We start from the raw sequence: 138,655 nt of genomic DNA, 5'->3' as shown, positions 1-138,655 counted from the left end.
TCTCAGGCTACCAAAGGAGCAAGAAGTGTCGAAGGTCGCTGTCATCAGAGAAGGGGAAACCTGCACGAGGGACCATTTCAAAAACATTATATACAAATAAAGTATTTATATTTAACTGGTCAAAGTTTTTGTTGGCATGAGCTGCCCTCCAAGGTTGAGGACTTCTTGATCGAGTTTGCCCAGGGCCCGGTTCCTTGGGTTAGGGGACTTGCCACTGGAAGTTGCCGCTGGTAAGTTGTCTTAATTGCCTATTATGGGCACAAGGAATCTGTTCCCTGACACAAATAATAAGTGACCCAATTGCATGGACTTACCTGAAAGTTTGTGTCCGAGTCGCTCATGGCCTTTGTGAGTTTGTCGATTTCTTCCTGCAGTTGCTGCATGAGATCCTGTGCCTCTTTCTTTGCTTTCACTCTCCTGACAAATGACGTGCCAGGTTAGGTCCTACCTCATCAAAATAAAATCGACCGCCTCAGTTGGAGTTTAAAAGTTGACCAACCTCTCCTCCAGAGGTTGAAGGGCTTTCTCTCGAGCCTCCTCCATGACTTTCATGGCGTCTGAAAACACGCTGTTGATCTCCAGCCATTCGCGGTCCAACTGGCACTAAAGGTGTGGGGAGCAAAAGTGTGGGCATGAAACAGCAAATTCAGAAACAAATATTTTACCCCACCCACCCAAAAATAACATTTGGCAGGTGCTGACCTTGAAGGCTTTCACAGAAGATTTGACTTCCGCCTTTTTTTGCTTTATCATCTGGAGTTTCAACTGCAGGTCTGCTGTGATTCTGTCTTGTCTTTCCTTTGAACGCATACAAGAAGGAACACAGACAACACAACAGATAATGGACGAATGAATGACAGTTCATCTTCACAAACAGTGTGTTGGAGTGGGTCAGTCATCTGCCGTACCTGCTGATACTCAGAGGAACTGTCCACCTGCTGGGCCGCCTTTACTTTTTGGACCATGTCGTTGGATCGCTGCAGTGTATCAGAAACTGTAGGGATCAAGGATTTGTCACTGTTAACCACCGCCATTTTTCAGGAATGTTATTTTAATCACCATTTTGGACAAACAAATCATTTTTGTACATACCTGATCTGAGCTCCTCCTTCTCCTTGGCAACTTGATGCGTTTGTATCGTTTCATTCTGTCAGGAAGGATGGATAATCAAGTGTTACAGCGGAATCATGAGACTAAACTACTGCATGAATTAGGATGCAAATGCTGGAAGAAAGCATGAAATGTAATGCGATGACACTGGTTCTTCTTCACCATGCAGAATGTCCCAGAAGGTCATTTATCTACTGTACCTGCTGATCAGAGAAGCCAAGCGCCCGACGGACCACATGGAAGTTTGGGGGCATTTGGACAGAGTGCTGTGGTGTTTCAAACACTGTGAACAAATGAAGCTCCTTTAGTTTTCTGACTGATGTGTTATTTTCAGTTTTGAATACCATAAAAGGGTTAAACATACGTGATTTGTGCTCCTCTTTTACTGTGGCCTCTGCAAAATCTGTTGGTGTACTGAAGCTTGGTAGACCAGAATCAGTCTTAACACCCTCCTTCTCATCAATGAAATGGAAGGTGTTTGGAAAGAGTGCTCCCTCCTCCAGCGTGCATCCCATCTTCCCCTGGTGAGTCCTCAGGCCCTGGTAAGTCGTCACTTTGGACCATCCGCAGTGGCAAACCTGGATACTCAAGTCTGGCAAGGGATCATCATTGGTTCCATGATGAGCGGTTGAAAATTCCAGTAAGGACTCAATAAACTAAAATGTAACTGAAACCTCATATACAGTGACCTCTAGTGGCAATGAGGTGACTTCTACTAGAGTTAGCAACTGGATGACAAGGGTTGTACCACTCACCTGCATTGAAAGGTGTGGAGACGTCATTCAATCCCAGTTCCCAAACTGAACTGTCAAAATTGAATGGTTTACTCTCAGGGATCCTCAATCCCTTCATTGTGCACCCCATCATCCCCTGGTGAGTCCTCAGGCCGTGGTACGTCGTCTCTTTGGACCAGCCGCAGTGGCAGACCTGGAGGCTGGTGTCTGGTAAGGGCTCTGCTGTGATGGGCAGTAGAATATTACAGGAAAGAGAATGATGCAACACTGGAAAGCTCAATAGCCTAATATCAGCCTTGATAGGGGAGTAGAGATCAAACTTTGGCAGCCCTGGATTTCCCCAAACTGAACTGTTAAGACGCAAGTATTCACTCTGAGGGATACTCGTTCCCTTTGCCGTGCATCCCATCTTCCCCTGGTGCGTCCTCAGGCCCTGGTAAGTCGTCGTTTTGGACCAGCCGCAGTGGCAAACCTGGAGGCTCATGTTTGATGTGCGTCTGCGTAAAAGAAATGGTTTTTCAACAAACTTAGTTTTGGAAAAGCACTTGCCCCAATATTCTTCGACCAATTATTACCAAAGAAGTTCTGTCTGATCTGACACAGTGAGACTTTATATTTATTGTGCAGCAGAGCAAGAAAAGGTTAATTTAGTTCCCAAAATCATTGTTTTTTATGCATTCATGTCAGGTATTCTGTGTTATTATATTAGTAGTGCTGTTTAGGGGCTAATGCACAGAGTGAACTGAGATTAGACAGTAATTCGTCGCCATCCAGTGGTATATATGTATCATGGCAATGTGGGGGAGAACATTCATTCATCCACCAGTATTAATCCAGAAAAAAACAGATTAATGTAAATGAACATACATCATTTCAACTGAAATTAATATGAGTAACCAGAACTTCAAAAAATAGACAAAGAACAAGAACACACCCAAATATGTAAACAACAGCAGGTGAAAAAATTACATGTCTGTCATAAACAATTCTAAGAAGTACAAGAACCTTGTTTGTCTTTCATTAAGCAAAACCAAAACGCATTTGTTCTTTAATGTCAGGCAAACCTGTTAAACAGTTGTACTTCTACAAAAAATTATATGATACATTCTACCTGAAATTAAATGAGTAAAACTTCTAGAATTTTTTTAAGAAGCCCAGTACTATAAATTAATTGATTAATGGCAGAACCCGGTCCAACAAAGCAGCTCACCTTGTGCTCTTCCAGCCGATACACTTCGACATCTGTTTCTCATTTCCTGGTTCTTCCCCCTCTGTTTACTATGAACTGACAGTCACTTTCAGTTTCATTTCATACAAAACACACACGCTGTCCGTGACTTTCGTTGACAGGTGGGGGGGGCGGGTGCTGGCGAGTGTGCCGCGGTGTAGTCCGGGTGTACTGTGTACCGGCACATGATGCTCATGAACAAACAATATGTACTGGGTTTGATTCAGATTTGATGCATTTATTAGGATTATAGATCAATTTGCTTTGAGATATTAAACTTGATTACATACAAAACGCACTGTAATGTACGGTGGCATAAACAGTAAATTGCATAGTAGGTAGGTGTATTGTTATTATTGGGTGATTACATTGAGGGAGAAAACAAAAAACACAGATATAAAAGATGTCCAGTAGAAGAACTTGATATCATAACATCACCATATCTCTAAAATGCCTAAGACCTGCTCTTTTATTAGTCCATCCTACAATTTCTCCTATTTCACATTTCAATAAAGAAAATATCAGTTCAAACAAAAATCATGCAGATGTAGTTATAGTGTAAGCTTTTCCCCATATATAATAAATATATTTGACCTTTTCAACTTGTCATTCGCATCACCTTTCGCATGACCGTAAAGACTGTGCTTTCATGTAGTTCCTGAACAGCCCAGGTTGGTAAAAGCTTGTCTTGAGCTATTTGTAGCCTTTCAAGAAGAATTCCCAAAAAATTGCATGTGTTTTGATTGTGATTCTCAGCAGATAATGAGAGGTGCAGCGTTTCTCCCATCTCCTCTGAGGTGTGGACTGAAATATGGCACGATCTCCCCATCGAATGGACACTCGGTAAAGGAGTAGATGTGACTCTGGGCATTGGCATCATAGAAAGAGACAATTCCTTCGTCGTGATCCACAAACACCCCCACCTTCTGAGGCCTCTCGTTGACAGAGAGGTGGACGGGTTTGCGATCAGTTGCAGCATACTCTACACTATCATAATGCACAAGAACCCAGAAACCTATCTCTGGGCTGAGAGAGAGTTTCCCCCTTCGGTTTGCATTGACTCTTGCCACGCCCAGATCCCAGCCTGTCTTGTCTGAGACGTCCACCTCCCAGTACGACCTCCCACTGACCAAAGGGTTCCCACCCAGGATGCTGGCAAACAGATTGAATCTCTCCGGAGTGTCAGGCACTTCCTGGATCTCTCCCCTGTCCTTCACTTCTTTTCCATCCTCAGAAATGACAAGTTGTGCGTGTGAGGTGCTTGGGTCCAGCTTCACATCCACTGTAAACCATAAACAAAAAGTTATTCTGTGATCCAAACTTTCTGATATTTCTCAACATTAGCAGATCGGCCCACCTACCTCGAAACTTTGCAGCTCTCCTCAGTTCTGTAAATTGAAACGGCATTTAGCATTAGCAAATAAACCTGCACCTACAAAAACGCTTTTACCCCCTTTAACCTTCATAACTCATCTCTTACCAGTGGAGCTCAGCTCCTCCAGCTGGTGGTGAAGTTTGTCCATCATATTTGCTCTGATTTTTCTCATGGAGCCAAAGGAGAGCGAGGAGTCAAGAGCCACTTCTGTCCAGTCTCTGCTCTCCGGATAAGAAAGGGATGGGTATCTCTGAGAGACAAAGACAGAGAGGAGAAGAAGGTCATGCATGTATTCATGGGGACAAGTTGTCCCAATGCTCTGAGTTCTAGCTCACCTGCAGAAAAAGAAAGTGATCCTCTATAGCAGACAAGTGGTCCATCTCAGAGACGGTCCTCTCCAGCTGTCTGATGTCATTTTGCAAATCTTCCGTGAGCTCTTGTGCGTCTCTCTGCACAGCCCGTCTCCTGTCCTTCAGCGGCTTACAAGCAATAAGCATGGCTTCCTCCAACGTGGCGATGGCAGTTGTGAACACGTGCTCAGTCTCTTGCAACTCACTGTCCACCTGGTCCTAAAAATAAGGAAGATGGAAGACAATAAAGTAAAAACTGGGACTAATTGCTCACGAATCCTTCTAGGACATTGATGATCTTGGATATTAGTGGTGTTTGTTGCTCACCAGGCAGCCTTTGAGCGACGCATCAGTCTCATCAACCTTCATCTTTCCCATCCGGATTTGCTGCATTAACTCATACTTGACCTCACTGAGCTCATCCTGCAGGGAACAGTAACCAAATTCAGTTTCTGCAAAATGCAAAAGGATTCAAATTCTCATCTTCGTACACAACAACAACAACTTGTAGCTATAGGGACTGATACCATGAAATTAACAAGTCAAGTCACTTATATTAGCCCGATACCACATACAATGTCTCAAAGGGCTTTACAGGCCCACAACATCAGGGAAGTTCCCAAACCCGCCCAAAGCTCTCTAGGAGAAAACCCTAATGAATAAGGAAAAAAAGGAAGAAACCTCGGGAGAGAGATTCCCCCTCCACAAAGGGCTGGGTGTGCACTAAGAACTTCCATTGGGATTATACAAACTTTGTCCGGGTTGTATGTATAAACGGCGTCTCACAGGGTCTCCTACATCATACCCACCTTCTTCTTAATACATTCATCTTCAGTGGAGACAATGACGCCACCTTCGATACAGCGAACACAAATACATCTGTGCCACTCCCTGTTGTACAGCTCGAGTGGGAGCCCATGACTCGGGCAGGCCCTCTCATCCAAGTTCTTCACAGGATTCACCAACTTGTGGCTCCTCAGCCTCTCGATAGAATTATGATGCTCCAGGTGAGACGAGCAGTACGAGGCGGAACATGTGAGGCACGACTTCTCTGCCTTCGGCATTGTCCCGGTGCAAATGTCGCACACCACATCGTCCTCCTGCTGGTCATTTGTCCGAAATATAAACGAGGTAGCAGTTCCTGTGTGAACAGGAACACGTGATCATGAGTAAAATTGTGTTATCAGGGAAAGAATAATTAATTCAAGACAATCACTGGAGGCATTTCAAAAAGAGTTCATCAACAAAAAGCAGATAAACACAATGATGATTAATGAAATTCAAATACCAAATCAAACTTTGTTAACTATAAAAACAACATAATTTTACCACTAAGAAAAGCAGATGTATCAGTTTTTGAAGTCATTTCAGGGGCTATAAATGTGAAATGTAAAACATACCCATTTCCATGTTGATGCTTCTTATTCTTGTCTCTGTCTCTCTGTTCTGCCTTGGCTCTGCTCTGGCTCTTTCCATCTCTCTCTTTTTATCCCTCCCTCATTCGCTTCCAAACTTTCGTTTCTGATAGTCATTTACCTTTTTCTCGTTTGCATGTGACCGCATGCAAACGAGTAAGCAGGTTTGAATTAGACGTTTTGTACAACCGGTTTGTCTCAGGGCTCTCAATAATAGGAGTTCATTTTTTTGCACTTCTATCTTTCTCTTTCTCTCTCTCTCCATCTCTGAGATGGATGGAATAACTTGTTTCCCTGGAATCATTTATGAAATATTAATCCATCATGGCACATATTTGCTACTCGTCATTGTGCAAGTCTGCTTAAAACACCCCTGTGTTTTGTGTACTGTCATGTTCTGTTCCCTGGCTTGCACCTTTATTCTTCTTGTTTCCTGTTTAGTGTTATCTGTTTTTTGCACATTCCCTGAGCCTCCTATGTTCCCTATCTGTGTTAACCTTTTAGTCCTGTGTCTCGAATGCCTTTGATTTAGTTTTCCCTGTTAATCTCACCACACCCTTAGCCTGCATTCCTAGTGTCCTTGTGTTTGCTATTTCTTTGCATGTTCTGTCATATTAAATCAGTTTTTCTATGATCTTCTGTCTTGGCCTCTTAGAATGCTGTGCTCAAGAGTCAGAGGGAAATCAAAGTTTTAGTTTCAACAATTTATTTCTCAGGTATAAATGATGACACACCGTTTGCCATAACATTTGACCAATCCTAATCTCATTAGCTCAGTGGTTTAAAATACTTCTAATACTAAAATCATTAAAAGATTTAGGCCACGCTTGAACCTGCCCAGCTCACTGATACAGAACAGTGTTTAAGCTGCTGACCAAACCTACTAAATGGACAATCAGAAACGCTATTTTCAGTGGCTATGCAATGGAATAATATTTGTAACAAAAACCATTCCTGCATTTGAGACACTCCTTACACAAACTTTGTCTCGTTTTCTATTTCTGTGTAAGTTTCTGTGGCAGCGTCACACCCTGCCAGTCACTTCCCCACATTCCTCATCCTGCTCTTCCTCATTTGACATTTGCCATCCAAATGTGTATGCAAATCACCTGGTTGTGAGTGCTTGACATATATATCAAACATGCTAAGCATTTCCTTTCAGCCGTTTCAGCTGCTGGAAAAATACCAATCACTTTGAAATGTATGTTGGGTGACAACATTCACGTCAAAGCAAAAGATCTCAAATTCAAACATGTTTCTATGTTTTTAACTTGTCAGGTAAAAGCATAAATCAAGCAACGCACCATCATCTTTTTGTATTTGATTTTTTTTTCAAAGAGCTGCACATGCTCAGCTGGACTCAGCTCTCCCCGATCATTTGCTGAAGTTTCCTCTTTTTCAATTATAATCTCATCTGATGGCCCCTGTGGTCATTCTGGACACACATGGCACAAATGCACATCTAATCACTCTTTTTCACCATATTGATTAGACGGTGGTGCCCAAGAGCCACGTCCTGGTAATGCGGCTCGAGGTAATAGTCACAGTAGGAGGCTGGACACCCCATGCTGGACTTGACCGCCCTGTGCTTTGCTGAGCAGAAATTGCAAGGAACCTCTCGGCTCAGATGGATAGATTTGGAGTTGCGTTCTGGTTGGGGGCACTGACAGACCTTCTGGACCCTACATAATTCCCCTATAGAGCCCAGGCAGAAGCAGTGTCCGCACAGGAGGCAGACGGGCCTAGTGAAGTCATCCAGGCAGATGTAGCACTTTGCTGACATCTGTTGCAGAGGTTCGAGGATCTCTAGGCTCCTCCTAGATAGCCTGACAAAGTGTTCCTGAGCAAGACACTGAAGCCCTAACTGCTCCTGATGTGCAGGTTGGCTTCTTGCATAGTATGTCTGTGCCATCTGTGTGTGACTGGGTCAACGTGAAGCGTTTTGGAGTAAAGTGCTATGGAAAGTACAGCTCGGCTACTACACAGATGACTTGTGACAATATAAACCTGTGAACTCAGGGCCACACATACGTACATGAAACACGCATGAGATTGCTGTAGAGCGTCCGCTGAATTGTGTAATGAACCTCTAATTTACCAAGATTGCAGCTAATTATTCAGTGAATGTGCCCCTCTACTAAGTGTGAATCTGTCCAACATGGAGCCCTCATCAAGCTTGGAACATAAACAAAAAATGTATTCATTGATATTGAAATCCAAATACTATACTCAATTAACTAAGAAAGTATCAAAACATTTCATAATCCGGTAAATGTTGTTGGTCCTGAACTGTCATGAACAGAAACTTTGCCACGACATCTGTCATTCCGTGTATTGCATCACATGTTTTTCATTTTTGATTTCTATAATTGGAGGAGAGGGGCTTGGTATGTGAGTATAATGGATCGATCACACCTACAGTATGCCTTCTGGGAAGCAAACACTGTGACACACTACTTGATTATGAAACCCTATGGCACTTCCTGGGTGCTTGTACGCCATAAACATGATAAATTAGGCCTATTTTCCTTACAAAGACAAAGAATAACGCTGACTCTGCAGCACATAAGTCCTTTTATTTTGACGAGGAAAGTGTCTATGGACACGTATGAGAAGAACATCGCATTCAGGATGATAAGACAGAATGGTTTACAGTGGTTTACTTGTGTTTGGAGTCACTGTATCAGAAGGAGCATTCTGCAGACAGAACATCAGAAATTCATGTTAATGGCATTTGAAAGGTATAAACTCAATCAAAACTAATCACAAGACAATCAACACTGTATGCTTGAAGTACTGCACTCCAGGGGGTGCTACAACGTGCCATAGATTAGTTTTGTTACTGAAATCCATGCAGTTAAGTGTTAAGGCCCCTACAGAATGAATGCTACAAAACAATCATAAAAGTATTGTGATGAGTGTCAGGTTGTGACTGGCCACAGACGTCCTGCATCAACGTTCTATCAGTGTCAGAAATTTAGCATCAAGCTTAAGATTTACCAAGCATTCGTTGCACAATCAGGTATCACACTTAAAACCTTAAACAAAGGGTTTCCTTCTCCTGTTTCACATAGTGTGATGAGCAAAGAACTGATATGGTAGCTGTTATTGCATAAATTATAGGAGGCACTAAGTCAATAAAGTATCAAAACAGACAAGTCCGAAGTCCTATAAATACACAGAAAACAGCATAATACAAGGAAAAAGGAAAAAGGGTGATTTTCATTCTGAGGGCTTTTCCAGTTTGGTTCATCCCTTAGCTTTGCTTGTTTGGGCTTTTCTCGTTCATGGGGCAGATCACCATCGTGTCAGACGCTTTATCGCAGCAGTACAAGTAGAAGAACGGAACAATCTTTTCTGCCAATGCGTCTTTGAACGTGTAGATGTGGGTCCGAGCCCTTACGTCATAAAACGACAACTGCCCCTCCTCATAGTCCAGGAATACACCCACTCGTCTGGGCTTGGGGTCGATGGGCAGCAGCAATGGAGGCGAAGTCGACACCCGGCAGCCTTGGCCTTTCTTCATGGCCAGCGCCCAGTAGCCCTGGGTGGTGCTGAAAAAGATTCTCCCCTTTCTGTTGACAGAGCTCCTCGCCACACTCAGATACCAGCCGTCCTTTTCCCCCACCTGGACCTCCCAGTAATGTCGCCCCAAGGTGAAACAGTCACGGCCTAGGACAATGACAACTGTGTCAAAGCGATCGGGGTGGTCTGGCAGGTTCTGCCACACCCCCAGATGCCTCACTTGACACCGGTCCTGAGAAAGCTGTAGCCACAGGTTGCCTGTGTCAGGGTCTAAGGTCAAATCAACTAAAAATGGCACAACAAAAAGTATCAAATGTCTATACAAATGTGATGCAGAGAGAGAAATGTACATAATAGTTACCTGCATGTTTTGTAATCTTTTTGATTTCTGTAAAGTCAAAGAGAAAAATTCATCCTTGAATTGTATGTTCAGCGTTGCATCAAAGGTGACACGTGTGACCTTTTTGGGAAATCCTACCGCTATCCGCCAGTTTGTCGCCCATTTCGCCTTACGTCGATTGCAGTTTGAACACAGCTCTACTGATGATGCCAACGCACACGTTGGTGGGGACACTGGGGGTTAGGTGGGGGAACGCAAAGGGCTGGAAAGCTCTACGGAAACAAACAATACAAACATCGCTAGAACCCAGACAGCAAAACGCCCCATCGCTGTCTGAACACACCCTGAGATGAAGGGAAAAGCTCTGTGGTTCACCTTCAGGAAGTGAATGTGGTCGGCGCGAGCCACATTCCCCAATTCCGTGTTTCTCCTCTTCAGCTCGGCCTGGGTCCTCTGGATGGAGCAAATGAAGACCCGTGCACTCTCTTCAATCTCTCTCTGGGCACTCGACTGGAATAATAAAGTGATGATGGCGTGATGAAAAGGGTGAGGAAATGCACGTTTACAGTGATTGGTGCTTTAACGTGTATGCAAACACACTAACTGTTTTCTGCACAACCCCATCAGGACTCACTTTGTTGAGCTCCATGCAGTGTTTGACCTCTTCCACCTTCTTCTCTCTGTCCTGGATCATCTGCTTAACTTCTATTTCCGTCCTCTTCAGCTGAGCCTGCACATGATGATGACGATGACGACGATGATGAGGATAATAAAGATGATGATGACGACGATGATGATGATGAAGACGATGACGATGAATAAATGTTTACTTCCATCTACCTGTTCTTTACCTTGTAGCAGCTAATGGCAAAACCCAACAGTTGCATCGTTTTTCCAATATCTTTTAGTAAATGCACGTTGTGTCCCTTCCTGTTTGTTTTCTACCTGACATCACACAGACCAGGGTGCCGCCATCCTGTCTCAACGACATCCTTCTACTGGAAGAAGAGAGGAAACCATTTGTTGTGATTTTTTTAAGAGAATAAACCGAACCACACTGGACAGTCTTAATAAATTATATTGGTAAGCTATTAAGATCCTGGAGATGAGAAATTCACCAAGTAATTTGTTTCTGCTCTCACAAAAATGAATATAAAAAAGGAAAGAAATTTGTTGTAAAACAAGTGTTGTTTGTTACATAAGAGGTCTCATTTTGTATGTGTGTGCGATAGATAATCATCATGTTGTAGGGAACCTGGCAGGGATCCAAACATGCAAATTGCAAGAACAACCAGCTCCTGTCCAAGAGTCACGATCAAGCCTCCATGGCTGATTACGCTGATAACGGGGGAAACGCGGTGTTTGTGCAGCTGCAGAAGGGCGACCATGTGTACATGCGACTGGCTGCACATTGGCACATTTGGTCAGTAGGTGGTGTGACCACCTTTAGCGGTTTCCTGCTCAGCCCAGTGTGAGAAGACAAGATGCATTTGCATCAGAAAATGTGACTGCAGATAAACCAATCACACCGTGAATAAGTGACACAACTTAAAATTAGCTTGAACTGACTTGGATTCTGTCATTCCCACTGTGATCTCATCAAATGAAGAATTGTGAAAAGATTTTCTCCATGTATGTATAATGTGATATGAATTCAAATAATATATCACACACACCTCACATGTTTTGGTGATTGTTAAAATTCAAAAAAGCACCACAATCTTTTGTAATCCTGTTTAAAATAAAAGAAACGTAATTTCTGATTACCCAGTAAACAAATATTGGATAGTTTTACCAAATGGCCATGTTTGGGGAAACGACCCCTTACAACTATCCGGTGTTCTGTAATATTCGCCACACCACACACAAGGAAATGGACCCTGCAGCACAGACAACATCAATCTACACAATCACATGTAACTAGGAAAATTAGGGTGTAAGACATGTAAGATATGTATTGTTTACGTGTCGATTGTTTATCTATGTTCATGGTTGAATTCATGGCTTGTATTATTTACATGGGGTGAAATATTTTGGTTTCAAATGACTAAATTCATAGTGATAGGTAGTACTGTGATAATACTTTGGTTCATACCCAAAGGGAAAATGGGATTTACTTGTGTAATTTAACATAATTATGTACATACATTATTACTGACAATTTCAACTTCTTATGGCACCGTCAACATCTTTTTAAGACGGATGGACTTTGCCTGAACAAGTCAGGAGTAAAATTGTTCACCTCTAACCCTACGTCACCCATCTGTTCCCTCTGCCAAGGACAAGAGACAAGAGGAACCAAAAAAGCAGGATAACAAAAAACAGCGTAGCAGAAACCCTGAAGGACAGCGACCTCAGCCCCCACCCAACGAGAGCTCTGATTATGGGAGATACCAGAAGCGAGAGCTGGAGCCTCCACCCCCCTTCACCCCCTTCTCACCCCCCCAACACCAACGATCCACCTCTATCACCCCTCCCAAACTCCACTCACTCCACTCACTCTCCTCTCCAGACACCCTTTCTCCTTCCTCTTCTCTCTTGGATTTCACCGACCAGTTGAAGAAGCTGGTAACTGCTGAAACTCAGTTTACCCCCAAACCTACCCCCATTTTCTCTCCCCTAAATCCCACTTGGCGTCCATCTCCAACAGTATCAAAGAGACGTCCACCACGTCCCCCACCTCCCCAACGCCATTATCCTCTGTCCCCTCAGTCTGATAAGGTTGTTTGCGTACAAAATGCAGCAATCTCATGTTGAGCAAGGCTAATCACTCGTGATTTTTATCCCAGAACAAGCTGGGGCCCTGTGTGTGGATAGCTTCAGGTATAGGAATATCAGGTACAGGACGTGTGTTGCCTTTGTGTCCACCCAAAATTCTCTCCAATCCCATGACACAATTTTATCCAATAAACCATAAATACCTTAAGGACATTATACAACATCTGAAATACTCCTCCTGCTGCAAGGATGATCTACCGACAGACTTTTTCAAAAATGTCTCAAACTGCTTGGCCCCAGATCTTCTACAAATTGTAAATGCATCTCTTCTGTCAGGTGTTTTCCCACAGGCCCTGAAGACTGCATTCATCAAGCCACTCTTAAAAAAGAATAATCTAGACAAGTCGTTGATGAACAATTATAGGCCCATATCAAACCTCCCGTTCATGAGTAAAATCATTGAAAAAGCTGTTTTTCAACAGGTGAACAACTTCCTGGCACTTAACAATTGTTTCAATGTCTTTCAGTCAGGTTTTCGAGCACACCATAGCACTAAGACTGCTCTTATTAAGGTATTCATCAACAGCCTCTTAAACGCAGACAGTGGCAGAATTTCAGTAGTGCTATTACTGGATCTCAGTGCTGCATTTGACACGGTAGACCACAAAATATTACTAGACCGACCAGAAAACTGGGTAGGACTTTCTGGCACAGTACTAAGCTGGTTAAAATCATATTTAAAGGACAGGGACTACTTTGTTTCGATAGGTAACTACACATCTGAACAGACAAATACAAAGTGTGGAGTTCCCCAAAGCTCCATTCTGTGGCCTCTACTGTTTAACATCTACATGCTGCCACTGGCTCATATTATGGAAAAAGACAAAATAAGTTCCCATAATTATGCAGATGACACACAAATTCACATAACCATGTCACTAGGAGACTATGGTCCATTACAAGCACTAAGTAAATGCATTGTACAGATCAATGACTGGATGTGCCAGAATTTTCTTCAATTAAACAAAGACAAAACTGAGGTGGTTGTTTTTGGGGCCAAGGAGGAGCGATTAAAAGTCAGCGCCCAGCTTCAATCAGTAATGTTAAAAACCGCAGACCAAGCCAGAAACCTTGGTGTAGTCATGGACTCAGACCTGAATTTCAACAACCACATTAAGACAATTACAAAGTCAGCCTACTATCACCTTAAGAATATATCAAGGATTAAAGGAATTATGTCTCAGCAGGATTTAGAAAAACTCATCCATGCATTTATCTTCAGTAGACTAAACTAGTGTAACGGGGTCTTTACAGGTCTACCTAAAAAAAAGATCAGACAGCCGCCGCTGATCCAGAACGCTGCAGCTCAAGGCTTCACTAAGACCAAGAAAGTGGATCAGATCACTCCAGTTCTGAGGTCCTTACTACTACTGCTGGTTTATAAATCACTGTATGGTTGAGGGCTAAAATACATGTCTGATCTTCTGCTAGATTAAGAACCATCCTGACCGCTCAGGTCGTCAGGTTTGGGTCTGCTTTCTTTCCCCAGTGTCATAAGTAAGCATGGAGAAGCAGCATTCAGTATTTATGCCCCGCATATCTGGAACAAACTCCCAGAAAACTGCAGGTTAGCTGCAACTCTCACATCTTTTAGATAAAGTCTTAACTAAAGACTTTTCTGTTTGACGCTGCCTTTAATTAAAAACAAAATCACACTGCACTGTAACTTACTGTAAGTCAAACCTAATTTTCCTGCTTTATTCTGTTTTAGCTTGTTTTAAATTCTTATGTTTTTAATAACTACTATTATTTAAGTGTCCTTTTAACTTAATTTAACTACCTGTTTTATTCTGTTTTAGTTTAGAACCCGGGGGCCTCTGCAGGGGTAAGCAAAATAGAAATAAAATAGAAATCCTTTGCGAGATAAGGTAACCTGTTTTATCCAGAAATTAGTGGAAATCTTTTGCGAGATAAGGTAACCCATCTTGTTCAAAATAAAAATAAAATAGAAATCCTTTGCGAGATAAGGTAACTGATCTTATTCAAAATAGAAATAAAATAGAAATCCTTTGCGAGATTAGGTCACCTGTTTTATTAACAACCACGGGGTAAACTAGTTTTTATTTTCTTTACATTTTTTTGTTTTTAATTGTACTTAAGTGTCCTTTTTAGTTTAAATTTTCTTTAAAATTTCTGTTCTGTTTCATCTAAGTGTCCTTTTCTTTTCCTGATGCTTTTATTCTATTTTATTGTAAAGCACTTTGAATTGCCTTGCTGCTGAAATGTGCTATATGAATAAAATTGCCTTGCCTTGCCTTCTAATGAACCAATGAAGGAGTGCTCTAGTGGTCATAGGTTACTAGGAAGAAATAAGAGAAGAAGAGTGAGAAGAGAGACATTTTCTTCCAGCCGGACGCATGGATTAGCCCACTTAGCTAACACTGGAGTAGGGTAGCTAATTTACTCTTCTGGAAGGTTGGAGGACTTTGTTTAACCCAGTGAACTCAAAACCCGTCGGAGCAACACAGGGGAGTTAAGTAAGAGGGAATGCTTCATTCTTCTGGCTGCAAAACAGGACTTGGCAGCGAGGAGTCGCTAACCTCACCTCGTGGACATCAAGTGAGTTGGTTTTCGTTTGCTGGTGAGAAAGAACCACTACTATTTGCACACAAACGCTCCTCACCAGACCTGCAACGCAAGTGTTTGGGACACTTGAGTGTGCCAGGTGATTTTAGGTTAAATAGAGGTTTTACTGGTCCTTTAATTCATTTATTGCTGTGGGAAGTTTCTTGAACTTGCATTAAGAATTTCTGGACTAAGACCTGATAAGAGGGTACATTTTAGTTGTTGTTGTTTATTGAGCGATTGTACGTAACAAATAATTGAAGAAATACATAAGAAAATCAGTTGCAGATCATGATTGAGAGTAGGAGAGTTTGATGTTCACCCATCAACCCTCAGTCAAATGTAAAATGTGATGACATCAGACTGTGGAAAAGTATCTATAGTCCTTTTGAAAAACCCTCAGGAGAGACAGTAAATTCCTACCCCCCATAATCTTAATGTAAATTCTTAACTGTAATATATTATTTAATGCTGGCTTTTGCACTTCTGGTTAGAGGCTATCTGCATTTCGTTTCTTGTACTTGAAACAGGCATTGACAATTAAGTTGAATCTAATCTAATCTAATCTAATCTTATTTGACCTATTTAAGCTGTAAACCTCCCACACCCGTCAACGGGTTACAGCACAAATGATAAGAGGTTCAGCGTTTCTCCCATTTTCTCTCAGATGTGGACTAAAATAGGGGAAGATCTCAGTGTCACTGAAGGAACACCCAGTAAAGGAGTGGATGTGACTCTGAGCTGTGACGTCATAGAAGGAGACGAGTCCTTTGTCCTTATCCACAAACACCCCCACCCTGTCAGGTTTCTCGCTGAGGGTGAGGCCGACGGGTGGCTCAGCCATGGCTGCGTACTTGTCGTCATTATAATGTACAACCACCCAGTAACCTCCATCTGGGTTGAGAGAGAGTTTCCCTGTGCGTTTAGCGTTTCCTCTCGCCACCCCCATATCCCAGCCTGTCTTGTCTCCGGCCGCCACTTCCCAGTAGGACTTCCCAGAAACCAAACTGTTCACACCTAGGATGCTGCCGTACAGGTCAAATCTCTCCAGAGTGTCAGACACTTCCTGACTCTCTCCTCCATCACTCACTTCTTTGCCGTCGGCAGAGAGGAGGAGTTGTCGATGTGCGGTGCTCGGGTCCAGCTTTACGTCCACTACAGATACAAAAAATATATATTGGAAGGACAGCCAACATGAAAAGCTCATATGCAGAAACGGATCCATGATTGTTGTTTTTCTACGAATGTGCCTCTGACTGTGCTTCATTCAAAACATTTACAGGAAACCACAAATTCCACCAACACATCCGCAACTAATTAGAAATCAGCAATATCCTTATTACCCAGCGTTTAAAAATAATACCTAAATAATTAAAAAAAATGGACAATAAAAAATATTGAGCCACGTACCTTCAAATCTGTGAAACCTCTTGAGTTCTGGGTGAAAAAAAAAGCAATAGTTTATTGTGGTTTGTGACATACAGCTTGGATTTAACCTTTAAACTCAGACTCACCGACAGATGAGAGCTTTTCTAAATTCTGCTCAATTTGTTCCATCATGGTTGACGTTGTCACTCTCAGGGTACCAAAGGAGCAAGAAGTGTCGAAGGTCGCTGTCATCAGAGAAGGGGAAACCTGCACGAGGGACCATTTCAAAAACATTATATACAAATAAAGTATTTATATTAAACGGGTCAGAGTTTTTGTTGGTATGAGCTGCTGCTCCAAGGTTGAGGACTTCTTGATCGAGTTTGCCCAGGGCCCGGTTCCTCGGGTTAGGGGACTTGCCACTGGAAGTTGTCGCTGGTAAGTTGTCTTAATTGCCTATTAGGGGCACAAGGAATCTGTTCCCTGACACAAATAATAAGTGACCGAATTGCATAGACTCACCTGAAAGTTTGTGTCCGAGTTGCTGATGGCCTTTGTGAGTTTGTCAATTTCTTCCTGCAGTTGCTGCATGAGCTCTCGTGCCTCTTTCTTTGCTTTAGCTTTCCTAACAAATGACGTGCCAGGTTAGGTCCTACCTCATCAAAATACAATCGACCGCCTGTGTTGGAGTTTAAAAGTTGACCAACCTCTCCTCCAGAGGTTGAAGGGCTTTCTCTCGAGCCTCCTCCATGACTTTCATGGCGTCTGAAAACACGCTGTTGATCTCCAGCCATTCGCGGTCCAAATTGCACTAAAGGTGTGGGGAGCAAAAGTGTGGGCATGAAACAGCAAATTCAGAAACAAATATTTTACCCCACCCACCCCAAAATAACATTTGGCAGGTGCTGACCTTGAAGGCTTTCACAGAAGATTTGACTTCCGCCTTTTTTTGCTTTATCATCTGGAGTTTCAACTGCAGGTCTGCTGTGATTCTGTCTTGTCTTTCCTTTGAACGCATACAAGAAGGAACACAGACAACACAACAGATAATGGACGAATGAATGACAGTTCATCTTCACAAACAGTGTGTTGGAGTGGGTCAGTCATCTGCCGTACCTGCTGATACTCAGAGGAACTGTCCACCTGCTGGGCCGCCTTTACTTTTTGGACCATGTCGTTGGATTGCTGCAGTGTATCAGAAACTGTAGGGATCATGGATTTGTCACTGTTAACCACCGCCATTTTTCAGCAATATTATTATAATCACCATTTTGGACAAACAAATCATTTTTGTACATACATGATCTGAGCTCCTCCTTCTCCGTGGCAACTTGATGCGTTTGTATCGTTTCATTCTGTCAGGAAGGATGGATAATCAAGTGTTACAGCGGAATCATGAGACTAAACTACTGCATGAATTAGGATGCAACTGCTGGAACAAAGCATGAAATGTAATGCGATGACACTGGTTCTTCTTCACCATGCAGAATGTCCCAAATGGTCATTCATCTGCTGTACCTGCTGATCAGAGAAGTCAAGCGCCCGACGGACCACATGGAAGTTTGGGGGCATTTGGACAGAGTGCTGTGGTGTTTCAAACACTGTGAACAAATGAAGCTCCTTTAGTTTTCTGACTGATGTGTTATTTTCAGTTTTGAATACCATAAAAGGGTTAAACATACGTGATTTGTGCTCCTCTTTTACTGTGGCCGCTGCAAAATCTGTTGGTGTACTGAAGCTTGGTAGACCCGAATCAGTCTTAACACCCTCCTTCTCATCAATGAGATGGAAGGTGTTTGGAAAGAGTGCTCCCTCCTCCAGCGTGCATCCCATCTTCCCCTGGTGAGTCCTCAGGCCCTGGTAAGTTGTCACTTTGGACCATCCGCAGTGGCAAACCTGGAAACTCAATTCTGGCAAGGGATCATCATTGGTTCCATGATGAGCTGTTGAAAATTCCAGTAAGGACTCAATAAACTAAAATGTAAATGAAACCTCATATACAGTGACCTCTAGTGGCAATGAGGTGATTTCTACTAGAGTTAGCAACTGGATGACAAGGGTTGTACCACTCACCTGCATTGAAAGGTGTGGAAACGTCATTCAATCCCAGTTCCCAAACTGAACTGTCAAAATTGAATGGTTTACTCTCAGGGATCCTCAATCCCTTCATTGTGCATCCCATCATCCCCTGGTGAGTCCTCAGGCCGTGGTACGTCGTCTCTTTGGACCAGCCGCAGTGGCAGACCTGGAGGCTGGTGTCTGGTAAGGGCTCTGCTGTGATGGGCAGTAGAATATTACAAGAAAGAGAATGATGCAACACTGGAAAGCTCAATAGCCTAATATCGAAACTTAAAACTCACATTAAGTGACCTGTGGTGACAATTAAGTGATCTCTTAAATATGTCACAACTGGGTATTGACAAAGTGCAGCACTCACTTCAATTTTACAGTAAGAAAAGATGGAGCCCCTTGATGTTTGTGTCATGTTGGTGTGTTTCCAGTGGATTGCGGCGGCAAAGATTTGGACTACTCACCAGCCTTGATAGGGGAGTAGAGATCAAACTTTGGCAGCCCCAGATTGCCCTTAAGTGAACTGTTAAGACTCAAGTATTCACTCTGAGGGATACTCATTCCCTTTGCCGTGCATCCCATCTTCCCCTGGTGCGTCCTCAGGCCCTGGTAAGTCGTCGTTTTGGACCAGCCGCAGTGGCAAACCTGGAGGTTCATGTTTGATGTGCGTCTGCGTAAAAGAAATGGTTTTCAACAAAGATACTTTTGGGAAAGCACTTGCCCCAATATTCTTCGACCAAATACTATCAAAGACATTCTGTCTGATCTGACACAGTGAGACTTTATATTTATTGTGCAGCAGAGCAAGAAAAGGTTGATTTAGTTCTCAAAAACATTGTTTTGCATTCATATGACATGCATTCATGTCAGGTATTCTGTGTTATTATATTAGTAGTGCTGTTTAGGGGCTAATGCTCCGAGTGAACTGAGATTAGACAGAAATTCGTCGCCCTCTAGTGGTATATATGTAACATGGCAATGTGAAGCAGAACATTCATTCATCCACCAGTATTAATCCAGAAAAAACAAGATTTATGTAAATGAACATTATTTCAACTGAAATTAAGTAAAATAAGTCTGCTTCAAGTTAATTTCACTGACTACATGTTTTATCCTAGTCAAGAGTTAAGAGGAATTTCTATGGCTGTGGTTTATGAGTAACGAGAACTTCAAAAGGTAGACAAAGAACAGGAACACAACCAAATATGTAAACAACAGCAGGGGAAAACAATCATATGTGTGTCATATGGCAGGCAGAAGTATAAGAACCTTGTTTGTCTTTCATTAAGCAAAATCAAAACGTATTTGTTTTTTAATGTCAGGCAAATAGTTAAAAAGTGAAATATCAGGTGATCACACACATACCTGTTAACCAGTTGTACTTCTACAAAATTTTTAATTTAGGATAACACTGCTGACTTAAATCACCTTTATGCTCTGAGTCAAATGACACATTCTATCTGAAATGAAGTGAGTTAAACTTCAAGCCAGATTTTTAAAAAAGCCCAGTACTATATATTAATTGATTAATGACAGAACCCAGTCCCACACAGCAGCTCACCTTGTGCTCTTCCAGCCGATGCACTCCGACATCTGTTTCTTCTCATTTCCTGTTTCTTCCCTGTCGGTTTACTATGAACTGACTGACTCACTTTCAGTTTCATTTCATACAAAACACACACAAGGTGATAGGGACAGAAAGAGGCTCTTCCTGTTGATCACTTACCATTTACTGTGAAATATGTTCATCTGCTTGTACTTTCATTATGATGCTCATGAACAATATGTACTGGGTTTGATTTAGATTTGTTGCATTTATAAGGATTATAGATCAATTTGCTTTGAGATATTAAACTTGATTACATACAAAACACACTGTAATGTACGGTGGCATAAACAGTAAATTGCATAGTAGGTAGGTGTATTGTAATTATTGAGTGATTACATTGAGTGAGACACACAAACACAACTGTAAAAGATGTCGAGAAGAAGAAATTGATATCATAACATTGCCATATCCCCAAAATGCCTAAAATCTGCTCTTTTATTAGTCCATCCTACAATTTCTCCCATTTCACATTTCAATAAAGAAAATATCAGTTCACACAAAAATCATGCAGATGTAGTTATAGTGTAAGCTTTTCCCCATATATAATAAATATACATAAATATATTTGACCTTTTCAACTTGTCATTCGCATCACCTTTCGCATGACTGTAAGGACTGTGCTTTCATGTATTTCCTGAACAGCCCAGGTTGGTAAAAGAATGCTAATTGTCTTGTGTTTTGATTGTGTTTCTCAGCAGATAATGAGAGGTGCAGCATTTCTCCCATCTTCTCTCAGGTGTGGACTGAAATATGGCACGATCTCCCCATCGAATGGACACTCGGTAAAGGAGTAGATGTGACTCTGAGCATTGGCATCATAGAAAGAAACAATTCCTTCGTCATGATCCACAAACACCCCCACCTTCTGAGGCCTCTCGTTGACAGAGAGGTGGACGGGTTTGTTATCAGTGGCAGCATACTCTACGCTATCATAATGCACAAGAACCCAGAAACCTATCTCTGGGCTGAGAGAGAGTTTCCCCCTTCGGTTTGCATTGACTCTTGCCACGCCCAGATCCCAGCCTGTCTTGTCTGCGACGTCCACCTCCCAGTACGACCTCCCACTGACCAAAGGGTTCCCACCCAGGATGCTGGCAAACAGATTGAATCTCTCCGGAGTGTCAGGCACTTCCTGGATCTCTCCCCTGTCCTTCACTTCTTTTCCATCCTCAGAAACCACAAGTTGTGCGTGTGAGGTGCTTGGGTCCAGCTTCACATCCACTGTAAACCATAAACCAAAAGTTATTCTGTGATCCAAACTCAAAATTCTCTGATATTTCTCAACATTAGCAGATCGGCCCACCTACCTCGAAACTTTGCAGCTCTCCTCAGTTCTGTAAATTGAAACGGCATTTAGCATTAGCAAATAAACCTGCACCTACAAAAACGCTTTTACCCCCTTTAACCTTCATAACTCATCTCTTACCAGTGGTGCTCAGCTCCTCCAGCTGGTGGTGAAGTTTGTCCATCATATTTGCTCTGATTTTTCTCATGGAGCCAAAGGAGAGCGAGGAGTCAAGAGCCACTTCTGTCCAGTCTCTGCTCTCCGGATAAGAAAGGGATGGGTATCTCTGAGAGACAAAGACAGAGAGGAGAAGAAGGTCATGCATGTATTCATGGGGACAAGTTGTCCCAATGCTCTGAGTTCTAGCTCACCTGCAGAAAAAGAAAGTGATCCTCTATAGCAGACAAGTGGTCCATCTCAGAGACGGTCCTCTCCAGCTGTCTGATGTCATTTTGCAAATTTTCCGTGAGCTCTTGTGCGTCTCTCTGCACAGCCCGTCTCCTGTCCTTCAGCGGCTTACAAGCAATAACCATGGCTTCCTCCAACGTGGCGATGGCAGTTGCGAACACGCGCTCAGTCTCTTTCAACTCACTGTCCACCTGGTCCTAAAAATAAGGAAGATGGAAGACAATAAAATAAAAACTGTGACTAATTGCTCATGAATCCTTCTAGGACATTGATGATCTTGGATATTAGTGGTGTTTGTTGCTCACCAGGCAGCTTTTGAGCGACGCATCAATCTCATCAAACTTCATCTTTCCAATTTCGATTTTCTGCATTAACTCATCCTTGATCTCACTGAGCTCATCCTGCAGGGAACAGTAACCAAATTCAGTTTCTGCAAAATGCAAAAGGATTTAAATTCTCAGCTTTGTACACAACAACAACTTGAAGCTACAGGGACTGATACCATGAATCTAACAAGTCAAGTCACTTTTATTAGTCTCAAAGGGCTTTACAGGCCCACAACATCAGGGAAGTTCCCAAACCCGCCCCAAAGCGCTCTATGAGAAAACCCTAATGAATAAGGAAAAAAAGGAAGAAACCTCGGGAGAGAGATTCCCCCTCCACAAAGGGCTGGGTGTGCACTAGGAACTTCCATTGGGATTATACAAACTTTGTCCGGGTTGTATGTATAAACGGCGTCTCACAGGGTCTCCTACATCATACCCACCTTCTTCTTAATACATTCATCTTCAGTGGGGACATTGATGCCACCTTCGATACAGCGAATGCAAATACACCTGTGCCACTCCCTGTTGTACAGCTCGAGTGGGAGCCCATGACTCGGGCAGGCCCTCTCATCCAAGTACTTCACATGATTCACCAACTTGTTGAACACCACATCGTCCTCTTGCTGGTCATTTGTCCGAAATATAAACGAGGTAGCAGTTCCTGTGTGAACAGGAACACGTGATCATGAGTAAAATTGTGTTATCAGGGAAAGAATAATTAATTCAAGACAATCACTGGAAGCATTTCAAATCAACAGTTTGTGCAACACAGAAACACCTTGGTATAATCCGATCTAAGGTGTTGTCAGGCGTAATTAACAGCATAGGGAGGTGGTGAGTTACTCAAAGTCAAACAATGTAAGTAGCTGTTGTTCCCATGGTTACCCTGGGCGTCGCACTGATTTAGAACAGCAGTCACTAGTCAGCGTTTAAAATGTTTGACTTGTCTTCCTTGTACAACAACAACCAGCTGATGAGAAATAGAAAAAGAGTTCATAAGCAAAAAGCAGATAATCACAATGATGATTAATGAAATTCAAATACCAAATCAAACTTTGTTACTTACTAAAAAACAACATAATTTTTACCACTAAGGAGAATAGATATATCAGTTTTTGAAGAGCTAATTTATTATACACAAACCTTGTAATAAGTGTACTTTCAGGGGCTATAAATGTGAAATGTGAAACATACCCATTTCTATGTTGATGCTCCTTATTCTTGTCTCTGTCTGTCTGTTCTGCTCTGGCTCTGCTTTGGCTCTTTCCATCTCTCTCTTTTTAGCCCTCCCTCTTTCGCTTCCAAACTTTCATTTCTGGTCGTCATTAACCCTTTTCTCATTAAGCATGTGATCGCATGCAAACGATTAAGCAGGTATGAATTGGTTGTGTTTGTACAACCGGTTTGTCACAGGGCTCTCAATAATAGGACTGCACTTTTTGCACTTTTATCTTTTTCTTTCTCTCTCTCTTTCTCCTTCTGCAAGATGGATGGAATAACTTGTTTCCCTGGATTATTTATGGAATATTAATCCATTGTGGCACATATTTGCTCAATAATTTCACTGTGCTACTCGTCATTGTGCAAGTCTGCTTTAGCCCTTGTGTTTTGTGTACGGTCATGTTCTGTTCCCTGGCTTGTATTGTTTGCCTCGTTCTTGCTTTATTCTTCTTGTTTCCTGTTTAGTGTTTTCTGTTTTGTGCCTTGCCCCTCATTTAGAGTAGGTTTCTGTTTTCCCCACATTCCCTGACCCTCCTATACACCCCCACCCTTAGCCTGCATTTCTAGTGTCCTTGTGTTTGCTATTTCTTGGCATGTTCTGTCATATTTAATCAGTTTTTCTATAACCTGTGTCGCTCTGCACTTGAGTCCTTCTCCTTGCACTTCCCTAGTAAAACACAACATGATGATTCAAACAGTCACATTTAACTTAAGTTAAATCCACTAATAAATTAAACAGGGATTTGATCTCTGCCTCTTAGAATGCTGTGCTCAAGAGTCAAAGGGAAATCAAAGTTTTAGTTTCAACAACTTATTACTCAGGAATAAATGATGACACACCGTTTGCCATAACATTTGACCAATCCTCATCTCATTAGCTCAGTGGTTTAAAATACTTCTAATACTAAAATCATAAAAAGGTTTAGGCCACGCTTGAACCTGCCCAGCTCACTGATACAGAACAGTGTTTAAGCTGCTGACCAAGCCTACTGAATGGACAATCAGAAACACTTTTCAGTGGCTATGCAATGGAATAATATTTGTAACAAAAACCATTCCTGCATTTGAGACACTCCTTACACAAACTTTGTCTCGCTTTCTATTTCTGTGTAAGTTTCTGTGGCAGCGTCACACCCTGCAAGTCACTTCCCCACATGCCTCATTCTGCTCTTCCTCATTGGACATTTGCCACCAAATGTGTATGCAAATCAACTGGTTGTGAGTGCTTCACACCTATATCAAACACGCAAGCATTTCCTTTGAGCCTGTTCAGCTGCTGGAAAAATACCAATCACTTTGATTTGTATGTTGGGTGACGACATTCACGTCAAAGCAAAATATCTCAAATTCAAACATGTTTTTATATTTTTATTTTGTCAGATAAAAGCATAAATCAAGCAACGCACCATCATGTTTTGTATTTGATTTTTTGAAGAGCTGCACATGCTAAGCTGGACTCTCCTCGATCATTTGCTAAACTTTACTCTTTTTCAATTATAATCTCATCTGAAGCAGTGTCCGCACAGGAGGCAGACGGGCCTAGTGAAGTCATCTAGGCAGATGTAGCACTTTGCATGTGCTGACATCTGTTGCAGAGGTTCGATTCTGTACTCCTCCTAGAGAGCCTGTCAAGGTGTTCCTGAGCAAGGCACTGAACCCCTGATGTGCAGGTTGGCTCCTTGACATAGTATGTCCCTGCCATCTGTGTGCGAACAGGTCAACGTCAAGCGCTTTGGAGTGAAGTGCTATGGAAAGTACAGCTCGGATACTACACAGGTGATTCGTGACAATATAAACCTGGGAACTCAGGGCCACACATACGTACATGAAACACCCACGAGAGTGAATATGCCCCTCTACTAAGTATGAATCAGTCCAATCTGGAGCCCTCATCAAGCTTGGAACATAAACAAAAAATTAATTAATTGATAGTGAAATCCAAATACTAATCAATTAACTAAAAAACTATTTAAAAAAAATGTTATGATTCGGTAGATGTTGTTGGTGCTGAACTGTCATGAACAGAAACTTTGCCACGACATCTGTCATTCTGTGTAATGCATCACGTTTTTGTTTTTGATTTCTATAATTGTGTTTGTGGGACGGGAGAGGGGTGTGGTTTGTGAGTATAATGGATCTGTCACACCTACTGTATGCCTTCTGGGAAGCAAACAGTGTGACACACTACTTGATTATGAAACCCTGCAGCACTTACTGGGTGCTTGTACGCCCATAAACATGATAAAGCAGGCCTATTTTTCTTACAAAGATAAAGAATAACGCTGACTCTGCAGCAAATAAGTCCTTTTATTTTGATGAGGAAAGGGTATATGGACACGTATGAGAAGAACATCGCGTTCAGGATAAAAGACAGAATGGTTTACAGTTGACGGCTGTGTAACTGCACTTGTGTTTGGAGTCACTGTATCAGAAGGAGCATTCTGCAAACGGAACATCAGAAATTCATGTTAATGGCACTTGAAAGGTATAAACTCAATCAAAACTAATCACAACACAATCAACACTGTGTGCTTGAAGTACTGCACTCCAGGGTGCGCTACAACGTGCCATAGATAAGTTTTGTTACTGAAATCAATGCAGTGAATGAAGTGTTAAGGCCCCTTCAGAATGAATGCTACAAAACAATCATAAAAGTATTGTGATGAGTTTCAGGTTGTGACTGGCCACAGACATCCTGCATCAACGTTCTATCAGTGTCAGAAATTTAGCATCAAGCTTAAGATTCACCAAGCATTTGTTGCACAATCGGGTATCACACTTGACACCATAAACAAAGGGTTTCCTTCTCCTGTTTCACATAGTGTGATGTGCAATGAACTGATATGGTAGCTGTTATTGAATAAATTATAGGAGGCACTAAGTCAATAAAGTCTCAAAACAGACAAGTCCGAAGTCCTATAAATACACAGAAAACAGCATAATACAAGGAAAAAGGAAAAAGAGTGATTTTCATTCTGAGGGCTTTTCCAGTTTGGTTTATCCCTTAGCTTTGCTTGTTTGGGCTTTTCTCGTTCACGGGGCAGATCACCATCGTGTCAGACGCTCTATCGCAGCAGCACAAGTAGAAGAACGGAACAATCTTCTCTGCCAATGCGTCTTTGAACGTGTAGATGTGGGTCCGAGCCCTTACGTCATAAAACGACAACTGCCCCTCCTCATAGTCCAGGAATACACCCACTCGTCTGGGCTTGGGGTCGATGGGCAGCAGCAATGGAGGCGAAGTCGACACCCGGTAGCCTTGGCCTTTTTTCATGGCCAGCGCCCAGTAGCCCTGGGTGGTGCTGACAAAGATTCTCCCATTTCTGTTGACAGAGCTCCTCGCCACACTCAGATACCAGTCGTCCTTTTCCCCCACCTGGACCTCCCAGTAATGTCGCCTCGAGGTGAAACAGTCGCGGCCTAGGACGATGACGACTGTGTCATAGCGATTGGGGTGGTCCGGCAGGTCCTGCCACGCCCCCAGATGCCTCACTTGACGCCAGTCCTTAAAAAGCTACAGCCACAGGTTGCCTGTGTCAGGGTCTAAGGTCAAATCAACTAAAAATGGCACAACAAAAAGTATCAAATGTCTATACAAATGTGAGGCAGAGAGAGAAATGTACATAATAGTTACCTGCATGTTTTGTAATCTTTTTGATTTCTATAAAGTCAAAGAGAAAAATTCATCCTTGAATTGTATGTTCAGCATTGCATCAAAGGTGACACGTGTGACCTTTTTGGGAAATCCTACCGCTATCCGCCAGCTTGTCGCCCATTTCGCCTTACGTCGATTGCAGTTTGAACACGGCTCTACTGATGATGCCAACGCACACGTTGGTGGGGACACTGGGGGTTAGGTGGGGGAACGCAAAGGGCTGGAAAGCTCTACGGAAACAAACAATACAAACATTGCTAGAACCCAGACAGCAAAACGCCCCATCTCTGTCTGAACACACCCTGAGATGAAGGGAAAAGCTCTGTGGTTCACCTTCAGGAAGTGAATGTGGTCGGCGCGAGCCACATTCCCCAATTCCGTGTTTCTCCTCTTCAGCTCGGCCTGGGTCCTCTGGATGGAGCAAATGAACTCAGAGAAGACCCGTGCACTCTCTTCAATCTCTCTCTGGGCACTCGACTGGAATTATAAAGTGATGATGGCGTGATGAAAAGGGTGAGGAAATGCACGTTTACAGTGATTGGTGCTTTAACGTGTATGCAAACACACTAACTGTTTTCTGCACAACCCCATCAGGACTCACTTTGTTGAGCTCCATGCAGTGTTTGACCTCTTCCACCTTCTTCTCTCTGTCCTGGATCATCTGCTTAACTTCTATTTCCATCCTCTTCAGCTGAGCCTGCACAAGCAAGGTGACGAAGTGCGTAAAAACAAATAAGATAAAGCCTGTAAGAGATGTTGCTCAAACTTAAACATTCTCACCTTTATCTCTATCCATTCTCTCTCCACGGGGACAGTGTAATGCCCCGGTGGTCTGTTTCTGTACAAAGGACGCACACACACATCGGACCTTTCTTAAAGAAGAGCTCCAGTAGCCTCTCGGCTGCTTCGGACAAATCCTGTCCTCCATGTTGGCGACAGGCTCCATCAGCTTGTGCTTGGTAAACCTGGCAGTGTGAGACTTCAGGTGCTCCTCGACACTGATGATGACGATGAGGACGAAGATGATGATGACGATGATGATGACGATGACGACGATGATGAGGATAATGAAGATGATGATGACGACGATGATGATGATGAAGACGATGACGATGAATAAATGTTTACTTCCATCTACCTGTTCTTTACCTTGTAGCAGCTAATGGCAAAACCCAACAGTTGCATCGTTTTTCCAATATCTTTTAGTAAATGCACGTTGTGTCCCTTCCTGTTTGTTTTCTACCTGACATCACACAGACCAGGGTGCCGCCATCCTGTCTCAACGACATCCTTCTACTGGAAGAAGAGAGGAAACCATTTCTTGTGATTTTTTAAAGAGAATAAACCGAACCACACTGGACAGTCTTAATAAATTATATTGGTAAGCTATTAAGATCCTGGAGATGAGAAATTCACCAAGTAATTTGTTTCTGCTCTCACAAAAATGAATTAAAAAGGAAAGAAATTTGTTGTAAAACAAGTGTTGTTTGTTACATAAGAGGTCTCATTTTGTATGTGTGTGCGCTAGATAATCATCATGTTGTAGGGAACCTGGCAGGGATCCAAACATGCAAATTGCAAGAAAAACCAGCTCCTGTCCAAGAGTCACGATCAAGCCTCCATGGCTGATTACGCTGATAAAGGGAAACGCGGTGTTTGTGCAGCTGCAGAAGGGCGACCATGTGTACATGCGACTGGCTGCACATTGGCACGTTTGGTCAGTAGGTGGTGTGACCACCTTTAGCGGTTTCCTGCTCAGCCCAGTGTGAGAAGACAAGATGCATTTGCATCAGAAAATGTGACTGCAGATAAACCAATCACACCGTGAATAAGTGACACAACTTAAAATTAGCTTGAACTGACTTGAATTCTGTCATTCCCACTGTAATCTCATCAAATGAAGAATTGTGAAAAGATTTTCTCCATGTATGTATAATGTGATATGAATTCAAATAATATATCACACACACCTCACATGTTTTGGTGATTGTTAAAATTCAAAAAAGCACCACAATCTTTTGTAATCCTGTTTAAAATAAAAGAAACGTAATTTCTGATTACCCAGTAAACAAATATTGGATAGTTTTACCACATGGCCATGTTTGGGGAAACGACCCCTTACAACTATCCGGTGTTCTTTAATATTCGCCACACCACACACAAGGAAATGAACCCTGCAACACAGACAACATCAATCTACACAATCACATGTAACTAGGAAAATTAGGGTGTAAGACATGTAAGATATGTATTGTTTACGTGTCGATTGTTCATCTATGTTCATGGTTGAATTCATGGCTTGTATTATTTCCATGGGGTGAAATATTTTGGTTTCAAATGACTAAATTCATAGTGATAGGTAGTACTGTGATAATACTTTGGTTCATACCTAAAGGGAAAATTGGATTTACTTGTGTAATTTAACATAATAATGTACATACATTATTACTGACAATTTCAACTTCTTATGGCACCGTCAACATCTTTTTAAGACGGATGGACTTTGCCTGAACAAGTCAGGAGTAAAATTGTTCACCTCTTACCCTACGTCACCCATCTGTTCCCTCTGCCAAGGACAAGAGACAAGAGGAACCAAAAAAGCAGGATAACAAAAAACAGCGTAGCAGAAACCCTGAAGGACAGCGACCTCAGCCCCCACCCAACGAGAGCTCTGATTATGGGAGATACCAGAAGCGAGAGCTGGAGCCTCCACCCCCCTTCACCCCCTTCTCACCCCCCCAACACCAACGATCCACCTCTATCACCCCACCCAAACTCCACTCACTCCACTCACTCTCCTCTCCAGACACCCTTTCTCCTTCCTCTTCTCTCTTGGATTTCACCGACCAGTTGAAGAAGCTGGTAACTGCTGAAACTCAGTTTACCCCCAAACCTACCCCCATTTTCTCTCCCCTAAATCCCACTTGGCGTCCATCTCCAACAGTATCAAAGAGACGTCCACCACGTCCCCCACCTCCCCAACGCCATTATCCTCTGTCCCCTCAGTCTGATAAGGTTGTTTGCGTACAAAATGCAGCAAACTCATGTTGAGCAAGGCTAATCACTCGTGATTTTTCTCCCAGAACAAGCTGGGGCACTGTGTGTGGATAGCTTCAGGTATAGGAATATCAGGTACAGGACGTGTGTTGCCTTGTGTCCACCTAAAATCAAGGCCCATATCAAACCTCCCGTTCATGAGTAAAAGCATTGAAAAAGCTGTTTTTCAACAGGTGAACAACTTCCAGGCACTTAACAATTGTTTCAATGTCTTCCAGTCAGGTTTTCGAGCACACCATAGCACTAAGACTGCTCTTATTAAGGTATTCATCAACAGCCACTTAAACGCAGACAGTGGCAGAATTTCAGTAGTGCTATTACTGGATCTCAGTGCTGCATTTGACACGGTCGACCACAAAATATTACTAGACCGACCAGAAAACTGGGTAGGACTTTCTGGCACAGTACTAAGCTGGTTAAAATCATATTTAAAGGACAGGGACTACTTTGTTTCGATAGGTAACTACACATCTGAACAGACAAATACAAAGTGTGGAGTTCCCCAAAGCTCCATTCTGTGGCCTCTACTGTTTAACATCTACATGCTGCCACTGGCTCAGATTTAGAAAAAGACAAAATAAGTTCCCATAATTATGCAGATGACACACAAATTCACATAACCATGTCACTAGGAGACTATGGTCCATTACAAGCACTAAGTAAATGCATTGTACAGATCAATGACTGGATGTGCCAGAATTTTCTTCAATTAAACAAAGACACAAATGAGGTGGTTGTTTTTGGGGCCAAGGAGGAGCAATTAAAAGTCAGCGCCCAGCTTCAATCAGTAATGTTAAAAACCGCAGACCAAGCCAGAAACCTTGGTGTAGTCATGGACTCAGACCTGAATTTCAACAACTACATTAAGACAATTACAAAGTCAGCCTACTATCACCTTAAGAATATATCAAGGATTAAAGGAATTATGTCTCAGCAGGATTTAGAAAAACTCATCCATGCATTTATCTTCAGTAGACTAAACTAGTGTAACGGGGTCTTTACAGGTCTACCTACAAAAAAGATCAGACAGCCGCCGCTGATCCAGAACGCTGCAGCTCGAGGCTTCACTAAGACCAAGAAAGTGGATCAGATCACTCCAGTTCTGAGGTCCTTACACTGGCTTTGTACTACTACTGCTGGTTTATAAATCACTGTATGGTTGAGGGCTAAAATACATGTCTGATCTTTTGCTAGATTAAGAACCATCCTGACCGCTCAGGTCGTCAGGTTTGGGTCTGCTTTCTTTCCCCAGAGTCAAAAGTAAGCATGGAGAAGCAGCATTCAGTATTTATGCCCCGCATATATGGAACAAACTCCCAGAAAACTGCAGGTTAGCTGCAACTCTCACATCTTTGAGATAAAGTCTTAACTAAAGACTTTTCTGTTTGACGCTGCCTTTAATTAAAAACAAAATCACACTGCACTGTAACTTACTGTAAGTCAAACCTAATTTTCCTGCTTTATTCTGTTTTAGCTTGTTTTAAACTCTTATGTTTTTAATAACTACTATTATTAAAGTGTCCTTTTAACTTAATTTAACTACCTGTTTTATTCTGTTTTAGTTTAGAACCCGGGGGCCTCTGCAGGGGTAAGCAAAATAGAAATAAAATAGAAATCCTTAGAGATAAGGTAACCTGTTTTATCCAGAAATTAGTGGAAATCTTTTGCGAGATAAGGTAACCCATCTTGTTTAAAATAAAAATAAAATAGAAATCCTTTGCGAGATAAGGTAACTGATCTTATTCAAAATAGAAATAAAATAGAAATCCTTTGCGAGATTAGGTCACCTGTTTTATTAACAACCACGGGGTAAACTATTTTTTATTTTCTTTACATTTTTTTGTTTTTAATTGTACTTAAGTGTCCTTTTTAGTTTAAATTTTCTTTAAAATGTTTTGTTTCATCTAAGTGTCCTTTTCTTTTCCTGATGCTTTTATTCTATTTTATTGTAAAGCACTTTGAATTGCCTTGCTGCTGAAATGTGCATTATGAATAAAATTGCCTTGCCTTGCCTTCTAATGAACCAATGAAGAAGTGCTGTAGTGGTCATAGGTTACTAAGAAGAAATAAGAGAAGAAGAGTGAGAAGAGAGACATTTTCTTCCAGCCGGACGCATGGATTAGCCCACTTAGCTAACACTGGAGTAGGGTAGCTAATTTACTCTTCTGGAAGGTTGGAGGACTTTGTTTAACCCAGTGAACTCAAAACCGTCGGAGCAACACAGAGGAGTTAAGTAAGAGGGAATGCTTCATTCTTCTGGCTGCAACACAGGACTTGGCAGCGAGGAGTCGCTAACCTCACCTCGTGGACATCAAGTGAGTTGGTTTTCGTTTGCTGGTGAGAAAGAACCACTACTATTTGCACACAAACGCTCCTCACCAGACCTGCAACGCACGTGTTTGGGACACTTGAGTGTGCCAGGTGATTTTAGGTTAAATAGAGGTTTTACTGGTCCTTTAATTCATTTATTGCTGTGGGAAGTTTCTTGAACTTGCATTAAGAATTTCTGGACTAAGACCTGATAAGAGGGTACATTTTAGTTGTTGTTGTTTATTGAGCGATTGTACGTAACAAATAATTGAAGAAATACATAAGAAAATCAGTTGCAGATCATGATTGAGAGCAGGAGAGTTTGATGTTCACCCATCAACCCTCAGTGAAATGTAAAATGTGATGACATCAGACTGTGGAAAAGTATCTATAGTCCTTTTGAAAAACCCTCAGGAGAGACAGTAAATTCCTACCCCCCATAATCTTAATGTAAATTCTTAACTGTAATATATTATTTAATGCTGGCTTTTGCACTTCTGGTTAGAGGCTATCTGCATTTTGTTGCTTGTACTTGTAACAGGCATTGACAATTAAGTTGAATCTAATCTAATCTAATCTAATCTTATTTTACCTATTTAAAGCTGTAAACCTCCCACACCCGTCAACGGGTTACAGCACAAATGATAAGAGGTTCAGCGTTTCTCCCATTTTCTCTCAGATGTGGACTAAAATAGGGGAAGATCTCAGTGTCACTGAAGGAACACCCAGTAAAGGAGTGGATGTGACTCTGAGCTGTGACGTCATAGAAGGAGACAAGTCCTTTGTCCTTATCCACAAACACCCCCACCCTGTCAGGTTTCTCGCTGAGGGTGAGGCCGACGGGTGGCTCAGCCATGGCTGCGTACTTGTCGTCATTATAATGTACAACCACCCAGTAACCTCCATCTGGGTTGAGAGAGAGTTTCCCTGTGCGTTTAGCGTTTCCTCTCGCCACCCCCATATCCCAGCCTGTCTTGTCTCCGGCCGCCACTTCCCAGTAGGACTTCCCAGAAACCAAACTGTTCACACCTAGGATACTGCCGTACAGGTCAAATCTCTCCAGAGTGTCAGACCCTTCCTGGCTCTCTCCTCCATCACTCACTTCTTTGCCGTCGGCAGAGAGGAGGAGTTGTCGATGTGCGGTGCTCGGGTCCAGCTTTACGTCCACTACAGATACAAAAAATATATATTGGAAGGACAGCCAACATGAAAAGTTCATATGCAGAAACGGATCGATGATTGTTGTTTTTCTACGAATGTGCCTCTGACTGTGCTTCATTCATAACATTTACAGGAAACCACAAATTCCACAAACACATCCTCAACTAATTAGAAATCAGCAATATCCTTATTACCCAGCGTTGAAAAATAATACCTAAATAATAAAAAAAAAATGGACAATAAAAAATATTGAGCCACGTACCTTCAAATCTGTGAAACCTCTTGAGTTCTGGTGGGTGAAAAAAAAAGCAATAGTTTATTGTGGTTTGTGACATACAGCTTGGATTTAACCTTTAAAATCAGACTCACCGACAGATGAGAGCTTTTCTAAATTCTGCTCAATTTGTTCCATCATGGTTGACGTTGTCACTCTCAGGCTACCAAAGGAGCAAGAAGTGTCGAAGGTCGCTGTCATCAGAGAAGGGGAAACCTGCACGAGGGACCATTTCAAAAACATTATATACAAATAAAGTATTTATATTAAACAGGTCAAAGTTTTTGTTGGTATGAGCTGCGGCTCCAAGGTTGAGGACTTCTTGATCGAGTTTGCCCAGGGCCCGGTTCCTTGGGTTAGGGGACTTGCCACTGGAAGTTGTCGCTGGTAAGTTGTCTTAATTGCCTATTAGGGGCACAAGGAATCTGTTCCATGACACAAATAATAAGTGACCGAATTGCATAGACTCACCTGAAAGTTTGTGTCCGAGTTGCTGATGGCCTTCATGAGTTTGTCGATTTCTTCCTGCAGTTGCTGCATGAGCTCTCATGCCTCTTTCTTTGCTTTAGCTTTCCTAACAAATGACGTGCCAGGTTAGGTCCTACCTCATCAAAATACAATCGACCGCCTGTGTTGGAGTTTAAAAGTTGACCAACCTCTCCTCGAGCCTCCTCCATGACTTTCATGGCGTCTGAAAACACGCTGTTGATCTCCAGCCATTGGTGGTCCAAATGGCACTAAAGGTGTGGGGAGCAAAAGTGTGGGCATGAAACAGCAAATTCAGAAACAAATATTTTACCCCACCCAACCAAAAATAACATTTGGCAGGTGCTGACCTTGAAGGCTTTCACAGAAGATTTGACTTCCGCCTTTTTTTGCTTTATCATCTGGAGTTTCAACTGCAGGTCTGCTGTGATTCTGTCTTGTCTTTCCTTTGAACGCATACAAGAAGGAACACAGACAACACAACAGATAATGGACGAATGAGTGACGGTTCATCTTCACAAACAGCGTGTTGGAGTGTGTCAGTCATCTGCCGTACCTGCCGATACTCAGAGGAACTGTCCACCTGCTGGGCCGCCTTTACTTTTTGGACCATGTTGTTGGATCGCTGCAGTGTATCAGAAACTGTAGGGATCAAGGATTTGTCACTGTTAACCACCGCCATTTTTCAGGAATGTTATTTTACTCACCATTTTGGACAAACAAATCATTTTTGTACATACATGATCTGAGCTCCTCCTTCTCCGTGGCAACTTGATTCGTTTGACTCGTTTCATTCTGTCAGGAAGGATTGATTATCAAGTGTAACAGCTGAATCATGAGACTAAACTACTGCATGAATTAGGATGCAACTGCTGGAACAAAGCATGAAATGTAATGCGATGACACTGGTTCTTCTTCACCATGCAGAATGTCCCAAATGGTCATTCATCTGCTGTACCTGCTGATCAGAGAAGTCAAGCGCCCGACGGACCACATGGAAGTTTGGGGGCATTTGGACAGAGTGCTGTGGTGTTTCAAACACTGTGAACAAATGAAGCTCCTTTAGTTTTCTGACTGATGTGTTATTTTCAGTTTTGAATACCATAAAAGGGTTAAACATACGTGATTCTCTTTTACTGTGGCCGCTGCAAAATCTGTTGGTGTACTGAAGCTTGGTAGACCCGAATCAGTCTTAACACCCTCCTTCTCATCAATGAGATGGAAGGTGTTTGGAAAGAGTGCTCCCTCCTTCAGCGTGCATCCCATCTTCCCCTGGTGAGTCCTCAGGCCCTGGTAAGTCGTCACTTTGGACCATCCGCAGTGGCAAACCTGGAAACTCAATTCTGGCAAGGGATCATCATTGGTTCCATGATGAGCTGTTGAAAATTCCAGTAAGGACTCAATAAACTAAAATGTAAATGAAACCTCATATACAGTGACCTCTAGTGGCAATGAGGTGATTTCTACTAGAGTTAGCAACTGGATGACAAGGGTTGTACCACTCACCTGCATTGAAAGGTGTGGAGACGTCATTCATTCCCAGTTCCCAAACTGAACTGTCAAAATTGAATGGTTTACTCTCAGGGATCCTCAATCTCTTCATTGTGCATCCCATCATCCCCTGGTGAGTCCTCAGGCCGTGGTACGTCGTCTCTTTGGACCAGCCGCAGTGGCAGACCTGGAGGCTGGTGTCTGGTAAGGGCTCTGCTGTGATGGGCAGTAGAATATTACAAGAAAGAGAATGATGCAACACTGGAAAGCTCAATAGCCTTATAACGAAACTTAAAACTCACATGAAGTGACCTGTGGTGACAATTAAGTGATCTCTTAAATATGTCACAACTGGGTATTGACAAAGTGCAGCACTCACTTCAATTTTACAGTAAGAAAAGATGGAGCCCCTTGATGTTTGTGTCATGTTGGTGTGTTTCCAGTGGATTGCGGCGGCAAAGGTTTGGACTACTCACCAGCCTTGATAGGGGAGTAGAGATCAAACTTTGGCAGCCCCAGATTGCCCTTAAGTGAACTGTTAAGACTCAAGTATTCACTCTGAGGGATACTCATTCCCTTTGCCGTGCATCCCATCTTCCCCTGGTGCGTCCTCAGGCCCTGGTAAGTCGTCGTTTTGGACCAGCCGCAGTGGCAAACCTGGAGGTTCATGTTTGATGTGCGTCTGCGTAAAATAAATGGTTTTCAACAAAGATACTTTTGGGAAAGCACTTGCCCCAATATTCTTCGACCAAATACTATCAAAGACATTCTGTCTGATCTGACACAGTGAGACTTTATATTTATTGTGCAGCAGAGCAAGAAAAGGTTGATTTAGTTCTCAAAAACATTGTTTTGCATTCATAAGACATGCATTCATGTCAGGTATTCTGTGTTATTATATTAGTAGTGCTGTTTAGGGGCTAATGCTCCGAGTGAACTGAGATTAGACAGAAATTCGTCGCCCTCCAGTGGTATATATGTAACATGGCAATGTGAGGGAGAACATTCATTCATCCACCAGTATTAATCCAGAAAAAACAAGATTTATGTAAATGAACATTATTTCAACTGAAATTAAGTAAAATAAGTCTGCTTCAAGTTAATTTCACTGACTACATGTTTTATCCTAGTCAAGAGTTAAGAGGAATTTCTATGGCTGTGGTTTATGAGTAACAAGAACTTCAAAAGGTAGACAAAGAACAGGAACACACCCAAATATGTAAATAACAGCTGGGAAAACAATCATATGTGTGTCATATGGCAGGCAGAAGTATAAGAACCTTGTTTGTCTTTCATTAAGCAAAATCAAAACGTATTTGTTTTTTAATGTCAGGCAAATAGTTAAAAAGTGAAATATCAGGTGATCACACACATACCTGTTAACCAGTTGTACTTCTACAAAAATTTTAAGTTAGGATAACACTGCTTAAATCACCTTTATGCTCTGAGTCAAATGATACATTCTATCTGAAATGAAGTGAGTTAAACTTCTAGCCAGATTTTAACAAAAGCCCAGTACTATATATTAATTGATTAATGACAGAACCCAGTCCCACACAGCAGCTCACCTTGTGCTCTTCCAGCCGATGCACTTCGACATCTGTCGGTTTACTATGAACTGACAGTTACTTTCAGTTTCATTTAATACAAAACACACACAAGGTGATAGGGACAGAAAGAGGCTCTTCCTGTTGATCACTTACCATTTACTGTGAAATATGTTCATCTGCTTGTTCTTTCATTATGATGCTCATGAACAAACAATATGTACTGGGTTTGATTCAGATTTGATGCATTTATTAGGATTATAGATCAATTTGCTTTGAGATATTAAACTTGATTACATACAAAATACACTGTAATGTACGGTGGCATAAACAGTAAATTGCATAGTAGGTAGGTGTATTGTAATTATTGAGTGATTACATTGAGTGAGAAACACAAAAACACAGATGTAAAAGATGTCGAGAAGAAGAAATTGATATCATAACATTGCCATATCCCCCAAATCCCTAAAACCTGCTCTTTTATTAGTCCATCCTACAATTTCTCCCATTTCACATTTCAATAAAGAAAATATCAGTTCACACAAAAATCATGCATATGTAATTATATTGTAAGCTTTTCCCCATATATAATAAATATACATAAATATATTTGACCTTTTCAACTTGTCATTCGCATCACCTTTCGCATGACTGTAAGGACTGTGCTTTCATGTATTTCCTGAACAGCCCAGGTTGGTAAAAGAATGCTAATTGTCTTGAGCTATTTGTACCCTTTCCAGAAAAATCCCCAAAAACTTGCATGTGTTTTGATTGTGTTTCTCAGCAGATAATGAGAGGTGCAGCATTTCTCCCATCTTCTCTCAGGTGTGGACTGAAATATGGCACGATCTCCCCATCGAATGTACACTTGGTAAAGGAGTAGATGTGACTCTGAGCATTGGCATCATAGAAAGAGACAATTCCTTCGTCATGATCCACAAACACCCCCACCTTCTGAGGCCTCTCGTTGACAGAGAGGTGGACGGGTTTGCTATCAGTGGCAGCATACTCTACGCTATCATAATGCACAAGAACCCAGAAACCTATCTCTGGGCTGAGAGAGAGTTTCCCCCTTCGGTTTGCGTTGACTCTTGCCACGCCCAGATCCCAGCCTGTCTTGTTTGCGACCTCCACCTCCCAGTACGACCTCCCACTGACCAAAGGGCTCCCACCCAGGATGCTGGCAAACAGATTGAATCTCTCCGGAGTGTCAGGCACTTCCTGGATCTCTCCCCTGTCCTTCACTTCTTTTCCATCCTCAGAAACGACAAGTTGTGCGTGTGAGGTGCTTGGGTCCAGCTTCACATCCACTGTAAACCATAAACAAAAAGTTATTCTGTGATCCAAACTCAAAACTTTCTGATATTTCTCAACATTAGCAGATCGGCCCACCTACCTCGAAACTTTGCAGCTCTCCTCAGTTCTGTAAATTGAAACAGCATTTAGCATTAGCAAATAAACCTGCACCTACAAAAACGCTTTTACCCCCTTTAACCTTCATAACTCATCTCTTACCAGTGGAGCTCAGCTCCTCCAGCTGGTGGTGAAGTTTGTCCATCATATTTGCTCTGATTTTTCTCATGGAGCCAAAGGAGAGCGAGGAGTCAAGAGCCACTTCTGTCCAGTCTCTGCTCTCCGGATAAGAAAGGGATGGGTATCTCTGAGAGACAAAGACAGAGAGGAGAAGAAGGTCATGCATGTATTCATGGGGACAAGTTGTCCCAATGCTCTGAGTTCTAGCTCACCTGCAGAAAAAGAAAGTGATCCTCTATAGCAGACAAGTGGTCCATCTCAGAGACGGTCCTCTCCAGCTGTCTGATGTCATCTTGCAACTCTTTCGTGAGCTCTTGTGCGTCTCTCTTCACAGCCCGTCTCCTGTCCTTCAGCGGCTTACAAGCAATAAGCATGGCTTCCTCCAACGTGGCGATGGCAGTTGCGAACACGTGCTCAGTCTCTTGCAACTCACTGTCCACCTGGTCCTAAAAATAAGGAAGATGGAAGACAATAAAGTAAAAACTGGGACTAATTGCTCATGAATCCTTCTAGGACATTGATGATCTTGGATATTAGTGGTGTTTGTTGCTCACCAGGCAGCTTTTGAGCGACGCATCAATCTCATCAAACTTCATCTTTCCAATTTCGATTTTCTGCATTAACTCATCCTTGATCTCACTGAGCTCATCCTGCAGGGAACAGAAACGGAATTCAATTTCTGCAAAATGCAAAAGGATTTAAATTCTCAGCTTTTTAAACAACAACAACTTGAAGCTACAGGGACTGATACCATGAATTTAAGTCACTTTTATTAGCCCGATACCACAGACAATGTCTCAAAGGGCTTTACAGGCCCACAACATCAGGGAAGTTCCCAAACCCGCCCAAAGCACTCTAGGAGAAAACCCTCATGAATAAGGAAAAAAAGGAAGAAACCTCGGGAGAGAGATTCCCCCTCCACACTGCTGGGTGTGCACTAGGAACTTCCATTGGGATTATACAAACTTTGTCCGGGTTGTATGTATACACGGTGTCTCACAGGGTCTCCTACATCATACCCACCTTCTTCTTAATACATTCATCTTCAGTGGAGACAATGACGCCACCTTCGATACAGCGAACACAAATACACTTGTGCCACTCCCTGTTGTACAGCTCGAGTGGGAGCCCATGACTCGGGCAGGCCCTCTCATCCAAGTTCTTCACAGGATTCACCAACTTGTGGCTCCTCAGCCTCTCGATAGAGTTATGATGCTCCAGGTGAGACGAGCAGTACGAGGCGGAACATGTGAGGCACGACTTCTCTGCCTTCGGCATTGTCCCGGTGCAAATGTCGCACACCACATCGTCCTCCTGCTGGTCATTTGTCCGAAATATAAACGAGGTAGCAGTTCCTGTGTGAACAGGAACACGTGATCATGAGTAAAATTGTGTTATCAGGGAAAGAATAATTAATTCAAGACAATCACTGGAAGCATTTCAAATCAACAGTTTGTGCAACATAGAAACACCTTGGTATAATCAGATCTAAGGTGTTGTCAGGCGTAATTAACAGCATAGGGAGGTGGTGAGTTACTCAAAGTCAAACAATGGTTACTAAGTAGCTGTTGTTCCCGTGGTTACCCTGGGAGTCGCACTGATTTAGAACAGCAGTCACTAGTCAGCGTTTAAAAAGTTTGACTTGTCTTCCTTGTACAACAACAACCAGCTGATGAGAAATAGAAAAGTTCATAAGCAAAAAGCAGATAATCACAATGATGATTAAAGAAATTCAAATACCAAATCTAACTTTGTTACTTACTAAAAAACAACATAATTTTTACCACTAAGGAGAATAGACATATCAGTTTTTGAAGAGCTAATTTATTATACACAAACCTTGTAATAAGTGTACTTTCAGGGGCTATAAATGTGAAATGTAAAACATACCCATTTCCATGTTGATGCTCCTTATTCTTGTCTCTGTCTGTCTGTTCTGCTCTGGCTCTGCTTTTGCTCTTTCCATCTTCCTCTTTTTATCCCTCCCTCTTTTGCTTCCAAACTTGCATTTCTGGTCGTCATTAACCCTTTTCTCATTAAGCATGTGATCGCATGCAAACGATTAAGCAGGTATGAATTGGTTGTGTTTGTACAACCGGTTTGTCACAGGGCTCTCAATAATAGGACTTGGATGGAATAACTTGTTTCCCTGGATTATCTATGGAATATTAATCCATTGTGGCACATATTTGCTCAATAATTTCACTGTGCTACTCGTCATTGTGCAAGTCTGCTTTAGCCCTTGTGTTTTGTGTACGGTCATGTTCTGTTCCCTGGCTTGTATTGTTTGCCTCGTTCTTGCTTTATTCTTCTTGTTTCCTGTTTAGTGTTTTCTGTTTTGTGCCTTGCCCCGCAGTTAGAGTAGGTTTCTGTTTTCCCCACATTCCCTGAGCCTCCTATGCACCCCCACCCTTAGCCTGCATTTCTAGTGTCCTTGTGTTTGCTATTTCTTGGCATGTTCTGTCATATTTAATCAGTTTTTCTATAACCTGTGTCGCTCTGCACTTGAGTCCTTCTCCTTGCACTTCCCTAGTAAAACACAACATGATGATTCAAACAGTCACATTTAACTTAAGTTAAATCCAGTAATAAATTAAACAGGGATTTGATCTCTGCCTCTTAGAATGCTGTGCTCAAGAGTCAAAGGGAAATCAAAGTTTTACTTTCAACAATTTATTACTCAGGAATAAATGATGACACACCGTTTGCCATAACATTTGACCAATCCTCATCTCATTAGCTCAGTGGTTTAAAATACTTCTAATACTAAAATCATAAAAAGGTTTAGGCCACGCTTGAACCTGCCCAGCTCACTGATACAGAACAGTGTTTAAGCTGCTGACCAAGCCTACTGAATGGACAATCAGAAACACTTTTCAGTGGCTATGCAATGGAATAATATTTGTAACAAAAACCATTCCTGCATTTGAGACACTCCTTACACAAACTTTGTCTCGCTTTCTATTTCTGTGTAAGTTTCTGTGGCAGTGTCACACCCTGCCAGTCACTTCCCCACATGCCTCATTCTGCTCTTCCTCATTGGACATTTGCCACCAAATGTGTATGCAAATCAACTGGTTGTGAGTGCTTCACACCTATATCAAACACGCCAAGCATTTCCTTTGAGCCTTTTCAGCTGCTGGAAAAATACCAATCACTTTGATTTGTATGTTGGGTGACGACATTCACGTCAAAGCAAAAGATCTCAAATTCAAACATGTTTTTATATTTTTATTTTGTCAGGTAAAAGCATAAATCAAGCAACGCACCGTCATGTTTTGTATTTGATTTTTTGAAGAGCTGCACATGCTAAGCTGGACTCTCCTCGATCATTTGCTAAACTTTACTCTTTTTCAATTATAATCTCATCTGAAGCAGTGTCCGCACAGGAGGCAGACGGGCCTAGTGAAGTCATCCAGGCAGATGTAGCACTTTGCATGTGCTGACATCTGTTGCAGAGGTTCGATTCTGTACTCCTCCTAGAGAGCCTGTCAAGGTGTTCCTGAGCAAGGCACTGAACCCCTGATGTGCAGGTTGGCTCCTTGACATAGTATGTCCCTGCCATCTGTGTGCGAACAGGTCAACGTCAAGCGCTTTGGAGTGAAGTGCTATGGAAAGTACAGCTCGGATACTACACAGGTGACTCGTGACAATATAAACCTGGTAACTCAGGGCCACACATACGTACATGAAACACCCACGAGAGTGAATGTGCCCCTCTACTAAGTATGAATCAGTCCAATCTGGAGCCCTCATCAAGCTTGGAACATAAACAAAAACTTATTTAATTGATAGTGAAATCCAAATACTAATCAATTAACTAAAAAAGTATTTTAAAAAAATGTTATGATTCGGTAGATGTTGTTGGTGCTGAACTGTCATGAACAGAAACTTTGCCACGACATCTGTCATTCTGTGTAATGCATCACGTTTTTGTTTTTGATTTCTCTAATTGTGTTTGTGGGACGGGAGAGGGGTGTGGTTTGTGAGTATAATGGATCTGTCACACCTACTGTATGCCTTCTGGGAAGCAAACACTGTGACACACTACTTGATTATGAAACCCTGCAGCACTTACTGGGTGCTTGTACGCCCATAAACATGATAAAGCAGGCCTATTTTTCTTACAAAGATAAAGAATAACGCTGACTCTGCAGCAAATAAGTCCTTTTATTTTGATGAGGAAAGGGTATATGGACACGTATGAGAAGAACATCGCGTTCAGGATAAAAGACAGAATGGTTTACAGTTGACGGCTGTGTAACTGCACTTGTGTTTGGAGTCACTGTATCAGAAGGAGCATTCTGCAAACGGAACATCAGAAATTCATGTTAATGGCACTTGAAAGGTATAAACTCAATCAAAACTAATCACAACACAATCAACACTGTGTGTTTGAAGTACTGCACTCCAGGGGGCGCTACAATGCGCCATAGATTAGTTTTGTTACTGAAATCAATGCAGTGAATGAAGTGTTAAGGCCCCTACAGAATGAATGCTACAAAACAATCATAAGTATTGTGATGAGTGTCAGGTTGTGACTGGCCACAGACATCCTGCATCAATTTCTATCAGTGTCAGAAATTTCGCATCAAGCTCTCGAGCGTCCTAATATTCACCAAGCATTTGTTGCACAATCTGGCATCACACCTTAAAACAAAGGGTTTCCTTCTCCTGTTTCACATAGTGTGATGTGCAATGAACTGATATGGTAGCTGTTATTGCATGAATTATAGGAGGCACTAAGTCAATAAAGTCTCAAAACAGACAAGTCCGAAGTCCTATAAATACACAGAAAACAGCATTCTTCAAGGAAGAAGGAAAAAGGGTGATTTTCATTCTGAGGGCTTTTCCAGTTTGGTTTATCCCTTAGCTTTGCTTGTTTGGGCTTTTCTCGTTCACGGGGCAGATCACCATCGTGTCAGACGCTTTATCGCAGCAGTACAAGTAGAAGAACGGAACAATCTTCTCTGCCAATGCGTCTTTGAACGTGTAGATGTGGGTCCGAGCCCTTACGTCATAAAACGACAACTGCCCCTCCTCATAGTCCAGGAATACACCCACTCGTCTGGGCTTGGGGTCGATGGGCAGCAGCAATGGAGGCGAAGTCGACACCCGGTAGCCTTGGCCTTTCTTCATGGCCAGCGCCCAGTAGCCCTGGGTGGTGCTCACAGAGATTCTCCCCTTTCTGTTGACAGAGCTCCTTGCCACACCCAGATACCAGTCGTCCTTTTCCCCCACCTGGACCTCCCAGTAATGTCGCCCCGAGGTGAAACAGTCGCGGCCTAGGACGATGACGACTGTGTCAAAGCGATCGGGGTGGTCCGGCAGGTCCTGCCACGCCCCCAGGTGCCTCACTTGACGCCGGTCCTGAGAAAGCTGCAGCCACGGGTTGGCTGTGTCAGGGTCCAAGGTCAAATCAACTAAAAATGGCACAACAAAAAGTATCAAATTTCTATACAAATGTGATGCAGAGAGAGAAATGTACATAATAGTTACCTGCATGTTTTGTAATCTTTTTGATTTCTGAAAGGCAAAGAGAAAAATTCATCCTTGAACTGTATGTTCAGCTTTGCATCAAAGGTGACACGTGTGACCTTTTTGGGAAATCCTACCGCTATCCGCCAGTTTGTCGACCATTTTGTTTAACGTCGATTGCAGTTTGAACACGGCTCTCCTGATGATGCCAACGCACATGTCGGTGGGGACACTGGTCGCAGTCCAGTCTTTGACAGGTGGGGGAACGCAAAGGGCTGGAAAGCTCTACGGAAACAAACAATACAAACATTGCTAGAACTCAGACAGCAAAACGCCTCATCTCTGTCTGAACACACCCTGAGATGAAGGGAAAAGCTCTGTGGTTCACCTTCAGGAAGTGAATGTGGTCGGCGCGAGCCACATTCTCCAATTCCGTGTTCCTTCTCTTCAGCTCGGCGACTTCCTGCACCAGCTCAGCGATGAGACCCTGGGCCCGCCTCTCAGTCTGCCGCTGCTTCTCCTCTATGGCCACATGGAGCTCGGCCTGAGTCCTCTGGATGGAGCAAATCAACTCAGAGAAGACCCGTGCACTGTCTTCAATCTCTCTCTGGGCACTTGACTGGAATTATAAAGTGATGATGGCGTGATGAAAAGGGTGAGGAAATGCACGTTTACAGTGATTGGTGCTTTAACGTGTATGCAAACACAATAACTGTTTTCTGCACAACCCCATCAGGACTCACTTTGTTGAGCTCCATGCAGTGTTTGACCTCTTCCACCTTCTTCTCTCTGTCCTGGATCATCTGCTTAACTTCTATTTCCGTCCTCTTCAGCTGAGCCTGCACAAGCAAGGTGACGAAGTGCGTAAAAACAAATAAGACAAAGCCTGTAAGAGATGTTGCTCAAACTTTCACAACATTCTCACCTTTTTCTCTATCCATTCTCTCTCCACAGGGACGGTGTAATGCCCCCGGTGGTCTGTTTCTGTACACAGGACGCACACACATGTCTGATCCTTCTTACAGAACAGCTCCAGGAGCCTCTCATGCTTCGGACACATCCTGTCCTCCATGTTGGCGACAGGCTCCATCAGCTTGTGCTTGGTGAACCTGGCGGTGTGAGACTTCAGGTGCTCTTCGCAGTAGGAGGTCAAACACACCAGGCAGGACTTGACCGCTTTGGGCCTGTCCTCCCCCATACACACATCGCACAGGACTTCCTCCCACTGAGAAGGAGAGGGTGAAGAAGAAGGAGTAGAAGAAGGGGAAGGTGGTAGAGTGGAGGTTTGTGGAGGTGATGTTTGCGGACCCTGAGGTGCAGCTTGAACTGATGTCCTGAACAATGGATGTGTAAGTTCTGGAGTTGATGGCAGAAGACATGGAGACATCAGAAATGGTGCATCCTCTGGTAGCGCCATAGAGCGCTTCTTCTCTGTTGGTTTCTCCTTTGACCCCTCTGTCTTTCTCTTGTCTTTCTCCAGAAGCCTCTCCTTATCCTCTTTCTTCTTCCTCTCCATCTCCTCTTTCTCCACCTCCTCCTCCTTGTTCCCCTTTGCTTCCTGCTGCTGCTCTGTGTTTCTCACCCTGATCTCTTTAAACTGTTCTGCGATTTCCCTCAAAACAGTGTTGATGCTGATCTCGGGTCTTTTGTAGAAGGACTTCTTGCACATAGGACACTGGTACAAGGGGCTGGTTTTCCAGTATCCCAGGATGCAGCTCTGGCAGAAGTTGTGGCCACACGGGATGGACACTGGGTTGGTGAACACGTCTAGACAGATGGAGCAGTGCACCTGCTCTTCAGAAAGGTTTCCACCTGTGGCCATTCCTACACGGCGGAGAGGCAGGGTCATTTTCACCGCAACCTACCAGCCTGTGAGTGGGGCATCAAACCTGCCGTGATGATGGTTAGATGCTGTTATTTCACTCTAGCGGTATGCATGGCAAGCCACTAATCAAAGCGGAATTGCAAAGCCTCATTTCTGAATGTAACACAGCATGGGTTGATTGATAAATTCGGCGCCTCGTAGAGCTATTCAATTGCTTGTGGGAAATTATAACAAAAGGGCTTCTTGATTAAGCTTTTCTCATGTTCAGGAAGAGTTGAAAGTCGGAATAGCAAAGCCACGACAGAAGACAGCGAGTCCATAATAACTGGGAAAAGATCCCAAAACTAGAAGCTTTTCAGGTTCAGAACTTATTAATCAACCCTTGTCCTAACAAGGACAGAAGTATTTTCAAAGCACCACAAACCAAGAGCTATGTTTGTGGATCTATGCTCAAATTCTCTGTGATCCATTAAAAAGTTTAAAAACTAACTCCAATTTGTTAGCAGTTACATTACCGTGATATCAATCTTGATCTTCAAATGATATTCTGATGAACGAGCGACATCTCACCACGTCCTAAACTGATCACACTCACATTTGTCTTCGAGATAAATATACCAAGCTGGTGGAACCGTAAATATGTGTGTGAGAGAGAGAGCGAGAGAGCAGGAGAGAGAGAAAGAGGCCTCAGTATACATAGCTGTCCAGATTAACATCTCGCCAAAAATATTGCTCCAGCCTGTGACCCATCATGCCGTGCTTCCCCTTATAAAGTACAACATGATCTGGCTTATTTCTACTGCCCACCACATCAAAAAACACCTCGTAAAATGTCAATCTGCCTCATATTTATGAAATGTGCCTCTCTATACTTGTGTTATGCTCTGATCTACATACTGCATGTGAGAGGGAATAGCTTTAGGCCCCCACAGCTCTAACACATCCATACGCCAAAATAAGATCCAAAAACAAAAACAATGCTCCCCCGAGAGAGAGAAAGATGTCGCTGAGCAACAGAAAGACCTTTCCGTGTGGCGATGATATGGCAGAGAAATGAAAAAGCTGAAACACAAAGAGAGGGAGAGAGAGAAAAGCACTGATATAGGAATACTCACCAGAGAGCAGCTGCCTCGGAGGCTCCTCTGTTCACTGACACATGAGACATGCTGTAACCACCACCAGCTTCACACACACACACCTCAGACCCAAAATACACCCCCCTCCCTCTCCTTTTACCCCAGATACAAATTTGTACTCCTCTGACACAGCACGATCCCTTGACTTAAACACACAAGATGGACAAAACAACCAATGCTTCTTCCAATACAATGAATTATTGAAGTATTTGTAAGTTTTCTATCAGGCTACTTTGTTCTATTCTAATCCAGGATAAACAAAATGATAACAATACATTTTGCTTGTTGGATTGTCTTTATTGAACAGGTTCAGAGAAAGTACAAAAGTAATCATTTGGCATAAAAACGCAATGATGTAGTTAATCGACCTTTGACCTCTTAAAAAATGCTTATACGATGCTTATACGGTGCTTATACGCCCCAGTGGAGTCAAATGTGGCAAAAACTCTCATGGACATCTGCACGCAAGCCTTAGACCGCTAGACATTAGGTTTGCATCTAATAAATCCATTCAGTTAATCAAAGTTCCAGAGGGACAGACTGAATAAGAGTTGTTCAAAGCGAGGATGGCAGTCGAAATTTGGCCTTTGGGGTGGTTCCTTACTGGCCCTTCAAATATTTCCTCACCTCCTATCTATTTTTGTAAGCAGTGTCTGTATTTGAAAAGCAACATACAGGATAGAAGAAACTCTTGGTTTCTTCTGAAGTATGAAATAACTAAAGTGTAACTTCATTTCTGATCAATAACCTGGCAGATTGGTTTCTAAACTCTCTTCAAGGCATCAGATTTACCATAACAAAACATCAAAAAGACACAGCAGGAACAATTATTCGTGAGTGTGGTTTTATTATTCTTACAACCTGCTTTTACACATTGATCTGCCCACACATGGTCACTTTCACGTGTTGCTCTGTTAAAGTCGCACAGATTTGCCATGTTGAAGTTACAGTCACATCTGATCCTAATGAACGGCCTACTTAGCCTACCTTAGGCATTGAGATTCACCTATCACACATATCATCAATGAATTTAACCTAAAAGCAATTGCTTGTTAGGCTATAAGGTGTGTTTAATAGAGTTTATGATGAGAGGGGAGGAGTTTTTCCCCTCGTTGTTGAGGCAGGGGCTGAAGATGGGGTACAGACTCTCGTTAAAGGTATCGATGAATGTGTAGAGATGCAGGCGTGTCTTTACATCATAGAAAGAAACTTGACCTCCTTCATAATCAAGGAAGATTCCAACTTTACTGGGCGGTGATGTCAGCATGAGAGGGAAGCGGGAAGCAGTCAGGGCCTTCACCTCCCCGTTCTTCAGCCACAAGCACCAGTACCCACCCTCTGGGCTCAGCTTGATCTCGCCCTTTCGGCGGGCCGAGGCACGGACCACGCCAAGCGTCCACGCCGTCTTTCGCCCCACATCGACCTCCCAGTAGTGTCGCCCAGAGGTGAGACCCTCTCTACCCAGGACGAAGAGGGCCGGGCTGAAGCGTTTTGGACCCTCGTTGTGGGACGACTTACGCTCCTCATACTTCACCTGACGACCGTCGTCAGACACTACCAGGTTCTTCTGGGCAGTGGTCGAGTCCAAAAACACCTCACCTAGGCAGAACAGGGCAGAGCTTGATAAGAACACGATGACATCATTATATCACAATGGTGCTTTGTGCCCAAACCGATGCTGATCTATGGACTGTGTGGCTGAATTACTCTCAACAACGCAGGGACAAAACATCCACACCTGAATTTCCAATGTGTTTGGATACTTTCTTTCTTTCACTCTCAGGAAGAGATGTTTGTCACATTGTACTGTTCAGTGCTGCTATCTAGTGGACAACACAAATGGCTGCTCAATATATTATCTGGCTGCATTGCTCAAGAATGTCAAAACTGCTGTCCTGTGAAATCTCGAGAGTCTTATCTTAGAGTCGACACAACAATCCGCTCCATCGAAGCGCGACTGCAAACCACTGGTATCATTGTCATCATCATTTTGTTCTAGAACCATCAATTTCCCACAAATGGAGATTGTACTCACTTGAATAGTTCTGCAGCTTTCGGTGTTCTGCGAGACAGAGAGAGACAGACAGACAGAAAGAAGCCGAGTCAGTAAGTAATTCAGCAGAGGAGTCAAAGTGAAAGCAGATTGCACGTGTGGGCGGTAAACACACTGCGCTAATCCGGTGCAGTAAATGCTCTCGACATGTGGTGCTGTCACTCAGCCCACTGCAGCATTGATTCCAGGTGGATGAACCCTGGCATCTTGCTCCATCTCCATCTGCTCAGACAGCCTGTGTGTGTGTGTGTGTGTGTGTGTGTGTGTGTGTGTGTGTGTGTGTGTGTGTGTGTGTGTGTGTGTGTGTGTGTGTGTGTGTAGGGGGTGCAATGATGAGTCACTTTTCTATTTAGTCCAGTAAGCGACATGTGAGCATCTCGTACGTACGTTTGTTCAAAATTTTGACAACACGGACACTGAAAATTGCAAAGATTGATGGTTTGGTTTCCTGCCGTTTTAAGTAATTATTCAATGAGATTGTACCAAAGTATTTGTGGTAATTTTCCTCCTAATAGATTGTTGATCTTTGCACTGATTCTGATTCTCGCTGGTTGCTCTCACCTTTCCCGTGGAGCTTTTTGAGTTCTGCCTGGCACTTGTCGATGAGGCTGCTGACAGACGAGCGGATGGTTCCCAGGTAGACATCGGTGTTGATGCTGACTGTTGACCAGTCGGTGGGCTCTGGTAGTGGCGGCAGTGTCGCTATGTGCTGTATGAAAATGGTGCTCACTTTATACTTCAAAATCTGGCAATGTGTTGTCATAGTATCATCTGAAAGCCGGCACTACCTGGAGGAAGACCATCTTGTCTTGCGTCTGTGCGAAGGCCTCCAGCTCGTTGCTCCGCCTCCTCAGCTGGCTGAGTTCGTTCTCTAAGCCACGGGCCAGCTCTTGGGCATGGCATTCCGCGTCACGCTGCCGAGTGGCAATCAGCTCCACCAGCTCAGCCTGACTCTGCTCCACCAGGCGCTGCAGCTCGGCGTAGACCTGCCAGCTCTCCTCCAGCTCCTTCTGAGAGCTCGCCTAGAAGGCATGGGGCACATGGGAGAAGTTAAAGGTTAATACATACTGAGACTGTAGCCAAGGCAACGTTACACAAGTTGAGTGATTTGTCATTACAGAGATCCCAGGAAGCAAATACAAATATATCTAGTAGACACAGAACAACATGAACATCTCATAATGGTCACCTCTGTGTTGTTGAATCTAACGTCATCATTTATTGATTTATATGAATTATTCAGTTCTTCTCCACCAGCTCACTGGAATCCTCAACATTTTTCACCAGTCACTATTTCACTTGGTTTCACAGTAATTTTATGCCGGATTATTTCCTTTAATGCACTTTAGGGTATAGTCGGATTATCACTATCTCCTGTCTTTAAACCCTTAAAATCACAATACACAAATTAACACATGAAGTGCTGCAGTTTAAGTAATGGTCTGTTTTTTAGCATTTCAAAGCGCCTGTGTGCTGCTTGTACAACTGGCCAAACAGGTTTTGCTTTGAACTGGCCAAATGCCGAATAAGACCACACATTTTGCCTCACACACCGATCCCACTTATGGGTTTCAGTGTTATTCTACACTTCCATTCACAAGTTCATACCAGCAAAAAGCACTCTGGTTCTTGCAAAGTTCAAGGTGAAAGTGTATAAAGACAAACTATGACGTATGTATGTGGACAGTCGAGTTTTACTGAAATGCGTCACTGTCTTCAACTCTTCGACGGCTGCACCCTTTCACCTCGTACACGCACACACACAACACACACACACACACACACACACACACACACACACACACACACACACACACACACACACACACACACACACACACACACACACGCAGGTGTACATACACGTGACAAATGTTGATATTCAATCCCTTGTAACTTGACCCTCTTCGTAGTTATAAAGGGAGATCAAACAACTGTCAAATATTGTCTAGGAGAGCTGATCAATCAATACAAATATGAGTTTAACTTGTCCAGTTTTACTTTAAGTCTTGTTATTTGTATATAAGGATTTGCCGCTCTCATTTGAATGAGTACTTCTCAAATAATTCACAAACAAACCTGGATTCTTTAAGTTTTAGTGAGAAACTCAGTTTTTTTTGTGGCTGTAGGTGAAAACAGGATGTGAGGAAAAATATGTAAATGTTAATTCTGGTCGCACTGGTTTGGCAGCCTCAGACTTTGAGCCTCAGAATTTAAGCTTGTATACACACACAGACACACACACTCCAAAGAGAAACATACAGCTTCCACATACCTAACTCACGACCACAAGGTATGAGATAAGACACATCTGAGTCTGTGTCTCCTAAACAGAACCTTCTGTGACCTCACCATTACACAGGCTGCCCTATGTCTGTTATCTCCTGCCAAAGTGCTCTGAGCAACAATCGCAAACTTAATTAAATTAATTAAAATTAAGCATTTGAGGTTTAGCACACCAGCAGCACTACTATGCGCTCAGTACATATTTACTCTGCAGACCAACCGGACAGACGGCTGTATGAACTCACTTTCAGACATGCAGGGTACTACAGTACGACACAACAAGAAGGCAAGAGGTACTAATTCAATATAAACTGACAGATGTGTGTTTCTAAATATGTGGATGAGACACTGATTTCTGAAAAACTGACGAGGCTGCAGATCCTGAAGCCAGTCTCACCTTGATGAGCTTGATGGATTGTTTAATCTCCTCCAGTTTCTTCGCTCTCTCCTTGATCAAATGTTTCAGCTCTGATCTCCTTTTGCCCAGGTTATTCTGCAAATGGAGAAACAGTCAGGATTGCGGAGTTCTCAGAGCAGTTTGAGAGGATTTTTTTCTCAAGTTTGAGGGATAATCTTTGACACTGTCAGAGAAGTTTCCATCAGACACTGACAGACACAAGACACTAGTAGCACTAGAATTGCTCCACAAACCATAACTCGGTCCTACCATCTTTTTCTTCCACTCGTGGTCGATGGAGACGATGTCGTGAGATTTGTGCCCGCCCTCCGCACAGGCCGTGCAGATGCATGTGTGGTCTGTGCGGCAGTAGGCATCCAGAAGGCGCTCGTGTTTCTTACAGATCTTCTCCTCTAGGTGGAACGTGGGTTCGATCAAACGATGGGAGGACATGGTCTTCACCTGCGGGAGAGGAAGCACAAAGAAGCTTGAGACCGGAAGGGTGTTTAGATTACACAATACTAAATTAACTACATCCTGTTAGTGACTGTATACTATTCTGTAACTGACCTTCTTATGGTGCCTGAGGTGCGTCTCACAAAATGACCCTGGACAGTTCACACAAGACTTCAGCGCCTTTAATTTCCTCCCAATACAGGCATCGCAGGGAACCTCCCCTGCCCGGGCGAAGTCCCCAGTGTCGCGCCCTGGGGAATCCCCGCGAACTGCATCTGAGCTGAGATTCAGAGTGGACCCCCTCGAGGCAGACCCGGCCCCACCGGCTCCCCCAGCACCTCCGGCCCCCCCGGCCACCATCAAGCCCTGGAACTGTGAGGAGATTTCCGCCAGAACCCGGTTGATGCTCATCTCGGGTTTCCTGGAGAAGCTCTTCTTGCACATTGGGCAGAGCAACTTCTTGCTGTGGTCCCAGTAGCCCAGCAGGCAGGCCCTGCAGAAGCTGTGGCCACATGGCGTGGAGACAGGCTCCATGAACACCTCCAGGCAGATGGAGCACAGGAACTGATCTTCGGAGAGGACCCGGCCTCCTGGAGAGCTCACGCCTAGAAGAGATTCAAGTCATATCAGAGATGGAGCATCTGCTATTGTGGACCTTCTTATGGAGCAGGTACATGAACGTTACACCAGTCAGCAGTCAGGCATCTTGTGACGTTTTAATCTGCTCAGATGGCTCTTTGTTATTTCTTCTCTTACTCTCTTTTAATGTTTGATACTGTTTTACTTAGATTGTTGTCCTGCACTGCACTGCCTTTACCTTCCCTGCCTTCTTGACTTTTGGTGTTTTGGGGACTCTAGTTTGCCAAAATCTTTAAATATCTTCCGTTGTCTCTTTACTGTTTTATCTAACAAGGGAATAACAAGATGCAGCAAAGGAAGGGAACACAGCTTGATTATCGTTTCAAATGTAGGTGATAAATGAGTGTGAGCAATAGAACACACGACTCATTGTGTTCACGTCATCGCTGCAACTTAGAAAAAAATGGGTGCACGTGAGGCATGGAAGGCTCCAAGATGATAAAGGAGCACTTTGATCTCCACCAGACACTAGATACACTCAAAGTTCTGTAATAAAAATGCTCCAGAGGACACAAAGTCTTTCTCACACGGAGCAGGAAGTTGATTCAAAGGCACCGTTCTTTCCACTGGCTGCTGAGTAACTATTCAAGGAATGTAGAAATGCAAGACCTTCTGCTTTAGTGCACCTGTAAGAAAAACACAATTCAACTGACTTCTGCTCTGCGTTACCTACAACAAACCTGTGTTTCCACAATTAGGCCACTTTACTTCTATTTGTCTGATGGAGATTCTGTATATTTCTGTAAGTTTCATTTAAAACCTGACACCAATGATCCATACAAAACAACTGAGACTTCAAATCAGATAAATATGTATTCAAACAACAAATCAGCGACCCCAAGGACATTTATAATCATCATTTTAGCTTCAGCACATGGGCAGCTCTTTCCTTCATAAACTATAGATTTTAAAACACAAGTTAAATGCCGATAAAAGATATAGAAACTCACTCTGCATGTTTTTCTCTGGTGTGGATGTGCAGCCTGTTCCCTGTGTACTTTGCTGTGAATGAGTCACCAACAGGTACCGTGTGTGTGTGTGTGGCCTCGCTGAAACTTGAAGTATCCCGCCCACTCTCCATGCGACACACCCAAAGCCAAAACACACACACCCACGCCCGCATGCGCACACACACACACACACACACACACACACACACACACACACACACACACACCTTTAGTCAGCACGCTCAGGTTGTCGTAACTATTCAAAACAAAACACTGCAATGAAGTCGTCGTCTCACCATTTGAGCAGAAAGCAGTGGTTATGTTTCTATTTCTAACAGCTAGAAAATTTAGTCAAATAAATGTGTGCTCACTTGGGAACCTCTGATTGTTACAGCTAAACAAATCTTATGCAAATCTGCAGTTGAGGCTTTGTGCTGTTCTCCACATTTTTCCTGTTTTCAGATCGTGGTCATCTTACAATTCAGTTAGTGGTGTCTTAAATTCACAGAAATGCTTCACGGCAACACCCATAGAGCATGAGCATACAAGGACACAAATACACATGCACACCCCCAAGCACAGGTTTAGTGTGTATAGCTCTGTTCCCCTTTCCTTCTGTTTTCTTTTCTCTGCGTCTTCTAAAGCAGCTGTGATGGCTCATTGTTTGTTTGGAGGCCTCATCTTCACGTGTACACACAGTATACTGTCTTTTTGTAGTATCATGTTGTGCCGGATTATTTTCAATAAAGTGAAAGACACACACACGTTAATCAAGGTGCAGGAGTTTCCTGCACCTTGTCTGCAGTCCACCTATGGTAGATTTAACTGATTGGACGTCTTCTATAGGCACACACCTGAGGCCCCACATTACACAACGCAGCAAGAAACAACATGTATATTTACTGTTAATGCATGGAAACAGCCTTGTAACTCAAGGTAGAGAGTAGTAATGATTTGCCCTCCTCGTAATCCACAAACACCTTGTGGGGGCGGGGGGACAGCGTGACGGGCAAGGGCTTATGGGCGAATACCACGTACGTTGTGCCTTCCGTCCCTGTGACTTACAGTCCACAGGCCTTTTTCTGGAGACAAAGTGAGGAGCTCCCCTCTCCTCAACGTGCCAAACCTTTCGTCGCAAGAGCAAATGTGTTTTCCGTGAATCTCAGACTGTCTAAGCTCTTTACCGTCTTCGGAGACAACAAGCCAGGGTCCCGCAGGGTTGGGTTCAATGGTGATGTTTTCTGTTGGCAAAGAAGAACGAAGGATCGATTTTCATGGAATTTCAAGGCTAACCTATGACTTTTAACTCGTAGGGACTTATTGTCGAACCGGAAAAAATTGCTGCGCTATCTTCAGCTCTGTGAGAGGAGAGAGAACATAATAAGCACTATGATCTACGATAAGATCAGTGATGAATGACAGTGTCGAAATGAGGAAAGTGCCTCAGTATTTATCAAATCACCACCACTGTGACCAAATTATCTGGAGCGACAGCACAGTTTATCACGTATCTGGTTACGTCAACACCGATGGCGCACTGAGGAACATTACATCCATTATCTTCTATTTGTTTAGTCACTTCTTATATGACTTTAACCCCTTTGAGAGACAGGAACTCGGCCAGGAGAGGTTGTAGTTTGATGGAAGCAACACAAATTAAGTTTTCAGAGCTTAATGTCGGACTCACCGGAGAAATACTGCTGTCGAATTTGCAGGTTGATGAACTTGGATCTTTTCAGCTTAGCATTGTGTCTCAACGCGTGTGGGTCTTCTCGATGCACTGCACCATCACCGTGAACACCTGAACGCTCGCTTCCATTTCTGTCTTCGCGTTCTCCTCTTAATCACAAATTCAAGTATGAAAGTGATTCACTCACGACTTGTTAAAACCAAAGGGGAAGTCATTTGTGTATCATCTGTGTGAAAATGTGAAGAGATACTGTATTTTATAGCTGCGTAATATAGGGAGTAAAAAAAAGTGGGCCTCAAATGGAACCCTCAGGCACACCACAAGTAACATTTACAAGAAGTAGTAACTGTGTTTGACAAAGATTGAGCTGAATATGAACATAGGCTTTATATCATAGTGTGTTTTGTTGTGCAATCAACTTGTAAACAATATTATGCAAATATAACTTTTGGTTTCTCAATGTCTTGGGTATTAACGACACCTACTTTTTAAACCAGGGAATTACGTTGAATAGGCAACATACTGTGGCCATGTGATTAAGCTTATTTGGGAGGAAATATGTACAGGGCCAGAACCATCAGGAGCTTCACACAGTTTCTGCCACTGAAGAGAATCAGTGTGACTTTTTTAGATTATGATAATGTCAGAAGGCTCATACTGTATGTGATTGCTCTGTATTCATTCTACTTTTGTACAGTTCATTTATTGTTTCACAGGCTTATGTAAATACAAGTTAAGTTATGGATGCTACATGACCAACCAAATCCTGATGGACACCAAATGGATTTCGCTAAGAAATTAGCCAACACAGACTAATTTTACACTGATAATACTGATAATGCTTGTGTTTTTAAAATGTTACATTTATTTTGTCTCAGTTTTTTGCAGTGTGGAAAGAATACAATAAACTCTTGTCAAACATCAGTGGTTTATCTGTACCAGTATAAGACCTTTGGGAGCAGTTATAAATGTATTTACTTGAACTTCAACGGAAATACCATGCACCAAGGAGAGGAAGCGACCAAAACAGTCAACAAAATGAACAAAAGTTGCGCAGCTTTCACTTATTGATGATTAGCTCACTGTCAAAAACATTAAGAGAAGAAGAAAAAGTGTTTTGTGAGTGCTGAACTGGAACAGGGGTCTGGTTTTTAAAAGTGTGTCTTAAATTTCAAACTTGTTCCTGCCTGTCGCTTTTCGCGTAAAACACATTTTTTCCTTTTTAATCCTCTCCTCTTGATTGCTGATGACCAACGTATTTGTACCTTAAATGAAGTTATGTGGCGTGATGATGATCTTACCGTAAAGAAAGTATTTGTAGAGGGAAGTTGATGCTCCGGATGTTGCAATCAGGGCGGATCACTATCAGCTGTGTGGGAGGTCAGACTGGTTTGTGCACGGGTGACACATATCAGTTGTTTCTTGTGGCTCCTTTGCTTTGTTTCTCTGTTGCGGCGACTTTGACAACTTTGTCCTTCACTATAGATTGGTAGATATGTAGAATCAGCATAAATATCCATGTTTCATGTTTGTGTGTTTTCGCCCACCTTGGTTTGTTTCATGCGGTGGATTTGCTCGACCCTCTTTTGGGCGATCTAGTATCATCAGCCCCACCTCTCTCTCCTTCCTCTTAATCTGAACCTGAGAAGGAAATGTAACAAAGACTGTGTGTGCGAGAGAGAAAAGAGACACACATTCACAAACACACACTCTTTACACTCTAACTACGATTTATTTTATTTTACATATATTTTTTCTCTTATCTAGTCAGGTATGAAGTCACAGTTGCAGGTTTTGCAATACACTCATGAACATGTTTATATGCATTTTGTTTTAGTTTTTTACCAATATTTTATCAAATATAAAAGTTTTGAACATTTGACATTTTAAACAACATTTATTGTCAGAACGGTGCTATACAAATTATTATTACTATTTAGATTAATTTGAAATTCCAATTCCTTTAATCTTGCAAATGAAGGGAGTCATTAGACACTGAATTCAGGGATTTAAGAGAGACAGGACTTATATTTATGTAGTTATTATTTCTATTGCATGGCACATTGTTTCAGCTTTAAGTCTTTAAAAGTTGTATTTAAATGGTCATAACCTGCACCTGTGTTAGTGTGGCAAACTGCAAAATGTGTTTTGGTTTGGTCTTTCAGTGGGAGGCTCAGGAGTTATCAGTCAACCACTGCATGTGTAATTCAACAGATGGTTGATGGTCACATGATTATTCACGCAGTTTACCAGTTTGTGCTGTGACTCAGCATCTAAGGTGACGACTTGGTGCATGCTGTGGTCGGTCTCTGCACAGATATGACACACCAGCTCCTCCTTCTACCTACAGAAGAGCCGCCATGTCTGAAAGCATGAGGAAAGGGAAAGTTGCATCAAATCACAAGAAAAACATGAATTGCCACCTTTTCTGGTTTCCTTCTTGGAACAAAACCTTTCAATTAAAGTCATTCATTCAGTCTCTTCCTTGAGCAAATAGGTTTAATGGGAGGTTTAAAAAAATGACGACAGACTTCCAGAAAATGCTATGAGAACACGAGAAAGTAGACGGCACCTAGCATACCTCTGCCCAGCTAATTTCTGACCTGATATCATTTCATCTTTATCTGTAGCTGTGAAAAAGAGTGTAAACCTGCTCATCTAATACACAGAATCCTGTGGTCTCTGCACAAGCTGCTGACTGATGTTTGGAGTCTCCCGATTGATCACATTATCCAGTTTTCCCCAATCTGTTTTCATTGCAGGGGAAAACACCAGGAAACAAAGTCTGATAATAATAATTGATTGCAAATCTGTGCAAGCGTTTACAATAAAAACAATAAAAAATAAGACAAAATTACATAAATTGAACAATAAGCGCAAAGGAACTGACATGTACCTGCGTGTGTGTGTGTGTGTGTGTGTGTGTGTGTGTGGTGTGTGTGTGTGTGTGTGTGTGTGTGTGTGTGTGTGTGTGTGCGTCTCTTGGGCTGATGCCACTGCCAATTTCACCTGCTCTTAACGCCAGTATGTGATTGCTGGCATATCTCTGATTGCTTCAATTTTCAGGAATGTTTTTGCGAGTTATGAGCCAAGCCATGAATTAGTTCAGCTGTGGTCTCATGTCACTCAGGAAGAAGTAGGAGGATTTATGAGCTTTTGTTAGACTACAAGTCAGTGTTCCAAAGCTTAAATAACCATACATTTGATTGTTGGAGCAGTTATGATGTTAAAGAAACAACTCCACTAGGATTTTTTCAAAATGAAAGCTATAAGTTATGCATAAGTCTTTCTTGGCTCACACTGGTGTTGTTTCTTATCAAGCATTTAAGACACAGTTTCCACTTTCTGAACCAAATCACACAAGAATACAACACCAGAAAAGCACAACATGTTTTGGTTTTTATGATTGTCAGTCTTCCATTTTGTTTACACTTGGATCAGGAACATTTTATGACTTTAAATGCTACTTTTAAATGTTTATCCGCAATTCCTTTTGCTACTGTGAGGAAGCAAGGACTTTGGTATTATGTAATTTATGTAAGTGTGTGCAATGTACAAGTAAATCCACAGCACAATCCTTTAAAAAATGGTAAATGTACAGCTGCAGCGTTCATCCTTCTTTAATTTATGTGATAAGGATTATTGTTTAACATTGAAAAGTCTGAAAAGTTGAATTTACTTTATCATTGGCATTCTTCTTAAAATGTGTTTTTTACTTGTGAGCCTTTGTTGCAGATGTCAGTGCTTTAATGTGCAATGCTCAATCTCCACCGCTAGTGAGCAGCCTTGAGCCAGCACTGCAGAAACAGCAGTTCGTTTATATTTCATCATCTCCCTGCTGATGGTCTCATCCATACGAGCTGCAATGAAGAAAGGCAACAACTCCTATAGAATTTACATCACTACATTACAAAAGGAAGACTGAAACACACAAACACGCCGCAGTCAGTACAGGGATTTGAATCATGACCCTTAAATCCATTGAGTTCCTTCCACCACTGTGTATTGGCATCTTTCATGTCAATAAGACATGAAAGAGGACTCTGTTCAATAAATGACTGCCAGTCCACATCTCAGATACGATTATTGATTCCTTCTGACTTCCTGTGAATGTCACCAGGTCTTTATTTAACCGTTGGGTTTTTTTGATCTTCCTCTAGTTCTTAATTTCCCCCAGTTTCTGCTGAGTATTATGTTGTGTTCATGTGATTTCTGGCACATTTTATTAGATGTGATCACTTGAAAAGAAACAGAAGCAACGTAGGAAAGCAAATGAAGAAAAGGACTAAAGGAACAAGGAGAGAGGGGAGGAAAGAAGGAATGAAGAAAGACAAATAAAGGAAATTAGAATGAAAGACGCTAAGAAATGAAGAAGTAAATGATAAAGGAAGGAAAGGGGCGAAGGGGTGAGTGAGAGAAATGTAAAGACACGAAGGCTCTGCAGATAGAAGGAAAAAAGGAAGAAATGAGGAAAAGGAAGACTTTCCCCTGGTGTTGCTGCATGCTTGTGTGTGTGTGTGTGTGTATGTGTGTGTGTGTGTGTGTGTGTGTGTGTGTGTGTGTGTGTGTGTGTGTGTGTGTGTGTGTGTGTGTGTGCGTGAGTGTGTGTGAATGCACCTCTGCATGCATATAAAGCCGGCGTGTAGCCCCACAGCGTTCTCACTGCAGCGGCTGTGTCGCATTCGCAGAGAGGAGATTCTGCAGCTCTCTCCCTGTCGCAGTGTCAGTCCAGGTAAATGTCTTCCTCCTTCATCCCCCCCAACTCCCTCTCTCTCTCTCTCTCTCTCTCTCGCTCTCGCTCCCTCTCTCTCTCTCTCTCTCTCTCTCGCTCTCTCTCTCTCTCTCTCTCTCTCTCTCTCTCCTTATTGTTTTTACCGCGTCACTCTCTCTTTGTACATTTTTCACTCATTCATCCCCCTCTCTTCCCTCCTTCTCCCCCCCATTTTATTTTCCATAAGCCCATCCAAATCTTCTCCAGGTTTATAAATAGAAGGTTCTTCCTCCCCCTCCCTCTCTCTCTCTCTCTCTCTCTCTCTCGCTCTCTCAACACCCCCCCCCCCCCCCCCCCACCCCCCACCCCTTTCTCTTCATCTAATTCTCTCCATCCATTCCTGCTTTTTCTTTCCTTCTCTGCAATCCTCCACATAGAGGGATTCCCTGCCGGAATCTCCTCTTCACTGTAAACTCCTCAGTTTTTGCTGTTACATCTCTCTCTCTCTCTCTCTCTCTCTCTCTCTCTCTCTCTCTCTCTCTCTCTCTCTCTCTCTCTCTCTCCACTCAACGCATATTATGGCAAAACTTTCAGGAAAGGTGAGGGACATCGAGAAATGATTACGCTCAAGCTTAACCATTGTTGGATTCTTGATTTTCTTTCTTCTTCCATTTTTCTTAATCTATTTACTCTTCATATTTATACGTTTACAGTCCCTTGTACACTCACTTGGTTCAAACCTCAAGAGCTACAGAGAAGAACTGGCATGTTGATTTGTTTGGGTTGTGTGCGAGTGACAGCTGACTTAAGTGGTAACACACCGCAGAGCAAAACACCACAACAGTAACCATATATTTTGTCCTCTACTTTTTGCCTGTCAATGGCCTCTCCAAACCTCGTAAATATTCTGTTATGATCTATTTGCACTGTAAACGTTGTGCTTATTAAACTTTAATGGTGCCCCTGAGCAAATAAGGCTCATAACCTCGACTCCCTCCAGTGAGTCGACCACCGTTCGAATGGCAGAAGACGGCGGTGAGTTATAACGTGCACAGGTGAACATGCACGGGCGCAGTAAAATGAAATGGAGTGATGCTGATAACACCACAGCGTTCACTGAATGGATGGAAACACAATGTACAAAAATGGCTTCAGGTGAAGACGTCTCTGGCTGTGTTTCCATTAATGTTCTCTCTATGTCTGCTAGGAAAAGAAGGAAAGCTTTGGAAATGTTTTTGGCCTACACACGCTTTCAGATGAGGTGATGAAGGATAGGAAGCATTAAGAGGAGAGAAGGTAAAGGAAGAAGGAAAAAACAAAAGAAATGGCAAGAAAGGAGAAATTATGCATGAAGGGAGTGAGGACATGTGGAAGAAGCCATGAAAGATGGCAGCGGTAGGAAAGGAAAGAAGAGCGGGAAGGAAAGACAACAAAAGGAGGGAGGGGGAGAAAAGGAGGAAAGAGAGGGAGCAAAAAGGAAAGGAGGAGAGGACATCCGGAACCTCTGTGTCATTTAATGTTTGAGCCCCCAGAGCCGTCTGAGAGGTCTGCAGAGGCGCAACACTGCAGAGCTTCATTCACATGCAGCTCTGCATTTATCTGCTGCTCTGCCTGTTGCTCTCTCTCTCTCTCTCTCTCTCTCTCTCTCTCTCTCTCTCTCTCTCTCTCTCTCTCTCTCTCCCCCTCCCCCCCATATTTTTTTCTGAATGTAACGCACACATTAAAGCGTACGTACCAATGCACCACATTGCAGTCCCCGGCAACAGTGTCTCCCATGCTGCATTTTGGCTATTCACACTGGGGGAAAACAAGACATATTTGGCCTTGGCAATGTTCAACATGTACAACAGTATAATGATGAAAGAAAATAACAAAATCGCCCACTTTAGTTCAAATAAGACATTTGAAAGAAACACAGTGGAGCAAAGCAGGAAGACCTGCGTCAAACTGCATTGACCGCTCGTAGGGAAATTGACACAAGGACGAATCGATCCTCAGGCGGATAAGCTCTCAAGAGGGAAATCTGATTCTCCAGAGGGGTGTAACACAACGCATTGTGACAATCCCATAGCTGCCATTGATTATCGGGAATTCTAACCGCATTGATTACTGACAGGTTTACACGTGGTTGCCTGTGATTGATTTATTGATGTACACTGCAGTGCGAACGGAAATGGAGCTATAAGGCAAGGTTGCATCAATGGATGTTGACTTGAGTATCGCAGAAAAAATCGATTGAGTTAAAATCCCAACCACTTTGGTGTACACTAATGAAAGGTCCCTAATTTTAAAGAATTTTGGTCCCGGAAAATAGCTGTCTGCCAGCACATAGAGTCCTATTTACCCGGTCTCCGTATAATTGAATGCCTAACATAACTCAATTCCAGCACTCGGAAAAGGAAAACAAGTAGCCCACTGTCATCGACAACGCTGTCTGAACTGGAACAGCACCCAGAGGGAACTTGATTAGAACCAGCTCCTACGGGGGCCCTCATATAGCTTCCCCTGAAGGCAAGGCTGGGGTCACAAGCATCGTCCTTCATGTGCTAAAATGACGTCAAATACGTCAAAATGGTATCGCAATTAGCTTGACTATTGATAGTTTAGTTTGAGACCTAATCCCTTCTTTTATTTAGATTTAGGTTATTTGTTTATTTTATTCAGTTTATTGTTGGCTGGACTGTTTTGACATTACTTAGGGATGGAAGGAAATGACATAAGCCCAGCAGAGGAAATAAGGAAATGATGACACTGAAGGACAGAAGCAGAGACAAGTAAGGACAAAAAAGGAAGAAGGAAATAGGAGAGGAAAGGGAACTAAGAGTGGAGGTAACAAAACTGGCAAAAGGAAGTTAAAGGTGAATGAAGAACTCCTGCTAGAATTTGTAGTTGTCGTCTTTGCTTTTCGCTTTGCTTTGATGTTTGCATGCAAGTAATTCATTATTCGGACACAATCAACAGCAAGGCGACGTGCAGACTTCAAAGCAATATGCATCAAATTTTATTCAGTGCAGAAAACACAGTACAGAGTGTTCTTGTGCATTCTCGCCTTAGCCTCTAATGTCCAAACGCCCCACGACACATTGCAGATTGACATGTTGAATAACACAGAAGGCAAGTAACACCCTAAAAACATACAGATGTGGAGTTTACATGCCGTCACATCCGAAACACAACAAAACAGGTCGGGAGGAATTTCAGAAGAACGTAGGCATTACTCAAACAACGCATCGTTAAATAAAGCATTAACATGGTAGAAGAAGAGTGATTCAAACTGTAGGGTGGGTTGTGGGATGAGGCCCTGTAGAGCTTCCTGATTGGCAGATGCCTCCCTGAAAGGATAGTGGTCACTAACACACTGTGCTGCCACAAAGACACACAAAGTACCATTCGCGTGACGCTGATGAGGTGATTTCCCCTTCCCCCCATGTTTGAAGATGGGTTCACATTGGAGCACAATGTCCTTTTATAAGCTCGACTAACAGATAACGTAAACAATGGATGTTCGAGCAGAGATGATCTAAGTATACGGTGCCTTTATTCTCTGAAGTATGGCTTTGATGTCATTTCAGGCTGTAAAGCGTTAGCCAAATATCCATACAGTACCTCACTACGTACATACATTTCACCTCCAAGTACACTATATCAAGCATAATACGTGGGAGTCGACAAACATATACAAGGAGTAGAGCATGTTAAGCTGTGTTCACACGTAGCCTCTTTTCCTTGACTGGCAGGGTTGATTTGACACATTATCCATCTTTGAGAATGTGCTGCCAGCTCTTACCTTTTTGACAGCATGAAGTGATTATCAATGTTGGTCAAATTTAGTATTTTGATGTAAAGAAGCGACTGCTCCAACAGCAAGCAGACATTTCTATAGTCTAGCTAATCTAAAATCAAGCTAGCTCTTAATAAGCCCAAAGTAGGCCCTGATTTAAGTGATGTCGGAACGCGTGAACCAGATTATTTAACACCCGACCAAGTCCAAGTTGGCTAATGGGCAAAGTGAGGGATGTGGTCTCAAAAGGAGCTACATGTTAAACACTGCACGGAAGCTTTGTTCACGCGGGGCTGCCTTTCAGACGGCGCCAAGGCTAGCTGTTACTTTAGAGCGTTTAGAGCCTGATATAGCCTTTGAACCTAAAATCGGATCTGCTAGACACCACTATTCAACGGTCCTTGTTACTCATGTACCACTATCTCCTTCCTCAACGCTGTCTGCCATTAAAGATAAAACCAAACCCATGAAAATAGCAGCTAATTAGCACAACTGACAACAAAGTCGTCCTTTGTTATGGTTACAAAAGCCAACACAGGTGGTGCTTTGTCTACGTGTGAACACAGCCTAAGCTAGAGAGCCCAGCTTTTGAATACGCTGCGCAGATGTTATAACGTGGACCGTGATGTATAGAAGCACCGGACACTGTTTGCCAAGCTCTCGTCTACCATGACGTCAAAATAAAAAGGTTTAAGGAGGATGTGGAGACTTCACTTAAGCCGCTTGGGACAAACTGTGGGCCACTTCTGCTCCATTCACCATCACAACAGGCACACACTCTTTTATGTTACACACATCTTTGCTTCTCATTCACAGGCCTGCCGTGCTCTCCGGTTTGCCTACGGGGGAAAGTGAAACAAGGTCAGGCGAACAAAGCAAAGTGAAAGGAAGAAAACACCAGGGACAGTATACGTTATGAGGGAGGATGCAAAGCTCAGTGTGTCAGTGAGTAAAACCTGCTGAAACACTGGAGCAGATATAAATATACTAAAAATCATTATTACATAGTCTAACCTGAAACACGTCATAAATAATGGTAGCCACACAGTAAATCTATGAGCACACAAATGGCTTAAATAGAGAAAAGGACGGCAGGCAACTGGATCGATATCAGTTGATTCGTAAATGTTCTGTTTCATGCCAGATTTGAACCCTTTAAAGCTGCCGACAGAGCCCCCAAAACTATATGTGATATCTAAAGGCGCATCACTGGGGTTGAGACCGAACCAGCAACTTGCCTGACCTGAGCTATCTCGCAGGTCGAAAAAATTCACCAAAATGATCACCAATTACATTTCACACTGCAAAGGAAAGAAAAAAACGCACACTGAGATGACCAGCTTGACGTTACCTCCTTGATTTCTCTCTGTTGCCAAGCAACATTAAGCTTCTTTAGATCTTGACAGGTAGCTATTTACAGCCCCCACAGTGATTTCAATAATGACACACAGTTTGAGTAACAAGCCTCTGATTCCACACACTGACCTTGGAGGAGATTCCTTAGATGCATCCTTCACATGGTTTTACTTAATTTCTGAGCCAATCACGGTGCAGCGTTGTGGCCGTTTAGGGTCCGATATAAAAAAGGGTGCAGTAGGGGTTTTGATGTCAAATTTAGCGACCTTACAACAATGTCAAGAAAGAACGCAGGGGAAACGGTTGGTACAGCTGGCTGGCTTGTGCTCACATCCTCGGAATAGAAAAGAGGTTACATTCCAATAATAATTCTAGTAATTAGTGAGCGTGTTATTAAAGCATCGGAGAATACGTCTGGCTTTTTTAGAAGCAGTTTGGTGTGCTACATACATTGTAGGGCAAAGGGAGGGGGGAAGAGGGGTGGACATGAAGCGAGTGTTTGTATGTGCGTGTCAAAATGTTGTGGTGTGTGCGTCTCCCTTTGCTTTCTGTCTTTCTCTCTTTCTCTCTCTGTCTGTCTGGGCGTAAAAAAGTATCGGGTTCAGGTTCACGGCTGGCGTCGGCTCAGAATCTTTATCAAGTGTTTATTTAAGGAAAAGGAGGATTGGATTACCCGCCGGGAGGTCGGGGTGCAGACACCCGACACCAGGCTTCAGTTCGGCACTCACAGCCAGAAACAGACACTGTTACTCAGTTGTGAATGTAGCTTACGTCTGAGAAGTATGGTAACGCCACTATTCCATTCTTGGCCGTATAGCGAATTCAACATTTGCGAAGATGTAGAGCCTGACAACTACATGGACGGTCGTGGGTTTGTTTTCAGTTACACAACTTTTCAAAACAATTTGTCCGTTTATACTGTGCACGTGAGCAGCTAAACGTTGCATTTGTGGAGCCACCCATTTGGTAACCCAATCAGGTTGAAAAACAAACAAAGAGAATTATTTATATCTGGAGCGGTGGCTTTGACACTGCAGCCTATGTTTACATCTATGAAATACTTATTACATATCGATATCCACGTCAATATTTGACGCTTGAGTTAACTTCATGGACAGTTAACAGGATAAGTAGACGACATCGTCACCGAGGCGCCGCACAAAGAACACATAGATGACGACTGAAGCGGCAATCGTTTAACGTGGGGTGTTAATGACTTATATGGACATGTGGCGTGCTGACTTTTCCCAACACGAATCGATCTCGCCTCTGACCGTGCGAGCTGGCAGCCGGTTTCCATGGCTACCATCTCCCCTTCGCCTGCGAGATCAGACTGGCAAGAGCGATCCAATATCTGGGCCTTGTGCGCCGGAACGGGAGGTGATCCAGAGGTGATTTCACACCCGAGCCTTAACTTATTAACGTATTAATTTCTTCTTTCCTTCATCCATGTGCAGCGACAGAGAGAGAGAGAGAGAGAGAGAGAGAGAGAGAGAGAGAGAGAGAAAGAGAAAGAGAGAGAGGATGAAAGAAAAGACGGGAAACTGGAGAGTGTGCTTCTATTCTTTCAATAGCTTTTGTGCGTTCCCGTTGGGCGACATTTAAGGACATGTGCTTGTTCTGTCAGTCAGCGGGGAGGTGTTTGTCTGGGTTTCTAATTCTAATCACAACTCCTGTGAGTGTGTGTGTTTGCGTATGTTTGTGTGCTGGCCTTGTGTCTGCAGGAATAGCAGGTGGGAGGGGGGATTGGGGCAGCGCGTTCAGGTGTGTGTGTGCAAAGGTAATGTGGTGAGAGGAGGTTACAGTATTTTGTCATGCTAGATTATAAATTCCGCAACTTCCATCTGTTTTCTCATCTCTTCCCATTTTCCGACGCCATCCAACTTCTCTCATGCAAGTAATTTTCACGATACTTTGCATAATATGACCATGAATCCCAAACTCCCCTAACCGTTCAGCTCAATCGCTTAATTTCTGTACATTTGCGGAAATTCTTATTTTTTTGTTCTTTTTGTAGGTTTTCTGGTGTTATTCTCTACGATCCCAGTCAGTCGCTCTACTTCTTCTTCTTCTGGAAGCGTCTGAACTGGTTCTGGATGGCGAGCGCTGCCTTTTCCGTCTCGGGAGCTTCAAGGTCGATGTCGACCTCTTCCTCCTGATCCTGGGGCTTCGTCGTTGCTGCCTTCTCTGCTGGGCAAGGGCAGAGGTCAAACAAAACAAAGGGTTAATACTGCACCACAGAATGCTTCAGTTTCATTTTCCATAATTCTTTACGTCCCTTGACAAACGTCTTCTTTAATGTTTATTGAGGGCTAAATGCTTTATTGTCTCTCAATTTGTGTGAGCCCATTTAATGGCAACTAATATATATAATGATATAATGTGATATTGATATAGTAGCAGTGGGCGTGCACCGATCGCCTCCATCAGCAAAGACTCGTACTCGCCGACCCGTACGGCTGGTCAACTAATTGCGAAGGATTGATTAAGTTTTAGTTCACGTCAGTACTTTTTTTAAGAGTCGTGCAGGCATCGCTTCCTGTAAAAGCTTTTAATATGAGGCGTATCCTGTCAGAAAGCATTGAGGAACGCATGGCGGGCTAATGGGCTGAGCAGCTGTTAGCGTGCAGACGTGTTATGGAGAGGAGCCGACGAGTTTTGAGGATTTACATCAGATTCTCCAGCAGCACGGAGCCTCAGAGGAGGAGGCGCCTGCAGGGCTGCGCCGGGTTCATTTGCAATGCTGTGCACTCTGCGTCTGCTAGCATCTCACTGAAAACACAGCAGCTCAGAGTGCACCAGTAAATGTTAGAGATGAGAAAGAGCATCATTTCACGATTTTGACATGGCAAAATCACAACGAATCATCCAAAAGCAGTCACCAAACTTGAATGTTTGTCACAATTTTGACAACTGCTTTGGCTTTTTCTTGATTTAATCAGGACTTTCCGACTTTCCTGAAGAATTTCTCAGAATAGCTTTGCGTGGAACTGGTGTCATTCCTCTTAATTTCCGCAACAACTTACCAGCTAATGTTGGAAATAGCAAAACGGTCTGTTCTTCTTCCCATTTAACTATTTATGTTGTAACAATTCAATGTCATTCCGCTGCTAGTCAGCATGTACATGTAGGAAGTCACCAGGCCAGAGGCGCCCCTACATTCCAAATTTTTGCCCATAAAAATTCCAAAAAGGAAGTAAAAAATGGCCCTTCGCAAAAATGGAAGGAATAACGTTGTAATGAAACACAACCAAAAACAGGAAACTAGAGATACATAACTAACTATCTATCTCTACGAGCGAACCAGGTTTTGCCTCTTGGGTATCGACTTCTTCACTGCACCGAATCTCTCCATATGTTAGCCGCTGGGTAGCTGATGCGGCGGGTTCTGCTGCCTCCGGGCTCTAAGCTTCATGCAAATGAGGGCAGAGGAGTTGTGGCGACGCAGAATAAAAGAGAAGGAAGGAGAGGAACGGGAAACCTTTGATGTTTGTAGTCTGGGTTGAGCGCAAAGAGTGCGAGAGAAAGTTTTGATGTTGAAGAAAGGAAAAACGCTGGAAGGAATATTACTAAAAATACTCCCAAGCCTGCCCACGCACCACAACACGCTTTTATACCTCTACAAAGACGCATCGCTGGAAGTGGCACAAGAGTTCAACTTCTCCCTGCTGACGACAGGGTGATTACTGCCAGAAATGTATTCATATCGGTTTGCTTAGCTCAGGGAAAATCGAAGGACGGACCCAGCGTCCGGTTTGAGACGGACAAAGACGGAGAAACAGGAAGAAAGGCGGAGGTGAAGGAAGAGATGCGGTTTCGTTCTTGCCCTTTCTGCCAAAGATGCCAACTTGGCAACATTTAGGGCAAGAAGGACAACAAGTACGGCCTAATGACCCCAATCATCTACCCCAGGAGCATGCTGGGTACCCACAGAAGATGAAAACAACCAAAACCTACCTTTGTTGTCGGACACAGGTGTCTGGCTGCTGTTAGCCGAGTTAGTGGATGCCAGCTGGAGAGAGAAGAAGAAGAAGAAGAGCAACACTTTGAGTCAAACAAAATGGCTCTGCGTTCACAGATCAAATCCCTCACAGCGTTCTAGACTTCGGCTGTAGGTAGAAACAGAACACAGGAAGTTGCACCTCTCAGACCGTCGTGCTTTGCTGTTATTAGTCTGTCAATGGTTGGAGTATTTCTGTGGTGTTGGCTTCTCTCTGTCATTCCCACCCACACTGTGGATGCATCTGTCTTGAATTTTGTTTGTGTACAAATCCTCGCCAACAGTATGGCACCACGATGTCATATTTAGCCTGGAAATTGCTTGCTGGCTGGCAGACTGGGTCGCTTGTGAGATGCAGAGGAGTGTGTTTTGGGTTTGTTTGTGTTTTTGGAAGCGCTGCACGCATACGGATAACTGTGGGGGATTCGTCGGCTGTGCGGGCAGAGCGTTTCCGCCAATAACAACACAACCTTGTATTCTTCTTCTTCCAATCAAACCCTCCCAATCACGCTCAATACCCCTTATCAGCTTGGTCGTGAGATCCCTCATTCCCAGCTCTGACTGGACGTTCCTGACTTGACTTTGCTGCTAAAGCTTAAAAACACTGCCAGCCAAATACTCAACCAGGGACCAGGTTGTTCCCCTCTTTCCTTTCACACCGGGCTTCACTCCTCCTCCTTTCATAAATGTTATTTTTATCCATTTCTCCATCACTCTGGCTTTCCTCTCCCTTCCTAACAGTAGGAAGCGAGACAGGAAAGACGTAGCGGCGAGCGGACACAAAGGGATTTAGACCAATATCGTGCCAGACAAAAAAAAGGAGGATGGAGCACTGCTGCCATATGTCCGAGCGTGTGTTCGCGTGCACATTCATATATGTGTGTGCGTATGTGTGTATGAGCGCCTATCCCTGCTTAGCACCGTCGTTATAGCACTTTATGATCAACGTAGCCAATGGCCCGGACATAAAGCAATCTCCAACAGAGCGTGAATGAGTTGGTGAAGGGAGGCCTGTCATTCCAGCCAGTGTGTGTGTGTGTGTGTGTGTGCATGCGTGTGTGTGTGTGTAGGCTAGTTTTTGCAAGCAAGAATGCATGCTTATGTATGCTTACGTGCACATGAGAGTATATTCGTTTGTATAAGCAGGCTGGCAGAAATGTGTGGAAGGCTTGATATGTGTGTGTGTGTGTGTGTGTGTGTGTGTGTGTGTGTGTGTGTGTGTGTGTGTGTGCGCGTGCGTGCGTGCGTGTGTGTGTGTGTGTGTGTGTGTGCGAGTTTGTGTGTGTGTTTGCGTGTGTGCAGGCGTGAGCATTTGCAAAAGAACCCACGGGGTCAGGATGAGTCAAGCCCGGGCCACATTCAGAGCCAGACAGTGGCAGAGAACTAATGTACAGTGAAAGTGTACAGTATGCGGCTGAGAGCGAGAGCGAGAGAGACAGAGAGAGGGGGGGGGGGAGGTTGTGTGTGTATGCGTGTCGGGGGCTGGGGGGGAGGACAAGGAAAATGCGCAGAGCTGCAACAAAAAGGGAGAAAGCGTGAACACAGAGAGGAAAGAAAGACGTGAGGGAGCAAACGAGGTGAAGTGGAGAAAGACGGACAGACTGCTGCAGAGAGAGAGGGAGGGAGAGGGAGAGAGGGAGTGTGTGAGAGAGAGTGAGTGTGTGAGCGTCTGCAGTATGAGGGAGAGAGACTGCAGCGAAAGAGGGAGAGAGATGGAGGGAGGGCATGTTCAGCATTAGTACACATCGCATTTTTGTGAGGGAGACTCTAATACAGTTATGTATGAGAGAGAGAGAGAGAGAGAGAGAGAGAGACAGACAGACAGACAGACAGACAGACAGACAGACAGACAGACAGACAGACAGACAGACAGAGGGTGTGGAGAGAGAGGGAGAGAGTGAAAGATGTGTGCACTCAATAATATAGAATTTGTATTGTAAATGCATGAATGCAAAAATGTGATGAACGTTCACATGCAGAGGCAATAGGAATGTGTTGTGCAATCGTATAATATGAGGCGACTCATTGAGGAAAAAACACACAGAGGCGACAGCAACACAGTCCGATTAAAGCGTTTACAATCGCATTTCCATTTGTACGTATACATTTTGCCTCCCAACAGCAGAGATACTGTATCAGCTTCCCAACTTCACTCCGTGCCAGTGTTCTACCATGCATAGCCAAGCACAGGGGCCAACTGCTCTTTGTCCTGAGTGTGTGTTGGTGTGTGTGTGTGTGTTTGTCGACTTGCAAACATCCCTTAAAATATTAATGGATGCTGGACCGAGTGCAAAGAAAAGCAGACTTCTCGGTTGCACAGCCGGTCGAGGGTTGGATGACGTCTGGAGCGAAAAGTAACAATGAGGGGGAGAGACGACGAGGAGAGAGCGAGAGGATGGAGAGAGATAACGGACGCCTTGGTTTTGGTTCGCCGCCCCATCGCAAACTGAAATCGTGGGTGGTCGTGAGGCCAGGCTGCCCATGTGAGTCGCCGTGGACCAGGAGGAGAGTGTGTGAGAAACGCTCTCCTCCTTCCCCCGCGCCATTACTTTGAAAGGGCACTTAACCCCCATTTGGTCCAGCAAATCTGCTGAGTGACTGCAACTGTACAGTGCATCATGTAACTGTGTTAATGCCAAGCAGGCGGAGAGGAAAGTGCCTGCTATTGATCATTCTCCCTCTGAAAGGATTGGTCCCTTTTCACCATTTATACCATTTTTTACACATTGTAACATTCATCAGATCTGGCGGATTTAAAAATTTGCTCTCATTCGTCACGATCTTTGCAATCCCGCATTGCTTGAAAGCAGAACAAACACTGAACAACACCTATGACGCAATGACATGAGAACAGAAAGGGGGCGACATCGTGCAAAGGTGAATATATATATATCCTATCTGACAAAACATAACTTCACATAGAGGCGCTTTTTTCAAGGCGTTTCAAAGTCTTCCGTGGCTCCATTAGGGTCCATTTACAGGCCTTCAGACATGGCGAGGGAGCGGCAAATACCTCCAGAAGGCTACAACATACTTAAAAGAAACATCAGAGACCGAGTTTGGACATAATTTACATGAAAATGAACTCGTGTAAAGACTAACTGGCGTCTCCTGCCTCCTGGACAGTGACATCATGCTTCTTTTGCCAGTTTTTGGGGGCAGAAAAGGGCGAGATGCGACGGACGGATTATATGGACATACTCCTGTTTTGCTTTAAGCTGATGAGACGACATTACAACTGACCGATAACCAAGGTTCAACATTGTAATGGCCCTTTAATGCCTAGGGAAATGGTCTCTCTGAATGGACTGAAGTGAAACAGAAAACCTGACCTACGGCCCTGAAATCCTCACATTACATCCTCCATATCATCATCCGTCCATCCCCCTCTCTCTCTCCTCCCATCTCCTCTCTTGTACTCTTGTTCCTCTTCATCACAAAGACCTAGATGGCTTTAACCTCCCCTGGAGACGCTTTCTTATCGCGCACACACTCCGCTCTCTCCGCTTTTTGTCAGGGATTTCCCTCTTTTACATGGAGTAGTTAACGCCGTGATTCATGAGAAGCCTCGGAGGGAAGAGGGGGGGGGGGGGGGGGGGGGGGGGGGGGGGGGAAGCGAAGGAGGCACGGAGGGGAGGAAGAGGAGGGAGAGGAGGGGAGACAGAGACAGATTGCAGCATTTAACAGGCCGCCCTGGGGAGTCGCTGAAGGTGAGAGAGGGATAGAAACAGAGACGCATATGGAGGGAGCGAGAAAGAGACATGCGTTATAGCGAGAGGGCGAAAACGTACACGGTCTATCCAGGAAGGCCAGGATGGCATAAATAGAGTCCAGATGGACACACACACACACACACACACACATTCACACACACAGCTCTCTGCCGCCGCCGCCACCGCCTCCTCCTCCACCAGCACGATGCACTTCATTTACAACAAGGTTTTCCTTCAGGGAATACTCCTCTCCGAGCTGTTTTTCCTCACGCTTCCGTCACGTTTCGCAATCTATTCCCGGCTGCCCCCCACCGCGCCCGTTTCCTCTCGCGCCGTAAACAACAGAAACATTACATTACTTGCGCTCGGCCTGAGTGAGCTGTTTGGAATCGTCGCAGCTGATTAGTATCAAAGGCAGCCGGGTTCCTCTCTGTTCATCCACTTGCTCAGATTGATTAATAATTCATTTATTTTCTTTCTTCACATCTTCCTTTATTGTCTGATATATCTGAGACATCACCGCATCTCCACTGACAATAAAGTTTACAATTTTACCATCACAAAGTTGATCACATTTCACACAGTTCTGGGGTTCTTGTTCCATCCACCATCCATCCATCTGTCTGTGCTAGATGCCTTGCTGTTCGCTTCGGTGAGAGCGGCAGGGTGTCTGGGGTTTGTGTTGTCATGTGATTTACTGTCTGTGTTGTTCTTATGCTGCGTTTGTTCTGATGTGTATGGTTTGGTGTCGTCTGACTCAGACTATACCTTTGATGTTTGATATTGGTCTTTATGTGTATAGAGAGGTGTATGTACCAGCCACAACAACTATTTTTAATTTTAGATAACTTTTTAGACCACTACATGTTATGTTTTTCGTTTAGAAAGGCCTGACCAGGGACTGGGGTTGCAAATTAGCCATCTGGCTAGAAACCTTTCATGTAACACATCTACATACTCTGTTATGCATTGATTTGTGATGGCTATGTGTGTAATAATGTGCGCTGCATTGTCCCTGAAAAAATAAACTAATAATAATAATAATAATCCTTATTACAGCAAATAAAATTACAAATAAATACAACTCGACCCCACTGATGTTGTCCATTAAAGAAGTCTTTACTCATTGGTTAATCTCTGCAACATCATTTAAATCAAAGCTTTTTACGAGCGCTGTGTTTCAGTTGCCGGAGAGGATGAAATAAATTATGGAGGATTAAGGCCTAAATCGCTTGGACAAGGTAGAGTTTATGAGATAATTAAGTTGTAGTCTTATCTAAACAGTGTGATTGTTTATCTCCTACAGGCCAGAGGAAGAACAGAGTGAATGAGTCATTTACCTTTCAAACATTTTCCAAGCAAATAAAAGCTTTTTCAACCCATGTCATAGTGACGCACGACTCTCCGCATTCAACGGAAGAAAATGGAGATGTTTTGAATTTCCCGGTACCTGTAAAATGGAATTAGCAGTTTAAAAAATGTGTGTTCATATCTGAATAAGAGGACATAAAGCAGAAAATGGGAAACAAATGCTTTCATCCCCCTGGTTCTCCTCTGGGCCATATGGTGTATGACTTTAATCCATGAGGTCTAAGCTGATGCTCCCTTTTTCTCCTCCTCTTCTGTCCTCCCCCCATCCCCTTCATTTCTGTTGTCCCCTCTCACCTCTGCGCTCGTGTCCGTCCCTGCTCTCGAGGACACTGGGTTAAAGATTGTGTTTTGGACCAGATGTTCTCGTACAGGCCCAACATCTGCTCAGCTCTGCTCTTTACTGTACCATGACTGGACTAAGCTGTTTATCTCTGTGGAGCCATGCAGGAGATTCCCCTGCTGCTCATTCAAACCTCGGCTGTAGAGCTTAATTAAGTGCTCTGATGAATTTTAGGCTCTCATTTAGTGAACATTAGAGCGGGCTCGTCATCTCTAATGGGCTCTATTCCAACCAGGAGAGCTATAAACCAATGAACTCAAGGCTCTGGTTGGCGATATGTTCAGTACTCTATTGTGGGCTCTAGGACACTTAAGACTCTAGTTGACTGTAGAGCAATCAAGCCCACGGAGTCGTTAATCACAGTTTACAGGTTGCAAAAAAAATGGAGGGAACGTATAAGACGGATTTCCATTTTGAACGACCATCCAACCAACTCCCATAATTCTGTGCAACGCAACCGTCAGAGCTATTCTTCTACTATAGAAAACTTTACTTTTACTTCACCCCACGAAAAAACTTGTGATACTTTTTTGTGTTTCGGATACGTGAAGCGAATCGTAATTTGATCTGATTGTGTACGGCTTCCAACCGTGTAACATATCGTATACAAACAAATATGATGATACCTTTGTGTGAGTGAATATCTGATATAGCTCCCTGTCGAATTTGTGACTACTTCAGTTTGATCACATTACGTCCTGCCTTTCTCTCTCTCTCTCTTGCTCTCTCTCTCCGTCATTCCAACGCTGCCGCCCCTCCATCCACGGCTTTACCTGCCCGCCAAAAATAGCGCAACGCCCATTAATGGTTTTGTATAAGCGAGTGGGCGTGTCTGCGCAGCGAGGGAGCCATTTAGAGAGAGTTATTATCTCCCCAGGGGTAGATGGAGGAAGTAATAGCTGGTGGTGGTGTGTGTGTGTGTGTGTGTGTGTGTGTGTGCGTGTGTGTGTGAGGGTTTGGTTCGGTGTGGAAAGCTTGAAAAGAGTCGGAACGAATACAAATGACATCACACAGCCCTTGTGACGTGAGCCAATTGACTCACTGTACGTTATGGCCGTCACATTGCCCCCTGGTGGAAGTCGTATGTACTGTTCCAGATGGACTTTTGGGGCCCTTATTCTGGCCGTTTTCTTGTCGTTTATGCTCAGTACTTGGGTGTTTTATATTATTTATTTCCTAAGCTGCACAGTAAGCTTAGTGGCGACTTGCTGTCAGAGGGGGAAAGGAGAGAGAAAGCGGCTGCAAAAAGCCTCTCAAAGCTCAGCAGAAATGTATTTATAGGCTGAAATAAAAGGATTATACCTCCGTGAAGGAGTCGAGGGGGGGAAGCCTGTGATTTGCAGACACGGCAGATGATGTATAATCTAACATGAAGGAGCAGGGGGAGAGAAATTTACTGCGAGGGGGAACGATTCTGATTCTCCAGTTTCACCTTGTGGCTTCATATTGGCCCCCGATAATTAACCCCCCCTCCACCAGCCAGCTTGCCGGAAATGTGTTTTTGTGAGGGTAAAAGCCTGTGATAATTACCAGCGTAATGACACGGCTAGCGTTCTACCCGCGCCGGCGTGCGCGTTTGTGCATGAATTTGAATCATTGGCCTCATTTCAAAAGCATTAAAAAATAAATCCGGAGAGATGGGGGATAAAAGGAGAATCCACTGTACAGCTGTCAAAAAAAACAGTTACATAACAGCCCCCAACTCATTTCTATATCCCTGCGTATTCCGCTTCCTACAAATCTAAAGCGACTTCCTCCGCGCACAGATGTTGTGCACATGCGAGCGCTTAAAGCGCCCCCCACCCACCCAACCCCCACCCCTCTCGCTGTTGCTAAGGAGAACGCGGGAAGTCGAGCCTTTTCAGAAAGGAGAGGGGGGGGTGGGACGGGGTGGGGGGTGGGGGTTGAATTGAGAGCTAGTGAAAAGGGAGAGGAGGAAATGAGGCGGTGGGTGACAGGATTTCAGCTGGAGGAGACAGCGTGTCAAAGCAGTGGGAAGGTGCAGCGCCATAGATCAGCGTCATTAGCGCTCGCTGCTCTGTAGAGCCGCTGGATAGGGTAGAGTACACTGAGGAACTGCACACACACACACTAACACACACGCACCCACGCAGGGCTGGGTATCGATAAGAGTGTTTCAATACAGCCAAATCTATACTTGAGTTATAAATCTTCTTTTTTTTATAGCGAAATGTAGTGATATCAAAAGATGAATCCCACAGATGCGCATCCAAGACAAACCCACAGGTTCCGAGCGGATCTGAGAGCTTCGTCTTCGGTTGGTCCTTCTGTGACTTGGTTACATCGTCGCGTAACACGAGCTGCTCCCCACCCCCACCCCCCCCTCCACAGGGGTTCTTAAAGGGACGGTAAAGAGGCTGGCCTGTTTACACTCAGTGTGCACAGCCGCAATACACATAAAAGCATTGCAAAGGTTTTAAAATCCTTGAAAATAAGAAGATCTGTACCTGCTGTCCCCACAGACAGGTATATTAAATTAAATGACATAAAAAGTGGGGGGTACAGCGTCAAGCGGTATCCATAGCAACAAGCCTCATTTCATGGCCTCAAAAGAAAAAAGAGCATATGACCTACCGTATCCACTGTATATGCATGCATGAGAGAGAGAGATGTAAGGTGTATTCAGGACTACTGCAGTACAGCGCATGTTCTTCCACCATAACCCGTCAATTACACGCTGCCTGAGCCAATCATGAGCAGGATCAAGCTGCTGATTACTGTTGCTTCCTACATTAGCTCCAGCACAGACGGATGGCTGCAGGCTGCAAAGCCACGGCGCTCATCCAAGGACAAAAACCAAGACTGCTGGGATGGCGTGTGCGTGTGAAGTGCTAAAAGCCACAGATACAGATGGATTACAGTATTTGGAAACAAGGCAAGATATCGGTCAAGCATCCCAAAACTTTCCTTTGAGTTTTATCACTAGCGTATCTTCCTGTCTGTTCTTGCCATTGTCCCCATGAGGGCCCTTAAAGCACTTATTGGTGTCATTGTGTAACTGTTCAGTCATTCGAGGACAACAGAAGAAAAAAAACGTTGAATTATATAGTTGGAAGCTGCATTCGCTGCAGAGAAACCATTGAATTTCTATTTATAATCAATAATCTAAAGGATTGCAGATCGATCACAGAACCAACAGTGGACTCATGTTAGCCCATTATGCAAGAGGAGAGGATGACTAATCAGTCTGATCATCTAACCAAGGTCATCCCCACTGCTTTAAACCTTCTTCTATTTGAACAATCTCCCCTTTTGCAGCCCTCACCGGGCCCCGGGGGCCCCTGGAGCCCACTTTGGGGAAACACTGCTCCAGCAGATGTTGCCCGCTGGCGGTGTGAGCCGGTGTGAATGCTGCTGCTCTCCTCTCAATGCAGCGATTGGGTTTGACTTGGACCAAAGCCAAACGAGAGTCGCAAAGCAGACGGACTGCGCGCCACTTAACGCACGTTTTTGGATCTTAACCGCATCTTGTTAGTGGGTTTAAGAACGAGATGAGTGCGTGTGTGTGTGTGTGTGTGTGTGTGTGTGTGTGTGTGTGTGTGCGAACATAACACAATCTACAGCAGGTTCCATCACCTCCCCACACGGTTGATTCTACACAGGTGCATAGAGGATAAGCGTTCACTGTATAGCTGCACCAAAAAATGATTCAACACAACACACACGCCTTGATTTATCAGGTTTAAACACACACACATACGCGCGTTCAAACACTCAGCACACACTCACCTCGCTCATGTTGGAAACGTGCGCACAGGGAGTTCTGCAGCAGAAGTGGACTTCGGGTCTCTCCGTCTTTCAGCCGCTTTACCGAATCGATGCCGACGCGCGAAGCAGGCAACGGTCGAGTCGAGCGCGTTTAACCTGGCAGGAGGAAGGAGAAGGAGAAGAAGTTGATGATGACGGAGATGTAGAAGGAGGATCGAATCGAATCCCGCCGAGCGTGTGGAGGCTTCGGAGACCGGAGAGTAAAGTGATGCTTAGCTCTCCTCGGGCTGCTGTGCGCTGATGGAGGAGGGAAGCTTCAGAGGCTGGAAGTGTGCGGCAAGGCAGTGGGCAACAGGATCTCTCTCTCTCTCTCTCTCTCTCTCTCTCTCTCTCTCTCTCTCTCTCTCTCTCTCTCTCTCTCTCTTTCTCTCTCTCGCCCACTCACTCTCATATCCAGTCACCAGGGATCAGACTGTTGCCCTAGTACAGCGATGTAGGCTAATAGGTACATAATAAGGAGTGTAACCCCGGAGCACGTCACTCTGTGTATCTCGGAATGGCGCTAATATTGTTGTTTTGCACTTATTGGACGTGACAAAATGAAATCATCAAATCATCAGTTGAAATAATCGATATTCAGCCTATAAATTACACTACATGTGTGTGTTCTCGGTTTTGCTGTGTATGGGGTGAAATGCTGTGTATTTGGTTCCAAAGTGTCAAGTGTCACTTCCGTTTGAATTTATATATAGAACCGTTGACAAAGCGCCAAAGCGGAAGCATGACTATTAATGAGGTCAATGCAAAATCCAACTGAAACTCACTTCTTGTTTTCTCTTTGTCGCTGTGCGCTGAATGTTCATAAAATCATATTTCATGTTGAAAATACGTTTTTGCTGCGTGTCTTTGTTTGACTTTGTAACCGCAGTAATTTCCTCTATTCTTTCGTTTTCACTCGTCTAATTTCGTCTCACCGTCGGTGACATTTGGAGATTGTATAGTTTGGGTTGATGGTTGTAATCCGGTCTGTGTTGTCCACTAGAGGGCGCCGTTGCACTGTGTATCAGACGAAACCCTCTAGCTCAGCGCGCCCGTGTCTAATAACATTAAATAATGATAAATATTTACTTGAAGGATTTCTATTTCTTTCATCGGATAGTCTTGAATCTTTTAGGTATTATCATTATCATTATTAGTATTCCAGAGTAAAATATTGTACAAAATCAAACCCCACAACACTCAATCACATGAAGAAGAATTCTGCAGAATTTGTATTTTTCCACTGGGCTGTGAAATATTATATAAATATTTTCTGTTCCATTTTATTTCCATTAAATCCATTGCAGTTCGTCTTGTCAGTTCCTCTCATAGCCAGTAGGGGGGTTCCTATCTCTAAATAGTGTAGTTATATTTGCTCAAACTGCATAACAATGCATCATTCTCCACCACAAACATTTCTCATGAACATATTCTTCTCATCTTACTAAAAAACAAAAGGTTGTAAAATTGTTCTTTTTGGAAAGAGTAAAGAGAAACAGCATTAAATGACACAAACTGAGAGATCGGTTTATTTTGTTTGTGTTTATTTATTTCTAATGTGTTTTATTTTTATCTTTTTTATCTGTCCACAAAGTCATATTAGTCACTACTATGTTAGGTCAGTTTTCCCTCACTGCAATGGCAGTCAACTACACAAGAGCCCAAACCCAGCGTGGCCCCCTCACCTCGCCAGGATTTGTCATTTGTATCGCGACTGACGCCTCTGAAAAAGTCGCAGGTACACGATCATCGCAAACTTTTTGAGCAGTTTGACCCAAGATTAGGGAGATAAGGTGCAACTTCAATTTCAACATATGGAAAATTGAAATGTCATACGAGCTCACGTTGTATCTTTATCTCTCTGCGCAGGTGTATCGATGCGTCGACGTCTACAGGGATCAACAGCAGCTCCGCGTTGATGTTTGAACAGTTTATCCTAACACACGTACATACAAACTGCTAACAATTCCGCACAAAGTCATCATAAGTGAATATATATAATCTAATATCTTTCTTAAAACTTTGTAAATACATGATTTGAAACACATAGTTCGGTTACACTCCATAATACGTCTCTGGCAGGGCCGTAACTACAATTATGAGGTCAAGACTGCCGTGTGTTTTGGGGAGAATATTTGGGATTGGAAATATTACAGGAAATCTGAAAAGTTACAGAGTTGTAGTTGTAGAATTTTAACCAGTTTTTGGTCTCTGCTCAGAAATATCTCAGGGTGGTGATGCTTTGTTGGGTGCTTAGACTTGGACCTCAGTATTTGTTGCTACAGCCCTGGAGTGTAGAGACGCATAGAGGTGCATTTCACTGTATTTGTAGAGGAGCTGCTGTGTTTCTGTAGACATTCGCGCCAATTCACCTTTTAAACCTGCATGAGGAGACATGAAATAGCCATCGGAGCATTTGTTTGACATTGGCAAGACGGTACCGTGGATATCGAGCATTCCCATTGGCTCATAAGCAACTATAATTGGGTTCTTTTCTACTGAAAATTCTGCATTGTCTGCTGGGTTTTAAGTGAAACAACCTGGCAGCACCGAGGGAATTCACGTAATGTGGCTGTATATTTAGAATGATCGGCAGGCCGTTTTATTCCCATCTGCCCGTGGGAGGAAGAGGAGGAGGAGGAGGGACCATCGCTCAGGTTTGTGCTCTCATAAAAAAAAAACACAACATCTCTAGTGCTATCTGTACAACATTCAACAACACATTTCTCTTTTTTTTTGTTTGTTTTCTTTTTAAAACCATAATGCCAAAAACAATAATAATAATTATCATTATCAAGAAGAGCGTTTTTCCATCTCAACGGCATCGAACGAACACCACACAAACTGAAATAAAAGTCTAATAAAGGCCTCAATACCAGATAGTACACGTCACCTTCAAGTGGTGCTGGAGATCAGACAGCTTACGGACACGGAGGAAGAGCAAGCGGGAAGGGGGGGGGGGGGGGGGGGGGGGAGGAAGAGTGGATGAGAGAGGATAGGAAACAAAAGAGGGAATAGGGAGGATGGGTGGATTATTGTATTGGATTATTGGAATATTGTGTTTTCTGGAGTAGATATATGTTTTAGTGTCACCGCCGACATGTTTTGGCACCTCGCGAGATTAAATAGAAGATTCCTCAGTCTTAGACTTGGGCTTTGGCTTACCAAGGGTTAGTATGAGACCAAACATAGTCAAACCCTACGTCTAGAATGGTTTTAGTCCCTCTTGCGCGCATCTAGCTAGGCTAGAATGGAATAAGGCCTAGTGACCTTGTTTAAAGCCGAAATGGCCTGAATAGAATGAGGGAGATCTACAGGAGGAGGATGAGAAAGAGGTGAAGGGGGGGAGGAGGAGGAGGAGGAAGAGGAAGAGAGGCTAAGTGCTTTTGGTGAGTTTTACAAAATACACCAGGAAGTGCTTGAAACAGAAGGCACGGTGGCGTTGACAGTAGTTGTTAAGGAGACACCACTAAGGGACTTTGACTACGGAACTCATAAGGTGCTCTAAAGAAGAACGCAAACACATTAACGCACGTCAAGCTGCAGCCGTGACCACCTGCTGCCCCCTGCAGGCGCCAACCGGCACAGTCAGGGACCAGACGGTCAACCCGGGAGTTTGACCCTCCAGAGTCTGAAGTCGTTTCTGCTGTTACCAATTTTTTTCCGGAACATTTTCAGCATCAGAATACAAAACGGAGAGGAAAAAACAGAAAAGAAAATTGATAAAAAATAATTACAAAGTTCAAATTTTTCTGATGAAGACTAATGTTTTTGTTTTTGAGAAAGTTAAGAGAGAAGTATGAATAAAAATGAGCTTTCTCGCAATATTTAAGAAGGCTGGGGGTTCTTTTTAAATCCTGTATCCTGATTAACGCTCACCTTTGACCCCAAAATGTAGCTTTACCAGTTACTTGCCTCAGCTTCTAGGGGAATCCAACATCCGTAAAAACTCAAAACACATCCTTGTTCGATTGTCACGTGAAAGATTTTAACTTGCCGAAAAAGTCCGAATAACACAATAAACAACTTCAGACTGGGGGAAACGGACGGGCCGGCGGTCTCGACCCTTCAGCGATTGGCCGGACGACGGAGGCCAACACGGGCACAACCACAACTTTAAACACTCCAGACGACAACGGAAAGTGACGACTCCGTTGAAAAAACGTTTGGTCTATTAATAAAGTGGAAAATAAAGAACAACTACTTTGGGAACTCAAACCTTGCACAGTGCTCTGTATAGACATTCCGACTAGTCTCAGCTCACAAACATTATAATCAATATTACCTATATTGATACCTTTTTTTCTGTAAGCATCTTGAAATGAAAATAAACAAAAGTCTTTTTCTGTTTTTTTTTTCTCCCCCGATCTTTACAAAAGCTACACGTATTCTACTGGGATGTCTATGCATTTGTTAGTGTTTTAATAATTACTCCTACCATTGTCTTTTCTTTTCTTATATATATAAAAAACAGAACGAAGAGAGAGGGAATCTACTGCTCTAAGGAGCCGCCGCACACTAAGAGTGCGGCTTGGTTCTTCTGATTTAGTCCCGTTTCGGCAGGAACGCCGCTCTCCCATCTTACAACCTCACATTGCCGTCGCCTAAGAGGGAAAAACGAGGAAAAGCTCTTTCTCTTTTTTTTTTGCGATGCCGTCTCCGAGTCTCTGGAACGGGACGCGTCGCGGTCAGCTGATTGTGTTCGGACGACCCACCACGTTCTTCGTCGCTTGTTAACGTTTGACCCCTTCCGTCGCATCCATCGCGCGAATCGTTACGTTCTCGCTTAGCGAGCCACAAGCAGCCGCCGTTTGTTTCGTGGGACGTCAACAATTATTCACAACACCCTAGAACCACTTTCAACAAATAGACTTAAGCTGATTTAAACTGTATATTCAGATAAAAGGAACAACCTATCGGAGTCCAGGACACGTGTGGACGCGCTCCAGACTCCCTCGACAAAAATACAGGAACAGGCACTAAAAATTAAACTTAAAAACCCCAAACGTTTCTTGCAACGTTTTCCTCTTGAAACATCTTCTTGGTTCCGACAATCAAGGCAGTGATTAACAGTTAAGGGGATTTGTTATCCGAAAGCGCCTTGAGTGAATACTGAACAGCTTCGCCGAGAATTCCATACACGTTTGCGCGCGGATCATTGAGTTGAGGAGGACCTTGAGGTTTGGGGCGGAGCTATCCAGTTGCTGGGGGAGGATCTGTTTACAGCTGGCTTCCACTTGGTCACCACGGTAATCTGGAATATACAGTAGGTCATTAACGTCTGACCCTGGAATGATGACGAGTCTCCTCTGAATGTTGTTTCTGTTGCCGATCATCTTAGAAACCGACCGTCTAGGATTTGGAGGTCGATCCGAACAACGAGCACAAACAAAGAAGGCCTAAGAAATAATCTCAAATATCTCCACCCGCTCCTGTTTTAGTTTGTGGAGGATCACTTGTCAGAGACGAATCAGGCCATTGCCCTCCAGTCGCAGGGTCGAGCGCCGAAAACGTCAGCAGTCAAGGATCTTTGTGCAGGAACACAAAACGTAAGAGGAGGCAAATAGTCAACCTCAAACCTTTATCCGTCTTCAAAACTTCCTCTCTTCCCTTCTTCACTTGTAGGTGAGACCTCCCTCCGCTTCCTGCCACATTCTTAATCGGCTAAGATTCCCTCGTCCTCCATCGCCGCGCTGTTGGAGCTCAGCGCTGGCGAGAGAGCGAGGGACATCCTCAAATCTGGCTCCAGGCTCGGCGAATCCTCCAGGCTGCTGCTCTCACCCGCCGCCTCCAAAATCTCCTCGGCTTCCTCCTCCTGCTCCTCTTCGTCCCCCTTGAATTCCAAACCATCTCCTAGGTTCTTGGATGCCGAGGCCAAGATGGAGTTGCGGTGGTTGAGATCACTCTCCGGCTGCTCTGCTGGGTCCTCAGAGAACCCGTTGTGAGTCTGACTGTGGGTGGAGGCCCAGTCCCCCAGTGAGGCCTGGGACTCTGCCTCATTCACGTGCCTCCACGCTGCCAGGGAGTCAGAGTCAGAGTGATCGATCCTACGCTGGGTATTCCTTCGAGGGCCGTTGTTATCCAAAGCGGCAGAGGAGCCTCTTTTGCGCCTGGACTTACTGGTGTGGTTGACCTGGAGGTGCATGGCCATCAGCTCTGCAGAGGAGGTGCGGAAAGGGCAGAACAGACACTGGCTTAGTTTGACCCCACCGCCAACGCTTCCTCCTTCACCCACGCTCATCACTCCGTCCTCCTCCGCCCCCACCAGGCCAGGCGAGGGACGACGGGAGAGGTCGAGAGGTTCAAACCCGCCCTCTTGACGAGGCAGCGCCGGCCCTCCCTTGCTGCTTTCGTTTGACGGTTGAACCATCCGGCTCGTGGTGAGGGGCTTGCGGCGGGACACTTTGGGGGCCTTTGGTGGAGGAGACTCCCTGATCCAGCCTCCGTCCATGCCTCCTTGGTACAGCGCCCCCATCACCCCTGATAGATACCTGTACTGCGTCTCCAAGTCCACGTCCCTCAGAGCTGCCAAGGCCTTCTGGTGCTCCCGCTGGTCCGGAAGCCCCAGGAGCCACGGCTGCTGTCCGGGCCTGGGGGAGGGGGTCTCCGCCAGCCCCCGAGAGACCGGGGCATGGTTGAGGTGGGAGCGGCGGTGCTTGCCCAGGCCGGAAGTTCCGGAGGCGAGGCCGCCAATGGAGGAGGCGTTGGAGGAGGACGAGGCCGACAGGGCGTTGCGCTGCTCCCTGTGGTGCCTCTGGAGGTGGTACTTCAGCGAGCCCGACTGGGTGCCCGCGTAGTCACAGTGGGGACATTTGTAGGGTCTCTCACCTGAAATGGAAGAGATCAGCAGATTGACGTGTGAGTGCAAAGTATTTTCATTTGACAGGAACATTTCAAACTGTAGCTTATATTCACTTTCCTGAACACCTATATGTCACCATGATTTGATGTAATCATGCAACAATGCAGTATTTTTGCATTGTAGAAGTCTTTGAATTGAATTATGTAGATTTCTATTTATAATTTCAATCATTTCACTACAAACTCTGTATATTTGGCCGTATGTGCCCTATTAAAAACAATACGATATTTGCGGGTAAAAAGCTTTGTGTTTGTTAGAGGCAGCTGTAGTTCTTCATATCTGACAGAAGATGGCAGTATGGCATCACTCGTTGCAGATGTCAGGCCTCACTGCTGATGGGCATCATGAGACACATAAAACAGCAGCATGTGAAAGGCATAAATTATCTAATTTATATGTGAAAAAAAAGAGGTACATTGGTTTTACGCAATCCAATTTTGTGGCCGACGTCACGCGGGTCTCGAGGGACGCGCGGGATTCCCAAGAGGAAGACGAGAACCGTCGAGGGATTCTCATTCTAATTTGAACGCCTTTTGCTTCAATGACTGACTTTTTTTGCAGCGCTGACCATGTTGTAATCACTCGCTGCGGTGAATAATATCACCGCGGTAACGTGGAGGGCGACGCACATGAGCTGTAGATCACAAACTTGCTTTGCTTTGCTCGCACGAGAAATGAAAGAGGGGTCTATTAACAATTGTCTTCATTTTTGATCGAAACACATTGAGAGATGGCAAATAATTAAAAATTGACGCTGCTTCACGCTGACAAAGTCTGATGAATATGGGTCGTTAGCGTGAGGGGGGGGTGCTGCCACTTTCTCATTTTCCCTCAAAATCCTACTCACTTGTCAGGATAAATACCCAGCGTTTATTTAGATCTTTTCGGAAAAAGCCGGAAAGAGTTTTTTTTGTGTTAGAATGAAAACATTTGGTATAATTTATCAGAAAAATTACAGAACGCACAATCGTTGCCAATACGTTTGCGCACCAATTTAGCACAAGCCGAATGAGATATTTTGGTGGAATTTGGGGCGTGTTTGACTAGATTTACGACAACTACAGTTATGAGACCCTCGAGCAAGGCATTTAACCTTCGAGCCGCTCAGTTGCTGGCAGTAATGGTCCGTGATTAGCGACGTGCAGCTAATAAAGCCCGATAAAACCCCGCCTGGGAGCGATGCAGGTTTAAATCCTAAATCCTGGTTTGTGACCCACAGGAGCGTCTTACCTGTGTGAACTCTAAGGTGCACTTTGAGGTGGTGCGAGGAGCGGAAGGCTTTACCGCAGTAGGGGCAGTCCTTTATCCCCCGGCCGCGTACTCGCTCCCTGGAGTGAAGCGAAGGCATAGAGGAGGATGCGGTCAGGCCGTTCTCTCCTGGGAAGCAAAGTGACAGCAGATGTGAGGAGCTACGATGGAGCCTTAATTTACAACAGACGCCAAAGTAACACGCCGTCCGTACAGACAGACGGCCATTACAAATTAACCTGATGAAACCATGAGAAGAGCAAATGGGAAACTGTGACGTTTTACCTTTGATGCTGGCGATGACGGAGTGAAACCCGGCGGCTGTTCCTGCTTGCTGTGATCCGCCGTGGTGCAGCTTGGATTCTTGTCTCGCCTCTCCCGCTTGTTGCGATCCGCCGCCGTGCAGTTGAGATTCCTGCCTGGCTTCGCTGATGCCACTGCCGCTAACGCCGCCGCCGCTGCCACCGCCATTTCCTCTCCCGCCTCCTCCTCCTCTGCGACTGCTGCCCCCGTCCTCCTCACCGCCGCTCTTCTGGGGCCTCTGAGTGTGGACGCGAGCGTGAACCACCACCTGCTGGAGGCTTCGGAATAGCTTTCCGCAGTCTGGGCATTCCCACGGTCCACCTCCGCCTCCCGCCTCCTCTCTGGCATCCAGGCCTCCGAGGTAGGCCCTGACTTGGTCCGCCTCAGTGATCACAGAGCTCCGACCTGGGCCTCGCTGGCCCTGCTGCTGGGGCCTCTGCTGCTGCTGAGCTACTGCCAGGCTGCGAGCCACCAGCTGCCACCATGCGGCCTGGTCGCCTCCTTCAGATACAGACGCTATTATTTCCCCTGCGCCTCTGCTTCCTCCCCCAGCTCGTCCTGGGTCTCCTCCTGCTGAGCCTCCAACATTGCCACCGCCGTTTCCCATCTCTGCCACCTGAGCCACCGCCTGGAGTCTCTCCATGCAGCTGGCCCCGACTCCGTCACTGGGCAACCCCAGGTAGCCCAGAATGGCGGACTTGCCGGAGCTCATCCCACCTCTTCCTCCAGGGTCCCTTTCTGACCTTCCTCTTCCCCCTCCTCCTCCTCCGCGCTGGGCCAGAAGGAGACTGGAGTAGAGTGCATTGAGGGACTGATTGTTTTTGGCCTGCTGATCCATACCAGCTGATCCTGCAAGAGTCCCGAGCCCGGCCTTTAGTCCGAGCTTGTTCAAATGAACTTTCATGTGGTTCTTGAGGAACCAAGGTTCCTTGAAGCCACGGCCGCACACCTGACACTTGTGGTCCAGAGAGTCCTTGTGCTTGCGCATGTGGCCCTTCAGGAACCAAGACTGAGTGAACCGCTGCCCACAGATGTCACAGCGGAAAGCTGGTAGTGCGGGGGACGCAGCTACCGTGGTGGCTGACAACATCTGAGGCGCGCTGGGGGTCGGGGCGGGGGTCGGGGTCGGGGTCGGGGTGGGTACGGGAGTGTCGGGGGTGGCAATGATGGGCCTGGAGTTATAGGCAGGCGGCAGGGCTGGCACCTCGGGGGAGGGGTGGCTCTCCTGCAGGTGACAGGCCAAGCTCTCCTCCTGGCTGGCAGAGAAGGGGCACAGTGTGCATTTGTAGGGGTTGTGGAGGATGCGTACGTGGCGTGCCAGCTCAGACGCTGTGCGGAATTTTCCTTTGCAGGCGTGGCAGCGAAACGTGGAGGCTGTGGGGTTAGAGGTCGCCTCTAAGCTGTTAGGAGGATGCGAGGAGTAGGGCGAGGTCACAGACACAGGGTCCTCGGTCAGCGGAGGGGTCAGAGGTGTGCTTTCATTCAGCAGAAAGATTGGGTTCTGGTCCGGCTGCAGGCCGTCGCCAAGACCTTTGACCTCATCGTCTACTTCTTCGCCGTCTTCTGTTAAATGCTGGATGAGAGTCCCTGGCAGTGAACGCTGGCTTAGGTGGCTTCGGTGGTTCTGGATTATGTCCTTGTGGTTCTGTTGGACCTTGAGCTGCTGCGTTAAGGGGGCCGAGGGGAGTCCGGAGCGCAACAGCGCTGAAGCTCTGCGGTCCCGGTCCAGACTGTGAGCCCGAGCGTGAAGAGATAAAATACTTTGGAACCGGAATCTCTTCCCGCACACGTGGCAGGGGAACCTGAGCGCGGGCCCTGAGGACGCCCCTCCTCCTCCGGGCATTGCCCTCATAACAGCGTCCTTTTGGAACAGCTGGAGGTCCAGCTCGTCTTTGCTGCTGTCGCTCTGGCCTGAGGACAGGGCCAGCTCCAGGGATCCGAACCCGAGGATCGGAGCTGACGGAGTAGCGGGTGGCGAGTTGTCCAAAACGGGGCTGCAGCCAGCGTCCTGGCCCCCTCCTCCTGGGAACAGAGCCACGGCTGGAATGGGGGATGGAGGTACGTCCAGCTCTTCTTCTTCTTCATCGTCTTCTTCTTCTTCAGCATGGTGGTGGCTGTTGCTGTCCTGGCGGAGGGGGAAGGGAGAGAGGGGGAAGTAAGGGGCGGCGTCCGGGCTGCAGGGCGAAGGCTCGGGGCTGTGGATGATGGGCAGAGCGGCAGGACTGTCGGACAGAGAGAGGTGTGTGTGAGGCGAGGAGGCCTGGGGGCTGTGGTCCAGGGAGGGCAGCGTGGTGGGGGACTGGGGCTGCTCACAGGAGAGGGTCAACACACACTCTGGAGGAGAATCCATTTGCTGGGGGCCAAAGGAGACAGTTAGATCCACAGAGACGAGAGAGGTCGTGACATTATGACTGAATTAGAGTGTGTGTGTGTGTGTGTGTGTGTGTGTGTGTGTGTGTGTGTGTGTGTGTGTGAGTGTGATTACCAGCAGTGTGTGTGATGCTATGCCATTCTTTACTGTCTGGGTTTCTGTGGCAGCCTCCTCCTTTAATCTCCTGGGGACAAAAACAAAACGGAAATAACCCAGAAAGTTTACAATCGCTCCACGCAAATGAGAAACTTCAACACATCGAGGCGACTGAAAGGAATCGATGGTCTGCTGTACGTTTGCGAGAGCGTTCCTGCCTCAGAGCGAGGACGCATTATCCACGTGATTGAAGTCATTAACTGAGCAGACGCTTTGTGTAAATTAGAAACATCACTGTCTGCGTGGGTGCAAACGCTTTAGAAATGCGCCGCGTTGAACCGCAGATCCCAGTTTACTTGAACAAGATAAAAAAGCGACTTGGACTCGAGCAAACTCCACTCTGCACCGAGCGTCTTACATCACGGACGCTAATTGCAGGAAACTCATTATAACAGGTTCTGACGCTCAGTGATGCGTGCAGATTTTCGGGACGTGAACCTTTACTTGATCCTCGTTTGCCGCTCAGCATGTGTAGGTGTGTGCGCTTCAATGTGTAACAGGTGTGCACCTGTTCATCTCCTGCGTGTGCTCACGATATGCCGCAGCATACTGTCAGCGCATATGGATGATTAGCCGGAGTGTAAATGCACGCCTGTGTGTATCTGTCTGTGTGTATCCATGTGTGTGTATCCGTGTGTGTGTGTGTGTGTGTTGGAGTTAAGGGCACCACAGGACACGGACTGTCCCAAACAGGATGGGCGCGCGATGTTTTGACTTCCCCACACACCCTTCCTGTGCACTCAAACAGTAGCAGCTTTTCACTTAAATCAGGAGTGTACACACACACGCACCCACACACACACACACACAGCATGCTTACACTTGTACACAAAGCAATATTTGTTACATCTGTTGCCTGGGTGTGGCAACTTTGACCTCCGTGAGCTTATTCTACTGTTGCATTTCCTGTTCTGCACTTTAGATAACAGATTCATCTACAATGCAAACTGTAACGCGCCGTATATGTACTCATGCAAACACACCAGGCATTTGAACAAGAACACACACGCAGACACACACATTTTGAGACCGGTTTTATGCACATTGAATGTTTTTGTCCGTTCGTTTGGTTGAGCTGAAGCAGCCGAGGCGCCCACAACAAAACAAAAGGTCATCAATCATTGTGGCAAAACAATGGAACATCTGTGTGCGCAGGTGTGTTGCCCCTATTTGCGTTCGCGCGCCAGTATGAGCACATATGTGTTTGTATGATCTGCGGATCTGTGCTAGGCGAGTGTGAGTGTGTGTTTGTGTGCGTGCGCGGCGGTGTCAGCGAGCCTGGATGACAAAGAGATTCTCATGTAACCAGTTGACATTTTAGCTCAGCTATGACTCACAGGGATATCGCAGCATATCAATCACGTAAACACACACAAACGCAAATGCACGCGCACGCACACACACACACACACACAGAGTCCTTTCTTAATCCACCATTATTGTTCTGTTCTTCCTTTCCCCTTCTGTCTTTCTTTCTCTCCCTGGTTCGTACTCCTCCCATCCCCCTCTCATTCTCTCGCTCCCTCCCTCCGTCTATTATTCACTAATTTTCTTTCATTCTCCCTCTCTCTCTCTCTCTCTCCCTCTTTCTTTCTCTCCTGCAGTGTTGCCAGTTGGCGGCGTGCCAGGGAATGCTGATATCAGCTGGTAGATTGGGCCCTGCCAACATGGCGAAGAGCGAAAAATGAGAGAGAGGGAGTGAGAGAGAGAAAGAGAGTGAGAGAGAGAGAGAGACAGAGGGAAAAGTGGGTAGCATAAAAAAATAACATTGTCAGGAGCCATGTGAATGAAAAGGGTTTAATGTGATTGCCAACATGGTGTTGAGGGGAAAAGAGGGAAGAAAAAGAGCAAAGAGACAGACGTGCTAGAACAGAGAATGGAGAAAAACCGGAGAGGTAGAGCGGCAGGCTGAGGCATAACAGAGAGAGAGAGAATTAAAAATCATTTACAGAATCAACACAAACATACATTCTGACAGCGAGACAGAGAGAGGGACGGAGAGCGAGACAGAGAAACAGACAGAGAGAGAAACAGACACAGACAGAGAGAGAGAGAGAGAGAGAGAGAGAGAGAGAGAGAGAGAGAGAGAGAGAGAGAGAGAGAGAGAGAGAGAGAGAGAGAGAGAGAGAGAGAGAGAGAGAGAGCCTATCTACATATCTGCGGCATTATCATGTGAATATCACCGTCACATTGCATTGTTCCGCCATGGCCGGTGGCCGTAGCCGTGTCACGCCAATAAAGAAAATTTGGATAGATGGTGAGCGAGAGATAAGGTGTGGGAGAGGGTGGTTGGAAGGAGGAAGGAAAGAAGGGGGGATGGGGAGAGACGGAACGGGACAGACATGAAGATTGGAATCGGAAGCAGGGAAAAGCGCACGAAACCGGCCTCCAGAAAAGTGATGTGGGCGAATGTACACTTTTGCACATGAAACCACCCAGAAATCGGTCGCAAACGAGTCGTTAACGCCAGAGGATGTGAACACTGCAGCAGGAAGTGACGGGGAGGCATTTTAAAATATCGGAACGTGAACGCAATCCTGAAGCAATGCGGGCGTATAGAGACCGGGCGTAAAAACAGGAGAGCGGGCAGCCATGACACCCTAAAAGTACATCGCCCGGGGATGTCAAGATGTGACGAGAGGCCAAACGTGTCACCGCCTATATCATATCCTGCATATTATCACATATCCCATACTGCAAAATGCGGAGCTCTCGAGGTGTGTCTGACGAGTGGCTGAGTCGCACACCACAGCCCATGTTGATAAGTCATTGCCGAGGGAGTAAGAGCACAATATGTTCAGACAAGTTTATTTTTAGGGGGTTTTTAGATCTCGCTGTATAAATATCTACTGGGTACACAACTAAGTGGAGTTACATTGTGAGGGCAGGCCCAGCGCAGGTTCGTACATGCCACTATAAAAGCGAGGGTGTGTGTGTGTGTGAGCACCTTTTCAGTGTGTGTGTGGGCTGATAATAGGTGCGATAGCTTTACATTAATCATATGCTGCGGGGGGAGGGAGGGTGCGCTTGAATCGTGGGCTCGTATCGTGTTGGTATCCGATGCCCCTGTGGAGACTGGAGACCCTGAAGAGCGAGGAGGGTATGCATTAAGTGCCTTTGTGCGTGTGTGTGTGTGTGTGTGTGTGTGTGTGTGTGTGTGTGTGTGTGTGTGGCCTGTAAGTACACCTGTAGTGCTCATTCCACCTAAAAATAGGCATGGTAAGGTCTAAGGCCCTGGGACCTTGATGTATAAGGGATATGTGCACCTTGAGTGTGTGTGTGTATGTCAGTGTGATTCTCACGCGACTGAGCGAGCACAAGGTGAGGTGTCTTTCGGGTATAAGCGGGCGCACGACACGTGAAGGCTCTAAAAACGGGAGCGAGGGAAAGACAGGATGAGCGGCAGAGGTGCAGAGAGAGAGAGAGAGCGAGAGAGATGGGGGTTGAGTGAGCGAGAGAGCGAGTGGTGTGGCGCCGTATAATTTGGCCCGTGGTTTTATCGCGAGGTCACGCGGCAAACTTCCCCACAGACGGTATTCATTTCCTTTACTTCACCTTTCCCTGAACCCCCTGCTTGGCTCCCTCCTTCCTCCTCAGTGTCTGCCTCAAGCTCGCTCTCTCCCCTCCAGTTGAGCAGCGACACGGGGGAAACTTTCCCACCGCGTCTGCTCAGCTGACTCGTCGACTCGTGGATTCTCTGTAACTTGATAACAGCAGAAAAATGCACAGTTTTGGAATGAACGTCACATCTTAAAGGAGTGTGTAGATTAGATGTTTGCGGTCGGTGTCGACAGGTGGACGGGGTTCAGGTCGAGTTCCTGGAACTCATCTTTGAAACGTCTGCTGTGAGACGAACTTGACCTCATTTTGCCTTAAGGCTCGATTTGGGAATTGACCCCAAAAGTTGTCTTTGGACCTGAGACTTGATCTTAAGGTTTAACACAACTTAATACTTACACACTAACACACATTAGGACTAGAGAGTCGAGAAAGCAGACTTTAGACTTTGCCCAAAGATTTTGCATGATAAACTTGAACCTTGCCCTTAAAAACACGATTTGTTTTGAGATTTTAGACTTTGTAAGGCTTTTAGACTTCAAAAGCAAAAACCCAACAGGAAGATCTAAATTACAATCTTGTAAAATGAATGAAGAAAAACGTTTTTACTCTTTTTTACGATTGTCATTTTTGAAAAATGACAATCGCCTGTTACACTGTCACATTTTACTTAACGTACCATTAATGTACCATTAAGCAAAATCCACTTGTAATTCTCTAAATCTGCATTAACAGACTTGATATCTGCTCATTTTTGACATGAAAATCTTAAAATCCAGGGGAATGTGTCACATCTTTGTACTAACAATGCTAATCAGACACATAAAATGACATCATGACTTGCACTTTTGCTTATGAAGACTTGATGTTTGGTACTTAAAGGCCCTATTGGCACCAGTGCTCATTACCCATGAGCACTTTGGGAAAAAGTCTCCATCTAATGACAAATGACTGACAAGCGAGTGACCTTTTTGAGAAAAATTTCACGAGCGAGATGAGGACAGAATCCATCCTCTGTCCTCGTTTAATATCCTAAAGTTTGAGCATTTCCTGCTCTCCTCTCCGAAGTCGCCCCTCCGTTTCTCCTTCCCTATCATCTCTTCCTCCGCCTCCTCCCAAGCTGCCTCTACTGCTCTTTTTCTGAATGAAACCATCCTCCGACGGGGGAAGTCGAGCCGGCGCTCAGACTGATCCAGTGATGTAACCTTGCCAGAGCTCAGCGAGGAAGAAGAAGGGGGGGACCTGAACGTTTGGAAAACGTCGCGGCACCTTGGCAGAGGCGACGCAGAGATACAAGGCTCTTGCTCGGAGTCGCCTGAGCCAATGACTCGCCCGACAAAGGATTACAAAGACGATGGCCTTAAGAGACGATTTGGCTTGGAGAATCTCCCTAAAAGCCTTCTATGGATCCGTCTCAGCGAGAAACGATCCTACAGGTGATACACATACCTCTCCAATGATTTGTTGTTGACCAAAATTCCCAAATCTCTCCCAAACACTGCCATCAAACTTCACAAATCCCCTGAAAAACTGCCATTCAACAGCGTCGACGGCGTGCTTCCCCCCTTCTGAATTGTCCTTGATGGACTACCCACAATCCCCAAGGGACAAATCGTTGCAGCGGACGCTACACTGTGACCTCCTTATGGAATAGGTGTAACATATATATCAGACCTGTTAATACAGATTCTTTAAGTACCCTGGGGAAATCTGCTACAGCATATAGATTTATAGTCAGTTTTCCACTTGCACCTTTAGGTGTCATCTCACACTGTGTGATCTGGGAGGGTGACAAAATTGTCCACAGGTACTTTCTATTTGCATTGTAGATTGGAAAATGATGCTGCTGGAGAACTAAATGTGTGGATCAGCGTGGCAAGATTGAACAGGGGTCAGAGGTCAAATGTGTGCACCCAAAGTGGTGGGAGAGATTTGAGTGATTTTTGGTATTTGATTGCCGAGTTTTTTAGTGCAACTCTGCATGTGCATCTGTGTCTGCATTACAGTTTCAAAACCAAACCAAACAGAGAACACATCTGGCTCAGGTCGGGTTATGTAAATGTCGCATTCGGGTTCTGTGATGAAGCACCACAGGCCATGTTTGGAGAATTTAAGGTTACAATTCAGGCTCTGGATTAGAGGATTTTAACTGATATAACACAGATTCTGATGTAAAAATATCTTGTTTAGTTCTGTTGGCTGCTGATCGGGCTCAAGTCAGTCAGACAGATTTTTGTAAAGTTAAGGTCAAGTTCAGTCTCTCTCTCTGTCTCTCTCTCTCTCTCTCTCTCGCTCTCTCTCTCTCTCTCTCTCTCTCGGTTCCTCTGTCAGGTCGGACTCGGACACTAACTTGTCAGGTTGTGATTGAGTTTAGATACAAAACTTGATGTTGCATGTTGCTTTGCATCAGACACGTGAAGCACTCATGGGTCAGTTCAATCTTCGGTCTGTTCAGTCTGCTTCATCCTCGCCATCAAAAAAGTTAGGTTAACGCTTCTGCCATTAACCTTGAACAAGGGACTAGATTGTAAACTTTTAAACGCATTAACACTCAGTATACTTCATTATGAGTACTTTTACATTGGTACTTGAGCAGATTTGACTGCTATTAGAAAGTATTTGAGTCCTTCCACATCTCTCCTTTTCTTTCCTCTCACGGAATTTGAACGCAACATCATCCAGCTTCTCTGACCTTTTTTGCTCGCCATCTCCTTGCGGCCGCACAAAGTTTGATCTGCTCTCTTTTGCTCTGACCTACTGCTTTAAACCGCAGCGGGGCCCTCCTGGCGCTACCGTGACCTGCTTTAGACTCTATCGTGCCACCCGAAATCACGATCTGATATTTGTACGCTGTCGAAAACGCAGGCGGGGAAGAGAAATCGGCCGTCTACCCATCAACCGTCGCTGTGAGAAGCCGATAAGGTGACACGGTTTGACGCGCTGGTCCAAAAAGACGCAAGGCCAGCGGCACAAGTGGCGTGCTATTTAAGTAAGACCCTAATGCTCTAAATACACACTAATCCCGAGCAGGCAGCAGAACTCTCAACAGTCTGAAAATGTCACAATGCAGTAGATTCTCCCTAACTGAGGGCAAGCAGGTGCCTCTCCCGCAGAGCACTAATGACCCAATTATATCAATCAGAAGCCTTGATTGGTGCTACACTCCTCTCTCTTTCTGTCTCTGCTGTCTTTCTGTCTCTCTCTCCCACACACACACATACACACAGCATCTTTCTCTCCCAAAGAGCCACCTGGATGGCGTGTACGTACCCCCTCGAGTACAGTACAGTAGGTACAAAGATGTGGGGGTGGTGGGGGAGCGGAGAGGAGGATCCTACTTGAGCACAACAGGCAGTGCACAGTGTGAGGGGGCCTGAATGAGGCAAAACCATTAGACCCTTTTTAACGATGGGCCAGCTTTTCATATTCATTACTACTGTAGGCTTCTAATGAGCGCTCGCTAGGGCTCAAGATGAAAACATCACCACGTTCCATAAAGTACACTACCTGTTGGGGGAGGAGGACCAGTGATTGTTTTCAGGTTTAATTTGTTTGCCGCAAATGTCAAAGGCTGCGGCAAAAACGGTGAATTATTAGTTTTTGGGGCAAAGACTTGTTGTTGTAGCAGATAAATGTGAAATACTTCATTTTTCTTTCATAGGTCATACCTGCACTTAACTTGAATCCACTTTTAAGATGAAGTGCTGCTTATATGAAGATTCAATTTAATATTGAAATGTGAATAATGTTAAAATCCATCAAATAAAAAACATTTGGACTGGATTTGCCCTGCTGGTTATAGGACGAGGCAGCAATGTCAACCTACTTCCACTATGAGAAGTGTAACATTTAGGGTGTCTGCAGAAAATAGGACATTTCAGGATCCCTAAACATGCTCCAGCGGACACAGAAAAGGCGTCGGGAGTGTCTTCGGTCAAACCCAGATGACACGTCTGCGCCTTATCTCGAGAGGAATTTCCTCCTCTCCCGTACGATGTGCGTCAATAACGTGCAACCATTTTCAGTCGCTCTTTCCCCCCTCTTCTCCCTCCCTCTCTCTTTCTCTCGCGGCCATCTCAATTATGGCACGTTAATGAAATAAATAACCCACAACAAACAATGCGCTCGAAAACAGCCGCGGTGAAATGACATTAAAGGCGTCACAAGGCGCACAAGTCCGCTTTTTAAACCACGATTAAAGATAAGAAACAATCGGGATGTAGTTTTGGAAGAACTCGGAGGGGGTGGCGGCGTGTGAGTGTGTGTGTATGCGTGTGCGTGTGTGTGTCATGTCAGCCTATCTATCGCTCTCTCTCTCTCCCCTGCTCCATTTTGTTCTTAAATTTTCTATACAAAAGATTAAGGGAGGGGAAAAAGACGAGTGAGCGAGCAGCGAGGACGGGAGGGGGGGGGAGAGAGAAAAAGTGCCATCATGGATTTCATCTCGAATCCTCTGCCAGTCTCCCGAAACGACATCACTCCGCCAGAAAAAAGACACAAATCCGGAACAAAAACGCACATTTTTTATAAAGCGCTAACTTACAAGGGGGTAAAATATGGCAACACGCGTTTTGGACACACACACAGACACGATTACAGCATTTGCACGGTACACTTGCTATGCTACTTTCTGAGCTGGAGGTGATGTTAGGACAAGTAAACGCGTCGTAGTAAACATCGTAGTAAAAGATTCGAAGAGTATAAGGGTTTTTTTTTTACAAAAAAGAGCCCCCGGGTGCGCGCACACACACACACTAAACACAAACACACAGACACACATGAAAGTGACGGCGCTTGTCACGAAAACAATGCGCCGCGCAATGTGCCCAACAAAAGAATTAGTCGTGCTAATCGCTCGTAGCCGCAAATTACGCTTTAGCGAATTAACTTCGTAACATGCCCCGAAAAATGAAGCCACTTCCCGGGTGCAGTTAGTCAAAATCCTCCGTTACGCACCGAGAACTTGAGTGTGTGTGCGAGTGTGTTCCCGTAAAAAGCGACTTTCCGGGTCAAACGTCGCCTTATTTTAGAGGAAGATTATCACAGAATGAGCGAGCAAAGATCACAAACTGCCATATTCACCAAACCGGTTTCCTCTTGTAGCGCCATCCTGCACAACTTGAGTAAAGTTAAGCGATGACACACAGACGCATCTTTCATCACTTTTCGTCCACTTGCAACCATTTTAAAGTGGAGTTTAATTTCGAGAAGACTTGTCGATTTTACTTATTTTAAAGGATACAACGCGTGTGTCTGAGTGTGTGTGTGGGGGGGAAACTGTGCTCCCTACACACATACACACACTCACACACCCGCATTTGTACATTTTTTTGTCATGTCACGGCTACATGCGTGGAGAGCAGACGGCCGTGCGCGCACATACACCGGCTTACATACATGACACATACGTAAAGTGGCCCGGCGCGCGCTGTTACATATGTGCTTCACATGCCAATCACTCACACACACACACACGCGTACACACACACGTACGCGCGCGCGTCAAAAGCAAATACAACCGAACAACAACTATATTAGCCATTATCCCGTTGGTTTCCTCGCGTAGAAAAAAGGCAACAAACAGTCGCAATAAATCCAAACATTTTTGGAAACGTATCCTCGCCAATGTCTCACGCCACGGCGCATAAAAGTGTACGCGTGAAACAACCTACAGTGGCAGTGGTAATATTTTTAGTAGATAAATGAAGATATAGGATATATGTTGAAAGTAAAGACTCAGTGTACTTACGGGAGAGGCGGCGAGGAGATTAATGACACGACACGTCATGATTACGTTTCACTTGAATTAAATACATTACGAGTTGGGAAAAAAATGGAAATCAGGGTTGTATACAAGCATACGCCGTTTCCCCCTCCCTCCTCCCTCCGTTTGGCCACCCTCTCCTCTCGCTCTCTCTCTCTCTCTCTCTCTCTCACACACACACACACACACACACACACTCTCTCTCTCTCTCTCTCTCTCTCTTTCTCTCCTCCTCCTCCTTCTCCTCCTCCATCTCCCTTTTCTCTCCTTCTCCTTTTCTTGCATTTTTTCCCATTTATTGTACAGGAGCGGGTGAATAGGAGAAGTGGGAGGGAGAGTGATGTAGGTTGGAAATGTTAATTATAATCTCAGCACGGGCACCATTTTACAACGCTGTCATCTCTTCACATTTGTATCCTAAATATGGCATCTGGGCTGGCGGGTAGCTGACAGTTTAGAAAGACATTTGGGGGAAGGGAGTGAAGGGGGGGAGAAAGGAAGAAATGGAAGAAGGGGAAGAAAAGTTTTACACCTATTGAACTGTGTGAAAAGTGATGACAGAAGCAACAAGCGGCCTAAATGAGGATGAGAGGATGGGAAGCTGTAAAGTGTATTTATTGGGATCCCAAAATAGAGCCCTGGGGACCGCCCGGGGTTTTTTTTTTCAGGAGAAGTTCCGTGGGTTTGACGGAGTGGAAAAAGCACTCGAACCTTAAAAAAAGTAAAATTAGCAGCAGCACAATGGATTCACGCTACTTCCTGAATGCATGTTGGAATAAACTGACAATGTGTCTCATAAGCAGAGCAGCTTTCAGTTTGAGAGTTCTGCGTTCTTTCCGCCAGTTTTCCAAAGAACATTGTAAACCATGTCGTTGACCTTGACTGGCGTTATAATTCTAAACAACAAAGGTGCAGTTTCACGAGTGAGATTGCAATTTACATTGGAAAAAGGCGGTGAACAAATGCCAAATCTACAGTCAAGCAGCAAGAATGCATGCATCACCTCTAAACCAGGTTCCTATATCACCCGGATCTATAGAAAAGTCCCTTTTGTCATCATTAGGGATGGTGAGATGCATCGCAGTGGTGCATTGTGTTGCATTAATTGAATTTTCTGATGCATCAAACAGCTAAACAAACATCCCCGCCGATCGTCTTGTGTGGCGTTTTGGACCACTTCTTCTTCGACACTCAAAAATGTCTGCACCTGGACGGACGTCATCACTTTCAAGAACACCAGATGTGCATACAGTACATATTTGCGGCATTTCGAGAGCTCCCATGTTATGGCGTCGATGCTCGCAGCTGCAACGTATTCGTGCATTTTATACAATCGCTGCATTAACCTGTAAGAAGTATTTCAAATCAGTGATATAAATACTTCCAGCTGGTTGAAACTCAAGGAATGCATCCTGTTTATAAGCTGTTGTGCAAATCCTCGACTGCGGCCTTCAGATTAACGTGGCGAGTTAAAAGTAAGTCTCAGAAATCTTTTAGATTAAATGGACCAAATCAACAATACTACGTCATCGGCAGCTTTCACATTCCACAGGATTGTGTGCTTTCTACCTGAATCACTCCTTCAAAGTGCAGTACTATAAGGTCAAATAGTTCAGAATGTCATGACAACTGTGATTCTGTATGTACATCTGAATCAATGGGAGTCAACGGGTGCATATGCAATTTAACATTTATCCTTCTTATATATCGCATCCAACAATGAACATTTGATTCAAAGGCAGCGTATGAGTCCATTGGAGCCACTTCTTCATCACAGCCTTCTTCAATTTATAATCCATGTAGTGTATATCATCCAACAATCAAATTATTCAATGGGAGTCAATGGGAATACATCCAATTTAAGGTTTTTATCGTCCATATAAATGGCATCTGTGATTGTTTTTGGGGCAATTTATTGAACACATATTGTCATCACCATGTTCTTTTGTCATTCATATCTATATGTTGAATAACAAGCATCTGATTTAATGGGAGTCTACGGGTACATTTGGGTCAACACATCCAGTCATTGCAGCTCCAGTCTTTCAATATCATTGTTTATGACATCGTGCAGGTCCAGTTTAGGTTTTGGGAGCATTTCTTGGCCACAGCTTTCTTAATGAAAGTGAAGTGATGATGAATGATTTAATGGGAGTCAATGGATACATCAAATCTAGACGTTATCACGTGCTTTCTGTTACACATCATGTACATATATTGGATCAAATTGGATTCTTCATCTAAAGCCTACAGTCATCACACCTTTATTTTTGTTTGAGAGAGGAAAGTTATTTCAACAAGTTGGCTCCTCAGGTGGCACAGATTCTGTATTTTTAGCCCTGTGCCATCTGTTTTAATCCACTTAAATGTTATAAACTCTCCAGCACCGAGTTCACGGCTGATTTGGTCTTGAGGGCTCTTTTTCAGCAAAATCACATAGCGAGCAAGTCGTTTTGGCCGATCGGTGCTCCACGGGGTCAAGTGGCCATGACATCAACAACAAAAAAAGCATTGAGAGACTCACGCACCTTACACCTTTTACAAAGTGATCTGTGTGTTCTTTGCGCTATTTCCTCATTGTTAAATAAGCAGCTCTTTACAATAAACCTCTCTATACATCAGGACTAAAACAGCACTACACACGACCATATGTTCGTCCCCCCCAGCATATGGATGAAGTATCAGTTACTTGGCGGCGTTAATCTGTAGTGTTTCTCACGTAAAGGCCTGGGTTCTATAACGTTTAAATGTGATTTGCTCACACGCGGTCCGAAGGTAAACGTCGACTGGGAAATTCAAATGTCTTTGCTGATGCAGAACATATCTCCTGGATCAGCCATTGTGCAGCTGCCATTGTGTATCTGAGTGACTGAGTGAGTGGCATATGTGCTGTGTGTGTGTGTGTCTCAGTATGTGTACACAGTAAATCAATGTGTGTGTGTGTGTGAGCGTGTTGCACATTTTTTCATATCAGTAGCCTAAATGTGTACACAAGTGCATATGTGAATGTCTGCTGATCTGTCCCTGCAACTGTACTCTCTCTCACTCTGTCTGTCTGTCTGTCTGTCTGTCTGTCTGTCTGTCTGTCTGTCTGTCCATTTGTCTTTCTCTGTGTGTTTGTGTGTGTGTGCGCGCGCTCGTGGTACATATGTGTACGTGTTCACGGCTGCCACAATGGCATCATCACCCGCCCCTGACGCTTTGATTGTTTTCTCCGCCGCAGCAGAAATGCACCAATTAATATGCAGAGAGTGAGTGAGACAGAGACACACACACACACACACACACACACACACACACACACACACACACACACAAAACAGCCGTGAGGGAGGGAGACAGGGAGGGAGGTGTGATGGAGAGAGGAGTGAGGGGGGCAGAAGAGATGGCACAGAGAGAAGGAAAGAATAGGCAGATGAAATGAAAGATGAGGAAAGAGTGTGTGTGTGTGTGTGTGTGTGTGTGTGTGTGTGTGTGTGTGTGAGAGAGAGAGAGAGAGGGATGGAGGGGGTGTATTGAGTGTGTGTGTGAGAGAGATGGATTGAGATAAGGGGAGGGGGGGTTACGAATGGAGGGGGTGAAATCTGATAGATGTTTGAGTGAAAACAAGAGGAAGAGAGAGAAAGAGAGGGGGAGGAAAAAACAGAGAGGGAGTGAGGGATGAGGTGGGGGGATCAATATGTACATATTTAGTGAGATACGGTGGGAAATCAATTGAAAGGAGGGGAGGGGGGATTGATTTGGGGGGAGGAAGGAGACAACAGAGGAGGAGGAAGAGGAGGAGGAAGAGGAGTGCAGAGGTGGAGTGATATGTGGCTACGGCTGCTGTCCTTTTTGTCGCAGTGTCAGGGTATTGATACTGTAATACACTCCCACCCCTCCAACTCACCCCACACACACACACACACACATCACAATGCTGCCGTGACAACGGCTGTCGCGGCGACGCCTACTGGCACAATGCAACCACAATACTGAGGGCACTGAAGCATCACACACACAGGCCAAAAAGAGAGAGGGAGAGAGAGAGAGGGAGAGATGGAGAGAAAGAGAGCGAGAGAGAGAGAGAGGGGGAGAGAGAGAGGGAGAGGGAGAGGGAGAGGGAGAGGGAGGGTAGACACAAGGAGGGAGAGGAGGAGATAAAGAGGGAGGGAGGAAGATGGATGGATAGAGGGAGAAAAGGATGGAAAGGAGAGGAGGGAGGGAAGGGACATGGATTGATGGAGAGACAGGAGAGGGAGAGGGAGAGATGGCGGGATAATGTTACATGTGTGAGCGGTGGCGGCGGCTGCGTGGCCGCAGGAACACGTCTAATGGCTCCCGCCCGCCTGCAGCAGAGGTTGTGTGAGGTGCTCGGCTGACACGCTGATGTATGCGTTACACGCCATGTTTATCCTGCCACGTCAATCTGCCTGTAAATATTCTTTATGTGTTTACGCGTGTGTCTAGACACTGCGGATGGACGGGAAGTCCATGTGGTACCCTACTCACAAAGGTGTGTGTGTGTGTGTGTGTGTGTGCGAGTGTGTGTGAGCTTTAATCTTAGGTGTTTGTAAGTTGTTTGGTAGATGTTTGTCGCTCTGTGCTGGTGTCAAAGTTGTGTTTGTTTGGGGTGGGGGGACATTTCACAGCGCCCCCTCTGACCTCTCCTCTCCAAAACATCCATGGCGGTGCATTACTGTATCTCCCCCCTACACACACACACACACACACACACACACACTCTCATTTACAAAAGAAACGCTTGGCTGGCTGCCTATAAGTCAGTTTATCCGCGTGAGATGACCGACGTCCCCCCCTCTCCCCCTCCCTCTCTCTCTCTCTCTCTCTCCCTCTCAGTATCTCATACAGTGTGTGTGTGTATGATCTATAGTTCCCCCTGCCTCACCCCCCCCCCAACCCCCCTCCCTCACCCTAACCCTTCTTAATATGATGTAAAAAGCTAATCGCATGCAAATGTCTGTTGTCCCGGTAACGGGGCCTGAAAAATCCCTTTGATGTTTCCCCCGACTCATTCTCTTCACGTTCTCTTTGTTCGCCACAGTCTCGCTGCTTTGTCAACATCCCCCCTTTTACCCCTCTCTCTCTCTCTCTCTCTCTCTCTCTCCTTCATCCATTCTGCTGCGGCTCTCTCGGCCTCTCTTAGTTCTCTCCATTAGAAAAAAAAGAAAAGTTCGAACTCTACTTTGTCTCTCTCTTTTCTATAAGCCCCCCCCCCCCACCTCGCCGCACCCCCCCCACCCCTCCATTCTTCACCTCCTCTCCCCCTCGTGCTCCTGCTCTCCCCTTGACTGTGCCTCTCTGTCTGTCTGCCCCTTCGCCCTCGCTCATTTCCCATCATTCCCACCTACTGTCTCCTGTCCTTCTCCTCTGTCGCTCCCTTTCTCCCTCTCGGCTCTGCCCCTTCCTGTTGCACCGCTCCCTCCTTTCCCTCCCACGTTTTGCCCACCCTTTATCTCCCATTCCTCTCTCTCTCTGTCCCTCACAGATGGACACACACTCACACACTCAGACACATACACACACACACACACACACACTGAAAATGCCCGCTCCCTCTCTCTCTTTTGAGAATTTGATCCCGGCAACTATTTGATATGGCGCAGCGCTGTCGTTATCTAATCATTCCTGTTTCTGCGGCCTGGTGGACGCGGCACCACAGCTGTTTCTACGACCGTAGGCCCCCCAACCCGCTCATTACGGTAGGTTCCAGGTCGAAGGCCTCGTTTGAGGACTGCCACCTGCTCCGGACCTCCCAGAAATCCCCACTGAAACATCCCAAACTTTCCGTGGCTCCCATCCAGTTTTAATTCCATACACTAAGGTAAAAAAGAGCACAATTATTAAAACCATGATATGTATTTACCACAACATTCCACATTCCAACAACTTCCCAAAAAACGTAAACATCAGGAGTGTGGGACACAACAGGAGCAAAGTTTCTGTAGATTAACACTGTTTTGCAACGGCGTATGAATGCAAAGTATTCTGAATATGACAATCTATACTGCGGTAAGAATGAAAGATGGTATTCATTACATTGCTTCCAATATAGCGCAATGTACCAAACAGCTACAGGCTACGAGGCGTGCGGGCGTCTCCAAGCCAACAAATTACATATTGATTTAGCGCGGCTCGATAGCCATTTGCAATTTCTGAATTTGGATGCAGATATGAAATGTGCAAAATCCGATACGGCCACGAAACGCCGCCGCTGCTTTCTGTTCGACCTTCTCCGCCTCCACGTCTTCCTCTCTGCCGGCTGCCGCCACACCTGATGGTTTTCATGTTGTACCTAAACCGTAACGCCGTCTCGCCATTGAATGAGGCAGCAGACGGCAGTTGCTTGACAGACGCCATCGTCCTCGTCGACACAAAATAGGCTCAGCCGTCATCGACGACCTTGAGTGTCTTTAAAGTGATGAACATTTTCTACAATTGTACAATGAAGTACTGCGCTGACAAATAATTCACTCCAAACACTGAAACAGCGCTGAGATTTCAAATTCTTGCTTCAAACTTTTAGGCTTCTGAAAAACAGAAACAACAAAAACAGCTTGATCCACTATTCTTGCTGTGCACGCTGAGTGAAAACAATGTCACAATGGCCAAACGTACACAATGACTTAAACCTTGCAGTTGTGCGCTGTGAAACTCCAGATTTACATTTTACGATGGGTAAAAGGAACAAAAAGGCACAATGTCAAAAAAGTTTGGCAAGTTTGAAGTTTATCGTAACGCATTTGCAATAATGGAGCCATTTGTGGTTTTTGGCAAAGCAGGAGAGGAGTCGCTGCTCCACTGCAAACATTTAGATTCACAATCTCTCTAAATTTTAGGCTGAAGACATAATCCAGCATCGCCACATCAGTGGTTTCAGACAACGCACTGTGATGATGTTTGATGGCGTTATTAGAGATGCTGCCGCCACGCGAAGCCCACACGGGGGATTCCAAGACAATACCTGGTTTATGAGGTGAGGATTAGTTTAGTTTAAAAGACCTCTTTAGGAATAATCAGCCGTCGTGTGCGGCTCCTGGCTGTGAGATGAGAAGCTACGAAACCATGATATAAAACACACAAAAGCAAAGAATTTCAATATGGAGATCAGATCAAACTCAGACTAAATGTAATAACAATACACAGCATTGCACAGGCACCCAGTTTATACTTTGGCATATAGTTTAAGGCCTCTTATATAGAAGGTATATCCAGTCCTTTAAGTTTCACCAAAGAACATTCCTCACCTAATACATCAATCAAATCCTTGGCACTGATAATACGACACTATGACCTAAATGTATAGATTCAGGTTATGATACGTCCCGTTCTTCACATCGAGGCAAAGCTTACTGTACTTTTTGATGTAACCTCGCCTGTCGTTGATTTCACCAGCCTCTAAAATGGCCACAGAGTGTGTGTGTGTGTGTGTGTGAGCATGTGAATGTGAACAGAGCTCCACTGTCTTGTAACAATACGAATGCCTGCTCCACTGCATGTGCGAGAGACCGTGTGTGTGTGTGTGTGTGTGTGTGTGTGTGTGTGTGTGTGTGTGTGTGCTCACACCACCCCTGCCTCATTTACATAGATGCAATCACACCTAGCCAATACCAAGCAATTTTACACAGGCAGGGAGAAAAGAAATAAGCACGCCAGAAAAGCCCACAGTCCTCCATTCAGCATTATGAGAATGACATCGTACATAATACATTCCAAATCTGCAATCCTACGGTGGATTTGCGCCCCGCATATTACTTCCTGTTTATTATCAGATGCTAGAGCATGTGATAGGCGCAGTCAGCCAGCCAGGCAGTCAGTGGTTCAGACCAAGTGGTTTGGCCTAGTGGGGAGCCGCCGGGCAGACAAAGGCCGCTCTGTGTGGCTGAAGTGCCTTCGGTGTCAGCGGCTCTGCCAGCGACTGAAACTGGCAGAGCCAAAATGGCGGCGCGCAGAGAGTCCCCGCTGGTGCTTGTCATGATTCAAGCGGGGCGGTTTGATCCCTTTCAGGCACTGCCGTCCCTCTGGGGTTAATGCCGCAGCGCCGATCCACGCTGGTTTGGAGGGAAGGAGGCAAGGGGACCACGGGAGGAAGAATGCAAGGGAAGGGAAGGCCCGGCGAGGAAGGAGAAGTCCATACTGAGGCTTTTATTTAGTCCAGTTTGAGGCTCCCAGAGGCGGAATGGAGATGATTCAGTCTGGAGGTCCAGGGTCCAGTTTCTGTCTGTATACGAAGAAGAAACATTTGACATTTTTACACATTCGTTCACATAAATCTTCATATACTTTGGGATACATTTGCTTCTAGTATCGTAACGCTACAAGCTGTGACCTAATTCAGGATTAGTTCATTCACACGTGGCACGAATCACATCAGATTCGTGTCGCAAGTGTGTCAACAGTAGCAACAAAAAAAAAAGCACAATCAGATTCTCTCAGGTCCATTTCGGATGAAATTTATGTGTAAATGAAGCCGAAATCAACCACTGCTCTTATAAAATGATTGTAAAAATATGCAAAAAAATGATCCCTATTGAGCATCAAATGAGTCAAAGTGTAATTGACAGGAGGAGTATAAGGTGAAATCTGACTTACGCTCGCTGAGATGACTCTTACACGGCGGTGGAGGGGGACTGAAAAATAACAGAAACACATTCACATTTTTCACATTGTGTTAAACTCTGTGTGTGTATGTGTGTGTGTGTGCGTGTGTGTGTGCGCGCCAATCCACCCTCTGCTGTTGAATATGTGCATATCGCTGTCTGTGTGTTTGCCCTATCTGTTTGTGCTGCGTGTGTCCGTCTGTCTGTCAATCTGTTCGCGTCGCAGCCTGTTTGCCAATCTGTCATATTCTGTTTGCTAGATAAGGAGATTGAGGGGATCTATCTGTGTCTGTGTGTGTGTGTGTGTGTGTCAAAAAGATGCCAGGAATGTATTGCTGATTCTTTGCAGCACGCACACACACACACACACACACACACACAGTCACATTTTTAATCACACACAGCAATGCTTTGCTTTCATATCCAAACCACTTACGTCACCACAATTCCATACATTTTTAGAACACCTGGCCCAGCGGGAATCAAACTCCCAACCCCGTGTTCCACTTTCATCACTCACATTCCCCATATTTCACATCTATATTTAACCATGATGAGGCATTGCATAACTCCGGCATAAAAGAGAAGGAAAAGCCAGTTTGGAATCAGCAAATGTGTCCTATCAAATGGTTTTTGTGGGTCGTTTGGTCGAGACCCATTCCACGTACATGTACTGATCGCGACATTCCCAGTTTGATCCCACACATTTCTTTCTCTCTCTCCACATATTTGCAGTTTCTCTGTCTACAGTAAAGGCCACAATGGGCCACAAACCTAATCCAAAAAAATCTTTCCAATTCCATTTAAACATTTTTCCCGAATTTTCCAGAATGTAGCGAAATTCTTTTGGGTTCTGGTTTGATCCTGATCTGATTTGTACTGGAATCAGGTTGAATAATAGTTTAGCCTCTCTGACAAATTTGACTTTGATGACTCAATTACACGTAAAACATCTAAGCCTGGTTACATATGAATATTTTTTGCAGAGTGTGTGTGTGTGTGTGTGTGTGCATGGGTGTGTTTGTGCATGCCCACCTGTGTGTAACTTGTTGATCCAGAGCTTTTTTTGGGGTCCCTCCCAGACGCCGGGGATCCCCCCTCCTTCTGACTGCCTACAGAGGAGGAATCCGAGCAGCTACTGTGGACTGAGAGAGAGAGAGAGAGAGAGAGAGAGAGAGAGAGAGAGAAAAGAGAGTAGGTGAATGTGTGTGTCTGTGTGTGTGTCTGTGTGTGGGAGAGGTTAACAGATAATGACAATAGCTGTTAACTTAAAATATGTAATTTCCTGCCACCGAGGGCCGGCTACTATCAAACAATGACACCATCCTGCATGCCTGCAGGGAAATGTTGCGCAATTACTACGGCGGCGTGTTTGTGCAGTTTTATGACGTAAAAACTATTGCATCGTGCAATTTCTCCAATTGAATGATGTGGAGCCAGGTAGGGAGGGGGATGGGAGGAGGCATTTTCTCATCCCTCACAAATGAATTCTAACACCATGTTCTGTCCCAAAGGACAATTCGGGCATTGAGACCCTGCTCCACTGCGCTCAATGAGACACCTGGTGAGCAGTATGTGCATTACATCGAGCTGTGAATGGGGAATTACTTTGCCTGTAGGCTCCCGCTGACCTTTGGAGGCTGGATGGTAGGCTGGACTTTGGTATTTTATACGTCTCAACTGTCCTCTTAAAGCAAACCCTCAGATGTTGGAATCTGTGATGTCCCAGCCTGACTTCTGTGTGTGTGTGTGTGTGTGTGTGTGTTTAGTTGGAATTTGCAGCTCACCTCGGTCATTCAGGCTGTAGATGGAGTCCAGCTCTGAGGCCTGGGTTCCTGACGCATCCAGCAGCAGCTTACTGGAAATTCCCATGCAAAGCGACTCCTTTAGACACAACTCTGGGGGACGAAAGGACAAAAAGGACAATAAGATATTTGTTTTATTGTATCTGAAGCACATTAGACGTGCTTGGAGTTTGTGTTTTCCTCAAGTCCGGTGGATTAGAGGCTCTTGAGATGAGCTTGTTGCTGTCCATTCCTTTCATTTCCTCAATCTGGATAACAAAACATATAAGCGCAGGTGTCTGTCCTCTCTCGACCCAGCTGCAGCGAGTTCATCCAGTCCGAAACGTAACCCGGACCAACACCAGGAAGCAATCGCTAGATGCAAAGTTTTATGGGTATGAGGGACGGACGGAGACACGCGATAGCCAACAATTCCTCAAACGTAGGAAGCTGAGTATAAAGGAGCTGGCACTCATGTTCGTCTGTTTCTTTATGTGTTTCTGAAGACCAGAGGAGGCCAATTATCACGCTGGATAAAGTTACGGAGTGTAAGCGGATGTGTTTTGTCTTCTCAGTCTTGGCCGAACGATGGGTTACAAAACAAGCATCTTGGGAGTTCAGTATGTTAGTCATGGAGCACTATTTAGCATGTGAATCAGATGTGTTCAATCACAAACTGTATTGAATGTGTAAAGAGCTGAAGGTTGAGGGATCGCGAGGTTAAAGGTCATACCCGTACCCGTGTTATTGATGGCGTGTGTCCACAGTAGCTGGGCGATGTCATGGGTCCAGGCGTCCTTGCAGGCCCTGTCCTGCCCCTGCAGCGTGACGCAGTCTCTGGTGCGAGGAGCCTGACGGACCCAAACTTCAAACTTCAGGCCGTCTTCGCCCACACTCTGAGTCAGGCCCATCTCACCCGTCTGCAAGGAGGCAAAGAAGAGCGAGAGATGATGAAGGGAGGACAGAGAAATGAAGAAACTGTGTGTTCGGTTCAGTGTTGACAGGAGTTAGCAGCTCATTTGCTATCAATTTTGTATGCTCAGAATGTGGATCTTCACTTAAACTAAGGAGATGAGAGCGATAATGAGAATTGATAAAGTGTGTGTCTACATGTGTGTGTGTGTGTGTTTGTGTGTTTGGTACCCTGATGCTGTGTTTGTAGCTGTAAGCAGTGCGTCCCGGGCTGGGGCTCTTCTGCTTGGTGAAGACGATGGCGTGCTGATAGAGGAAAACGCTTCTCACACCGGAGCGTTTCCTCCGAGCCCCCCCGCACACAGTCAGCTCGCCGTGCCGTACCAGCTCGCCACGCTCCGCCACGGGCATCTGAAATCACACATTACACACACACACACACATACATACACACATAAGGATACATACAGTAGCTTTGCCTAAGGCTGAAGTCCCAGGCCTGCGACGAGGGATCAATAGATTCAAGCCTGGCGTCCCCTGGTGGTAGAACTTGACATCTCCACCTTAACCCCATGGGATCCGAAACATTTGCTCATACTCAGCAATACTGTATTTGTATTATATTTGTGCGTATTGGTTCCCGCGCGTAAGGTTCTCTTAGTTCTACAAGCTTGAGACATCACAGTTTTAGTTCAACCAGAAGACCAATAGATGGCTCAGGACCAGTTCAGGTCATCCTCATGCCACAAACCAGCCTCCCAGAGCTTGATATTCCTCCTCGCTCTCTTGAGGTGAAGTGCGATTGCTGTATTCAGACTTAGCTGAATGAATCATTGCTCAAATTACGATGAACATTGAATCCTCAAGTAACATTATCTAAAGTGCCACCGTTCTCCCATTCAAACTAAATGCACTTTACCAGCTCAAAGAGACGCAGAACTTTTATTTTTACACCTCTGCAGAGACATGTGGGTCATAATATGAGTGATCCTTCACATTCACATTACGAACACCCACATCCACCCATATACACACACACACACAGTCCTGTACTTACAGGGCCTGGAGAGCTTTAGGAGTGTGTTTTGAAGTACAGGAGTGTTTGCGCTGCCGTAATCTCTTCCCTGAGTCTCGTGGGGGAGGATTGAATAGGTGTGTGTGAGAGTTTGTGTGTGTGTGTGTGGGAGTCACAACATGCTCTGAATGATACTACTGATAAGGCTTTTCTGACTTCACACCACGATTTCTCTTCCTTCCTTCCTCCCTCTTTCATTTCCATCTCCTGACCTCATCATCGCAAGCGCCCAAGAAAAGAAAGTGGGACTTGACTCACACATGCAGTGGGCTACAAACTGGGACAGGCATTCTCACCGGACAACCGATGATGAGGTCACTGGCCCTCAGCTCCTCGCCGTGTCGCTGGGCGTGTCTGAGGATGGAGAGGGCGGAGTCGGAGGCGGGGTTTATACCTCCTAGCTCCTCCAGGGCCTCGCAGTACTGCTCCAGCCTCTGCATGGGGGCCTGGAGGCAGTGAGGGAAGGAGAGAGGAGAGAGAGGAGATGCCGGGGGAAGCTTTGACTGGGAGAGGAGAGGAGAGGAGAGGAGAGGAGAGGGAGAGGAGAGGAGAGGAGAGGAGAGGAGAGGAGAGGAGAGGAGAGGAGACGTTAATGTTCATAAATCGCTTAATAAACTGCTGCCTTTACATATAATCCAGCTTTACAAAAGGGTTTTGACACATTTGGCCACATTTGAATAAGTGAACTTCTCTTATTTTCCATTATACGATAATGTGCGATGACAAGTGAAGAGCTGTGAAAGAACATTTACGCCCACAATGCTAATTTAAAGTCTCATATCCGGACTTTCACACTTTATCACATGACTTTGCGAGTTTTCACAAGTTAACCTATTGTTTATATTCAGCATCAAATCCCAAGAATATGCCGGAAATAATTTGAGCCACTAACAGTTTTATTCTTCAATGGTTTTTGATCGCTCGTTATTATCGTTGTTATCAATTGGCTTTTTGTGTTAAATATCTGTTTATGATTGTCTCTGGAGATGCACATAATCATTGGAAAATTGCTTTATTTCCTTGTCAACACAATCATATATCTGCACAAGAATATATATTCAAAATTGAAATTGTTCCTGCATTTGTGTTTCCTGTCGTCACTGCATTTTGATCATCACCGCTGTGTTTATCATCACCATCACAATAACAGTAATGCCTCCTGTACCCATAATCCACAATGTGTTCAAACGTCATTGAATTGCCACAGAGTGTAATGATATTACAGCGCCTCCCTGTGGTGGATTGCTGCTGTGCTTTTTAATGTTACACTGAGATAAATTGAAATGAAGCCTCACAGATCTTTGTTGTTGCCTCATGATCCATTGATGCCGTCAGTATTTTAGCTTAACTCATTTGTACCTCATGAGTTAAAATTATTTTCCCCATTATCCGCTTTTAATTGGCTTTTAGAGCTTACATTACACAAGTAATTAGCTCGACTGTATTCAGCTCTCTTCTAATTGCCCCCACTACAACATAAAGCAACTTTAATTGGTTTTAGCTGGCGATGGGCTTGAAAATTGCTTATAATGATGGTCTCAAAGAAGAAAACAAGCAAATAAAAATGTCACGATCCTGACATCCATTTTGTCTCGTCAAAACCTGTTTTGCAATTTCATGAATGCGTGATCATCACCCAGTCAACGTCTCTGTTTGGTTCACATACTTCACAGGAGAAACGCAGGCGGCATGCAGAAGATTAAGTGACTGGAACAAGTTTTCATCGTGAATCTCACCTTAAAATAGTCAGCAGCCTGCGTGACCAGTGGAGAGTCCAGTTCTGGTTTGGTCCTGATGTAGTGGGAGTATTGCAGAAACTGCTCCCGCTGTGTAGGACAAAGGTAAATTCAATAAAGTGATTCAAACCAAACTTCCTATTTAATACGACTAATCAATAAATCTGTGTAATCATTAAATTGAAGTGAAGGGACAACTGACTTATCGGTAAATTGACAGTTTTGGGTACAAACACAATCACAATTTCCATAATAGTTATAATTGCAACATAACTTGGACTTTCCTCTTATCATGAATTACTCCAATTAATCCAAATTGATACATGTTAATATATATTATTAGAATTTTCAAACTGTAAACATTATTAAATCCCTATTTGGCTGTCAGTGTGTTAATATTTCCTTCAAAATATGTTAGATATACAATACACATATACAATATGTGTAAACATATACATATACAATGGGGGCGGCAGTAGCTCTATTCTATTAAATCAAAATGTGATGTGCGGTGATGTCTGTGCTTCCATTAATCTCGCCAATGAGAATGATTCCTGTTTCTTGTTGTTTTTATGCTTTAGTAAAAATACAGAATTTACCTTAAAATGCACCACCAACCTCCTTAACTTACATATTTGCTGAAGCAGTCCTGTTGCAACAAGCTTTGCACAAGTGCGCCCTCCATGGCAGGGAGGAGGTACTGTGAGTGAAAGGTGCTGAGGCTGGTCCAGTTGGGGAGGAGGGCATCTGCTTTGCCCCTGAGGGAGGCCGGCGTGTCTGAGAGGTCGAGCAAGGGGAGGTAGGTCTCCTCCACGCCCTTAAGGACTGCCACGTACTGCCTCTCTGAGCTCAGCATCCGACACCACAGCAGGTAGAGCTTACTGAGGGACGGGGGACAAACGGGGGAGTGAGAAGAGAAGAAAGGAGGGAAGAGGGAAGGGGGAAGAGGAATAAGTGATGGACAGAGATCAAACTGTTCTGACCACAGACCTTCATGTAAGCCTGAGCCGCTTTTAAAGTCATTTAGAATATTTGTACTGCCTTCTTTTCCATCACACAAACAGACACACAAACACAACTTAAAACACAATCTACAAACACACACCTCTGTGCGGTGGAGCCCGCCCTGTCTGTGCCAGTCTCCCTCTCTGTTCTGCTCAGCAGCACATGTTGCCGAGGTGACCCTGTATGGTCCACAACCTCCTTGCTGCTGACCTCCACTCCTCGGATCAACACCCCTCCTCCTGCACCTCCTCCTGCACCTCCTCCTCCTCCTCCACCTCCTCCTCCACCTCCTCCACCCCCTCCTCCTCCTCCACCCCATCCAGGAATAGCTGCTGCCATGCTCGCGGTGATGACCGGATCGGCTAACGTCCGCCGACCCAGCCAGGACATGGGGGAGCTGCGGCTCGACCCACTCACGGGGGACTCGGTGGGTTTTGGGGTGGATGTGCCTCTGCGGGGGGCCAGAAGAGCCTGGAGGTCAAAGCTTGGGTGGCGCTTCCTGGGGGGCTTGGGAGGGAGCGGCATGTCTGTAGGCTGTAGGTAGAGACAGATAGTTAATGATTGTGGTCAACGCGGGACGAGGTTGATACGTGAAGAGAAAAAGTCAAACTCACGTTCTTCTTTGCAGGATTCAGAAGGTTCTGCAGGAACTTTCCTCCTCCTGCTCCACCTGCTCCTCCTCCACTTCCTCCCCCTGTTCCATCTTTCTTATTTCCTCTCTCCTCCCCAATCTTCAGTGTGGAGCAGGTCTGTGGTCTGAAAAGCGATGCAAAGGATCCCCAGGACTGCAGCCCCCCGTCTCCTCCTCCTGCTCCCAGGCCCCAGTCTCCCTCTCCCTCAGGCCCCATCAGGTCCCACAAGCTGCTGGCCGAAGTCGTCTTGGTCTTCCCCTGGCCCGGGTTCTGGGCCCGTTCTGCCTGGAGGAACCGGGGCTTCACCTGTGCCACTGTCCGCTGGTAGCGCTCCACCGTTTGGGTCCAGAGATCCAGGAGTGCCCCGCCTCCCAGTTCTATGGCAAGAGACCGAGCATCCTGGAAACGGGATGGAGGAATGGGAGGGAGGGAGGCGAGAGGAGAGGTAGAGGAAGGAGAAGAGGGGGATGTCGAGGAGACTGCGTCGCACCACTGGGTGGCCTAGACAGGAAAGAGGAGAAGAAAGCGTTACTTCTGCGTCTCATAGGTTTGGGGTTTTGGTAGTTAAGGTTCTGGTCTTACCTCTGTCAGTGTGGACAGCAGCCGCTGTGTGTTGTCCAGCGTGGTCCAGCAGTCGGACAGACAGTGGGACATGTCTCGGAGCTTCTCCCTGACTGGAGGATGCCTTATCTGGACCTCCCTCAGGCCTTCCCAGTCTAGCTCGCACCAGTTCTCCAACGCACTGAGCACTGACAGGGTCTCACTGTGGAGGTCCTGAAGGATTAAAGAGGATCCACTGTGACTTTCACATGTCAGGACTGAAATAGGAACTTAAATATGTCAACAACCACCATGTTTGTCTTGTTATCCACGGGAAAGAGATGCCTATACCACTGAAGAGCAGAAAGGGGCTCAAAATGAACTTAAGACCTTTTTTTAATAGGTAAGGTGTCATTCTAAACATTTGGGATCGTGACTATTTTGGTATCTGAGTAATTCATTCATTGTTACACATACAGTGTCATTAAAGAGCTTGTGATTGCATAGAATGGACGCCAAATCCAAAGAATTGCATCATTGTTAAAAAGAAGCTTTCTGCCATCGAATCAACAATCACAATTTTCTTTCTACGGACTTCCTAGCATTGCTGAAAAAAGATTTAATGGGGAGGATAAAAACCTGCTCAAGGCCCCTTAAAATGTTGGTCCGGCCCTGCGTTTTGTCCCTATGGCCTCTTGCTTAATCTGAAATTTCCCTTCCAGTGGTCAGACAGTAAAACGATGTATTCATCAACGCCCACTCACATTCGCTGTCTCCCTGAACGTCTTAAACTTCTGCTGCTTGAGCGAGAGTCTGCTGAGGGACAGGGGAGGGTCCTTGTAGTCCTCCAGCTGAGACTGGACTTGCTCGATCTCCTTATCACACTGGAGATTCATGGGAGATAGAGAGAGAGGGTTGAGGGGAGGACATGAGGACATTTTTAGAGGAGTACAGGCAAAGAGAAGGGGAGGGGGGACGAATGGGAAGATTTGAGAGTGAGACATAAGACGCTCATTCATTCATTTTGTACACTGGACGCTCAGAAATCCCTTTCAACTTTGCACTGTTCAACATGGGAGCTAAAATAAATAGCAGAAATAAGACTGAAGGGGCAAATTAGGGGATGAAAATGAAACTTGTCCTTCCTCACCTTTTCCAGTTTGTCCACCAGCCCTGCGAGTCGACCCAAAGCTTCCAGGTCGCGGCCCCTCTGGTTGGAAACCCGGACGAGCCGGTGAAGGGCGTCGTCAACGCTGTCGTAGAGTTTAGAGGTCGCAGCTAGAGCAGCCCTGACCAGACAGAGGAAGGTGGTCTGTTTTTTGTATTTTGTTATTTCATCTTAATGATGCAAACAAAATCCCCCGTTTTGCCTAGCAGACAAACTGGGAACTGGCAAAAAAGGGAAGAATCAGCCTGTGCTTGCATTTGGCCTAATTTCTGCACAGACTGAGCCAAACGCCGGATTAGAATTACAGGCTCCAGAGCATCCAAGCAACATGGCTCTGTCCTCATTTCATGTTAACTTTGCATTCCTTTTCCTTCTTCCCAGCTGGTTTTCATTTCGCGGCGAAAACAACTTTGTTTTCAACGTGAAAAGCATTTCTAACATATAACTGATCTTGAAATTTCCAGCTCAAATAATTGGGAAAGGCGTGTAAGGGATCTGTGTGTGTGTGTGTGTGTGTGTGTGTGTGTGTGTGTGTGTGTGTTAGTACAAGTGTGTGCATGTCTGAGTATTTGCATTTTCCCAATTAAAATGCTTGTGTATGTCTTCTTCATATTTAAAGTAGGCTGAGCTGAATGTGTCTGATGCAGATTTCAGCTGTATGCGATCTCATTAGCATCATAACAAGTAAAGCCTATTATTATACAACTATATGCACGCATGCATTGCAAAGTAGCTCTACAGCTGCCTGCAGAATAATGTTGCTATTATTACATTACACCATTATGCTATGGACGCAGTCACACTATGGACACACACTTGGTTCCTTTTATAATATATATAATCAGTTGCATCCATTTATATTGTGCACCTGTGCTGCGACAACAGATTCATAAAATTTTTAAATAGCAAGTAACTAAACCTCTAAACCGCTCTACAAATATATATCAGTGATTCCCAGTTTAGTCCGAATGTGTATCAGCATAAAAAAATGTCACGTCCTTGTTTCCTTTATTTAAAGGAGACACATGCAGATTTCCATGGTCTAATTTTTGATTACAAAACGCTTCTAAATGCTTGCTAACCCACACACATTAACCTCATACTTGGTAGGTGTGTGTAACCCTGTGTGTAGGCAGGTACATTCAAGATTGATGATGATGTCAACATGTTACTGAAATAAAGGACCGATCAAAAACAAAGCTTTCCTGATAAACTAGTGTGTAGTCAGCTGAAGCCCTCTAAAGCTCGATGAGATGACTTAAACATTAATTACCACATACCCTGAATAAAAGCAACAGGCTGAACACTATTATGGCTGCAGTGAAACTCAGTACGGTACCTGCAATCTGGAGACTTCTGAGCCAATCCGGTTGAGCTGTTAGTCAGTCCTGCAAGCCAGGCTCCACCTCTTCTCTGCAGCTCGGTCAAGCGTTGATCAGCCAGGACGCTCGCCATGAGCTGCCTGTGCTTGTCAATACTTTGAGCAACAGCCTGAAGAGGAATTTTTGAAACTAACACTTAACATCTCCCTGACAGACAAGTGACATGTGAGACAGATGTGGAGAAACAGCTGGTGCCACACACAGGTTGCCTTTCATTACCTTGATTGCCTCTGGCATTGGCTCAGCCTCCATAGACTGCAGTGCTTCTCCTATCAGGGAGATGGCACTCTCACATCGCTCTGTCAGACTCTCCAGACTCTAAAGGGAAAACATGGCCACAGGATCAGCAGTTGGGAGAGTACGGGAGAAGTTCTTAAATCAAATTAGAGTCTAAATGCAACTGTAAAGCATATGACGGCATTATAAAAGAAAGCCCTTTTTGTGTTTCTACCCCGAGGAGGGCATGAGAGAGGTCACACAGAGTGCAGAGGACAGGAAAACAGTCTCATTTGTTTGGATAAATCAATTACAGCCCAGACATAAACTGTACGAGAAAAAGCTATTAGGCGGTCCAAAGAGTTGTCCTCTTTCCTGTATTTATGCTCCACACCCTGTTTGCCATTAATCTGCAAAATCCCATCCAGCATAACCGTACAAAAAAAATCTTCTTCTCACCAGTCTAAAGGCGAGCCAGTCCGAATGACAGTGGCTGAAGTCTCCGTCCATCTCTTTAGGCAGCTGTTGCTTGTCTATGTACTGCTGGAGGATCGCGGTTCCTCGCACCGTGTGGACCTGGCATGCAACAAATGTGAAAAGGATGAGGATACAAGAGAAAACAGAGGTAAAGAAAGAGTAACAATCATGAAAACTGGTGAAAACACAAGGCGTGAGGATGAAGTGGTGTGTGATGTCTTGAGCATATGACCTCATTTCTTACTCCAGTTAAACAACACCCTGCAAATATTTTGATGATTTGTAACATTTGTTGATAATATGAGCTTAAAAGTTATTGTGAAATGACAACAAAAAAGGAAAATGGCACTGAAATCAGCAAACAATTGAAGTGTGAAAGACGCAATTTATGCACAAAAAGATTCTCAATTATTATTATTTTTTTGATTCACTCATCATGAGAAATTTTCGAAAATATTTTTGACTTTTTGATGTTTTATTTTATGTTGTGCAATGTGTGTTACATTTGGCTGTGTGTGTGTGTGAGTGGGAAAGGATTGATTTTGGATTTTTATTCTATAGTTTGTTCTTGATTGTAGAATTTCATTTAGTTCTATTTCTGTTAGTTTTTTAATCTAGAATCTAGAAGTAATTTTATTTCCTTTCTTTTCCAGGAACGTTTATAAAAATTCAGTCAACAAATTTATTCATAAAAATTTCCAGACAAAATCCTCTTGAATTGATTGGAAAATTGAGTCAGAAATACTGAAAATGGCTTTAGAATCCACAACAGAAATACAAGAAAAATCACCACCGGGGTGAGAAAACCGGGGTGACCCAGAGAAGCAAGGTGCAGTCCAAACAGCTGTCTCCTAAAAGTGTCAACTAGTTTTAGCTGGGATTTCCCTTTAAGGTTTTACCGCTGCCGGGATAGAATAAAAACCACATGGCAGGAAAACCGTTCTCCTGCACGTTTAAAAGGTCATTTCAAGTGGCTTCTTATCAATGCAACACAATTAGCTGCATTAGTGGAGGTTCCATTCTTCAGAGTAATGTGTTGCATTTTTGTTAAAACTACATCCACATGGGTTCATTATCTGTGCTTTGCATTTCTACTTCCAATAACCAAAGAATTGAATTCAAAGTGTGCAAAACTAAAGAAATGAACAATGGAATGTGTGTTGGTCCATAAGGAAACAGTTAAAATGCAAGCATGTGTTTTCTATATGAGGTCACCTCTGCTGAATCCAGGTTATAAGTGGGAGACTCCTGCTGCTCCTCCACCAAAATTAGAACAGATCCAAGACCACCAGGAACCAGCACCTTGTATACACACACACACACACACACACACACACATACACACACACACACACACACGCCACTTAATCAAGTCTGCAGGTACAATTACAGCAAAAGACCATTTATCACATTTGGCTCAACTGCTTTTTTCTGTCTCACCTGGAAAGATTTAAGAGCTGCGAAGCAGCGAGCAGAGGGTGGAGACCGTCTGCTGTCCATTAGCACCGTGAGACCTTTTTCTTTGGCTGCGGGGCTGTGGAGGAAGGAGAGGAAATGGTAGTCAAGGGAGAAAAATGACATATAAGATACCTGCAGGGTCATAAATGATATTAAAATAATGTGTGGTCTTTACACACGCAAGCTATGTTACTGTATAAGAGCCTGAATTAACAGATCCCATTAACAGATTAATCAAAGGTAACATACTAAACAGATTTCCAGGTCTGAATTTTTGCTTAGGCCTCTGTTTTGAAACCTTTACAATGCTTTAATACACCACAAACACACTGACACAGGTCTACGCTCCCTTGCTACAGCGCCAGTGTGCACACTGGGTGGGAGTAGACCCCCTGAAAAAGCCTACACTTGTACTTGGTGAGCGTGACAAACGTTTTCACACCTTGCCAAGCAAGTGACAAACCTCACCTATCGCCACAAAGTGTGACAAGCAGCGATGTCAACGACACAGACACAAAATAAGACACGCTGGTGAAACGTTTCTCTTGTGAATTTTTGTCCAGATTGATGCAGTGAAGGATGTGGCGGCTCACCGGGTGATTTGGTGATAGCAGGCCAGGACGCGGGCCACCTCCTCCTCACAGCCGCCCTCCTCCACCACTTCAGTCTCCGTTACAACCAGAGCGCGCCCCAACCTGTCTACTGTTCCTGTGGTTACGGAGAGAAAAAAAGAGAGAAAGAGAGATTAGGTTCTAAAGTGTCATCAGTGTCGTTCACTTTCAAGGTTTTTTTTGCACATTTAATGGTTCGAGGGCCCTTTAGCAATGAGGACTCTCTGAACACAAAATCATATGAATGCAAATCTGTAGCAAACTTGCCAGTCAGCTTCAGCTTCCCTGACTGAAGAAGCTCTGTCTCCAGGTCTCTCAGTGAAGGAGGCGCTTTGGATGTCAGGCCATTCACTTGGTCAGGACCAGAATCCTCGTTAGAGTGATTAAATAGGGGGGTCCCTGATTGGCCGTTACAGACTGGCGAAGATTCAGCTTCTGTATCGCCTGAGAGACCAAATAAATTGCAAGATGACCAAATATAAAACATTGAAACCTCGGCGCTTGTGCTTTCAATTTGCTTCAGACCTGCGCAGCTTTTCCTCAACTGGCTCTCCTCTGTATCCTCGTTCATTGATGTACGCTTTCCGCCGGGTCCCTTCGCCGACTCTGATTGATCCTCCTCCCTGATTGGCAGTTTTCTTGGGGAGGAGCAGGTCGGCGTTGCTTGAACGGCTTTACCCGGCAGCTTTGAGGCCTTCGGGTGCCCGCGGCCTCCGGATCTCGCCCTCCCTTTTGCCCCCCTGCCCTTCCTTTTCCTCCTAAAAACAAAGAACAAGTAGGTCGCGTCTACAACGGAACGTCAATAATTCCATCATTCCACACATTATGCCACGCCACTCAGGAGTTATGACCATGTGTGTAGCTTCCCACAACCTTCATCTTGCGTGCAAGACAAGCAGAGTTTGCATACACGTGTTACCCATCTGTACTCTGACATGTAAGCGTGAAAAAAGAACACAAACATAAAGCATACGTCTCATAGGAAGGAGAGGTGAAGCTTCTGCGTACCTTGGAGCTCTGAATCCTGCTGTTTTAACTTCCTTTGCCCTGGGACACACTCTGTCTTCTGTTTTTCCCTCATCCCTTTCTTCTTCTTCCACCTTCGGATCAGAGGAACCAGCACCGAGTCTGGAAAGTTCCGATGAATGACTCGTCGTGTCTTTGCTATTCCACTGAGAGCTTTTCATTCCAGATGCACCATCTGTAATCCCTCCGCTAGCAAATGGCTCTTCAGTTTTTATTCCACACGCCGGTGAGTCCGTTGTCGGCGTTGTAGCGTTGCTGTCTCCACTGTCTCCACTCAGTGGTTTATCTGTGTCCTCAAACACTGAGTCAGAATGAGACCCGTGATCTGAGTGGCCCTCTATAACATGTGCAGCTTTGCAGTTTGTCATGTCGTGGATTTCATTAGTCACCGAGCTGTCGCCGCTCTCAGAGTCTTTACTTGTGCGGTCATCTTTGCACGGCTGTGCGAGGCCGTTGCTCTCTCTCTCCCTGCCTACCCCAGGCCTCCTCTCTTTGAAGGCACCGTCAAAATAAAGTCTCTCCAGGCCTTCAGAGTCCCTGTTTGTTTTATCCCCTTCATCAGACTCACGGTGAGAGGAGGAGTAAGACCGTCTCCCTCTGCCCAGTTCAACAGCTGCTGGTGGTGCACGACGCGGTAACGTATCACCTTTAGGGGTCAGCACATCTCTCTTAGCACCAAGGACACTCCGAAAGCTGCCCGAGCTGTCGATTCTCCCATAACCCCAAGCTTTCCCTTTACGGAGTTTGATTGCCTTGCTTCGCCGACACAAAGGCAGAGTCTTAGTCTTACAGATCCCATGCATCTCCAGGTACCTCTGCCTTGGGTCAACCCCTCCATCAGGGCCCCCTCTGGGCTCCATCAGCTCCACATAATCTCCATCCATCTGAGGCTGCCTGGTCGTTCGCCCAAGCCCATCCTCGCTGCGCCTCCGGCGGGGCAGAGCGCCAGAGACCAAGCCGCCTGGAGGTAACTCATCTTCCTCCTCATCCCAAGACCAGGAGTCAGGTTCCCCAGATGAAGAGCCACCCCAGCCACCAAGACTGCTGCCCCCCTCACTGGGCAGACGTTTGGATATGGGGCTATCGGGATTGGACATGAGGCCCAGCTCGTCTGAGGGGTCGTGGATGAATTTTGGGTAGACCACCTCCTTCCACGGTAGGCGTACAACACCGTCACATGTGCTGACCAAGCAGGTGTCCAGACCCCCTCCAACTGTAAAGGAAAAAGTGAGGAGTCAGAGGAAGAAAGACAAAAAAGACATTGTGGCAGGATGAAATATATTTCCCCTTGCCTTCTCTCTTGTGGCCTCTCTCCTTGTTGATGCTGTGCAGCCACTCAGTGGTAAACACAAGAGGGTGCTGCGATTCGGGTACCAAGATTTCCTGAACAGTGCGACCCCCGGGGGCCAAGCATTTTAGAGCTAGTCGTGGACAGCGTGTCGAGAAGGGAACCACCTGCAGGTAGAAGTCATTACTGCGCAGAAGCCTCCAGTCCAGGGTGGAGAGCTGGACCACCACTTTCTCTTCCAGACACAGGGGCCAGCCGGAGTGAAGGAACAAACATCCCAAATACTGAGACTGAGAGGGAAAGCAGAAACAGAGAGGACTCCCATTTAACAACATGTAGAAGTCACACACAATAACACACACACACACACAAGTTAACTCCCCTATTCACAAACTGGCACCAGCTGGTTTGTGCCTGCATGGTTTGTTTTGCTTTTGGCTGCTTGTTGAGCTAATGCCACACAGAGGCTCAATAGGTCAAAAGCTGGTGGCACATAAATGTGGGACATGTGACTCACAGTGTTTCCTGGTGTAAAAGCCCTGAGCTAGCATGACACAATGAGAAGACACCAGAACCCTGCTGACCACCACAGTGAGTCACGCAGGAACAAGCCGAGGAGGAACAAATAAAGTATCCTTTTGGCTATTTTATTTTTAGACTTTTTGAATTTGGCTTTGATCTACAGCCTAGAAACATCTTTAACTCAGCAGTAAGACAACATTTGACATGTGTTTATGTTGACATCTTGAGAAAGGAGCACAAGGGAGGCTATCAGGCTATTTTAAAGGTTATTTTATTCATTGCATTTTTGGAAGCACTTCTTTCCATTTTTCCAGGATTGAATGTTAAATCAAGACCTTTGTTGGCTCAACAATTTATTTTTGAATTTTATTTTAATGTTAGATTTTTCAACAATGTTAGGTAGAGATTTATTTGGGGACTTCAAATATAAAATCAAGACTTTATTTGAATCAGAATCTTTATTCCGTATTTTATTTATTTATTTATTTTTAAATCAATACATATCAAGGCCATCTCAACTAAGACTAAAGTTTTGGTGCTGTTTTATGAAGGATTATTTGTTTATTACAGCTCTTTGGGTGACAAATAAAAGCAGAAACACAACACAACCAATGTAAGACGAGGCTTCCTTCTCGTTCCCCGGGCCTCCTCCCTCGCCTGCCCTCCAGACTCACGGGATGTGATCAAATTATATTCCCCGTTAGCTTTAATTTTCGTCCTCCGTATCCCTTATTAAATTTCTCCTGAACTACTTCTGCCACCGCAAAGTTCCAGGGGAGAGAATTTTCGACACCGATATCAACATTATGAAGCTTGTGAGTTTCAATTCAAAATCTCTTGAAAAAGATTATGTTCGTGTGGTCTGACCCCGTCCACATTCTGTAACTCTCTCTGTCTCCGCTCCGCCTCCGCTCACTCTCCCTCCTTCGCTCTCTCCCTCAATGTACCCCAGTGTTTGCTCCTTCTTTCCCACCTCCCATTCCTCAACCATTTCTCAATCAGTCCACTATGGCCCAAAAACCTCCAGCGTCTTGTTTTTTCTGTGGAACACACACCCACACACACACACACACACAGATAGAGGCAAGCAAACAAGTAGGCAGGCATGGTGAATGAAACACATGTTCATTCTCTCCTCCATTCTCCCACAGCCTCCCTCACTCTCCCTCTCTCTCTCTCTCTCTGTCTCTCTCCCTCTCTCCCTCTCTCTCTCTCTCTCTCTCTCTCTCTCTCTCTTCACATATGGAAGGAATTATTGTCATGACTCACAGTCTCACTCCCGTCCCAGGCAGCTTTGCCCCGGCGACAAGGAAAACATAGTTTGCTCACAATGTGTGCGCGTGCGTACATGCATGTGTGTGCGTGTGTTCGTCGAGGAAAGTGTGTTTGTGTGTGTGTGTGGAGGGAAATATGAGCCAGCTCTATGAGAATTAGTCTCGTAGCTTGTCTAGGCAAGAACTCTTTTCAGAATGAGTCTGAGTCGCCTGGCTGCAGTGTTTGTATCACGTGATTGTGTGCGTTTGCTTTTGTGTATATATGCAAGAACATGCACTGTTTACGTGTGAGCATCACAATACAGATTATAACCAGCTCGCTCCCATTTATTTGATGTTTTTCAGTCTAATCAGTGAAGCTTCTAGAACAGGAAACTGCCTGGTTTGTCTACGGGCCACAGTGGCTGTTAAATCTCAAATTTCACCAACACACTCTCACTACTTTTCCGGCCAAGGAGCATTCTAGAACAAACTCTGCCCTCCAAATTGTGCATAATACGATGTTTAGTTTTTATGTTGTGTGTATGGTGTTATTTTGTACTGTATCTGGGCTCCACATGTTTACAGTGAGCACCATTAAATGCACATTGTGACTCCGATCGCAGCATCAGAATCCCCTGGTGGCCACTTTCACCACTACGCCTAAAGGAACAAAGCGTGGCGTGGCTTTACAAAGTGAACAAAACTGCTAACCTTGGCGGGATAATAAGAAGAGCCACATTTGACAGACGCTCCGCTCCTGACAAATTCCCTGACTGTGCACTTCTTTAGGTTGACAGCAGGTTCTGCTTCTGATTACGCTGCTATGTGTGTGTTCTCAACATGTGCAGGGATGCAGTGTGGCACTCACGCAGGCGTGCTGCTGGAGTTTGTGTAGGAGATGCTTGGCAGGAACAAAGTAGTCCAAGAGGTAACGGAGACTGTCATGTTGATAGGTGGACTCCAGGACTGAGAAGACCTGGACAAATGTGAGAACAAGAAAGGAATCCATTAAAAATATATCTAATCAGTAATCTAATAACAAGCAAATTCAATAAATGACCAAAAGTGTTAAATATTTGATAAATAAAACCTACCTAAATGGTACATAATAACACAAATAAATACAATTATTATGAATATAGGAATGAACCTCAAATTTTTTTAATTTTTGCCACTTATCCTAACATATTCTTGACAATATTACTCCAAAACTCTGGCTTCTCACAGTCTTGGTTTCAATAGACCGCCAGGCATTTTTCAGTGGAACCAACTGATTTTGAAAAGACTTCATCTGCCCAAGAACTGAAGACAGTTTGTGCTGTGCAGACTGAGGTCAAATGTACCTGGGACAGGAGAGGAGGGGCTGTGCTCTCAAAGGGAGGATAAAGGGATGAGAGCGCCCCCTGCACGCAATCCTCCACTGCCTCCGAACCCTGAGAGAGGGAGAGAGAGAGAGAGAGAGAGAGAGAGAGAGAGAGAGAGAGAGAGAGAGAGACAGCAAATCAGGGGTTAATCCATAACCGGACACTGAATCAACTCTTAATGTCTGTGTTTGTGTTTAACAGCCGGCTTGTCTCGCTCATATGCTGACACACACATACACAGAACCAAACCAACCACCCCCCCCCACACACACACACACACAGACAAATATACGCACATACTTCACTTACACTTCCTGTTGTATGGTCTGGGGAGTGTCAAACATTTCCTCCAAGGTCCAGTGAATGTAGGAATCCCCCGAACAAAAGAGCCTGACCTCTCCGACACTGATCCACTCAGTGTACGTACATGTAGACAGCACACGTGCATGTGTGTGTGTGATGCACGTACAGACACACACGTGCAAGTAGGAGAACTTGCACACATAAACAAATCAACAAACACACACGCACCAGCACCAGTGTGTTGCACGGACACACACGCACACACACACCACAAGAGGGACAGAGCAGAGCACAAAACACATATGCAGTGTTTATTTTTCTACAGGACCGTTTGCATGGTAACCAGCAATGTTTTTCTCTCTTTTTTCACGTTTCCTCTCCAACCTCACTTCTATTCCTTGCCCTCGTTTTCATCATTGTCCCCCAGCCCAGCCCAGCCCACCCACTGCCCGCTCTCCACTCATACCCAACTTTCTTTGTTTTAACCTGGATTCGACTCCGCAAATGTCATCTGACAACAATTACGCTCGGATTCTCCTCCGCGAGACAGCGGGTTATCGTGCTGAATGACTACAGAAACCCAAAGTGTGGATGAGAGGCTGTGGTAAAGTGAGAAAAGACAGAAATGGAGGACACAGTGTATGAGGGGAAAAAGAGGGAGAGGGAGCCAGGAGAGAGTGAGCTGGTGAGGCCGGGGGCTTGTGGAAGAAGACCTAGGTTGAATAGTATTTGAAAATTATTCTTTGGGGTTTTGTTTTTGTGTACGGAGGGATTTGAGGTAAACCGCATGAGAAGTAACAAAATCAGGAAAGCATTTCAGACTAACAATTTACGTAATATATTATCGAGAATGCCCAGACGCAGTAAAACTCTTGTGTTTCAGAAGAGAGTTCAATCACATGCTGAGACTTCTTTGCAACTCCTGTAAGACGAGGAAGAGACGTGTGGAAAACCGGAGGGACAACAGCGGAAAGAAGATAATCTGTCAGATAATCTGTTCTCCTGTAAAAACAGGTCCAATGGACACAAATTAGACAGAGTGGCGGGATAAGAGCATCTGTTGCTGAGACCGCGTGATCGAACGTTCAACAACCTTCCAAGACTTGCTTTGTGTCAGAGTTGCAAGATGAGGTCACACCATCAGATATGCTCACAACCCATAGCAGATAGGAGCTGTGTGTAAGCTTTATGGGCAGAGAGATGGCAGTGGACAGAAGCCACACAGCAACTCAGAACAAACAAACTACTAAACTCACATAGATGGTTAAGAAGATGCCGTAATTAGGTAGGTTACGAGTTTATAAAATGTCTCTGACATTGCTGCCACTGTTACATCAAGGTAAACACAACAGTTGGTGTGAGAACATAGTGTAGGTAAGTGTAAGGGCTGTAAAAAAGAGCTTCAAACTAACGGCGTCTGGTAAAAGCACAGTGGGGGGGTGGGAGGGCGGATTACAAGGCAGGACAGCAGGAACTTCCTCTCAGACTAAAACACACTCCAGTTTACTCAACACAACACTAAATTAGAGCAAAAACCACAGCACCCCTGACCTGACGTTAGCCCACACATTCTGTCTGAATGAAACAATAAAAGAACAAAGAACCAAGACCAATTCTGGTACCGTAACTCTAGCCCCTGAACCACTGTAGCTCCCGCTGCAGGCTTGATGGTTCAGAACAGCTGGCTGGAGCTCACAAGAGCAAACATTATTAACTGGTCAGATGCCAAGCTTTGTGTTTTTGTCATACTTTTCCTTTCAGCTCTTCTCTTTCTCTTTTTCCAGCATCAGGACATTCAGAGCGCTGCAACTGCCAACGGGGCGAACAACATCTCCTCCCCTGACGTTGCTTCCGTTGTTGTTGTTGGCTTTTTTAGTTGGGAATGTGAACAAGGAAGTCACTTAGGGAACCATGTAAGTTCCCACTACATTACATTACGATCATTTGGCAGACGCTTTTATCCAAAGCGACTTACATTACATTACCACCCTTCGCAGAGGGGGGAGCAATTGAGGGTTCGGTGCCTTGCTCAGGGGCTCGAACCAGCGACCCTCCGGTTCCCAAGCGGAAGCACTACCCACTGAGCCACTGCCTCCCTCACTCCCCCCTTGTATAGTATTGGGTGATGTTGTACCCAAGTTAGTACTTCTGCCTTCACTTCCTCATATTTCTCTCTAGAGCAAACAGCTTCATGCAGCATAAACTCAAGTGAAGTTCATCTAGCCCGATAAAGTTCCTAAAACTCAATTAATTTTGTTGCGCTACAGAACCTGTCACACAAGAAAGCACCACACTTTCTACAAACCGGACACTCAGGTACTTGAATTGTGTATCTTAGTGCACAGTTCCACTTGTTATTGTTATTTGCATCATAAGTTCATCGGTAATGTTGCAGATTAAGGCAAATATGTTTATGTATAAATTGGAGCGATAAGTTTCAAAAACGTTTGGTTTGGATGAACGAGGTACAAATTGTACAGTAGTACATCAGTGTCATGTGTTTATTCTCTTGTCTATCTACCGGTGCCTATAATGCAATAAGTCACTGTTCTTTCCTTTCATGTAGCGAAAAGTGTGCATGAAACGTGGTTTCCCTGATTGGATTTGTTAATTGGGTTACTTTAAAGACGCCGAAAACAGGAGAGCCTCACGCAGCGCTCTTGAGTGAGAGGCTTAACACTACCCGGTGGTCTTGCTTGCTTTCTACATTAAGTTGCGTGGTCAGTATTGGCCCGTTGACGCACTTTGATTTCCTCGAATCCTCAACAATTTTGAGTCGTATCATTTCGTAAGTTTGTACACCAAGATAAGGGCCAAACAGGTCCATTCATTTTGAATTTTGAAGACATTTTTAAAATGGCAAATTGGTAGATGTCACTGTTTACGTGGCTGCAAAGGACCACCTTAGTATTTTCACACTCGCTTCCTCCACTGTTATTCATGCGGTGCAGTTGTGAAAGCAGCATGTGAGCTCATTATTCTTATCAGGCTGGACACTCAGCACAGTGTCCATGTGTGTGAGACACAGACATAAAATCAGGTCATGTGTCGCTTTCGTAAGACTTCCTGTCTTTCTCTCTTGCAGGCAGACTGAAACGGAAGAAAGGAGCACTCGTTTTCCAAACAGATGCATGGCGTGAAGACAAAAAGAGGGAGAGAGAGGAAGAGAGAAAGTTATTCAGACAGGGAAGAGAGGGGGACAGCACAAAAACTGAACTAGATTGGAACTTTGTTACTTTGAAGTGTGTGTATAACACTTGACACAGATTGAAAGACGGAGTGATAGAGAGAAACTGGGGGACACGAAAAAAATCTGACAGCACAAGAGAGAGTGAGAGAGTCAGACGGAAAGAGGGAGAGGGAGTAAAAGGAGGAGGAGGCTCACCAGTGGGAGAGATCGATGGGAAACAAGAGCAGCGGCAACCATGATAGAAACCAGATGTGGGCCCAACGGTACATGACCGGGAGAACACAGGACGGAGAGAGAGAGAGAGAAGGAAAAGAGTTGGGGGGAGTGTGAAAAGGGGAGGGGGTGGCAGACAGACAAAAGGGGAGAGAGGACAAAGAGGAAGAGAGAGCAGACTTGATTTCCTTTGATAAGATTTCCTGCACAATCTAGGCAGATTGCATCAAGCGATAAGAGCCACTATCAGCACAAGACTTTATATCATATTCTCATAATTATCATCTATCCCCGCATCCACTGGGCCAGAGGCAAGCTCGTCCTCTGTCTCTCTCTCTCACACACACACACACACACACACAGAAACTAAACATACATGAGCGAGTATAGATTGTTGTGTAAGTGCTAACCCCACCCGTCTGCTACACCAAGTATGTTACAACAAACACTATTGGTTGATCAGAGTTTGGGGAATGGCTTCTTCTACTGACTGGACCATCAATTATATTCCGATGTTCCAGCCTCTCAAACTTGACCGATCTGCCTCTTTTCTGTTTCACATCCCTGCAAACGTTTTTTGGAACTGTTACACAGACAGAAGAAGCAATTCAATGCCCCGCCTGGGTATCAGAAACTAGATGGAAGTGTAAGTGGATCCACAGAAACCTTACAGAAGCTGAATTTCAGTTGATTGTTGCTCTTGATTGTGTGTGCGTGCAGCTGACTGGGCGGCGGTGTACATCTGTGACTGTTTTCCATCCCAAGGCCCCTTTTCTGCAAACTTTCCCATTTGGGTTTTTGGAGAAGATGAAACTGTATTGCACATGTTCTCCTTTCCTGAAGTCCATGCCATCCCTTGTTTCCGCTCTCCCTCTCTCTCTCTCTCTCTCTCTCTTCTCAAAAGGTCCGATGTGGAAAATGCGGCATCACTGAAACCACTGCTGCTGCTGTCCAAGGCTCCTAAAATAAAAAGTAACCCTACCCTCCTCTTTTATTCTACTTTTTCCCACTCTGGCTGCCTCTCTCCCCCTTCTCTCACTCCCTCCCTCTCCCTCTCCCTCTCTCTTGCCAAACTTGCTCCACCCTGCCCAGCACACAGGAGCTAAAAGCTAATAACCTAAATCAGACGCCCTCATTTGTCTCTTTCTTTTTGCCAACACTCACAAATTGATTTTGTGTGTGTGTGTGTGTGTGTGTGTGTGTGGAGGGGGGGGGGGGGGGGCTGGTTGACTTCTCTGCCTATCTGTCTTTCTGTCACTGATCCGACCACGAGTGGGTGTGGATGGTAAACAACGTCCCCAGAGATGGAACAGGGAGCTGTAAATGTGCCTGTGGCTCCCTTTTATATTAAACCACGAAACTCATCAGCCTCAAACTACTTCAAGAACCAAAATTGACTGAATTTCCCCTGACTGAATCCTCCCAAATCAAAGCATGTCTTTGTGTGAAGTGAGTGATGGAACTCAAGTCAAAAACATATATGTAGCTACAATATATATACACCAGGTGAGGGTTTGATATTTGAAAATACAGAACCAGCCCTTGGAATGACTATGAGACAGATAAAACCTTAAAATGTCACGTTGCCATTGCTCAAAAACATAAAACAGGCGATAACAAAAAGGTCAACTAAACTTCAGCGTGTACAAATATAAGAAACATACAACTGCAGCGACTTTCCACTCGAGTTAAATTGTTTTCTTTCCCTTTAGCTTTTAGTGCCTGGCAGACGCAACATGTCCCGTTTTCCACAGAGGGGACTTACCATGACTTCAGTCAGGAATTCCTACATCGTCCTCGGCTCCTTTCCTGGATTCGCTTCCTCTCTGCATTCTCCACACTTCTTCTCACTTATGACTAAAGTCTCGCCACACAACCTCTATTACCTCCTTCAAAGCCATTCACAAGTTGTCTTCTTATGAGTTTTCTGCGTGCTACAACATCTTAAGTCCTTCCCTCCACTCCAGGCTCTCTCTCTCTCTCTCTCTCTCTCTCTCTCTCTCTCTCTCTCTCTCTCTCTCTCTCTCTCTCTCTCTCTCCTCCCCTCTCACCTAACAAGAGCACTACAGTCCCTCTCTGCACTCAAATTTTCCAAATTTCCCCCCCAGAGTAACATAAATGAATAGACAATGAAACACTGTTATTCCACCCAGCCGTAATTGCAAAAACCTCTGATGTTTTATTGTTGAGTGCCGATTGTTGCGTGTTCTTTATTCTCGACAGCGGCAAATTAGGTTTAACTTGTCTAGTCAATGTGTAATTGAGTTTAATATGGTTTAATTTGGATGAAAGGGGTGGCGGCAATCACAGAAAAACTTTGTGAAGAATGAAAACTACTTTTGCAAGAGGGATTAAAATTCGAAGATCAAGTTTGACATCATCTGGAAAAGACAGACATGGGACCAAACTGAAATTGCAGATAGTTGTTGTTGTACGTGTTGAGACGTACAGTGTACACCAACTAGATTTAGCTCATTTGGGATTGTGAATTGGGTTTTTGTGACAAGCACCGCCCACCTGGCATTAAAGAAGCGCTCAAACAACCTTAAATGAAGTGTTTGCAGTAAGTGAGCCCGGCCCCGGCCTTCATGGGAGAGGAATCCTTAATGCTCCTCTCGGGTTACACCTTGAAGTGTTTCTGCTCTGTGTTTGGCAGGAAATAAATAGTTTGTGGGGGAAATGCTAGATGAGAATTAGATTTAGTCAAAAGTCTCCATGCAGATTTCAGATTAAAAGGATAAATTGAGATGTCAAGGAGCACTTTTGTAACACAACAACAATCCCCAACAGTCACAATAAGGATGTAAATACGTAAATTTCACAGAATTATCCACATTTTTAATGAGAAAGAATGACAAATTGACAAAATGACAATTTGCAGCTGATTTATTTTAATTATACACCCAACACATATGTGAATATAATTTGATCCATACACTAAGAAGGAACCAGCCATTATGCCTTTTAGTTGCATTATTCATATATACTAAACAAGTACTGAACTTATGATGTACTGTGTCACCCCTCTTCAGGAAGTCTGCACAGAAGAAACGTTTGTGGTTTACTGAGTTGTTCCTTGAAAACTAAAACTAACTTGACTTGGTATTTATGACCATTTAAGCGCAAAACTTTGTAATTATAGAGTCCAAAATGAGTGTGTAAGGCGTTGATCTACATTTACACAACCTTGTAGTAGCTCAACAGTGCCATCTATTGTTCATTTTACATTGTTGCATTCAGTTCAGTGAGATTAGTAGTTAGGGAGTTTATTTATTTAAGTCATTTTGCATGCAACTGACAGCAATCACACACAATTGAAATTTGTCTTGCACCCCCTACATATAACACACACAAACACATGCACTACAGAGGGGGTGCAGGGCAGCCATTTTTCGGCGCCCGTGGAGCAGTTGGGGTTCGGTGCCTTGCTCATGTGCACCTCGGCAGTGCTCTGGAGGCAAACTGGCAACTCACTAGCTACCAGTCTGCTTACTTGGTCCACACGGGGGACTTGAACCGGCGACCCTCCGGTTCCCAGCTGTCCGGCCCAGCAGACTGTGGTAATAATGCTATGTTTAGAGTAATTAAATATTATACTGAAAACAATCCCAGCCGTGGGATAATGTAAAGCACACATAGTAAATATTAGTTTATTAATTTAAGATAAAACCTAAATTGTTTATTCACAATGATATATAGCAGTATGCACACACAACCTGAATGCACATCTAGAAATTGTTTTACAAAAGCTACATTTATGTTTAAATAATTGGGCTATGATCATAATAATGTTATATATAGAATTGAAGGAATTAAATCAAACATAATAACTAACTAAAGTTGTTTTTCTTTCAAAGTTGTGTTTTGTTTGCGTCTTCAAACTGGTGTGTGTCGGCCATCTTGGTTGTTTGACGCCTCGGAACACGAAACGTGGATTTCCATTGAACAAACAACGCAAATAGCTAGACAGAGAGGCCTTTACCGGAGAGAAACCTTACGTTTGTTGTTTTTGACTCTGACGGCCGCCTGTTGGGAAAACACAGACAGGCTAAATGGTCTTTAAAGATGGTGAAGTAAGTAATTATCGCTACTAAAACACAAAGTCATACACTCACTATCCGTTTATTCCGTGTATTGCATTTGCTAGAAACAAGTTACTTGAGTTTGCTAAACACACAACGCAGTCTCCTGAAGCTGTCACGGTGTGTATTTGGGCTTTACAAATGTTTTGCTTGTCGTGTCGAAGGAAAAACGCCTTTGGAAAATTGTTTAAAATGATTTTAAGCAATAAGAATACTTCAGACCCTCAACAAATTTAATTTGGAAAATTGTAGAGAAGCTGTAGTTGTGGTTTTACTTAAAGTTGAATTGAATAAATAGATAAGAGTTGTGTGCCCTAAATGAAACCTAAGGGAGGGTAAAATATAGAAGATAAGTCTGGTTTTGTGGTATATAGCATTTTGAAGGGGAGGCCAAACACTTAAGTGACACAAACACAGGCAGCAATTTTTAAATGGTAATTTCAGCTGGAGAAATGGGTCTCAGAGAATATTGTGTTAGGAGGTTCACCCTTTGCACCCCTCACAATGAATCTGTGTAGCTGCTGTAGTAATACACTTGTCCCGCTCCTGCCCGTTCACCTGGGAAGGGGGAGGCAGAAGGAGTTGGTAAATGAAAGGTAACCAATGTGCAAGTATTGCGTGTACATGCAGTACATGTGGTGTAAGCCGAACCTGTCTGGCAGATGAAGTTGAAGAGCTGCTCACAAGGCTGGTTACTCCAAAGGGAGCTCTGCTCTCTTGTCATGCCTGCACAGGGGCTGGAGTCCTGCATGGGGGCTGCATTGGTTGTCCACTGGGAAACATTCATAGGTGCCCCAGACATCCAGAACCACTGGTGCCCCATTATGTATCTGCCAATTAGATAAGTTCAGATGATCATCAGATGGGCACAGTGTTCGTGTAAGTAGCAAACAACAAATGTGTTTCAACAAATGAGCTGAATGCATATGATATCGATATAAATAGATATGTGACATAATTGAGCTTTTTACACAAGCCCAGATGAATCCAGCTTCCAAACCTGCCTGAGGTTACTGTAACTTTGTCATGGACTGTGCTTCAGTGAGAGTTGATCGCAAAGTGTCCTAGCGTGTCTTCTCAGCATAGCAAATGAATTGATGCAAATGAGCCTACAAAGAGACGCACAACGTTTGACTCAGAGATTTGTGTCTTTTCAGGGATTTGTTAATTTGTAGTTGCATAGCAAAGTCCTTATCTGGATCTCAGAGAGGCGTACAGGGTGAGGCACCTGCTGGCTCAGGCTAGTCTTCCCTTGTAGGTTCCATGTACACTGTCTCTTTTAAATGATTTGATCAAGTAAATTTTGGACCAGCTTAACGCATCAGATTTAGTTTATTAAGTGGGGGACATGGACAGATGGGAACTATGTAGTGCTCTAGTACAGGAATTGAGAACCACTGGTCTTTAATGCTACAGTTACTGGAGTACCTGCGCAAACCCAGCCAGATGTGGCTTGTGAGGGGGAAAGGACTGCGTCGCAGCAGCCTGTTCACTGCTTTCTGCTCTTCTTGGCTGTGAACGCTGAGCAGGTCCCAGTAATGACTTCTGCAGTAGAACAGAGCATCGGCCCAGCACAGCCTCAGTCCGACCACCGTCACATTCCTGCCACTCAGCAGTATGCCTGCAGTGGGGGGAGGAGGGGTGGTGGGAGGAGGAGGAGTACTTGGTGCAGGGGTAGTGGGAACTAGAAAAGTCGGGATAGGAATTGCTGTTGTTGGAGAGAAACAAGTTTTAGATTTATGTTTCTTTCACTGTGATAAAATCTCCTATAATTATTCCCACCAAACTACAACACATTTAGGATACTTTTGTTTTTGCAAGAGATACCTTTGAATTCATATTTTGCTTTACTTGCTGCATATTACAATTGACTTTGAAAAAGGATATTGAACATATGGACAAGACATTTGGAGAAAAAAAAGCACAATTCCTGCAAAGGAATCAAGACTTTGACAATGGGAGCCAGAGCAAAGTCACTTCAGGCTTTTAGGATCACAAATGTGGGCACTTAAATGATCTGTAATTACCTCCAAGGAGATTGGAGAAACTATCAATCCTTTAGTATAGTATTTGGGCACAGGACAGTCACAAATGTCATACTTTAGATTTTGTATCTCATGACTTAGTACAGTCAATGATCAGATAATTAAGTCATGATGAAAGGCAAATGATTAGTAAGCAGCAGATATCAGCAGTAATACGTACAACTATTTAAGGGCATTGGTGGTCCAGGGCCATACCTTTAGGAGTTGCATACACCTCTATGTCACACAGTTGTATCAAGTTCACTCCATATTGTTGTATAATGATGGTGCGACCGTATGCGCCCTGACACAGCATGTAGTGTACCTCTTTAGTTTTCCTAATGTGAGCACAGCTAGATGAAACAGGAAGAATTTGACAGGAAATGTGTGAGTTTGTTTTTAAGTATTTCACTGTTGTTTTTTAAGTTATTTCAGTTAAGTAATTTCAGTTAAAAATCTGTGATTTAAATAAACAAAAGTAATGGATTCAATACAGGTACAATATTTCTTGACTGGAAAATGTTGAATTAATCAGTAATGTTAGCAAAAACACAGCTAAAAATGGCTAACTTAACATAGCACGTTTGTCATTAATTTTAATGCAAATTTAACTCAAATTTAAAATGTGTATGAAGTAAGGATTGGCTCTCAAACTTAATTTCTCCATGTCCAGAAATAGCCTCGTATGATCTACATTTTCTGAAATGTTCAAATTGGCATTTTCTTTCCTAATATTGATGCCTACTGACATGAGCTTTTGCCATACTGAAATTTCCTAGTTTCCTAGGACATAAACGCTGGCTCACTCATGGTCGTAGATGTTCTTTGAGTTTCTGATCTTGATTTTTGCACCGTTAAGTGTCTCAGGTTTTCTGGAGATGATCTTGATGAGAAAAATATTCTGGTCGGACGCCAATTGTAACCTCAACCATGGCGCATAGACTCTTTGAGTCTCGCTACAGCATTCATCAGACATTTTTGAATTTTCACAATCACGGGTAGGATTCATTGCCTTGTAAGACAAATTAGTTGAGGCTTGAAACGCATCCCCATTGTTGGCCAAATTTGGTGCAGGATCCCTTTCTGTGAAGAAATGTTATAGAAACAAGAATAAATTTATATTTTAGTGATGAGTTGTGATGGTTCTAAACCGATCATTGGCAACGATACCTCTTGGGGTAGTATACACCTCCACTTCACACAGGGTGAGAGTCTTTCTCTCTCCAGGGATGATCACATTCACAAAGCGACCTTCCATGCTGCCCCCCTCACAGTAGTACGTCTCAGTTTTACCAGCTCTGATGTGAGAGATGACGGCACACCTGAATGCATAGGGCGTAGGGGAGAAGAGTGTTCATACGAGGGCAACAAAGTAATTTTGCAGCCTTTCTTAATCCTGGGAATAAATCCATGTTCTTAGTCATGGTAACCTCACCAAAATTCCAATTCCATAATTCCATTATTAATTTCTCTGGTTCAAAGTTTCTGTTCTTTAATATTAATAACAAACATTAATTGTTGCAAAGGGCAGAGGTACTTTTGCGTTGGCTTACATGAGGACATTTGTAATGACTTTGTCAATTTCCAATTTCACATAGTCACTGCTTCATGCACTCGCTTTTTGACTCATTTCTCTTAAAGCTAAAGCCACAGCAAAAAGTCCAATATTCAACAGTGTCAACTGATGTTTGATGTTTGTACCTTTTTGGGTTTGGTATCATGAAGCAGTATCAGTGAATACAAGTAGCAGGCAGGCAGGCAGGCAAGCAGTATATTTTGTGTGGATTGTAAAAATGGTGACTTTGTGATTTCAAAAGAAAAGCTACTAAAGGGATTACTCATAAAAGATGAGGTGAAGCGGTAAAGAACTATATCTAGTAGCATCTTCCAAAAGTGTTCCTTTGTGTATCAGCTCAAGTGTGTTCTTTGAGTTCATTATGAGGACGGCCAAATACCTAAGAGCCTTTCAATATAAAAGTATCAAAAAGTGGTCTCTATACTGTAATCAGGATTTTGAAAATAATGAATATCTACAAAATAAGATGTACACAAAGCTCAGTGTATTGTGCGAACAACTCTCAATAACAAGGTACAGCTGCCAACTTCCACAAACTGAAATATGGCTACTACAAACGCAATGGCCTGTTTCCACAAAGAATGTTTTTCAGTGCTGGTATCATTTTGGTTGAGAAAGTTCCCAGGGTAGAACCTCATTTGGTCTGGATCTTGAGCAATGTACACTAGCAGCAAATCAAATGGCTAACTTTATTCTAAGATGGTGACTTGAGGACTACTATACTACTATTAGAGTAAATGATTCCATCTTCAAAGCAACCACAAACATCCTGACTCCTCCTA

General features: G+C 44.5%; 11 protein-coding genes and 1 long non-coding RNA gene across 22 annotated transcripts in view; 1 reads left to right on the top strand and 11 right to left on the bottom strand.

The window, feature by feature from the left end:
* Positions 1 to 21,451, bottom strand: part of LOC143010265 (uncharacterized) — a 24,245-nt gene extending 2,794 nt beyond the window's left edge. For 2 of the 3 annotated variants that reach the window (XM_076162507.1, XM_076162509.1), the window contains exons 1-12: positions 21,363 to 21,451; positions 3,055 to 3,140; positions 2,196 to 2,341; positions 1,866 to 2,066; positions 1,475 to 1,702; positions 1,311 to 1,393; positions 1,093 to 1,147; positions 909 to 994; positions 703 to 798; positions 500 to 603; positions 315 to 417; positions 1 to 60 (exon numbers count right to left, since the gene is read on the bottom strand). The exon at positions 1 to 60 is cut by the window's left edge and continues 61 nt beyond it. In XM_076162507.1, coding sequence (XP_076018622.1) covers positions 1 to 60; positions 315 to 417; positions 500 to 603; positions 703 to 798; positions 909 to 994; positions 1,093 to 1,147; positions 1,311 to 1,393; positions 1,475 to 1,702; positions 1,866 to 2,066; positions 2,196 to 2,341; positions 3,055 to 3,086 — 1,194 coding nt within the window. In that variant the 5' untranslated portion in view covers positions 3,087 to 3,140; positions 21,363 to 21,451. The remainder of the gene's footprint in view (positions 61 to 314; positions 418 to 499; positions 604 to 702; positions 799 to 908; positions 995 to 1,092; positions 1,148 to 1,310; positions 1,394 to 1,474; positions 1,703 to 1,865; positions 2,067 to 2,195; positions 2,342 to 3,054; positions 3,141 to 21,362) is intronic. The other variant, XM_076162508.1, reaches the window with a different exon arrangement.
* On the bottom strand, positions 3,288 to 23,893 carry LOC143010266 (E3 ubiquitin-protein ligase TRIM21-like). Of its 2 annotated transcripts, XM_076162511.1 has the most exons (8): positions 7,651 to 7,658; positions 6,198 to 6,233; positions 5,607 to 5,938; positions 5,125 to 5,220; positions 4,783 to 5,016; positions 4,553 to 4,697; positions 4,434 to 4,460; positions 3,288 to 4,354 (listed from the first exon to the last, which is right to left on the bottom strand). In XM_076162511.1, the coding sequence occupies exons 2-8, from the start codon at positions 6,205 to 6,207 to the stop codon at positions 3,825 to 3,827; spliced, it is 1,374 nt and encodes a 457-aa protein (XP_076018626.1). In that variant the 5' UTR covers positions 6,208 to 6,233; positions 7,651 to 7,658; the 3' UTR covers positions 3,288 to 3,824. The 2 variants fall into 2 exon arrangements, with proteins under 2 accessions (XP_076018626.1, XP_076018625.1); XM_076162510.1 differs by lacking the exons at positions 6,198 to 6,233; positions 7,651 to 7,658 and adding an exon at positions 23,681 to 23,893.
* LOC143010267 (butyrophilin subfamily 2 member A1-like) lies at positions 8,924 to 11,424 on the bottom strand. Of its 2 annotated transcripts, none has more exons than XM_076162512.1 (5): positions 10,712 to 11,424; positions 10,453 to 10,587; positions 10,216 to 10,349; positions 10,099 to 10,125; positions 8,924 to 10,022 (listed from the first exon to the last, which is right to left on the bottom strand). In XM_076162512.1, exons 3-5 carry the CDS (start codon positions 10,238 to 10,240, stop codon positions 9,469 to 9,471), a joined length of 606 nt encoding a protein of 201 aa, XP_076018627.1. In that variant the 5' UTR covers positions 10,241 to 10,349; positions 10,453 to 10,587; positions 10,712 to 11,424; the 3' UTR covers positions 8,924 to 9,468. The 2 variants fall into 2 exon arrangements, with proteins under 2 accessions (XP_076018627.1, XP_076018628.1); XM_076162513.1 differs by having other exon boundaries at positions 8,924 to 9,884.
* On the bottom strand, positions 15,393 to 20,569 carry LOC143010264 (uncharacterized). Of its 5 annotated transcripts, XM_076162504.1 has the most exons (14): positions 20,420 to 20,459; positions 19,960 to 20,025; positions 19,323 to 19,528; positions 18,862 to 19,062; positions 18,471 to 18,731; positions 18,307 to 18,389; positions 18,089 to 18,143; positions 17,905 to 17,990; positions 17,699 to 17,794; positions 17,496 to 17,599; positions 17,311 to 17,413; positions 16,935 to 17,055; positions 16,831 to 16,857; positions 15,393 to 16,575 (listed from the first exon to the last, which is right to left on the bottom strand). In XM_076162504.1, exons 3-14 carry the CDS (start codon positions 19,513 to 19,515, stop codon positions 16,031 to 16,033), a joined length of 1,875 nt encoding a protein of 624 aa, XP_076018619.1. In that variant the 5' UTR covers positions 19,516 to 19,528; positions 19,960 to 20,025; positions 20,420 to 20,459; the 3' UTR covers positions 15,393 to 16,030. The 5 variants fall into 5 exon arrangements, with proteins under 5 accessions (XP_076018619.1, XP_076018617.1, XP_076018616.1 ...); XM_076162502.1 differs by lacking the exon at positions 19,960 to 20,025 and having other exon boundaries at positions 18,862 to 19,059; positions 20,420 to 20,569; XM_076162501.1 differs by lacking the exon at positions 19,960 to 20,025 and having other exon boundaries at positions 15,397 to 16,575; positions 20,420 to 20,568.
* On the bottom strand, positions 21,146 to 23,565 carry LOC143010336 (E3 ubiquitin-protein ligase TRIM21-like). Its single transcript, XM_076162615.1, has 7 exons — positions 23,553 to 23,565; positions 22,927 to 23,147; positions 22,466 to 22,561; positions 22,124 to 22,357; positions 21,894 to 22,038; positions 21,775 to 21,801; positions 21,146 to 21,688 (listed from the first exon to the last, which is right to left on the bottom strand). The coding sequence occupies exons 1-7, from the start codon at positions 23,563 to 23,565 to the stop codon at positions 21,159 to 21,161; spliced, it is 1,266 nt and encodes a 421-aa protein (XP_076018730.1). The 3' UTR covers positions 21,146 to 21,158.
* Positions 23,894 to 32,938: 9,045 nt separating the features above from the next.
* On the bottom strand, positions 32,939 to 34,757 carry LOC143010319 (pyrin-like). 2 transcript variants are annotated; one of them, XM_076162594.1, is made up of 4 exons: positions 34,636 to 34,757; positions 34,260 to 34,380; positions 34,153 to 34,179; positions 32,939 to 33,896 (listed from the first exon to the last, which is right to left on the bottom strand). In XM_076162594.1, exons 1-4 carry the CDS (start codon positions 34,702 to 34,704, stop codon positions 33,352 to 33,354), a joined length of 762 nt encoding a protein of 253 aa, XP_076018709.1. In that variant the 5' UTR covers positions 34,705 to 34,757; the 3' UTR covers positions 32,939 to 33,351. The 2 variants fall into 2 exon arrangements, with proteins under 2 accessions (XP_076018709.1, XP_076018710.1); XM_076162595.1 differs by lacking the exon at positions 34,153 to 34,179.
* Positions 34,730 to 37,745, bottom strand: LOC143010250 (uncharacterized). Its single transcript, XM_076162480.1, has 10 exons — positions 37,710 to 37,745; positions 36,618 to 36,823; positions 36,157 to 36,357; positions 35,769 to 35,993; positions 35,609 to 35,691; positions 35,391 to 35,445; positions 35,207 to 35,292; positions 35,001 to 35,096; positions 34,821 to 34,901; positions 34,730 to 34,738 (listed from the first exon to the last, which is right to left on the bottom strand). The coding sequence occupies exons 1-10, from the start codon at positions 37,739 to 37,741 to the stop codon at positions 34,730 to 34,732; spliced, it is 1,074 nt and encodes a 357-aa protein (XP_076018595.1). The 5' UTR covers positions 37,742 to 37,745.
* Positions 37,746 to 37,769: 24 nt separating this feature from the next.
* On the bottom strand, positions 37,770 to 46,521 carry LOC143010249 (uncharacterized). Its single transcript, XM_076162479.1, has 14 exons — positions 46,268 to 46,521; positions 45,625 to 46,033; positions 45,443 to 45,538; positions 45,088 to 45,318; positions 44,837 to 44,984; positions 44,721 to 44,747; positions 44,101 to 44,644; positions 41,112 to 41,248; positions 40,245 to 40,576; positions 39,776 to 39,871; positions 39,434 to 39,667; positions 39,204 to 39,348; positions 39,085 to 39,111; positions 37,770 to 38,998 (listed from the first exon to the last, which is right to left on the bottom strand). The coding sequence occupies exons 1-14, from the start codon at positions 46,519 to 46,521 to the stop codon at positions 38,469 to 38,471; spliced, it is 3,210 nt and encodes a 1,069-aa protein (XP_076018594.1). The 3' UTR covers positions 37,770 to 38,468.
* Positions 46,522 to 48,482: 1,961 nt separating this feature from the next.
* Positions 48,483 to 55,650, bottom strand: btr12 (bloodthirsty-related gene family, member 12). Its single transcript, XM_076162592.1, has 8 exons — positions 54,442 to 55,650; positions 52,967 to 53,457; positions 52,667 to 52,858; positions 52,397 to 52,492; positions 50,502 to 50,735; positions 50,275 to 50,422; positions 49,696 to 49,722; positions 48,483 to 49,259 (listed from the first exon to the last, which is right to left on the bottom strand). The coding sequence occupies exons 1-8, from the start codon at positions 54,446 to 54,448 to the stop codon at positions 48,718 to 48,720; spliced, it is 1,737 nt and encodes a 578-aa protein (XP_076018707.1). The 5' UTR covers positions 54,449 to 55,650; the 3' UTR covers positions 48,483 to 48,717.
* Positions 55,651 to 81,992: 26,342 nt separating this feature from the next.
* znf219 (zinc finger protein 219) lies at positions 81,993 to 99,642 on the bottom strand. 2 transcript variants are annotated; one of them, XM_076162570.1, is made up of 5 exons: positions 99,419 to 99,642; positions 90,070 to 90,139; positions 87,567 to 89,937; positions 87,264 to 87,410; positions 81,993 to 85,999 (listed from the first exon to the last, which is right to left on the bottom strand). In XM_076162570.1, exons 3-5 carry the CDS (start codon positions 89,932 to 89,934, stop codon positions 84,828 to 84,830), a joined length of 3,687 nt encoding a protein of 1,228 aa, XP_076018685.1. In that variant the 5' UTR covers positions 89,935 to 89,937; positions 90,070 to 90,139; positions 99,419 to 99,642; the 3' UTR covers positions 81,993 to 84,827. The 2 variants fall into 2 exon arrangements, with proteins under 2 accessions (XP_076018685.1, XP_076018686.1); XM_076162571.1 differs by having other exon boundaries at positions 87,318 to 87,410.
* A 6,574-nt stretch (positions 99,643 to 106,216) lies between these two features.
* arhgef40 (Rho guanine nucleotide exchange factor (GEF) 40) lies at positions 106,217 to 132,936 on the bottom strand. The gene is made up of 28 exons (XM_076162556.1): positions 131,957 to 132,936; positions 126,465 to 126,554; positions 125,990 to 126,097; positions 123,348 to 123,633; positions 122,038 to 123,268; positions 121,555 to 121,787; positions 121,297 to 121,473; positions 121,012 to 121,126; positions 120,401 to 120,494; positions 120,176 to 120,262; positions 118,943 to 119,059; positions 118,487 to 118,585; positions 118,225 to 118,376; positions 116,868 to 117,006; positions 116,482 to 116,601; positions 115,760 to 115,951; positions 115,160 to 115,678; positions 114,842 to 115,079; positions 114,646 to 114,781; positions 114,172 to 114,421; positions 113,541 to 113,630; positions 112,101 to 112,307; positions 110,961 to 111,140; positions 110,557 to 110,737; positions 109,821 to 109,931; positions 109,069 to 109,178; positions 108,026 to 108,063; positions 106,217 to 107,654 (listed from the first exon to the last, which is right to left on the bottom strand). Exons 1-27 carry the CDS (start codon positions 131,957 to 131,959, stop codon positions 108,043 to 108,045), a joined length of 5,286 nt encoding a protein of 1,761 aa, XP_076018671.1. The 5' UTR covers positions 131,960 to 132,936; the 3' UTR covers positions 106,217 to 107,654; positions 108,026 to 108,042.
* Positions 130,851 to 132,344, top strand: LOC143010293 (uncharacterized). The gene is made up of 2 exons (XR_012964786.1): positions 130,851 to 131,163; positions 131,904 to 132,344. It is a non-coding gene; the product is annotated as an uncharacterized LOC143010293 (long non-coding RNA).
* Positions 132,937 to 138,655: the final 5,719 nt, after the last annotated feature.

The sequence above is a fragment of the Genypterus blacodes genome, unplaced genomic scaffold, assembly GCF_046128005.1.
Source record: "Genypterus blacodes isolate CSIRO-AG114 ecotype Tasmania unplaced genomic scaffold, CSIRO-AGI_Gbla_v1 ptg000122l_1, whole genome shotgun sequence".
Classification (NCBI taxonomy): Eukaryota; Metazoa; Chordata; class Actinopteri; order Ophidiiformes; family Ophidiidae; genus Genypterus; species Genypterus blacodes.
The sequence above is the reverse complement of the archived record's forward strand: the minus strand, read 5'-3'. Positions and strand labels throughout refer to the sequence as shown.

Coding starts and splice junctions, on each gene's coding strand:
- LOC143010267 (XM_076162512.1), bottom strand. CDS start 10,240: ATGGGCGACAAACTGGCGGATAGCG. Junction 10,126..10,215: donor CGACAAACTGGCGGATAGCG/GTAGGATTTCCC, acceptor TTGACTTTACAG/AAATCAAAAAGATTACAAAA. Junction 10,023..10,098: donor AAAGATTACAAAACATGCAG/GTAACTATTATG, acceptor TGCCATTTTTAG/TTGATTTGACCTTAGACCCT.
- LOC143010264 (XM_076162501.1), bottom strand. CDS start 20,451: ATGTCGGAGTGCATCGGCTGGAAGAGCACAAG. Junction 17,056..17,310: donor ACTCGGACACAAACTTTCAG/GTGAGTCTATGC, acceptor TCCCTCGTGCAG/GTTTCCCCTTCTCTGATGAC. Junction 16,858..16,934: donor AGAAAAGCTCTCATCTGTCG/GTGAGTCTGAGT, acceptor TTTTTCACCCAG/AACTCAAGAGGTTTCACAGA.
- LOC143010336 (XM_076162615.1), bottom strand. Junction 22,358..22,465: donor CGTCGCTCAAAAGCTGCCTG/GTGAGCAACAAA, acceptor CCTTATTTTTAG/GACCAGGTGGACAGTGAGTT. Junction 21,802..21,893: donor GGAGGAGCTGAGCACCACTG/GTAAGAGATGAG, acceptor TTCAATTTACAG/AACTGAGGAGAGCTGCAAAG.
- LOC143010266 (XM_076162510.1), bottom strand. CDS start 23,756: ATGGAAAGAGCCAAAGCAGAGCCAGAGCAGAACAGACAGACAGAGACA. Junction 5,221..5,606: donor ATGAATGTATTAAGAAGAAG/GTGGGTATGATG, acceptor TGTTCCCTGCAG/GATGAGCTCAGTGAGGTCAA. Junction 5,017..5,124: donor CGTCGCTCAAAGGCTGCCTG/GTGAGCAACAAA, acceptor CCTTATTTTTAG/GACCAGGTGGACAGTGAGTT.
- LOC143010319 (XM_076162594.1), bottom strand. CDS start 34,704: ATGCAGCAACTGCAGGAAGAAATCGACAAACTCATGAAGGCCATCAGC. Junction 34,381..34,635: donor ACTCGGACACAAACTTTCAG/GTGAGTCTATGC, acceptor TCCCTCGTGCAG/GTTTCCCCTTCTCTGATGAC. Junction 34,180..34,259: donor AGAAAAGCTCTCATCTGTCG/GTGAGTCTGATT, acceptor TTCACCCACCAG/AACTCAAGAGGTTTCACAGA.
- LOC143010250 (XM_076162480.1), bottom strand. CDS start 37,741: ATGTCGAAGTGCATCGGCTGGAAGAGCACAAG. Junction 36,358..36,617: donor CTACTCCCCTATCAAGGCTG/GTGAGTAGTCCA, acceptor TGCCCATCACAG/CAGAGCCCTTACCAGACACC. Junction 34,902..35,000: donor CTTCTGTGAAAGCCTTCAAG/GTCAGCACCTGC, acceptor CCACACCTTTAG/TGCCATTTGGACCACCAATG.
- LOC143010249 (XM_076162479.1), bottom strand. CDS start 46,521: ATGGCCACAGGTGGAAACCTTTCTGAAGAGCAGGTGCACTGCTCCATC. Junction 45,319..45,442: donor ACTGCATGGAGCTCAACAAA/GTGAGTCCTGAT, acceptor TTATAATTCCAG/TCAAGTGCCCAGAGAGAGAT. Junction 38,999..39,084: donor GAGAGCTGCAAAGTTTCGAG/GTAGGTGGGCCG, acceptor TATGGTTTACAG/TGGATGTGAAGCTGGACCCA.
- btr12 (XM_076162592.1), bottom strand. Junction 52,859..52,966: donor ACCTCAGGCACCATAAGAAG/GTCAGTTACAGA, acceptor CCTCTCCCGCAG/GTGAAGACCATGTCCTCCCA. Junction 49,723..50,274: donor CAAAAAGCTCCACGGGAAAG/GTGAGAGCAACC, acceptor TCTGTCTCGCAG/AACACCGAAAGCTGCAGAAC.
- znf219 (XM_076162570.1), bottom strand. CDS start 89,934: ATGGATTCTCCTCCAGAGTGTGTGTTGACCCTCTCCTGTGAGCAGCCC. Junction 87,411..87,566: donor CGTCATCGCCAGCATCAAAG/GTAAAACGTCAC, acceptor TTTGCTTCCCAG/GAGAGAACGGCCTGACCGCA. Junction 86,000..87,263: donor GCACCTTAGAGTTCACACAG/GTAAGACGCTCC, acceptor CTTCCATTTCAG/GTGAGAGACCCTACAAATGT.
- arhgef40 (XM_076162556.1), bottom strand. Junction 126,098..126,464: donor CCCCTCCTCTCCTGTCCCAG/GTACATTTGACC, acceptor ACATTTGTCCAG/GTCTTCTCAGTCCTGGAGTC. Junction 120,263..120,400: donor CAGCTCTTAAATCTTTCCAG/GTGAGACAGAAA, acceptor TGTGTATACAAG/GTGCTGGTTCCTGGTGGTCT.